The following is a 144,179-nucleotide window of genomic DNA, read 5'->3' on the forward strand; positions in this document are numbered from 1 at the left end:
TACACAGATTAATGGAAATGGTTTAATATTTTAGGAAAGAGCTAGCCAGTAATAAGCCTAAGCCACTGACCAAACAATTAAATAGATTTCTTATGTCTCTGAGTGGTTATCTTAAAAGTGGCTGCAGAGAAACTGGTCCAGAGGGACTAGACAAGATGAAGAGTCTCCTTCTACACTCCATGATTTCATTTTAATTGTATTTGCACAAAGAAATCTCCCTGTGAAGGAAAACAGAGTAAATAAACCATGGGTTACACTTTTCAAAGTGGCTATGTATGTTACAAATCAGGGAGTAGTGACGGGAACAGTTTCAACAATCTGAAAAGAAAGCTAAGCTAAATATAAAAAATGAATAGTTAATTCTAGCTATAATTTTCCACCATACATATGCTTTTTCATTCCCATGCACTAACCAAGAAACATGTGCGACTAATTCTCTATTTATTTGCTGCAATACAGAGTCCTCCCACCTACCATATTCATGGGCTGGCTTCTTTCTGTTACCCAGCTGAAACCAAAACCTGCCAATATGGGGACCAAGCTGGACTCAATTTGTAGCCAAGAACAGAAGGGGAATCATTGTGAGATTTTTCTGAGCTCAGTGATTCTCATCAGACTAAATGTATGCTTTTTATTCGGCATTACTACCAAATGCTTTCCAAAGCATTTTCCATTATCCTGCAAGTCATAGTTCCTATTATAATAAAGTGTCAGAACTGTGTGCAGAAAACCTGGGTCTGAATCAGAACATCTGGATTTCAAGCCTGGTGTGACCTTCCCTCTGTTTAGAGACGTTGGGGAGACATTGGGCACACATGGGACTGTAATGCATACTTTCAGAGGTATGTTAGCTGGCTAGGATTGCCATATAAAATAGTGCAGAGTAGATGGTGTACAGAGGAGAACTATGCTCCCATATCTCTAGATGCTATGGGGTTAGTATCTTCTGGCCTCCCTTGGTTGACTGCCTTCACTGGAGACTTGATGTAGGTCCTCAGGCTCATGCAGGCAGCACTTTTCCCTGTTAAGCCACATTACTGGCCCCAAACTATAAACATCTAAGCCGATTGCTTAACTCCTAAGTTTAGATATATAAATGTATGTGTTCCTACTCATATAGTATATGAGTAGGAACATATTACATAATATAATGTGTACATTAAAACATATTAGTGAATGAATTCCTTATTAATAACAATAAGGCTAAAGAAACCTTCCGATGCTTTGGGGAACTAACTTAGGCTAGAAATAGAATAAGGAGGCGACCTCCTTAATGCCATTCAGTCATTAAATTACTCTCTTTAAATTAGCACAGTCAGTGGAGAGTTTACCCAGCATGCATGAAGGCCTGGGTTTGACCTGCAGCACTGCATGCACCAAGCAGGTGTGAACATGCCTGTAATCCCAGCACCCCAGGGGTGTAGGCAGGAGGCCCCCAAGTTCAAGGTCATCATCCGCTGCTATAGCAAGTTCAAGGCCTATACAAGACTCTATCTAAACACAAAACGAAACAGTCAGCCTGTTTTTATATTGACAATCAGTAGCTAAGAAGTTTCTAATAAAGAACAGGCATTTCCAAAGGTGGAAATGCAGGTTTCAACTGACCCTATAAATTTGATCTACTATTTTGTGTAAAGACAAAAAGTGAGTCATGAAGAGAGCCTTCAATCAAAAGCAAGCAAATCACTTTTTGTTTCTTAGTTGGAGTGTGCTGCTTTAAGTTAAAGAATCTACATACACAGTTGCTCATTACAGCCAGCTTGGTATAAAGGTCTATAAACACTCAAGAGTCTAGAAAAGGGTGGGAGGATTATGGTAAATAGGGAAATAGAAAAGTTGTAGTGTCTTGGGGGGTAAGGGTTTTTGTTGTTGTTGTTATTGTTTTAAACATTAATTTTATAAACTTTATAACATAAAAAAACTTTCAAATATAACATCTCACATCAAAATTAACCAGAACCGCCGGGCGTTGGTGGCGCACGCCTTTAATCCCAGCACTCAGAAGGCAGAGGCAGGCGGATCTCTGTGAGTTCGAGACCAGCCTGGACTACCAAGCGAGTTCCAGGACAGCCTCCTAAGCCACAGAGAAACCCTATCTCGAAAAACCAAAAAAAAAAAAAATATTAACCAGAACCAAAGTCTACACAATTCAATGAACTTCTATACCATTTTCCTTACCCCTAGAATAAGGAAAGAAAGTAATAAAATATTCAAATTTCTAGGGTAAGTAGGAGCTTGTTGAACTACTTATCTTTAAGTACTATGAAACAGATATTAAAAATAACTTCCACATAAAGTATTTAGGACTCATTCTAAACTAAGCATGTTGGCTCATTACACCATAATCCTACAATCCCAGCACTCAGGAGGCCTGGGCTGCTTAAGGAGTTCAGGCCAGCCTGAGCAACAAAGTGAGACCCTATTTTAAAAAAATCTCTGTCTTTTTCAGATATTCATCACTTATGTTGATAAGAGTGTGTGGAGAGAAAACTTAAAACTTCTCCTTATCCAGTCCCTGACGTGAGATGGCTTAGGCAGGAAGAATGTTTACCACTATGTCTGATGACCTGAGTTAAATCCCTAAAACATACATTGTGGAAGGAAAGAATCAACTCCCACAAGTTGTCCTCCGACTTCAATATGTGCATTGTGCCACAGCGTGTGTGGTAGTTTGAGTGAAAATGGCCCCATAGACTCACAGGGAGTGATGCTATCAGAGGTGTGGCCTTGTTGGAGGAAGTGTGTCACTAGCTTCTAGGTTTCAGATGTTCAAACCAGTCCCAGTATCTATCTCTCTACCTGCTGCCTGAAGGTCCAGATGTAGAACTCTCAGCTCCTTCTCCAGCACCATGTCTGTCTGCATGTCTCTTTGCTTCCCATCATGATGATAATGGGCTAAACCTCTGAAACTGTGACCAGCCCCAGTTAAATGTGTTCTTTATTCAGATTTCTGTGGTCATGGTGTCTCTTCACCCTAAGACAGCATGATCACATACACAAATGTTCATAAAGATATGCAATAAAAACATAAGATGACATATAATATACACAACATGAAATCAGAATGACGACTATTGAGCAGAGAAAGGAAGCCACGGGAGATGTGATTACAGGTCAACAATGGGGAGGTAAATATGACCAAACCACATAACATACATGTGTAAAAATATACCAAGTCGGGGACCAGGTAAAATCAGGCCCTGCATCTGGGCCTGTGTTCCAGTGCCTGGGGATTGCCTGGGAAGTGCACAGAGCTTCCAATCCTGGTGGGAGCCAAGCACCCCAGATTCCAGGTCTTCTCTTCCACTAACGAGACCAGAAAACTAAAAGATCCAGGGAGACCAGGGGACCAGCTGTTCCGGACGGACCAGGTAAAACAGGCCCTGCATCTGGGCCTGCATTCCAGCGCCTGGGAATTGTCTTGGAACTACACAGAGCTTACAATCCCGGCGGGAGACAGGCGCCACAGATTCCAGGTCTTCTCTCCCACCAGCGAAACCGGGAAACCAGCAGATCCAGCAAAGGGACCAGGGAACCAGGTGGGAGGCTAAGCACCCCAGATTCCTGGTCTTCTTCTCCACCCATGGGACCAGAACGAGGACGAGGAATAGAAGAACTACCATTTATTGGACTTGCTAGCACCCACCGAAAGGGAACTGTGGTCCCCTAACCACCAGACCAGTAAGGGGCTCTTTCTGCGCCCACTAGAAGAAGAGATGGGAAAAAGACAATACAAAAACACACTCAGCAACAGAAAAACAAATATGACACCGCCAGATTCTAGAGACTCCATACCAGCAAGATTCAAACATTCCAATGCAAATGAAGCAGAAGAGAATGACCTTAAAAGCACCTTCATGAAAATGATAGAGGCCCTAAAAGAGGATATAGGAAAATCCCTCAAAAAATGGATGAAAAAAACAAACCAAAAAAATGCAAGAAATGGAAGAAAAAACAAACCAAAAAAGGCAGGAAATGGAAGAAGAAACAAGCAAAAAGTGCAAGAAATGGAAGAAAAAACAAACCAAAAAAGGCAGGAAATGGAAGAAAAAACAAACCAAAAATTACAAGAACTGGAAAAAAAGGAAACCAAAAAAATGCAAGAAATGGAAGAAAAAGCAAACCAAAAAATTCATAAAATGTAACAAATGGATGAAAAGATAAACCGAAAATTGCAAGAAACAATGCAAACAGTGCAAGGGTTGAAAACTGAAATAGAGACAATAAAAAAAAACACAATCTGAAGAAAGGCTGGAAATAGAAAAGCTGGGCAAACGGTCAGGTACTACCGATACAAGCATTACCAACAGAATACAAGAGATGGAAGAGAGAATCTCAGGTGTTGAAGATACACTAGGAGAAATGGATTTATCAACCAAAGAAAATCTTAAGTCCAACAAATCCTTAACACAAAACATCCAGGAAATATGGGACACCATGAAAAGACCAAACCTAAGAATAATAGGTATATAAGAAGGAGAAGAAAACCACCTCAAAGGGGCAGAAAACATATTCAATAAAATCATAGAAGAAAACTTTCCCAACCATAAAAAAGACATGCCAATGAAAGTACAAGAAGCTTACAGAACACCAAATAGAGTGGATCACAAAAAAAGTTCCCTCACCACATAATAATCAAGACCCCAAATATACAGAATAAAGAAAGAGCAGCTAAGGAAAAAGGCCAAGTAATATATAAAGGCAAACCTATCAGAATTACACCTGACTTCTCCATGGAAACTCTAAAAGCCAGAAGGTCCTGGATAGATATTCTACCAACACTAAGAGACCATGGATGCCAGCCCAGACTACTATATCCGGCAAAGCTCTCAGTCACTATAGATGGAGAAAACAAGATATTCCATGACAAAACTAGATTCAAGCAATATGTATCCACTAACCCAGCCCTACAGGAAGTATTGGAAGGAAAACTCCAACTCAAGGAAGTTAACTACAACCAGAAAAACATAGGCATTAGAGAATCCTTCTACCAACAGCCAAAAGAACAAAGGGGTAAATTCCACACATAATTCCACCAACAACAACCATTCCAAATCAAAGAAGAATGAGCAATCAATGGTCATTAATATCCCTCAACATTAATGGCCTTAACTCACCAATAAAAAGACACATGCTAGCAGAATGGATTCGAAGACAGAACCTATCCTTCTGCTGCATACAAGAAACACACCTCACCCTCAAAGACAGACATTACCTGAGAGTTAAAGGTTGGGAAAAAAATTTCCAATCAAATGGACCAAAGAAACAAGCAGGGGTACCAATCCTAATATAACAAATTAGACTTTAAAATAAAAACAATCAAAAGAGATGAAGGAGGTCATTACATACTCATCACAGGCAAAATCCACCAAGATGAAGTGTCTATCCTGAACATCTATGCCCCAAATGCAAAGGCATCCACATTCATAAAAGAAACATTACTAAAATTTAAATCACATATAAAGCCCCACACACTTATAGTGGGAGATTTCAACACACCACTCTCACTACTAGACAGGAATACCAGACAGAAACTCAACAAAGAAGCAAAGGGTCTAATAGAAGTAATGACCCAACTGGGATTAACAGACATCTATCGACATTTCATCCACATAAAAAAGAATATACCTTCTTCTCACCACCACATGGAACCTTCTCAAAAATCAACCACATACTTGGCAACATATCAAACCTCAGAAGCTTCAAAAAATTGGAATAACTCCATGCATCTTATCAGACCACCATGAATTAAAATTAGAATTCAATAACAACACAAATTGCAGAAACCCTACAAACTCATGGAAATTGAATAATGTACAACTGCACCATTCCTGGGTCAAAGAAGAAATAAAAAAAGAAATTAAAGACTTCCTAGAATTCAATGAGAATGAAGAGACAACATACCCAAACCTATGGGACACTTTGAAAGCAGTGCTACGGGGGAAGTTCATAGCACTAAGTGCCCATATGAAGAAACTGGAGAATAGTTATACTAGAGAATTAACAGCACAGCTGAAAGCTCTAGAACACAAAGAAGCAAACTTCCCCAGGAGGAGTAGATGCCAGGAAATAATCAAACTGGGGACTGAAATCAATAAAGTAGAAACTAGGAAAACAATACAAAGAATCAATGCAATGAAGAGTTGGTTCTTTGAGAAAATCAACAAGATAGACAAACCTTTGTCCAAACTTACCAAACAGCAGAGAATGAACATGCAAATTAACAAAATCAGAAATGAAAAGGGGGGACATAACAATGGACTCTGAGGAAATCCAGAGAATCATTAGGTCATAATTTGAAAACCTGTACTCCACAAAATTCAAAAATTTAAAGGAAATGGATGACTTCCTGGACAGCTATCAATTGCCAAAACTAAATCAAGAACAGATAAGCAATTTAAATAGACCTACAAGCCCTATGGAAATAGAAGCAGTCATCAAAAGTCTCCCAACCAAAAAAAGCCCAGGTCCAGATGGCCTCAGTGCAGAATTCTACCAGAAATTCAAAGAACAGCTTATACCAATTCTTCTCAAAGTATTCCACACAATAGAAGCAGAAGGGTCTTTGCCAAACTCTTTCTATGAGGCTTCAATAACCTTGATCCCCAAGCCACACAAAGACACAACTATGAAAGAGAACTTCAGACCAATATCCCTCATGAACATTGATGAAAAAATATTCAATAAAATACTGGCAAATCGGATCCAAGAACACATCAAAACAATCATTCACCACGATCAAGTAGGTTTCATCCCAGGCATGCAGGGATGGTTCATCATACGAAAACCCATCAATGTAATCCACCATATAAACATGCTGAAAAACGAAAATCACATGATCATCTCAATAGATGATGAAAAAGCCTTTGACAAAATCCAACACCCCTTCATGATAAAGGTCTTGGAGAGATAGGGAATAACAGGAACATACCTAAACATAATAAAAGCTATATACAGCAAACCAACAGCCAACATCAAACTAAATGGACAGAAACTCAATGCAATTCCTCTAAAATCAGGAACAAGACAAGGCTGTCTACTCTCTCCATACCTTTTCAACATTGTACTTGAAGTTCTAGCCAGAGCTATACGACAACAAAAGGGGAGCAAGGGGATACAAATTGGGAAGGAAGAGGTCAAACTTTCACTATTTGCAGATGATATGATAGTTTACATCAATGACCCAAAGAACTCTACCAGGGAACTCTTACAGCTGATTAACACCTTCAGCAAAGTGACAGGCTACAAGATCAACTCAAGAAAATCAGTAGCCCTACTATATACAGACGATAAAAGGGCTAAGAAAGAAATCAGAGAAACATCACCGTTTACAATTGCCACAAACAACATAAAATACCTTGGGGTAACACTAACCAAACAAGTGAAAGACCTGTATCGAAAGAACTTTGAATCTTTAAAGAAAGAAATTAAAGAAGCCCTCAGAAAATGGAAAGATCTCCCATGCTGTTGGATAGGTAGGATCAATATAGTAAAAATGGCAATCCTGCCAAAAGCAATCAACAGATTCAATGCAATCCCCATTAAAATACCAGTACAATTCTTCACAGACCTTGAAAGAACAATAATCAATTTTGTATGGAAAAACAAAAGACCCAGGATAGCCAAAACAACACTTTTCAACAAGGCAACATCCGGAGGCATCACCATCCCTGACTTCAAGCTCTATTATAGAGCTATAGTCCTGAAAACAGCTTGGTATTGGCACAAAAATAGACAGGTAGACCAATGGAATCAAATTGAAAACCCGAATATTAACCCACACACGTATGAACATCTGATCTTTGACAAAGAAGCTAAAAATATACAATGGAAAAAAGAAAGCATCTTCAACAAATGGTGCTGGCATAACTGAAGGATGGCATGTAGAAGAATGCGGATCGATCCATGTTTATCGCCACGCACAAAACTTAAATTCAAATAGATCAAAGACTTCGATATAAATCCAGCCACACTGAACCTCTTAGAAAAGAAAGTGGGTAGTACCCTTGAACGAATTGGTACAGGAGACAGCTTCCTGAACATAACACCAGTAGCACAGACAGTGAGATCAACAATTAATAAATGGGACCTCCTGAAACTGAGAAGCTTCTGTAAGGCAAAGGTCACAGTCAGCAAGACAAAAAGGCAGCCCACAGAATGGGAAAAAATATTCACTAACCCCACATCTGACAGAGGGTTGATCTCCAAAATTTACAAAGAACTCAAGAAGCAAGTCTCCAAAACACCAAAGGAGGGCTGCAGAACTAAATAGAGAATTTTCAATAGAGGAGTCTAAAATGGCTGAGAGGCACTTGAGAAAGTGCTCAACATCCTTAGCCATCCGGGAAATGCAAATCAAAACAACTCTGAGATACCATCTCACTCCTGTCAGAATGGCTAAAATCAAAAACACCAATGACAATTTATGCTGGAGAGGATGTGGTAAAAGGGGAACACTCCTCCATTGTTGGTGGGAGTGCCAACTTGTTCAGCCACTTTGGAAATCAGTATGGAGATTCCTCAGAAAAATGGGACTAAACCTACCACAAGACCCAGAAACTCCACTCTTAGGCATATATCCAAAAGATGCCCATTCATACAACAAGGATGTCTGTTCCACTATTTTCATAGCAGCATTATTTGTAATAGCCAGAACTTGGAAGCAACCTAGATGCCCCTCAACCTAAGAGTTGATAGAGAAAATGTGGAGTACTATTCATCAGAAAAAAAAAACCAATGGAATCCTGAGATTTGCAGGCAAATGGATGACACTAGAAGAAACCATCCTGAGTGAGGTAACGCAGTCACAAAAAGAGAAACAAGGCATGTACTCTCTCATATATGGAATTTAGACTTAGATCTGGGGAGTGCCAGCCTACAATCCCATGGCCAGAGAGTCTGGGAAACAGAACCTTCATTCAGTGGCTGATGGAAGAAGAGGCAGACTCCCATGGCTAAGCACTGAGCTGAACTCAAGAAAGCCAGTAACAGAGAGGGAGGACTAATGACCAAAGGGATTAAGACTGGGCTGGTTTAACCCCCAGAAACAGCTGACCTGACAAGGGTTAGCTCTTGAATCCCAGGCTGATGCCTGGGAATCCAGCATGGGACTGATCAAGACCCCCTGAATGTGGGTGTCAGTGAGGAGGCCTAGGTAATCTATTGAGCCTTGGGCAGTAGATCAGTATTTATCCCAAGTATACAAATGGACTTTGGATTCCCATCCAACAATGTGAGATGCACTCTCACCCTGAACTCTCTGGGCAGGGTCTAGGCCCTGCCCTGGATGAAATGACAGACTATGGACACCCCCAAGGAGGGCCTTGCCCTCCCTGGGGAAATGAGGGCATATTGGGGGGGGTTGAGCGGAGGGCACGGGAGGAGGGGAAGGAAACAGAGAGGGACCTGGATCTGACTTGTGAAGCAACCTTGTTTCTAATTTAAATTCAAAAATAAATAATAAAAAAGAAATAAAAAGAAAAATCCAAACTGTAAAAAAAAGTATATATATACCAAGTCAGGTGAGGTAGCACATGCCTATAATCCCAGCACCTGAGATATAGTTTCAGGTGGGTCAGGAGTTCAAGGTCATCCTCAACTACTTAGTGAGTAAAGGCCAGACTGAGGTATGAGACCCTCCCTTTTCAAACTCCTCTAAAGTCCTCTAAGTCACATACCAATGAATAAATGCCCATAAAAAGAATCCTAATGATGAATATAAAATTGACAAGGTGGGATCATCTATCTTTTAAAGGACTTATATAGAGCTGAGCATACAACCCCAGACCAAGCTAAAGGGAAACAAACGCAAAGATGCAAATAGGCTTGCATACCTCAGGTACAGGACAAACCATGGCCTTGGCTTAGGGAGACAGGAAACCTCAAGAGAGGGCATGATTATATCATTTATCTAAGGCTAGATGTCTAAATTAGGGTTTCTATTGCTAAGTCACCATGACCACTACAACTCCTATAGAGGAAAGCATTTAATTGGGGCTGGCTTACAGTTTCGGAAGTTTCTTGCCATTATTGTCACAGCAGGAAACATGGCAGCATGCAGGCAGACACAGTGTTGGAAGGGTAGCTGAGAGTCCTGCAACTAGATTGGCAGCAGCAGGAAGAGAGAATGACACTGGGGCTGGCTTAGGAGTGTGCCCACTCCCAGTGACACACTTCCTCCAACAAAACCCAGCAAGGCCACACCTCCTAATAGTGCCACTCCCTATTGAGAGTCTATAGGTGCCATCCTTATTCAAATCACCACATTAGGCAAATGAGGTTTTAAACACCCCGACAATTTTTGCTCCTCTTCACCTAGCGTGGTGAAGTGGCCGCCTACAGCTGTGTGTTGTGTCTGTTGTGGGCATTAAATAGGTACTTACTCAAAAAGAAGCAAGGGCCAAAGGGTGATAAACATTTCACAGGTAATAGGAAATATCAGGGATCAGAAGCTCTACCAATTGAGGGTGGAAACACCTATTCAGAGAAGAAAGTGAGTGGGGAGGATTCTGAAATTGTGGGTGAATACTCAAAATAAAAGGAAAACTGCATTTCCACACCTGAGCTTATGCCCTGGCATCTGTACGCACATGAAAATCGTTTAGAAATAAAGATTCATATCACAAAAACTGTTCCTTAGGCACAGCCTCTAGGATGCTGCTGTGCTGTGGATCAAGGTATACTTCAAAAAAAAATACTGTGATGTAACAGTCACTTGCATACTCTCATTGGGACCAGAAATCATGAGCGTTTTCAGCTAAGTAGGGCTGTAGGGTGTGTAACTTGAAAGTTTATTAAGATCCCAGCACTTGGTAGGCATAGCCAGGTGGATCTCTATGAGTTCAAAACTAGCTTCATCTAAAAAAGGAGCTCCAGACCAGCCAAGGCTACTTAGTGAGACCTTGTCTCAAAATAAATAAATAAAATTTTGAAAGTGTATTAAGTCTCCAAAACTACACAGAGAAACCCTGTCTTGAAAAACAAACAAACAAAAAAGGTATATTAAGCCAACCTATACAAGCATAATGAAGGAAATATTTCTCCTTTTCCATTTTTTCTTAAGATGAGCTCTTGCTATGTTGCTTAAAGTTACCTTGAACTCATGATTCTACCACCTCAACCCTGAGAGTTGGAAATACAGGCATGCAGCACCATGTGTAGTTTGACATGCAGCCTTAAACTCAGTTTCCCCTAATCCAGGAAGCTGTATGCACTAATACCAGTCACCACGGGCTAGCTCCAGTAACAAAATACAGTTTTGAAACAATAAATGCATTTTCTCACAGTTCTAAAGACTGGAAGTCCCAGGGCTCAGTGCCAACAATCCATGACTAATTAGTGCCCCCTCAGAGCTACCTTCTCGTTGTCCTCACATGGCTGTCCCTTGCTGTTTGTTCTATTTCTCTCTCACAATATGGCAACCTCTCCTGTGTCTTTTCTTATAAGGACACTAACCCAGTCAGATCGGGGTCCCTTCCTATGACTTCAGTTCAGCCTATTTACCTCCTTAGGCCTTATGTATTAGTTACAGTCATGTGGGCACTCCTATCCTTCGAGTGCTAACTCTGAGGTCTGTGTAGCCCAAGTTGGCTTTGAACTCCCAATCTTGCTGGTCAAAGCCTCCTGAGTGCTGGAATTGATTACTGTTGTATTCCCATCTCTGGGTTTGGTCTTCAACATGAATTTTAAGATGAACACAATTCCATTCACAGAATTTACATTTTAAAGGCCTTCAAGGAGTACCAATATTATAAGACCAAACACACTGCACTTTCCCTAACTCATTTAGCTTGCTTTACATTTTAATCCAAGAGGCAAAAATGACTTCACCCAAGACAAGATTCACAGTACCATAAGTGGAATGCTAAGGATACACTTACCTACCAAAAAGAAAAAAAAAAAAGAACAATTCTATTTAGTGTGGAAAGAAAAATGTATTTTTACATCTATCTCTGAAATTTATTTAAAATTGTAAATGACTGCTACATTTCTTGTTAAATAGAATACTATCAGTCTACAAAACAATTTGTGAAGTGCCTTATTGATTGCTGGCAGTGCACCACTTTCTTTGTTAACTAAAATACCAGTGTTCTGGACTTCGGCTAAAGTCATAGGATTAGATTTGATCCAGAATCAAAAATGAGTATTTTCTTCTTTAATGGTAAATGTCAATGATGATAGCAGTGGTGAGGATGAAGAAAACATAATGGTCCAGTGTAGATTATTGATTTAGACATAATTATCTCTTATGTACTTTTCATTTGGGCAAATAATATCCTATGTCACTGACACTGACTTGACATGATTGTAACTTTAATGTGCAAGAATTCTAGTCTCAACATCAACTGTTGAGTTTACTTTTTGGTTATTTCCACATTCCTAAATTTGTTATAGCCGTATGAGCTTACAAAAAGATTAAACATCAAATAATGGAATTTTGCTGGAAATATTATTATATTAATAATCCTACAATTCAGTCTATACTGCTCACAAAATAGATATTATTAAAAATATGATTGTGTGTTTTTAATATTATGTCTATTCAGTAAAAGGGCAGTTCTGTCTCACAAAAAATTATTTTTTAGGCATTTTAAATTTATGCTTATTAAGTAAATTTTATTTTGTGACTAGCAATCTTTTAAAGAAAGCATGTTGTAATAATCCAATTAAAAAATGGGGTACAGATCTAAACAGGAGATTCTCAACAGAACAGTCTCAAATGGCAAAGAGAGACACTTAAGGAAATGCTCAACATCCACAGTCATCAAGGAAATGCAAATCAAAATCACTCTGAGACTCCATCTTACACCAATCAGAATGGCTAAGATCAAAACCACCAATGACAGCTTATGCTGAAGAGGATGCGGAAAAAGGGGAACACTCCTCCATTGCTGGTGGGAGTGCAAACTTATATAGTCGCTGTGGAAATCAGTATGGTGATTTCTCAAAAAATTAGGGATCAACCTACCTCAAGACCCTGCAACACCACTTTTGGGCATATATCCAAAGAAAGCACATTCACACCACAAGGACAGTTGCAGATGGCTGTGAACCACTATGTGGATATTGGAAATCAAAATTACAAGTGCTTAACTGCTAAGCGCCTTCCTCATTTACCTTTCTTAAATGTGAAGTGGTAACACCAAGATACAACAAATCAAACAATCATAAAACTCGGGCATTTGTACAGATGTTCAGCAGAACAAAACTTAACTTCACTGGCCATCGGAGTTTAGATTAAACATACATCTCACTACCACACTCCTATTTCTATCCTTAAACAACTGAACTTGCAAGTGTTGATGAAGATGTAGTACAATTGGAATGCCATGCATTGCTAGTGGCAACATAAAGTGCTACAAATACTATGAAATAGTATGAGTGTGTGTCTTCAAAATGGAAACTATACTTAACACATGACTGAGAAAGTCTACTCCTAGATCTTTGCCCAAGAAAAGTGAAAATGTATCTCCACATAAAAACTTTGCATAAACGTTCCTACAGAAGCCTCATAGCAACTGTGTAGTCCAGTGATGGTTGTCTTCACCTGGTATCTGCCCTGTCCGCAAAGCTGGACGCTGGGGGCCTCAAATATTCCGGAGAGCCTTAAGTCCTCAGTACGTGTCAGAAGAAGCAGGAGGCTGGCAGCAGCAAAGGATGTTAGCAGCAGGCTTCACTCAGGAAGGGAACAGACAGACAGACGGATCTTCTGACCCCCTCTTCCTCAGTGAACCCTAAGCCTTGGGTACAGGAGCTGTGTTGTAGATGTTATACATTGAGACTGAACTCCACAACCCTAAGCCTTGGGTACAGGAGCTGTGTTGTAGATGTGTACACTGGGACTGGACTCCACAACTCTGCATTTTGCTTGTTTTCTATAATGCAACCTGTCTGTTGCAAAGAGAAGTTTCCTTACTGTGTGTGTGGGGAGGGGGCGGGGTGTTAAGGATTCCACTCACCTATAGGTATAAGGACAAATATTTAGAGTGTAGTTAGGGATTATGCTGGTTTACTAAAGTGGCGATTGTAGTTTCTCTTCCAGGGTCTATGAATTTGCCAGCCCTGGGTAGTTGGCTAAGTTTCCAGTACTAGAATTACACTCCACAAGTCAAGGGAAATCGGGGACTGCCAGAAGCAAGAAGAGGCAATGAGAAACTACCTTCAGAGAGCATGAGCCTGCTGACCATGCTATGTCAGTGTTCCACTGCTGTGATGAACATCATGACCAAAAGTAACTTGTGGAGGAAAGGCTTTATTTCAGTTTGTAGTCCATCATGAAGAGAAATCAGAGAAGGAGCTCAAGACAGTGACCTGGAGGCAGGAACTGAAGCAGAGGCCATGGAGAAATGCTGCTTTTTGTTGCTCCTGATCACTTAGTTGCCTTTCTTTTGCAACCCAGGACCACCTGTCAAGGGGTGCAATGCCCATAGTGGACTAGGCCCTCCTATGTCAATCATTAATCAAGAAAATGCCCCACAGACCTGCTCACAGGTCAATGTGATGGAGGCCTTTGTAGCTTGTGTCAAGTTAAAATCACTAGCCAGCACACACTCACTCCAATTTGACTTCTATTTTCTACAGTTGTGAAGCAATTAAGGTCTATCACTATCAGCCAGTCTGTGAAGCTTTGCCATGACTACCCTTGGAAATTAATATATGAAATTAATCTCTACATGATCAAATCTTGATAGAAATTATTTAAAGGTCAAGTAAAACCATTCCCTTGCATATTTTTCTATTGCACTTGCATACAATAAAGCATCATTAAATCTGGTTTTAAACTCCTCCTGTGTCGACACCTGCACAGTAACCCAGCCTACTGATTGGCTTCACTTAAAACAGAGAAATTGCTGTCGGGAGTTGGCAATCATACTATATTTCTACATTATTCTTCCATAAAAACATTTCTTGTCTTTCTCAAAATTTCAGTACCTACTCCCTAATCCCTGTAACAACTGATCTCAAGAAGGACGTACTTCTGCAAGCTCCCAAAACACATCAGCCCAACTACAATCATTAGTTCTCCTGGTCCATCTTCTGCTTGTGCTCCTAGCTAAAACCAACCCTCCCAATTGTGCACTATATACTGTGTGACCTTCTCATGCCAACTTAAAGAAATTGCTCCCAAATTCCCCTTTGCTCCTCTCCTGTTGAGTCGTTTCCATTATCCAATATTTGACATTTAAAAAACCAATCTATAAGAAAATAGTAAGAATTTTTTAACCTACTTCCCTTCCAGTCACACATACCCCTTTCTTCCATGGGGTGACATTTACTCCAGTTTATACTTAATTAACTCATGGCTTAATTATTAATGATGCCCTTTTCAAATGTTTCAGTTGGGGTTGCAACCATGTGGTCCTTTTTAATGTAAAACATCTTGAAAGAGTCCACTGCTCACTCTCTCCCAATCTCTCTACTTTTATCCTCCAAGGACCCACTGCAAACAGGGATTCCCCCACTGCTGCTCCACTGTGACTGCTCTTTTCATGGCATCAACTCTGCTGGCACTGTGAAATGGAACTGGTGTTCCTGGCCTTTGGGTAACATTCAACACGGTCAATCATTCTCTCCCCCTCAAACCCAGCCACTGGCTCTCGTGGCTGTCCCACTTTCTCTGCTGTCACTTGGGGAAGAACATGTGTGCCAGCTGGTAGAATGGAAGAAGGAATAGGGAAGTACAGGCTCCACCCTTTAGGGGAGGTTCCCACAAGAAACACTTCTCTCACAAGTAACTCTATTCCTTCCTAAACATGGCCACCACCACTACACAAGAGGCCTGGAATTATAGTATTCAAATACACATACCCACACATACTTGTATGCATATACATGCAATACATTTTCATATATATACATACTCCTGAAAACCACCTAAACATTGGGGATTCTCTGTTATTATGGAAGAAGGGGAGAATGAATATTAGAGACCAACTAGCATAATAATTTTCAAGCTTATTATAGGAATTTGATTTTAGTAATATGAAAAGACAACCATACTTTAAAAAATGATCATGAAAGGAGGTGAGAAAGTTAATAACAAAATTTTTTCTGTTTCACATAGATCAATGAGATAGATTTGAAGACACAGATATAAGTTCATGTAACTATAGTTATCTTCCTTTTTTACAAAGATGCCTAAAATATACACTGGAGAAAAGACAGTATCTTCAACAAATGGTGCTGGGGAAATGGAATTTCAATGTACAGAAAAATGAAAGTAGATCCTTATCTATCACTGTGCACAAAACTCAACTCCAAATGGAACAAAGACCTTAACATTAAGATCCAGAACTTTGGAGGAAAAAGTAATAAGTGTGCGTTAGCTTTCAGGCACAAGTAGGAACTTTCCAAATGAGGTTTTTCATGGCAGTGAGATACGTCTGCTCCTGACAGTACCAATCTACTTCAAAGAAGGATGATAGGCTTTGAAGATGCTCCCTATGGAGTTCACTTTCTTTGTGACAGAAGTTAGCCATTTGGGCAAGAAACTGTCCTTGCCAAGACTGCCAACAGTACACTGTACAAACAGAACACAAAGGAAGACAACTGAACTTTGTCAAGACAAGGTGAGACAGTCCTTCAAAACTCCTACTTCACAGAAAAATCCTGTAGGCCAAAGATGGATGCCCCAGTGTAATAGAAGAACCTTGGGTGACTGTCCAAGCAGTCAGATTTCTATGTCATTTCTTATACTTTGGAAGTTGCTTACTCTGTACTTCCTCTTTATTCAGGTAATATTATATCCTTCTTGGATCTTTTATGGAGCTGAAGACTAGGTAGTTATAGTTTTCATTGGTCATGATAGAAAGAAAATTTGGTACAAAACTTTGGACTCATCAAGAGAAGATAGATGATGTTTTCTCTGAATTTGCCAAATACAAATGAACTAGATATTGTGAATGTAATTCTTACCTGAAAATTTTTCTTATTGTATATGGTTTTACCATTAGAGTTAAAACCTTTTTTTTTACTTAGACAAAAAGATGGAAATGTGGAATATTCCTTTCCAATGTGAAGATGTGTCTCTGTGATTGGTCTAATAAGAAACTAGATGGTCAATAGCTAGGCAGGAGATATAGCAGGGACTTCTGGACAGAAAAAGCACTGGGAAGAAGAAAGGCAGAGACACTAGGAGATGCAGAACAAGTAGGATTGGCACTACAGAGATGAGGTCATAAAGCCATAAGGCAGAAAGTAAATTAACAGAGATGGATTAATTTAAGTTATAAGAGCTAGTTAGAAACAAGCCTAGACTAAGGCCCAAATAAAAATTCATCTACAGGAACATGTGGGAAAGCAAGGATGGAAGGAAGGGCTAACTCAAAGGAAGGATATATAAAAAGACGTAGGTAACCAACTACCTCAAAACCAAATTAAAAAATAACTGGACAGGCCATAGGATACATGTGAGAAGAAAGGGAGGGGTGAGTACTGGGACTCAAAAGATTAAACGATAATTGTGGCAGAAGTATGTGGGAAACAAAGGGGAATTTGGTGTGTTATGGACATATGAAAAAGCTTTACATCAACCCACTAACTTGGGTAAACAATTTTTTTAAAATATAGAATTTGTATTACTCTGCATGAGTAGATAATATACTTTCAGAAGATATAGGTTTAGAAGATATGGATTGTTAATAAAAATCACAATGCAAAGCATGGGATACTCCCTATGAGTTAGTGGTGGGGGATCCCAGAGTTCTCCAAAGCAGGACACACCCACTATTGCCACTGTCTTTAGTTACCCTCCGTAAGAAGTACATGGTGCTGAATAAACCACACACTTTGGGGGCAGGTCATAGAAAACCATTATGAAACCATTCAGGGACTTCCTCCCTGCTTGCTAGCATTCATAGTGCTGGAAGGTGTTACTCAAGCTGCTTGTAGAGAAAACATAGGACACCTATTCCAACACCTTCTGCCCACTCCAGCTCAGGGAACACTGCAGGAGCAAGGATCATAGAAACTGGAGGATGGTGAGGAGTGCTGAAAAACAATGCTCTCTAGGAGTGGTCTGGGTACAGCACTGAAGAGCAATGGCAACAGCGTGGTTACCTGCATGAGATCAAGCCAGTCACAATCCTTTCATAGGTGGGATAGGTGATCTCCAAGTCCCACCCTTGACTGAGGAGCAACTAGTAGTTGCTGATTACTTGGGGGAGGGAAAATCACTCTGTGTCACTGGTAAGTTTCCCATGTTCCCATGGATGGTCTCACGGCCATGCACATATGGGAAGCACTAACTAGACTTAGTGGGTTATTAAAAAATACCTCAGTCTCTTATTATTAGTGTTTTGCAAGACAGGGTTTGTATAGCCTTGGCTATCCTGGATCTTGCTTTGTAGACCAGACTGGCCTCAAACTCAGATCTGCCTCCCTCTGCTTCCCAAGTTCTGAGATCAAGGGTGTGCAGCATGACTGCCCATCTCTTTAGTCTCATTATTTCACAGATTCCTTTGGCCTTTCCTTCAATGAAATTTTAAAGTATCAAATATGCATGGACTAAAATGTGCTGGATAGTATGTCTAGGCAAAGTGATGGCACGTATACTCCGAGTTCATACAGCTGAGAGGCGAAATACATAGGTCCCCCAACAAGTCATTCACAAAACAGGCCTCATTCTTATTCTCAGTAGCAATGATGGGAAATAAATGTAAAGAGCAACTTGAAGAGTTACCTGGTATTTTACAAACTGTTTTTAATGTCACTTTCAGCCATCCTTCTCATTTCTGAAAACAACCTTTGTAAACCTTCTGGAAAGTCCTCTCTTAGGATAATAACATTACTTGATGCAGTGATTACGCATTTGAGAATCAATCCTAAAAAATGAATGCAACATACACTCTTCTAGTACAAATACACTCATCAGAATTGTGCACAACAGTGTGCACAGATGTACTGGGAACACCCACACAATTAATAGTAGTGATGATACATTTTATTCTACCCCAGGAAGTATTATAATTATAAAGAAATCAATCATATAGGAAAATGTCCATAAGAAAAATATTTCATGATTGAATAAATGCAAATACGAAGTAATTAGTGTACTTAGGGAATAATAAAATCAGAACATTAAAAAAATCCTTAATATGCTCAAAATATATTAAAGTGTTATTATTCTAATACAAGTGAAGAAACCATCACTCGGGACAGTCACCAGGGAAGGAGCAGATGAGGCCAGAAGAGTCACAGGTGACAAAATGTGTCTTGCTACTGCCTCAAAGATGGAGGGCCTGAGAGCTAAGGCATGCCTGTGGTCTACAGAAGCTGGGCACGCCTTCCACAGCCAGAAAGGAAACAGCCTCCGCGTCCTGAAGCTAAGAAGGACTGATTGTAGCCAACAGCATGAATGAGCTTGAAAGCAAGTTCCCCGTGGGACCCCGGAAATGTTGCAGCCTGATGTCACCTTGATTTCAGCCTGTGTAACTAGGAGATGGATGCAGCTGAGCCACACTGCACCAGAAAATTGCACCATGAAATAAATTTCTGGTAATTTATTATGGCAACAAAAGGAATTAATAAAGAGTGAAGTAAAGTCTATTTAATGGATGTCTGCAATGGGTATAAGGAATACCTTTCAACTTTAAGCATGGAGATATACATAGCCTGGAAGAAAACTTAGTATTGGGCTTACACACAGGAAGGACTGGAAAGGACATGTCAAGAGCATGGAATCATTGCTTTGTTATATAAGGAAAGTTCCCCCACAAAAGCTTCACCTGTGTTAAAATGTTTTACAAAATTGATTAACTGATCAGAACGCAAGTGACTGTGGACAGTTAGAACGCTGCAGGCCCAGAGTCGAATCACTGCTGTTTTAAAACTCAACCGTGTGCTTGGGCATGCATGTATGCCTGAAGTTGCCCGTGAAGGCCAGAAAAGGGTGTCAGATCCCATGGAGCTGAAGTTACAGGCAACTGTGAGCCTCCACACGGGTGCTGGGAACCAAACTGGCATTTCTACAAGAGCAGCAAGCACGCTTCATCTCAGAGCCATTTCTCCAACCTTGAGTTATTCCGGGCTCTATAACAGGCATGCATTGCCCATCTCTGTTTGACCTGACATAATCGTGACTATTATGTAAGTCCTTTCCATAAGTACCAAGAAACCAGCAGTTTCCATCAACCCACAGGCCAGCTAGTAATGCCATCAGATAGTGTCTGCTACTCTGCTGACATCCAGCCACCGTCCTGTAACTTGTTCACCTCATGTCCCCACCAATATATTTGGAGAGTGCCCTGATTTAAGACTTTTTGTTCTGTTACTATAAAAACCTCAGCTCCCGTGTTGGAACACAGGATTTGGGGCAACCCAAATTAGTGTTCCCAAGCCATGGCTGCTCATACTTGGCTCCAGAACAAACTCTTATTTCCTTTGAGGTGAGAGCCTTGTCTTCCTATTTACAATTATAACATCATCAAGGTGAATCTGGGTAGGTTTAAAAGATGACACAAAAGAATAGGTCTGGAGACATACTCTGACCAGCTACATCAGTGGTTCTCAACCTACAGGTTGCAACCCCTTTGGAGTGGCATATCAGATATTTATGATTCATATTAGTAGCAAAATTAGTTACGAAGTAGCAATGAAATAATTTTATGGCTGGGTTCACCACAACATGAGGAACTGTATTAAAGGGTCACAGCATTAGAAAGGTTGAGAACCATGGTTTTAGATCATAATAACTCTCTACTATACTTGACAATGCCAAGTATTCGGTTCTTCCTAAGGCCTATTTTCTTCTGTCTTTCTGTTGAGGATCATGTTCAAGCTTAGGGAGATAAACAGATCACAAGAGACATTAGGCTGCTTTTTAAATGAGCAAATGTGAACCATTGATACAGTTGAGAACCACTGGGCTAGGTCAATACAGCTAACAAATCATCTATTTACAGATCACTGCATTACCACTTTCTCTGGCCACTGGCTCCAAATATATGGTGAGAAAAATGACTTTCCTAGTTCTGGGTGTAAGTCACCCTGGGACTGGAAAAACACAGTGGTCTGTATTTGTTTCCAGAAGTAGGTGATACCTTCTGCCTTTCTGTAGTTTGTTTCATGGAACACAGTGTAACCATTCATTTACTTGTTGCTTATAGCTGCCCAAACAATGTGCTGACTTCTGTCCTAATTGTTGCAATTACTAAGCACCCCTCCCCAAATGAACTATAGTTATATTAAACTTAAAGTAACAAAAGAAAAAAACCCAATCACAATTACAAATGTACACACACACACATATGCATGTTTAGGAAACCTGACTCAGTAGAAATGAGCTTGAATGATTATAAATCATACAGATTATACACAGAGGCCAAACAGTAAAACCCAAGAAAACATACTCTTTGAAGACACTAAAAGAAGTATCTGGTCCAGCAGCTCCTGGATCCAGCCACATATCCACTGTCTCCACCATGCGCCGCCTCACACCTTCTAGCCTACAGGTGGCGCTTTTCAGATTTCAGCTCGTGTCCTTTTCTGAGATGTCTTTAATCCCCCAAAACTGTGTTACATGAATTTACCTTATTAAAGCATATTGAAATTGTCCATTTAGTCCCTCCTCTAGAGGACTCCACATGCCTGTCACATAGATGTTAGAAACAAGTCCGTGGGATCATGTGTGAATGTCACATCCCACTATATCCCTCATCAGTAAGACTGGTTTTAACACTGTGGGTGGTTAGCAGGCTGCATTTCCTTTATGTCTTTGTTTATCTGTTTTGTTTTACATTTATTTGGAGGGAGTATGGGGAAGAGCAGCCATGATGCAGTAGGCTTCTAGAGGGCAAAACTGTGGCAACTCCAGGCACTTGTTCCTGTCTGTTGTGTAGCGGCTTCCTTTGACATTGAACAGTCCATCCTGCAGGGAAGCTCTTTAAGACAGAAGATAAACAGGTCAAAATAGCTTCAGGAAGTCCCTGAAACAGACAAGACTCAGAAGGCTTAGTCACTCCTGGACAAAGCAAGCTGCAAAGACACTGAGACCAGACCAGCTTCCTGGAAGAAGCAGAAACCAGTCATGTTGCCTGGAACATGGGAGACCAACTGAATTACTTAGAAAGGTCACTCTCAACTGAGGCGGGGGGGGGGGGGGCGGTGCAGACTAGACAGACTCCCCTTGAAGCCCTGACAGAGGCGCCAGGCCTGAGTTTCAACTAGGACAGGTGTGCAGGCAGTTCTCAGGAAACCACACTTGGAAGCAACCACTCAGCAGGCACCCCTCCCCCAGCCTTCTGCTAGCTAAAGATAGGCTTTCCTACCCTACCACTGGAAAGCCCCTTAACTGAGCCTCCCACCAATCAACTCCCAAACAAATCTTTCCTCCACCAATCAGCCCAGATTAACTCCTCCTCCCTAGAATTCCCCTAACTGCTTAAAAGAGCTGGTGACTTTCTTTTATTTGGGGGGTGGGGGCACCATCTTCCACCCCACCATGTTGGATTAAAAATGCTCTTGTTTATTACATGCGTGGTTGTTGGTCTTTTCTTGGGGGCTTCTCTCAGACCCTAACATCTACATGTTGAGTTGCTTGTAGGCTGTGCAGTGTACTCTAGGTTCCCAACTTTTGTGAGCTGTCACCCTTGCTGGGGTGGGCCTTAGTGATGCAGCTGTCTTTGAGTCATTTCTGCTCCTGTAAGTAACCCCTCACCCACATTCCTGTAAGTAACCCTAATAAAAGTCATGATTCACCAAGTTGGACTTTGATGGTTGACAAAGCCAAGGAGCCGAACCAACACCATGATAGGCTCCTAATAGCCCTCCAAGGGACCAGGCCTCATTTTTGGTTTACTGAAACTGAACAAGTAGTTCTTAGAAAGACCACAACTCAGGGGCAACCGATCAGTAAGTGCTAGGCAGCCTTATGCAAGCTGCAAATAGCTAAAGGTAGCTTCTCCCACCCTGCTGCTGGAAAGCCACTAACCACTAAGCCACCAACCAATCCTATAGCAGCCCACACACTTTGTGTTTAACCCGCCAATCAGCCCCCAGACTAACCTCCCTGCCCTGGAATTCCCCTAATCTTGCTTAAAAGATCCTGCGAGCTTCTCTTGGGGTCACCATTTTGCCATCCCTGCATGAGGCTATTTTTGTTCTCAAATTAAATGTTCTTGCTGATTGCACACATGATGGGCAGTCTTTTTATGAACATCTCATGGACCTTAACAATGGTATCTGTACTTTGGTCTGTTGTGGGTTCCCTATCTGGGGTGAATAGATTTGCGTATTGTCTCTCCAGGAAAAGCCTTGTCGCACACCTTCTTCCCCACATGGGTTCTTAGGGTCTGACTCAGGTCATCAAGTTTGACAGTGACATCTTTACCTATGGAGACATCTCAGTGGTTCCAGTCTTAGTCTCTCTTGGCACTGTATGTAGCCATGTCACCAAAGGACAACCAGTACTCTAGACCTGGGCAATACATTTGAACCAATGATGGCTTGGGCAGATGTGTGACCCATTTACATTCAGTAAGGTGTAATTAATCTCACGACAAATCCTTGGGAAAGAGTTTACTTTAAAATGTACATGTTCATGGCCGGGCCTTAGTGGTGCACACCTTTAATCCCAGCACTCGGGAGGCAGAGGCAGGGGGATCTCTGTGAGTTCGAGGCCAGCCTGGTCTACAGAGTGAGTTCCAGGACAACCTCCAAAGCAATACAGAGAAACCTGTCTCCCCTCCCCCAAAAAAGAACATGCTTTCTTGACATCAACAACATTCATACACACACACACGAGAGAGAGAGAGAGAGAGAGAGAGAGAGAGAGAGAGAGAGAGAGAGAGAAACTATTTTTTTAAATAAAAGATTTCAGAATTGAAAAGAAAGATTAGCCCTAGTGATTTTTTTCCTAGGACTAAAAATGTATTTCACACATTTCATGAGGTATAAAAGACACTAGTTTGTTTTCTTATTTCTCAGGAATCTTAAAATGGTTAAAAAAAATCTCAAATGTGCTAGCCACATATATGCAATTCCAACATTCCAGCATTCACATGGATTGTCCGACATGCCATGGTAATAAAATTCATTAGATTACATCTAATGGCTCATAAAAACTATCATGTTTATGTTTACATCATGTTAACGTTGAACTTCTCAAGAACCAAACAAAAATGTACCAAATATAATTAAATAAACTGATTGTATAAAAACATGACAGCATTTAAAAAGAAAGGTTAAAATGTTAAAATTGAAACTAGAAAGCTGGCTCAGCAGTTAAGAGCATGTACTGGTCTTCTAGAAGGCCCCAGCTTGATTTCCAGCACTCATGTTTGGTGGCTCACAAGTACCCTTAACCTTGACTTCTGCAGGTATATACACTAACATGCAACATGGCTCACTTGATAATGCGCTCACCGTGGAGGCATAAGAAACTGAGCTGAGATCCCTGGGATCCATGTCAAAAAAGTCAGGCATGATGACGCATGTGTGCAATCCTAGCACTAGGAAGTCAGGTGGATCTCTGAAGCTCACTGGTCAGCCGGTCCAGCCAAATCACTGAGTTCCAGATTTGGTGAGAGACTTTTCTCAAAAATAAGATGGCAAGTAATCTGAGAAGGCAGCCAGTATCAGTCTACAGCCTCCACACACAGGAGCACATGCTAAACACACACACACTTCATAGTGCCTCTAAGTGTGAACTACAATAGGATTATTTGTGTGCTTTAAGGAACTAGGCACAACTGAAATTTGGAGGACTCATCGCCTTCCCAAGGAGAGAAGAGAATTTCAGACACTGCTCACTTGGCCTATTTCCACTCTGCTTAGCAAATGGGTTTGGCAGATCTCAACAGCCATAGCACCATAAGTCACAACAAAAGCCAGGTGATGCTGTGATGTGCTTATTTTCCACCTTGTAACAAATCAACTAGAGATTCAGAGAACAGTAGGGCCCAGATTCCCACATTGCTACTTTACATTTTCCCACTGTGGACACGGAGAGCCCACCTCTCTCTGTCCATGTTCCATCCCCTTAAATCCAACTAAGGAAAAATCTAATATCTGAAAAACCTCTTAAATGTCTTATTTTATTCTTTCAATAAATTTACTAAGCACCTATGTTCAGTACTGTATAAGGCCCAAGAAATACAAAGTTTAATAATGACAATGAAAAACCTCCTGTCCTCGTGGAGTTCACAATCTAGTAGATCAGACACTAATCAGACAGACAGACACATCTAAAATTACAAAGGCACAAAGCAGTAGAGATTTGTGGTAAAGTGAGAAGGTACAACAGCTGGTCTTAATAAATGAAAATAGAGAATGTTTCCCTTAAGAAATAGGGATAGGTAAAGATCCAAGAGACAAATAGAATTAGCTTGGCAATGAGAAAAGACATGTTTTTTAAATCTCCAAAACACGTGTGCACAAAGCATGTAGTTTTCATTCCAAATGCTTAGATCAGGGCAACAAGAACAGAGTACAAAGTAAAACATGGTTTTAAAAAATTCAGGCAAAGTGGTAATGAGAATACCAGCTAACCTCTACTTCAGGTGTGTGTTAAGTGTACAGTTTAACCTTTTGAATGCTCAGAACTAACTCACTGGACAGCAATATTTATGTATGTGGTCAAAGATTTTTATCATTTTAACCGTGGTGATAAGCTACTAATGGGTTTTTATTCTAGGGACTACAACAACCTTGACTTAAATTGCTTAAAAGTCAGCACATAGTATCTAGCTGGGTATTATCCCCCACTATAAAGTAACTCCACTTAAACTCTTCTTTACATGAGAGGATGTGTATATTTCAGGACGCTCCTATACTAGTAGGTTTCCATATGGCTTTTTAAAAGGCTGTTACTGTTAGTTATCCCTCCCAACGATACCCATATCACCTCACAGTGACTGTGAGAGCATGCACTAGCCAGACAGAATTGGAGCCTGGGAGAGGGAAGTATCAATGAAGACCTGCCTCAAGCTGACAAGCTACTGCCAGTGACTGCTTATGGGAAAGTCAGTTTGGTTTAATGATGTGACCATACTATACTGACCACACTTCAGGACAGGTCCCACACCTAGGAGTAGTTGGTCAATACAAACTGCATTTGATGGGTGTAGGACATAAAGTTGTGTGGGTAGGGAGGTGGGAAGAGATCTGAGAGGGGTTAGGAAGGGCATGACTATTATCAAAGTACACTGTATCAAATTATCAAAGATTTAATAAAATGTTATCAAATGGCAGAGAGGCTTCTGTTTAGAATAACGATCCAAGGAAAATCACAAGAGCAGTGAGTGAGGAAACAGCTGCAGCACTGCAGAATAAAGTTGGTGATGGTAGCTCAGGTGAGACAAATCAGGCAAAGCAAAGAGATTTGGTGATGAAACGTGGGAAGGTGTCTTGGTTCAAGATCTGGGTGATGATGTCTAGGACCAGGGTGAGCATACACTGAAACACATCCCTTGGGTGCTGTGGCAGTTTGAATGACAATGTCCACTGGTTCACATGTTTGGATATTTGGTCTCCAGCTGGTGGTGCTGTTTGGCTAGATTTTGAAAATGTGGCCTTGCAGGAGGAAGTACGTCACTAGGGGCAAGCTTTGCAGTTTCAGAGCCAAGCACCGTTTGTAGTTTGCTCTCTCAGCTCCCTGTCTTACAGTTCAGACCATTTCAGCCATCATGCCTGCTGCCTCTACTCTGCCATCATAGGTTTGAACCTTCTGGAACCCTGAGCCCAAATAAAGCCTTTTCTCTATAAGGTGCTTTGCCCGTGGTAGATGTAATAGAAAAGCAACTAATACAGGGGTAGATGTGGGGGAATTCAGTAACGGAGTGGGGAGTGAATATAATTAAAATCCATTGTATGCACTCATGAAATTCTCAAAGAATAAAAATTTTATGTTAAAAAAGAAACAAATACCTTGATTAGATAGACTAAGTTAACAGAGTATTGTTAGACAAAGTATAACTTTCATGCTAAAAATACTATTCTCCTATAACTAATATCAAATGATGGTATTTTGACTTTCTAAGATATGAGAAAAGAATAAATATAATATACGACAAAATGTTTTTGACATAGTAAATTAAAAAGCAAAGCATGTGTGCACATACAGACACAAACAAAGATAGTGAGGTACTGGTAAAAAAAAGACACAAATTCAAATATGACTGAAACACATGGGAAGAGCAGAAATAGGCCTCTGAATTTATAACCAACTAATCTTTGATCAAAATACCAGGAATACAATAGAAAAAGACAGCCACTTTAATACATTATTCTGGGAAAGTGGATGTAGAGGAGTGAAATCAGACTACCATCTTATACTAGATTCAAACATCAACTCAAAGTAGATATAACACTTAAAACAAAAAATCAAAAGCTATTAAAAGTACTTGAAAAAAATGCAGAGAAAAAGCTCTATAACATTAGCCCACCAAAAAAAGAAAAGTTTAAAAAATAAAATCCCTGAGCCAGGGGTGGTAGCACACACCTTTGATTCCAGCACTCAGGAGGCAGAGGCTGGCAGATCTTTAAGTCTGAGGCCAGCCTGGTCTACAGATCAAGTTCCAGGAGAGCCAGGGCTACACAAAGAAACTCTGCATAGTGAAGAAAAACAGTGATTCATCCCTTCATCCCTGCTTGGCAAAGTCTGCAAATGAAAGACTATGTAAAATAAAAATACATAATAGCTCGCTTAAATCAGAACCACAGTATCAATTATGCTTTAGTCAACTTATTCTTAAGCATCACTTTAGTCAACTTATTCTTTCACATTTCCAACAACTCAGTCCCACCAACCCTCCACATCTGCAGTAGAAACTACGAGAATCATTGTGGAGACTTTCCTGAATCTTAACCCACTATGAAAACAGTACTTTTTATAAATTAAAAGAACAAAAATCAGACAAAGCATTTGGAATGCTCCAGAATATTATCACCTCTGTTGTTTATATGATTTCTTGGGAAAGCCAAATACATTTTAAGGGAATAAGGAAACATTCAGTGTCTAGTAACATTAAGCAATATAACATTATACCATAGAAAAGTTTTATATTTATGCAGAATAGGTCAATCCTGAGAAACAGTGTCAGCTCAGTTCATGTCCCATCCATCTCCTGTATGATCTGCTTGTGCTGAGTACATGCCTAGACATCAAAAGTTAGCAGGCTCTATATTCTAAAGCTCTAAGTAGACCTTTGCACTTACTCTAAGGCTACATACAGGTTAGAGTAACAGAGTATAGCGTGATGGTGTGAATACTCTGAGGTAAGATAGTGACAATTTTATTTGTTCTTGGCTGTATGTTGGCTGTCAAACAGTGTCCATACTTTTAAATGATGCCAACTGAAAGGGAAGATATGGGGAAAGGGAGGGTAAATACTGTTCACAATAAAATTTGTATCAGTCCAACACACAATGTAATAAAGTATGTAGTTTCTGTCTAGTTCTCAGGTACAGGGATGGCTATAAGTCCTGCCAACAACAAAGCACCATAAATGTCACAGCGAGGGCCAGGGTTCCCAAGTACCTTTAAGAAAGAACAGTCCAGCTGTCTCGTGGCTTATCTTAGATATATTTATATTTAGGAATGTGAGGTTTAAAATAGACACCACTTAACTTTAATTCTATCAGAAATATATTGTCTTCAAAAACCTGTTTCTTAAAATACTCATGTACTTTTATTTCATAATGCATAATTAAGATTCTCTCATGTTGTTTTCAACCTTAACCCCTAGAAAATAGAATTCAAAATTTACCAATCACTCTTATAGAAGATTGTGTGTATGTGTGTGCACACATGTAAACACACATAGACACACATCACAGAAATTTAATCAAAACTAGCTTTATATTTTTATACGAGAAAACATGTGTAATATGATACTACAGGAATGGTATGAAATTGTTTTATGTGAGTGAAAAACAAATTATGTGAAAACATTCTCCTTAAAGAAGAAAGATAAAGAAATATTAAAATAGTTTTGATTAAAATTTAATAGTTACAAATACTGCCAAATATAGCAAGATAAATTGTTTTTTTTTACTTCTACTGAACATTTAATGGAATGTACAAGTAATGCTTTTAAGTCAATCGCCCACATACTCTAAGAGTTGTGCTTTTTATTTTACATTTGTACCTTATTGAAACGTTATCCATCATTTAAGGTGCCCTTCTTTTCACATTTTCAAGTTACTTTATAAGCTCAGCAGGGTCAAGAGTTTTCAGTTTGTAAACTCAGTAATTATATAATTTATTAATCTGATTGGACTTTTTACAGCAATTAAATAATTATAGATTTAAGTACATAATTTTAAAGCATTTAAAATGTAAGCCTTCTTTTACATTAGCCCTAAAAGCATCTGATTTTCTTTTGTAAATAATAGTAAATTATTAACAAAAAGAAATAAATTCAGCAATCTGCATGAGCACAACAGGTCTTCATTTTTTTTGACATGTTTATAATGAGACACTGAAATTAGGAACCAACAGTTTCCACTGTTTTACAGTGTGTGCGTCCTTCTCTGGACCACACCAGCAGACTGCACCGCTCGCACCCAACGTTTTCTAAACTGAGTCTGGAATAGTCATCACTTCACCACACTCCGTTTTGTTTTATTTTCATGTAAAGGAAACTCTCCCACTAACTGGTTACAGCCATGTTTGTGACACCACCTTCCTCCTCCAGAGCTGCAGTCCGGTTCTTGCGGCCACTCCAGCTACTGAGGGGCCATCCTCTTCATTTGATGGAGAAGAGCATCTCTGGCCAAGTGAGCCTCCGCGAGAGCCATTTTAGCTTGAGCCAGCTCCCGCTTAAGAGACTCGTTTTCCTCCATGAGCTGAAACACATTTGGAAAACGAGAGACTGTAATCACTTCCAGAAAATACAACTAATTCATGTGTGTCACTTGGGACAGTAAAACACCAAGTGCTGGTGACGGTCCCCTTGTGCTGAAATTGTTTGCAGGTGCTGTTTGAAAGCACTTACTATGCAATTAAAAGTGTTCCTAAATTTTGACCCAGTAATTCAAATATGAATTACCTTTTCAGTTCCAAATGTAACAGTGACACTGTTTCGCTGTAATATCCTTGGGCCGCTGTGTCTTCAGTCACAGCTGACCTCCTTCCTCCTCTATGAGCCTCTGTCCTCTGGCTTTTACGTCAGTCCCCTCAACCTTACAGCTTCCACCGTGTTCCTCTTTCATCTCTTACAGGAATCCCGAGTTTTCACAGTGCCTTAGACTGCACAGCTGGTCACTTTCACTTTTATGTAAGTCACTTTTAGATGGCCTTTTCTATCTACATGATTCGACTGGATCATAGAAAAGAGCTAGCCGGGCCCAGAGCAACTCTCTCCTCATCTCCAGATTTACATGCTCAGTATTCCAATAGGCATTTTCTTCCAGGGATCAGAACTTTCTAAGACTTATTCAAGATTTTGCCCTCTCAGAGAACAACATATGAAGATACAATAAAAACTAAGGGCGGTTTGTATGTACCCACATCAATTACAGTGTTCAGTGTCTACGCGGTCAGAGTTGTCATCCAGTGAGTCCTTGGACTCTGTAGAACATTTTGTTTATTTATATTTGCAAACAATCAGAAGCAACTTGCATATTAAGAAATGTCAACCAGAAGGTTCAGAAGTGATAATATATCTACATCCAGACACTGAAATAGGCTGGAAGCAAATGTAATAACATGAGAAACATGTTCTGCAATGCTAAGTGAAATACAGTATTCACACTTGAAAACTAATTTTTTAAGAATGAGTGAGATTCTGAAAGGACAAAAATATTGACAGTACTTCAAGAAGGTAGAAGGAATTCGGATGTTTCTTACCTTGCTCAACATCTCAGGCTTACGTATAGCAGGTCATCAATATGCGTTATGTAAATACTTCAAAGGGGTTTTACTGCTAGTATTTTAGTAATTACCAAGTGCTAGAATTTCCTATTACCTGTTCCCTTGTAAAATCAAAGGAGCGTTCAGGACAGCTGATGGACTGAGAAGGCCAAGGGACCTCTGGGCTTGTCTGAGTGGCCTGGGTGACACTGTGTTGTTTCCTTACATCACACTTCCCGCTGCTCAGCACCACTGAGTCACGGTTGGCATCGGCGTCGCCTTGGAAATCAGTTCCATTGTTAAACATGTGAGAATCTGACCAAACAAACAAAAGCTTAGATAACAATTCAAGTCATTTGACAAATCATTAAGTTTTATTATGAAAAACTAATTTTAAAATGAGAATATATCTGTTAGTATGAGGACAATAATATGTGATAGAAAAATAGGGAAAGAAAAAACACAGCAAAATAAAAATCTCACTCTTTCAAAAGATCACAAAACAATAACAACATGCCAAGAACCTAAAAAATGTGATCAAGATGCTTGTGATAGAAACATAAACAACCTTTAAAAACATTAGTAAAGTGACTACACCACATATAAAACATGAGTAGACACTGGGCATGTAGTAAGGAATGCAAAACTGCCTTACAGTTTTTTTAAATTTCAAATCATTCTATATATGTCCAGAGTGATAGAGCTATGCGACTACTTCAGAGCCTATAGAAAAGGCTCCTGAGGGTTGGCATGGTGGCACATGTCCTGAATCCTGCACTTGGAGGCAAAAGCAAGCAGATGTTTGTAAATTCTAGGGAAGCCTGCTCCAGATGTGAGTTCAAGGATAGCCAGGGCTATGTAGAGAAGAAAACCAAAACAGGAAAATGGCACTTATAAAAATCCCACACCTTAAAAAAAAAAAAAAAACTCTATTTAAAAAAAAACTCGGTAAAAAAAATCCTACACCTTACCACAATAAAAGTATAGGTAACTTACTCAATGTGATGGAGGGTATTGAGAGGCACCTCACATCTGTATTCTCAATATGATGGTTATTGATAGGCACCCCACAGCTGTATTCTCATTGTGATTGAAGGGTATTGAGAGGCACCCCACAGCTGTATTCTCATTGTGATTGAAGGGTATTGAGAGGCACCCCACAGCTGTATTCTCATTGTGATTGAAGAGTATTGATAGGCACCCCACAGCTGTATACTCAGTGGTACTTTTCCTCTTTGTCCAAATTAGGAACAGAACAAGAATGTGTGTTCTTACAACCTCAATACTACCCAGGAGGTTCTTAGCCATTGCAATTGGCAGGGAAGGAAATTGAGACATCCAGACTTAAAGAGAGGAGCAAGACACTTATAGGTGATATGATCTTGTACATATACACACAAAATTAAGCAATTGACTACAAAAAAAAATGGAGGGCTAGAGAGATGGCTCAGTGGTTAAGAGCACTGGCTGTTCTTCCAGGGGTCCTGAGTTCAATTCCCAGCATCTACATGGAGGCTCACAACTGTCTTCTTTGGGCCTGATGTTCTTTTCTGGTGTGCAGATGTTCATACAAAGAAAACATTGCTATACATAAAATAAATAAGTCTAAATAAATAGCTAACAATTGAAACTAATAATTCTGTTCAGCAAGGCTGTAGGATTTTTTTTAATCAGCAGCACAAAAATGAACTATATGTACTGCTATATAGAATAATATTAAAATGAAATTAAGAAAATAATTCCAAACTGGGCATGATGGCACACGCCTTTAACCCCAGCACTGGGAGGCAGAGGCAAACATATCTCTGTGAGCTCCAGGCCAGTCTGGTCTACAAACTGAGTTCCAGGACAACCAGGGCTATTATTACACAGAGAAACCCTGTCTCAAAAAAGGAAAACATAATTCCATTTAAAATGTCTTCCAAAGTGGCATGAGCCCTGTGTTCAACCCCCAGAACCATCCAAAAACATATTTTTAGAGAAAAGACACGTAAATTCAGAAAACAATGTAACATATCCTCTGAGCCAGGTGCAGCTGTGCATGTCTGTAACCCAACTCCAGATGGCCAGATGGGAGACTCCAAGCTCCAGACTAACTTGGGCTACAAAGGAAGATCCTCTCTCAACACAAAACCCCCTATACTCTGGAAATTAAGATCATCATTGCAAAAAATTAAAGATGACCAAAACAGATGACCAAACATTCCCAGATCCACTTACTAGAAAACTTAATATTGTTAGGATATATGGCAATATTGCCCAACAGTCTATGAGAATCTGAGCTAGTATCTGTGTAGAAATTATCACATTTCTAAAATTCATATGGAACTGCAAGGAATTCAAATAGTCAAAGGATATTGAAAAAATACAACAATAAGCTGGGTGGTAGTGGCGCATGCCTTTAATCCCAGCACTCGGGAGGCAGAGGCATGCAGATCTCTGTGAGTTCGAGACCAGCCTAGTCTACACGAGTGAGGTCCAGGACAGCCTCCAAAGCCACAGAGAAACCCTGTCTCAGAAAAAAAAAAAAAAAAAAAAAAAAAAAGAAAGAAAAGAAAAAAGAAAAAGAAAAAATACAACAATAATGAATGACTTCCATTTCCCAATGTCAACATTTACATTTACTCTAAGACCACCTAGCAACCAAGACACAGTAAAGCCTCCCTACATATACATGAGAATTGAATATGGCTGAGAAATAAATCATGTCTGTGATCCCTAACACACCAGAAACCACCAACTCTACCTTATCATGTTGAGTTAAGAGATATATTTAAGAACTAAGTTCATAAAACTCTTAAAGGAAGGCATAAGCATATGTCTTCAGGCTTGGTGATAGACTCCAAGGAAATCAATCCAACGCAAAACAGTAACAAAAGAAAACAGGCATTTAAATTAAATGTGGCTATGTTCCAAATCCATGTAAATTTTCAAGATTTGTTTTATTTTGATTTTATATATTTGAGAGCATCTGTGCATGTGTGTGAAGTGCCTGTGGAAGAACTGGAGTAGGTTTTCCCCTAGGGTCCATGCTGTCTCATCTCAGGTTCTTGGCCTCATTAACAACACCAGGTATTGGCTCTACCTCATGGACCTGGCATTAAATCAGTGAAAAATTGGTTGGTTACTGCCATAATATTCATGCAACCACTGCAACAACAGGCATATATCACAAGAAAGTCATTATTGTAGCTCACAGGGTTTGGAGCTGGGTGGTATGGATGGCTACTTTTCTCCTCTGGTAGTGTGTCCAGCACTGTCCAGCACTATGGATGCTAGCTAGTAGAGGTGAAGCTTCCAGTTGAGAGCCAGTTCCAATTCTCCATATTCTATGCCACCAAAATGCAGTGTCTTTAGCAACAGGATCTATCCTTCAAAATGTGGAGAGTAACCAAATTGGTCACACTATATTGGCAATATGCTATAATGTTTAGGGGATTGTGGGACTCCATTCTTAGGGTTTTATTTCACAGCACATTATGTCTAGTTGGGGTATTGTCTTCCATATTATATGGTGACTATATTTAAATTCTTTTTATATATGCACATATTTTAGAAAGCTTCTACAGTAGGTCATATGGCTTTCAAAAGACCTGTAGTCTCAGTTATCACTACCCCATATTCCCTCCTCTATCCTGTCCTCCCATCCTACTAATCCTCCCATTCCAGCTTTCCTTTTATCCCTTTATATCCTTGAAGAACTCCTTCCTCTGATCCCTTACTAGCTATGTACCTTTTGTGGGTATTCTACATGAAACACTGTATCTAAAGCACAAAGCTAGCATCCATATATAACAAAATATGCAATGCTTGTCTGCCTGGGTCCTGATTACCTCACACAGGATGTATGTTTCTAGCTCCATTTATTTACCTGCATATTTCATTTTTCTTAACAAACAACAGCATAATCCAAGTGTTCCTATGCGGAAGTAGGAGGCAGAGAAAGAAGTTCCTCGCTTGCAGGCAGCTAGCCAGGAGTAAAGAGTGGTAAGGGACAAAGAAACTATCTCAGACAAGATGGAAGGTGAGGGTGAACCAATGCCCGAGGCTGCCCTCAGACTTTCACATGCTGACTGTGGCATCAATGTGCACACAGGCACACAGACACACAGACACCCAGACATCCAGACACACAGGCACACAGACACACAGACACACTGGCACACAGACACACAGGCACACAGGCACACAGGCACACAGGCACCCAGACACCCAGACACACAGACACACTGGCACACAGACACACAGGCACACAGGCACACAAGGCACACAGGCACCCAGACACCCAGACACACAGGCACACAAGGCACACAGGCACCCAGACACCCAGACACCCAGACACCCAGACACACAGGCACCCAGACACACAGGCACACAGACACCCAGACACACAGGCACCCAGGCACACAGGCACACAGGCACACAGGCACCCAGACACACAGACACAGAGACACACAGACACACAGACACACAGGCACCCAGACACACAGGCACACAGACACACAGGCACACAGACACACAGGCACACAGACACAAAGACACACAGACACCCAGACACACAGACACACAGACACACAGGCACCCAGACACACAGGCACACAGACACAGAGGCACACAGGCACACAGACACACAGACACACAGAAACACAGACACACAGACACGGGGTGGGGTCACACAAAACTACAAAGCCTTTCTTGTTTTCATTCAAGACTCATCTGCAGAACAGGTATCAAGCTAACTACTGATGAGTTATTTCCAGGGTTTATACATCGATATTGTAGACTAATGTGACTCCTGCCAATCTGTGCAAAGCCAACAGTGGGTGACAAAACAATCAGCACGCAGATAGATGATTCAGTGTCAGTGTGTCAGGTGCTCCTGGCGTCACTGTAGTGTACCTCTGATGTGGAAAGAGCCATCATCATTCCTCTCCACCACAAGATGATCAATATGGACAGTCACAGGACTTGGCTGCAGGGACACTGTGCTACTCCGGGGACTGTCATCCTGGAGGGAAGGGATGGAATATTGGCATGTTCTTATTAAAGTATTCAAATGGTTGGCACACGCCTTTAACCTCAGCACTCAGGAGGCAAAGGCAGGCCAATGTCTCTGAGTTTGAGGCCAGCCTGGTCTATAGAAAGAATTCCAGGACAGCCAGGGCTACACAGTAAAACCCTGTCTCAAAGAGAAAAAAATTAAAATAGTCGACTGGAATAAAACATGACTTTAGTTAATTCTACTTTTAGTGAGTTATATATAAATTTATCTATATAATTTTAGTATGTCACAACATTGCCTGCACAATTTTTCCCCTTCTAAAAAAGATCTCTAACATTCACTGTAAAGATTACTCCTTCACTTTCATAAATTCTAGCAGAGGACATAATTTAGAGAAGGCATGATTTTAGACATGAAACGAAGTCCAGAAAAGGTAATGTAAACATTTATGAAAATCAAAATTTAGTTCTTCAGAGATTTACAGCTAAGCACTGAGTCAAACTCCTAGAATCCAGTTGCAGAGAGGAGGAATGATGAGCAAAGGGGTCAAGACCATGCTGGAGAAACCCAAACAGCTGACCTGAGCAAGTGGGAGCTCACGGACCCCAGACTGATGGCTGGGAAACCAGCATTGGACTGAACCAGGCTCCCTGAACATGAGTGTCAGTAAGGAGGTCTGAGAGGAGGCCTGAGAAGTCTATGGGGCCTCTGGGACTGGAGCCAGTATTTATCCCTAGTGTAAGAATGGCTTTGGGAATCCATTCCCTATGGAGGGTTACTCTCTCAGTTTCAATACATGGGGGAGGGCCTAGGTTCTGCACCAAATGACGTGACACACTTTGACGGTCCCCCATTGGAGGCCTCACTCTCCTTGGGGAGTGAATAGGGGGTGGGATGGAGGGGTTGGTGGGGGGTATGGGAGGATTGGAGGGAGAGGGAAGTGGGACTGGTATGTAAAATAAGATTGTTTCAATTTAAATAAAAATTAATTAAAAAAAACAGTTCTTAACATACTTTTAAATTTATCTTTGTATTGGAAACTTGTATCTTCATTGGCATTACAGTTGCAACAGTTTCATCTTCCAAAAAATGTTGAATATTCAAAAGAGAAGATGTTAGAAACTCGGTACTAAAGTTCTCTATGTGGCATTGGAGAAATCCATTTTTTTCTGCAAGCAAAGAGTGTATTACAGCACCAGGCCCACTTTCAAACCTCAGAGAAATCTCAGGAGAGGATTTGGGATGAATTACAGCTTTCTGGTCAGAACCTAAGAAACAAACATAAAAACGGTAAATTTGTAACACAACTAAAAAAGAACGTTATATACCATTAAGATTATAGTAAAAATAACAAAGAAACTGCATATTAAAGGAATACATGAAACAACTGTAACATTGACTAGTTTAAAGGGATCTATAGTGTAACTAAGATAAGCACCATAATTTCACTTTTTCTGGGTAATTTTCAAATACTATACTAGCATTTCTACATTTCCTACTTTTTAATAGCAAACTTCATGATAAACTCTGAAAAGCTACGCTCTCCAGTTTCAACCCAGCAGCCACAGCACTTAAAATGACTCTTAGACTTTGCACCTTCCTCATTAAATCAGAGCCTCAAACAATGTAAAAGTATACAAGATGTTGTTGAAACAGTCCTGAAAAACACTTGAGATTGAAAGTATAGAATATATGTAATCCATGTGTAACTACATTTATTTATGGATTTTATGGATTGACATTGTTTCAAGAAAGAATTTGAGTTGGTTTACCAAGATAAACACCAATGTTTAGAAACAAATTTTAAAACTTCAATAGAAGCTCTATATAACATACAGTTTAAAGGGCTACTAGTAGCCGGGCGTTGGTGGCGCACGCCTTTAATCCCAGCACTCGGGAGGCAGAGGCAGGCGGATCTCTGTGAGCTCGAGGGCAGCCTGGTCTACAGAACGAGTGCCAGGACAGTTTCCAAAACAATAAAGAGAAACCTTGTCTCAAAAAATCAAAAATAAAAAAAAAGGCTACTAGTAATGGAAAGATTGAGGTCAATTAGCTGTGAACAGAAAAAGTGGGATATTTTGTTTATTTTATGACAACTAATGTCAGAATAGTAACACCTACACGGCACACAAGGACAGGATGAGAAGAAGAGAAAAGCTGGAGACAAACCCCAGCTGTTGTCAGTTCTAATCAGTCAAAGATTACAAAAGGCCAGGAGCCTTTTTTTCCCTAAGAAATGGTAAATTTACCTCCACCTCCCAGAATAGGAAATGACAGCATACTTTCTGATATTATGCAAGATTGTATTTATTCCTATACATTTTGTATCATATAGAATTCCATACACATAGCAAAGGAAAATCTCACTCTGGTATTGTATTGAATATGGTCCTCCTTGAGCTGAGTCATTATAAAGCAGGACTATTAGTGAGTCATGAATAGAACACCAAAAATTTAAAACATATTTAAGTACTTTGTGTGAAAAGTGGTTTAATGAAAACCCTTACCGATTGGACGGTTTCCAAGGTAGTTCCGAAGACTAATGTTGCCTAACTGACTCGGTGTCACCTGGTTCACCTGAAGACAGATTTCTGTGTCTTCTCCCCGGATGTCAATTTCCCCATTAATGCCAGTGATTTTAAACACCACGACTGACATCTATCAATGATTGTATAAGCATTGTTAGTACACCATGTAATTCTAAACAAAATTAAACAAATAATAAAAGAAATAAATCTTAACCTCTACAAATACCATTCTGACTTGTCACTCAAGCTGCCCTCATGGCCCACACAGCCTAGCCATTGTATTTTATAGCTTAAGCATCTCTAGTTCTAAATCAGAAATCGACTACTTTTCAAGTAACAATGCAATGCCATGAGTGAAAAATTCCATACCATTGAGCTGCTTCCCAAGACTACCGAAAAACTGTACAAAATTATCTACAGGTTATGTATATAAGGAATCCGTGAAAAATAACCAATTTTGGGTTTAGAATTGGGTTCGATACACAAGATATCTCATACTTATATGTCAAAATTCCAAAATTTCTCGAGTACTTCTGTATTTAAGTACCTCTGTGCCCAAGAATTTTGGACAAAGGATATTCAATCTTTGGTTACAAAGACTAATAATATGATGCCGGGCGGTGGTGGCGCACGCCTTTAATCCCAGCACTCAGGAGGCAGAGACAGGCGGATCTATGTGAGTTCGAGGCCAGGCTGGACCGATAGCCTCCAAAACAATACAGAGAAACCCTGTCTCGTAAAACCAAAAAAAAGACTAATAATATGACATAACCACATATGAATGGGTGTTCAATAAAGCTAGTGCATGTCTAAACTCCTTCACTGTGTCAAACGAGGGTTAAAAGAAACTAACAACCTATTTCCTATTTGTAGAAGGGCATTCATTGTAAGGACTGGCTACTATCTATGCCATCGCACTTGTAAAAAGTATACTCAAAGGGAACTAAGATATTGGTCAAAATATAAATGGGACAGAAGATGGAAAAAATGAAGAACAGACCTATTCCCTTCCCTTCTTCAGAAAACAAAAAACAAACAAACAAAACAGTAAAGCTCAGGAACAGCCAGTTGATTAGCAAAAAGAATTTTCAAGAGTAGAAGCAGCGAAGTAAATTATCCAGCATTCAAGCTATCATCTTATAAATGAAGGTCTTAAGATGTGCATGCATCAAGCATGAAGCACAGTTGGTATTTCTTCCCACGGAACCCTGAGATGCTTACCAGGTCATCACGGCTCTCCAGAGCGCCCTCTGAGTTAGTACTGATGGCATCGGGAGAGGCTTCCCCACAATTCTGCATATTTGCATTAGTGTTCACACTCTCTGCAGGACTCTGGCAATTTGTACTTGAGTTCCTTTTAATTGCTGAAATAATATAAAAGTAAATTAATAAATTAAAATCTGTTGATATATGTTCCAGCAATGTTTATATTTATCAAAAAAGGACTATTCCCTTTAACTCTTTCAAGCAAAGCCTTATTCAATTAGTAGTAAGAAAATACAGACAAATTATGGTCTGTTAGCACAACAATAAAATGTCAGAGATACTGTGCTGGCTAGATTTATGTCAATTTGATACAACTACAGCCATCTGAGAGAAAGAAACCTCGATTGAGAAAATGCCTCCATATAAGACTGTGTTCTAGTCTGTAGAGCATTTTCTTAATTAGTGATTTATTGGGGAGTCTAACCCATTGTGGATGGTGCCACTCCAGGACTGATGGTCCTGGTTTCGGTAAGAAAGCAGGCTGACCAAGTCATGAGGAGCAAACCAGTAAGCAGTGCCCCACTAAAATTTCTGCATCAGCTCCTGCCTCCAGATTCCTGCCCTGTTTGAGTTCCTGTCCTGGCTTCCTTCAGTGATGAACTACAACACGGAAGTATATGCTAAGTAAACCCTTTCCTCCTCAACTTGTTTTGTAGTCATGGTGTTTCATTGCAGACACGGAAACCCTAAGACAAGGTGCTAAAGTCTGGTAAAATAGCAATGACAATGATGATAAGCATCAGATAAACAAATACACTTCCTACTGCTGCAATGGGAAGTCCTGTCAGCCTCACGTCTCCCATCTACCCACACTGCATCGCTTCAGTCTAAATACTAGACTCTCTTCTCTCCGTCAAGACAGCAACTCTCAAATCACCTCTCACATGAACTGAATACCACATGACTGTTCTCCATTACAGTCTAGCTGCCTAGACATTTCAGCGTGTTGTGCTTCAATACACCTCAAGCTATCCATAGTAAAAAAAGACAATTTTTGTATCTACCACAGACTAATACTGTAATATACTATAAAAGAACTATTACAAACCAGGTCGTGGTGGCACACGCTTTTAATCCCAGCACTTGGGAGACAGAGGTAGGTGAATCTCTGTGAATTCGAGGCCAGCCTGGTCTACAGAGCAAGTTCCAGGACAGCCAAGGTTGTTACATAGAGAAACCCTATCTTGAAAAACAAAACAACAAAAAAACCTAAACCAAAACAAAAAAAGAACCATTACAAAAATGTGATGACACAAATCAAAGACAAAAAAAAACATCAGCCCCAACTCAGCACTGTTAACTCCTATGTAACTATTTGGTTTCTACCTTGATGCTGGTCAATGTGGAATGCTCAGTAACTTGTGCACCAGAGGTGGCACCAGAGGTGTTTGTGACTGTAACTGTGGCATATGAAGTTAACAGAGCATTTTAGAGTCTTCCTCACAGTCCAGGGATTAAGGATTCTATGATGAAAATGTTTGCTAAACTGTACAAAAAGTAAAACAGCTTTCCAGGCACAGCTATGAGAATCTGAGGTGGAAAAATATTTGTCACAGTAAAGAAAATGAGACGTGGGACCTGCAAGATGGATCAGTGGGTAAAGATGCTTGCCACCAAGCCTGAAAACATGTGTTTCATCCCTAGAATCCACATGGTGGAAGAGTGAACAACTCCTGCAAGTTGTCCTCTGTCTCTACAATCATGCCATGAAGCATACGTGTTACCCTGTCCAACACACTCCAATAGATAGACAAATTTCAAAAAGGATTAAGGATTCTAAATTCACAGTCTTAAAGCATGAGACATTTCTAAGATCAAACTGGAAAATAACATGATCAGATTTATATTTGGGGGAATAATCTGTTTATAGAGTGAAAAAATAAATAAAAACAAAAAACCAACCAACCTGCAAATGAACAAAGGCAGAAGAGAGGAGATTCATTAGAACAGCCACTAGGAAGCTCTACTCTAGGAATACAGGGCTGGACATAGAGAAATGAAGTCATTCTGCCTGACACAATGGGAACACAGAACCGTAAGGACTCAAGCAGCACTCCTTGTAAGAGTACTCATCTCTAGTGAGGACTCTCACACCACAATGCTTTACCTTTTCCCAACAACACATGGCTATCACTTCCATCGCTCTCCAACGGCTCTTCCAACACCATGCTGTCCAGTGAGATGGTATCCAGGGAGACCTGAGAGGTGCTCCTTTTCATGTTCTTGTAAGAAACACAGAGTGGAGCTGGGGTGGGTGGGCAACGTTCCTTAGGTTTTACACTGTTGGCAAACAAAATTAATAGAAACTTACTGCAGGTATAGGGAAGAAGTTCACCCTAAAATACTCTCAATAGCTGTGGGGAGAGTGCGTGCACCCTGTCATCCCAGCAAAGGCTAAAGGAGTACTGGACTCCTAACCTGCCCTGCAGAGATGCTGGCCATCACGGAAAACAACTGTAGTAAAGCTAGCATATCACAGAGCATCCAAAAGTATACCAAAAGGTAGGAAGAGCTCAGCGGCCTCCTCAGCTTCAGAAAATAGACTCTTAGTCATAACAAAGCCACAACTAGAGGTTTTCTGCTCCCAAGCAAAAGAAACAAGCCAAAGAAACAACAATAACAAAAGTAAAACCATTCACATCTCAACAGCACCATTCATTACCTTACGGATGGCTGGGATTTGAGTGATCTGGCTGTGGGGACCTCTTCTTTGCTGTCCTCCAGGTTCTCAGGGACTGAAGGTCCTTCAGGAAAGAAATCTTCAGCTCTGAAGATAGACTCTATAGTTCCACTTCCTTTACCAGCTAGCGCATTTGAGGGTGCACTCTGATTACCACCGTTATTCAGTAAAAGCCTATTTGAGTCATCTCTGTAGTTCAAGACATTATCCGAGTCTGTGCAAGACACATCCTTTCTGTGACTTACTTCTGCCATCACCTCTCCTGAGTCACTCTTGTAAACAAGCCCACTGCTTTCATCCTCACTTATTTTCCCTAAATGTTTATCTGATAAATAGTCCAGAAAGGAACTGCCTTTTTGCAGATTTGTGTCACTGGCTGACTTGAAAAGCAAAGGATCCTTCAAAGGGACATGGCTAAGGTCAACACTCATCGATCTGTTGTCTGACATGTGATTAAGAGCAGCATTTCTAATTCGATGTATACCACTCCCACCTTGTTTTCTCTTTGAAGACAAAAGGCCCCCATTTTCTGAGGGTAGGTAGTCAGGAAGCAGCGGGCTCACACTTTCAGAAGCAGGAGAGCGCAAAGTGCTCTCGTGGTCCACAGGGTGCAGCAGCAGGGCGAGCTCTGCACTCCTAAGCAAAACCCCAATGCAAACGGAAGTGTGAGAAGCAGGATTGCCGGTCACAGCTTCCACATCCTTCCGCAGGGAATCCGAAAGCACCATGAGCGACTCGTGTATGAAGAGCAGCAGCAGATACTGGTAGTGATTGATCTGCATGCTGACATGCTTATGAACACGGACCAGGACGTGAACATCCGCATCTGAAGACGGAGAGGAAAACCGTAGGAAGGCTTCTGATGCAGGTCTCTGACCACCATTTGTCAACGGCTCAGACTCTGTACTATAATACTCCTTCAAGAGTTTCTTCCGCTTCATTCGGCCAGCCAGATCACTGGACTCACTTTGGGAGGTATTCAGAGACACTTGACCACAAGTCTGGAGCTCTTTCTGTAACTCTGCATATCTCGTTGGTTGGCAAATCCAGATGGACAGAGGGAAGGAGTCTACAAAGCTTATTGGCCGTCCCTTTCCACTTTTCATCCCTTCGTAGTCTATCCAAAACTGGGAGAAGTACACCGCCCACACATCGCTGGCAGCAGACGTCTTAAGAGTGTTTTTATTCAATTTGGGAATAATATTCCCTTTATAAACTTCATGCATTTTGGTGTCTTGCTCATGAGCATGTCTCTGGAAGATTGGATGGAGAAGATTAAAACTGTCACAGGATTTGGGAAATCTAGTATAAGTTTTGCTAAAGAAATCACAGTCTTTGAAGTCTTGAAACAAAGCCTCCAGGTCTGAGTGCCGGCAGTTTGGGCAGTGCCTTGTGTTGGTGGCGGTCATTTCGGAACTCTGGATAGATACTGTGTGAGGCTGATCTTGATGGCAGCCTGCTTTCATTTCAGAAGGAATGACAAACTGGAAAAGAAAACAATCTAGTTCAATTTACAAATCTGGATAAAATACAAGGCCTTGTAATTAGTTTTATTGATACTTTCCCTCAAAATACTTCTTTCCTTTCCTGATATAAATCACCTTTTCGCCCTCTGTTGAGTCTCCTAAAAATTCAGTTAACAAATTAACCACTGAGGATACATGTCTTGTGAGACATCACATGTATTAACAATGCTCATGATTATGTATTTTAAATGCAATAATCAGAAAAATACAGGTGCGATGGATGTAGCTCACTGGTAAAAACACATGGTATTATTTGCAAGGCCTTAGCACTACAGCACATAAATGAATAAATACATAAGTAAATAGATGCATTTTTCAAAACTTTAAGTGTTTATGAGTTCACAAAAAAAAGTAAGTCTGAAGAACAATACTGGTATTTTGTTAAGATTTTTAAATGCAAGTGTTTTAGGAGATAAATGACAGTGTCTAGACAGACAGATGTCATCATACTCAGTCGTCTGGGCTGGATGCGAGAGCACACATCTGTCATCCCAGCACTCGAGAGAAACTGGCAGGGGATCTGTTAAGAAAACACAACTAGGATGATGGGTCAAACTTTACTGGAATAATTTTCAAGGGTGAACTGAATGTAGTCTTTGAGTGTTCATAGCAAGGAGTTTAGTTTCTAGGCACTGTTCATACCTATCTCAAACAGTCATAGAATATGCCCCTTTATGCCAAATTGAGAAGATTTTTATTTATGCCAGGAAATGTGGAGTATTATTTGTATAATGTTTTATTTTGTTTGTTTGTTTCTTGAGACAGGGTTTCCCAGTGTAATAGCTCTGGCTGTCCTGGAACTTGCTTCATATACCAGGCTGATATTGAACTCACCGAGATCCACCTGCCTCTGCCTCCTGAGTGCTGGGATTAAAGGAATGCACCACCACCACCCAGCTTTGTATAATTTCTTTAAAAAGGTTACCTTACATAATCCATCAACAACAGACCTTGCAGTAAATTTTCAGTTATGCCCAGGGCTTACTCTATTTACTAAACTGTTTTGTCTTTTAATCTTTTCCCTTTAAAACCAAAGAATATACACAGCTCAGATTAGCAGTTACCCATAGTAAAAATCCACTTTTTGGTTAACTTTGGATATGAAGTATAGAATAATATGAACAAATACAACTCATACAATTTTAAAACTTTGTTGTATATTTAACCTTTTTGAGAAGAAAAAAATGTATAAACCCTGTAGCAAGAGGGAAAGGACTAAAGATTTTTAAAGACCTTTTTTGTAATATTTATCCATTTATGTATTTGTTTATTTTGATGTAGTGTCATAGGGAGTGTGTGGAAGTCAGAGGACAACTAGCAGAGTCAGTTTTTCACCCATAATGTGGGACCCGGAGATTGAACTCAGGTAATACAAGCCTTTACCTGCTGAGCCATCCCACTAAACATTTACATTTTACTGCTAGAGCTTATTTCCAAATGAATAGAAATTAGAGAAAAATTAAAATCATAAATACACAAATGAAGAAAAAGCAGTCTCTTACATTTTCTATAACTGCAAATCAAAATTCAATCTTAAATTTCAACATAAAAATTAAGATTATAATTTAATTTATTCACATCTAAACACAGCATTATATCCTGGAATTCACCATCAGTTTTATTTCTATAAATACGGTTTTGCTCTCAGCTGGATGTATTGGCACATGCGTTTAATCCCAGCACTTGGGAGGCAAAGGCAGGTGGACTGATCTATGTGAGCTGCATGGTGAGATCCTGTCTGTCTGTCTGTCTGTCTGTCTCTCTCTCTCTCTCTCTGTCTCTTTCTCTCCCTCTTACACACACACACACACACATACACACACACACACACACAGAATAAAACAGCTGTATTCTAGCAGTCACTTGTGTGTACAATACCTTTAACATTAAGCCATCAACTCGAATATCAACGTGCTCATCAGATTTTGAATTGTCATTCAACTTGTACACAGTCATGAACTGATTAAGACTCTGCTTTAAATCTAGCAGGAACTGGTTTAGCCACAGAATGCTTCTTTCATCTACAGTAAATTGTAGAGCATTCAGCTGGCTATACAGGTTAGGGGATGGAACTGTGGAGAAAAAAAAATTAAACATTAATGAACAGACAGCTAATGCTTCCCCAGAAAAGATATTCTTTCTTAATAAATAGCACATATGAAGTTAGATATGTGACTAACAGCAAATATAGACACAAGACATTTTCCACTGCTTCAATAACTGAAAAATATAGTTTAATGTAAAATTAAATGTATAGACAGAAAGTACTATCAGAGTCACACAAAAGCAAACTTCTAAAACCATTACCTTTGAAAACTACCGTGTCAATGTCATGACCCATGTGACCTGTCTGTAAAGCCTTTCCTAGCTGCAGCGCACTCTGCATCCTCTAATAAGCAGTTTCCTAGGAAAGTGATGTGCTGGGCAGAAAGCCCAAGAGGAAGAAGTATGAGCAGCTCACTTCCTCTTTAATAAAGGCTCAGAGCAGTGCTTCGGGCAAAGCACTAACTGAAGTGTCTCTAGTAATCTGCTAATGCACACTCAGTTTCCTCCCACTAGGCTAATGCTGATAATTAGAGGGTATATCACTTCTGAAACCACAGCTCTATTAATCACAAAAGCTACACGTTTGAGAACAGCTTGATAAGGTCTTTATAAAACTAAGAATCCTGAGAGAGGACCCCAATTTTCCCAGTAACAAGTGACATACCAAGTGAGGCTCTCCACAGTTTCTGATAACTATGGCTCACATTTATGGTAACTATAACTAATAGTTCAACAACAGACTGAACTCTTCTTTCAATTTATTGATACTACCTCCTACAGAACCAACTCCCGCTCTTAGCTGAATACATACAGATTTTTGTTGTTCCAAAGAAAAAGACCATTTATTCTAGAGATGAAGTCTTTCCACAGTGATATATCTTACTCCCTTAGATCTAAGATCAATGGCATGAGCTAAGGATGGACTGAAACCTCTGGTTCTGCCCTTAACCCATTCTTGTCAGGGGTTAAAGTCCCTGTAATTGGAGAACTTAAGACAGAAGGAGTACATAGTGAGATGGTTCACAGGGGCCTTGAAGATGATGAAGACATGACATTGATTATTGGTCGAAGGATAACTATAGGAACAGAATATATAGCCTGAAAGTAAAATGAGGACCTAGATATCCAGATACTCCTTCATCAGTCCAATCTGTAACAAAATATAGTATGAACGGAATAAGCAAATTTACCAGGTTGGTGGATACCCAGAGCACATTACTGTCAGCAAAACTTGCATAACATTAAAATTATATTCTGGGGTACTAGAGAGATGGCTCAGAGGTTAAGAGGATTGGCTTCTCTTCCAGAGGTCCTGAGTTCAATTCCCAGGAACCACATGGTGGCTCACAGCTATCATAATGAGATCTAATGCCCTCTTATAGCGTGCAGGCATATATTCCAGCAGAACATTGCATGGATAATTTTAAAAAAAACATTTAAAAAAGTTATGTTCTGGGCTAAGACATCTTAATGATGTCCAAAGAAAATCCAAAGTTTCCACAGGCACACAATTCATTTTAATGATCTAAACTTGTCTTTAATGATCTAAACTTGTCTAAAATCAACAACCTCCTATGCATATAAATGTTTTGATTAAGTAAAGGAATCCTAGTAAGTAAAAATGACCTGACTTTTACAAAGATATAATTACTATGCATACACCCATTACATTCTCAGGTGGTAGGAGGGAAAACACATATTATAATGCTTCCTTCTGTTGTTAAGGCATTCTGATTTAAACACTAACCCTGACGTACGTGAAAATGAATTCAGGTCCACAAAGCGAAAACATGACAAAGAACACTAAGTGGCAAGAAACTATGTTTCTGAAACGTAAAATCTTAAGGAGGAGAAGCAGGAATGGTGTGTTCTCTCCATCCTGGAGAGACAGGAATGGTGTGCTCTCTCCATCCTGCAAAAGCAGGAATGGTGTGCTCTCTCCTTCCTGGAGAGACAGGAATGGCGTGTTCTTTCCTTCCTGGAGAGGCAGGAAAAGTGTGCTCTCTCCATCCTGGAGAGGCAGGAAAAGTGTGCTCTCTCCATCCTGGAGAGACAGGAATGGTGTGCTCTCTCCTTCCTGGAGAGACAGAGATGGTGTGTTCTCTCCATCCTGGAGAGACAGGAATGGTGTGTTCTCTCCATCCTGGAGAGACAGGAATGGTGTGCTCTCTCCATCCTGCAAAAGCAGGAATGGTGTGTTCTCTCCATCCTGCAAAAGCAGGAATGGTGTGCTCTCTCCATCCTGGAGAGACAGGAATGGTGTGCTCTCTCCATCCTGGAGAAACAGGAATGGTGTGCTCTCTCCATCCTGGAGAGACAGGAATGGTGTGCTCTCTCCATCCTGGAGAGACAGGAATGGTGTGCTCTCTCCTTCCTGGAGAGACAGAGATGGTGTGTTCTCTCCATCCTGGAGAAACAGGAATGGTGTGTTCTCTCCATCCTGGAGAGACAGGAATGGTGTGCTCTCTCCATCCTGCAAAAGCAGGAATAGTATGTTCTCTCCATCCTGGAGAGACAGGAATGGTGTGCTCTCTCCATCCTGGAGAGACAGGAATGGCGTGTTCTTTCCTTCCTGGAGAGGCAGGAATGGTGTGTTCTCTCCATCCTGGAGAGACAGGAATGGCGTGTTCTTTCCTTCCTGGAGAGGCAGGAAAAGTGTGCTCTCTCCATCCTGGAGAGACAGGAATGGTGTGTTCTCTCCATCCTGGTGAGACAGGAATGGTGTGTTCTCTCCATCCTGGAGAGACAGGAATGGTGTGCTCTCTCCATCCTGGAAAAGCAGGAATAGTATGTTCTCTCCATCCTGGAGAGACAGGAATGGTGTGCTCTCTCCTTCCTGGAGAGACAGGAATGGTGTGCTCTCTCCATCCTGCAAAAGCAGGAATGGTGTGTTCTCTCCTTCCTGGAGAGACAGGAATGGTGTGCTCTCTCCTTCCTGGAGAGGCAGGAATGGTGTGTTCTCTCCATCCTGGAGAGACAGGAATGGTGTGCTCTCTCCTTCCTGGAGAGGCAGGAATGGTGTGCTCTCTCCTTCCTGGAGAGGCAGGAATGGAGTGCCTTTTCCATCCTGAAGAGCTACAGTGAACTGTTCACATTGCAGCAGGTACAGTGACTGTTACCATAGGCTATGCTAGGTTTTCAAGTGTTGTGGATGCTGATAACTAGAAACATTAAAAATGTTGAAGATTGTTTTGACGTCTACATTAACCATATAGAGATATTCATAGATCAATAAATTTTTGTTAAAAGTGTTCATGATTGTTATACATAATAGACATGATAAATACTTTTTTTGGAGTCTTTGTTTAATAAAACATGAATTTAAGTTTTAAGTGACGTGACCAGTGCAGTAGCACATGCTTTAATCCTAATACTAAAGGTAGAGGCAGGAGTTCAAGGCGAGCCTGGCCTATTACAGCAGGCTCCAGGACAGCCAGGAATATACAGAGAGACCCTACCTTTTTTAAAAAAAATTTAATAAGCAAATGAAGCAGACAAATAGGTATATGGATATGTGATTTTGATATTAAAGTAAGTCTTAAAAGTGTTTTATAGAATTTCAGATCAAATTAAGAAAAAGAAATCCCAACATGTAGAAAGCCAAAAGAAAGAATATTCTACCAATGATCTGCATTTGATTTGGGGGCTTGCATTCATCTCTTCACTCACAAAAGATTCACTGAAGGTCTATATTTTATGCATTGTGCTAAGGACATACCACACACATGCAAGATCACAATACAAGGAAGAAACAAAAGCACATATTTTTAATATTCAAATAAACAAATGTATAATCATTTTAATTTCAGGAAGCCAAAAAAGTTTAGAAAGCTATTTAACTTTAGGAAGCTAAAAAGAAACTTCAATTTTTCATTTTTAATAAAATAGAGTTTTATAATTCTGACTTGCCAATGAAATTTTCCTAAATGGAAAAAAAAGACAATTTTCTCCAATAACATTCATTCATACTTCATTAAACAAATAGCTAGTAAGCACAAAAGAGCAGGATAAAAGCACATAAAATCAGTGACAAATGCCTGAAGATTCCTGCCATCAAAGATGCCACAATACAGAGAAAAAAGAACATATGAACAATTATTAACAATGTGGACAATTTTCATATAAAAAGCATATCTTAAGCACAGTGATAAAAGTAAATTTTCCTCCATAAATTAATAAAACCCAAACTATTCATCCAAAAATTCAGTAATGAACAAACAATAACAAGGTAAGCTCTCTTACTTGGAAAATCTTTGCCGTCTGGATAGTAATATTCTGTGAACTCTATATAGATAGCTGACATTTCTTGTGGAAGATACAGGGATTTTTTGTTGCAGGAAACCATACTTTTGGGGGAAGAGCGACATTGTTCTGCCGTAGATACCTGGGAAAGAAAGGTTGCTTTGACTACAGAGAATAAAGCCCCTTCCAAAGACTTTAACAACATACACACACATCCCTTTCAATCTTAGGAGCACTTCCGGGCTCTTCGGGTAAAGGCACTTGCTGCAAAGCCTGACGCCCTAAGTTGCATCCCTGGAAGCCGCATGGTGAGGAAAACAGTCCTACAAGTTGTCCTCTCTCCTCTACGTATGTGCTGTGTTGTGTGCAGGGGTAAGGGTGTGGGTAACATGCTAAATATACAAATAAAAGTACAAAAATAACATTCAAAATGAAATATTCACCAATCTTTCAGAAAACTAGCCAATTCAGATCTTTATCAATTAAAAACTTAACTTTATTACACAGCAAAACCCTGTTCCAGAAAAAAAAAAGGCTTCACTTTGTATACTATCTTCAGTAAACTTACTATTTTGGGCCTTAAAAATGACAGGAAAATAGCAATAACTGTATATGATTAGTTAATATAGATAAATAAGTGGCAGATTCAAGACACAGAGAAAAATCAAGGGCAGAATAGTTGCCCAGTATGTTCTTTATAATTCATCATAGATTCTCTATTATGAAAGCATTCTAGAGTTTGCAATACAGAAAAGAAAAAAAGAAAACTGCAGGTGGATGGTGATGCAGTCACCCAATGTGAATGTATTTACTATCAGTGAATTACAATTTAAAAATAATTATAATAAGAGCTGGAGAAATGGCTCAGACTTAAGAGCATTGGCTGCTCTTCCAGAGGTCCTGAGTTCAATTCCCAGCAACCATCTATGATGAGATCTGATGCCCTCTTCTGGTGTTCAGGCAAACATGCAGACAGAGTATTGTATACATAACAAACAAATAAATCTGTCAGTCTGTTTACAAAGTTAGTTCCAAGACAGCCAGGGCTGTTAAACAGAGAAGCCTTGTCTCAATAAACAAAATAATAATAATAATAATAATAATATAGAAGTGTGTCAATTTTACAGAAACAACTGATGTAAAACACAATATAAGTATAAATAGTTGAGTCAAATAATTTGTTTTCTTAATTATTTCCAAGAGAACTATTGTTTTTTAAGGCCCTGGATATACTGTTTTCACTCTCTCTACTAATGGATCATTTGTAATTACATCAAGGAAATGTACTCATTGGGCTGGGGGTGTGTACATTCCCTGAGTTCAATCTCCAGCACTGTACAATCCAGGCCAACCTTAGTGACAAGGAGAGCCACTATAATAAAGAGTGCACTCAGGCGGATCTCTGTGAGTTCGAGGCTGGGCTGGACCGATAGCCTCCAAAACAACACAGAGAAGCCCTGTCTCGTAAAACCAAAAAAAAAAGAGTGCACTCATTCTCAACCAGTGACATTTTATCCATTTATTTATTGAGGCTAAGTAGGCAGGCTTGGAAACTGTTCTGTTTCATTTATTCAACAAATGTGAATGTTTCTTTTTCATGTATTACTACTGTTGTTACATTATTGTTGGTGGTGGTGGTTGGTGTGTGTGTGTGTGTGTGTGTATGAGTGTGTAAGTGCACACATGCCACAGTCCACATGCAGCAGGAAGTCAGTTCTCTCATTCTATCACGTGGGTCCCAGGGGTCAAAGCCAGGTCTGTCAGGCTTGGAAGTAAACACCTTCACCTGCTGAGATCCACATGTGTCTATGTCTTATATGAAGTATTAAGAGAATACATTTTGACAGTGTTTCTTCTTGAAATAATCAAACTTTCTGGTTATTTGTAACACAGATTTGAGACAGTTTACACTGTATAATTTAAAAACTCCCCTGCATATACAACTTATGTCAACTTAAAAACAAAAGCATATTTTAATTATAAAAGTTACAAAAATTGAGATGAAATATCCCTATTTTCTGGCACTTTTACTTTTGTGGTTCTTATGTTTCTGGATACAGAGTCTCCTCACTACGTTAACTATGAACAATTTGAGATTATGAGTAATTACTCTCCCTCATTTATCTATGGTTTTACTTAAATGTTAAGATTTAAAGTTTACTTTAAAGTTGGGTGTGGTGATGCATGACTGTAACCCCAGCATTCAGGAGGTAGAGGCAGGAATAAAAACAGCTCAAGGCCAGCCTCAGCTACATAGGGAACTCAAGCTAGCCTATGCTACACGAGAGCCTGTTGCAAAGGAAAAAAAGAAATCAATAACAAGTAAATAAGCTGCACTATAAATAGTTTGTAAAGAAAGGTACTGCAAAATGAGAAAATAATCAGGCCTTTCAGAATACTTAAATGTAAACTTTTCAAATAAAGCAATAGACTTACCACAATAAATGAGAACAACTTATAATTATACGAACCTAAATGTCTTTATTTTTAACAATAAGTCAAATAAACCAGGTGGTGGTGGTGCATGCCTTTAATCCCAGCACTCGGGAGGCAGAGGAAGGCAGATCTCTGTGAGTTCAAGACCAGCCTGGTCTACAAGAGCTAGTTCTAGGACAGCCTCCAAAGCCACAGAGAAACCCTGCCACAAGAAACCAAAAAAAAAGGGGGGGCAAAATATAATTTTGTTACTCTTGAAGATTATGATTACAGCTTAAGTAAAACAGTGCATATGGGGTAGAGTTCTTCACATAAAAGTAAATTCACAAAAAAAAAATAAATAAACTCTCAGCACAGTTTATAAAGTTGAGTTCAGCAAAAAGGCATTTCAGTTTCTTCCACACAGACCACTGTGCTGTAAGAAATTTGATCTCCATGAAGAGCTCTGGGCTTTGTTCATGCTCCCCAGAGATAACCACAAACTGCAATTTCCTACTCACAATGTCAACTGATGGGTGTATACAAACCAGAAGACTGTAGGTTAGGCTGGTCACACTCGATAGTCCTATTAGTGGTTAGAGGTCAGGGAAGACGTTGGTCATCTGCCTTCAGTCTACTTCAAGATTAAGTCAACCACAAAAGCAATACTTCATGTCTGCAGTACACATCTGCACTGTGGGGCTAGGGAGAGACCCAGGGTCCTCTGAATGCTAAGGAGGCTCTCCACCACTAAGCTACATCAACAACCTGAATTTTACATCCAAAAGACTTCGAGATTATGCCCTGGGCAGTATTTCTATGGCAGGTTCTACTTTGTATCCTTTTTCTTTACAATCAAAGTGAATGTAACAGATTCCAGTGAGTTCTGTGAGTAGTGTGAGTGCAGCATTGAACCCGGGTGTACCTTAGGGAGCCCCGGAACTTGAAACAACCTGTGGTACCACTCCCTTGACTTCAGTTTGTCTGATTCAAGACAGTTACATAAATAAATGGTGGGATTATATACCTGTGTTGCTTGAAATGAGAAGACTTAATACATACCTGGTATATATTGAAATCTGCAAGTCTAACAACAACAGAGCTGGACATCAGCTTTGCTTTGGACGGCTGAGTTAACACTGAAGATGCTTTAGGGGTCCCTTTCTCTGTGAGATACAGAAAACTTTCAATTCACTATGAGATCACTTTTCATAGCATCTTCTGTTGTAGAGAAAGCTACAACAGGTGAATGCTAAATTTCTCAAACAAGATATTACATACGAATATAAGTATGCTTTGTAATGCTCATTTTTTAAAACAAGAATCATATTTTAATTATATTTTAAGTCACTCTCTCACTATGTTAAAAGTGAAAAATTAACAAGGCACTTGAGAATCTAATTATTCTAAGTGGATATTACTATTATTGGTTACACTAATGTGCAAAGTGTTGAGGACCAGGGAGCTGACTCAGCAGTTAAAAGCTCATAGTCTCTTGCAAAGGAAACAAGTTTGGTTCCCAAGACCCATGTTATGCAGCTCACAACTACCTATAAATTCAACTCCAGGGAATCCCATTTCCTCTTCTGACTCCACAGGCACTGCACACATGTGCATAAACCCATACACAAACATATACACATATACATTATTAAAAATAAAACCATTTTGAAGTGTTTTCATCTATACAACTATTAGTCTACATCTTTTGAATTTAAAATAATACTTAGAAATAATGTCTACAAAAATACATTCTCATTCTCTGCTTTCCCCCTCCCCATTTGAATATTAGGGCAATACCATCTGGTGACATACCTGTTTGTGTGTGCTGGGGAGAGGCATGTGTTGGGGATTTAGGAGGTGAACCCACATTATGATCCTTCATAGCCTGCTTAAGCATTTCAACGTTGCATTCAAATTCATGTAACAACTCATTAGCCCATCCATTCTTTGTTTTGGTTGCATCACTAAAATACATCCAATGATTACAACTATCTCCTGTAAAAATGAATAAAAGTAACTTCGTTGCATGTATGCATTTTTTTATTCTGTTAAAGCAAGACTTTTTATAAAAGTTAGTCATTTTCTCAAGAGAGTCGATTTTGCTCTGTTTTGAAAGAGGGTCTTGATTGCAGGAGGGGTCACCATACCAAGCTTAAATCACATAAAAGAAAATCAATTTACTTTTATAACAAAATAAGAGTGAGACAGAGGAAAAAGTCTCAAAAACAAATAACCTAGAAGACTTTCTATCTAGAACCTATCTTTGGTGAAACAATGTTCAATTCAAAGCTAAAGATTTGGGCAATTTTTAGTAGATGTTTAATTACCTGGCAAACAGTTACTATAAAGAATCTCAGAAAAACACCAAGAGAAAAATTCTTCCATCAAGACTTGTTGTAAATGACCAACCATAATCTACTAAAGCTGTCAAGATGATGGTTATCAAACATTTAAGGAAACAACAAAACTGCACAACACAGGTTTCATTCATAAACAGATACACGTTTTGAGAGGACAAAACAAAATCTAGATTAGGTTATTTGTAATGACTTAAGAGAAGTTGCAGGTACATACAAAAGACAATAAAACCTGCTCTATGACTGTTTTCTCTTCTGAAATAAGAATAACCTCCACAGTTAGAAAGCTTTACTCTTCCTTAGAAACAGAGGTTGTATCGCTGGGCATCCTCCTATATCCCCCTGGTGCTGGGTGTCCTCCTGCATCCCCCTGGTGCTGGGCATCCTCCTGCATCCCCCTGGTGCTGGGCATCCTCCTGCATCCCCCTGGTGCTGGGCATCCTCCTGCATCCCCCTGGTGCTGGGCATCCTCCTGTATCCCCCTGGTGCTGAGCATCCTCCTGCATCCCCCTGGTGCTGGGCGTCCTCCTGCATCCCCCTGGTGCTGGGCGTCCTCCTGCATCCCCCTGGTGCTGGGCATCCTCCTGTATCCCCCTGGTGCTGGGTGTCCTCCTGCATCCCCCTGGTGCTGAGCATCCTCCTGCATCCCCCTGGTGCTGGGCATCCTCCTACATCCCCCTGGTGCTGGGCATCCTCCTGCATCCCTCTTGTGCTAGGTAGGCATCCTCCTACATCCCCCTAGTGCTGGGCTCACAGACCTGTGACAGCACAGCAGCCAGCTGAAATGTTCTGTAAACCTTCCCAACTAGGACAGGCCCTGAGACACAGCTCCCCAAAAGACACAGGGACAAACAACAGTTTCTAAATCTGCCTGTGCCAACAGAGAAGTAATAGGCACAGACAAAGGAGCCTGAATGTAACAGTCTTACTACTTTTTATAACTCCTGGTTATTATATTTTGATTTTGATTTTCTCTTATTACTGTAAATTACAAGAGAAAAACAAATACTACCAAAATTCAGAGATAGATGTGATGATCAAATTCTTAGTTAACAATAAATCAATCTACTTTGTTTTTGCTCTTTAAGAGAAAAGAACATATCAATACTTGATGATAAAGAGCCTATTAAATCTTATTTACTGATGAATTTCAAAATACAGAAAAGTGGAAAAAATTCCAGTATCATCTAAAAATTCAAACTATTGACTAATGATTTGTCATAAATAAGAAAATAATACATGCTGCTATATTCTAAATTATTTACTAGTTTTAAAGCATGTATTTAGTATTTTAGATAATTTTAATTCTTTCCTCTACTCTATCCACCTCCCTCTTTCTCCCTACTCCATCTGTGATGCTGTGGATGGAGCCTACAGCTGCAAACATGCAATTCAAGTACTCAACCATTTAGTGATACCTTGGCCCAAACTGGATTCCTTTTCCAATCTACATGAATCTCAATATATTTCTAAGACAATTCTACATTCTTGGTAAAATGCTGCCAGAGGAAAAATAATAATAGTAACTTTGTCTCTACTTAATAAGTTAAAACAAATGGACAATTAAATTAAAAAAATTACTGGCTATGTCATTTTAAAAGCAAGATTTGCATATTTTAAATACATTATTATACACACCTGCTTTATGATAAGGATAATAATCTATGGTCAGCTGTGTGAAAGAGAGCTGCATAGCACCTCCACTAATACGTCTATTTGACTCTGGGAAGAGAAAAAGAATTAAGGGCGGGAAGGAGAGGGAGAGAAACACTAAGCAAATATTTGAAACACTGAATTTACCATTAAAAGCTTTACAAAACTCATATTCCAAGTAGCAATAGCAATCACACCTAACATAATTGGTTAACTCCGGTTTATATCAACTAATGTAACTTTTAGCATAGCTCTGCAGTTCTCATCTGAAGCTTTGATGTCAGCCCATGAGACAGCTCAGCAGGTTAAAACATGTATCAGCAAGCCCCACCCATAACCTGAATTCAGTTCCCAGCTCTCAAAGTGAAAAGACTCCCAAATGCTGTTCTCTGACCTCCAAGTGTTTGGAGCTATTTGTTTCAGTACTCAGAATTTTTGCTTTTTTTGTTTTTGTTATTTGAAAGTGATATGGTATGAACAAAGCACATTATGAGTAGTTTCTGAGGTAGTACTCCGTAACAAAAGTAGTATTCTGCAACAAAACCTACCAAATGTGTGACATTTAAACATGGTAATAAAAAAAGTGTCTTGGTTAGTTTTCACCATCTGAGGTTTTTGCAAACTGATGAGTATTTTGGAGCCTTTAGGATTTCACAACAGAGATGTCATTGCAGAACTATCCAGTGTGGGAGACATCATCCAGTGTGTTTATGAGGGAGCAGTCACTGCAGAACTAGAGCGTGGGAGACATCATCCAGTGTATTTATGAGGGAGCAGTCACTACAGAACTAGAGCGTGGGAGACATCGTCCAGTGTGTTTATGAGGGAGCAGTCACTACAGAACTAGAGCGTGAGAGGCATCGTCCAGTGTATTTCTGAGGGAGCAGTCACTACAGAACTAGAGCGTGGGAGACATCGTCCAGTGTGTTTATGAGGGAGCAGTCACTACAGAACTAGAGCGTGGGAGACATCGTCCAGTGTGTTTCTGAGGGAGCAGTCACTACAGAACTAGAGCGTGAGAGGCATCGTCCAGTGTGTTTATGAGTGAGCAGTCACTACAGAACTAGAGCGTGGGAGACATCGTCCAGTGTGTTTATGAGGGAGCAGTCACTACAGAACTAGAGCGTGGGAGACATCGTCCAGTGTGCTTCTAAGGGAGTAATAGCAGGAATGCCAGAGCTTAGAAAATTCTAAGCAAGAATGCTTCGTTTTACCATCTCATTTTGTTACTATGCTTTAACATTTTTTTTAGTTTGTCCTTTTCAATCACTAAAGCATAAGTGACAACTATAAACCAAAAGACATAAAGCAGGCAAAGAAAATGACAACAAATTGCTTTACGAACCCCGAATCTTCTGCTCTGCTGTCCAACCCTGCCCACTTTTTGGCAGTACTGGGGACTGACTGAACCTAGGGCCTCTCACATGCCATCAAGTGTGCTTGCTATCAGAGATATGTATTCCCCCAGACTTAAAGAAAGTTGAGAGAGGGTCTACACGGCTCTGAATTCACTTGTGACCCACACAGGCCTTGAATTTGTGATCCTCTTGCCTGAAGATCCCAGTGGCTGGGATTGTAAGTCTACTACCCTTTCACCTGTTGGTCGATTCCTCCTGATTTCTTTGATGACTAGAGAATAATTTCTTCTCCTAAGCACCTAAAATACTTTCTCAGATTTAAAAACAACAAAATCCAAAGGATATTCTAAAGCAGGCCTGAAAATCCTAGGTCAAATATCTCAGTTTCTAAGGGATCTTCGCTTCATTCTAACACTCACCAAAATGATATAACACTGTCCCTGAAGTAAGCCTGCCTGCTGAACTCTCCCATCACTGTGGGCCATTCAAACTGTGACAGAGAAGACGAAAGTGTGGAACCTGGATTTTCAAAATGACCAAGAGCAGTTTCCTGCCTGCCCTATTACCCTAATCTACTCAGTAAGGCTGAACGCAGGGATAAGGGTTAAAACAGGAGTCAGGTTCCGTATGAAAAGCCGGGGAGACAGAGCAGGAGATACAACATTAGAGAGCACACAGTTGTCTTTATGGGTACAGAGAATATGGATTCAGGGCTGGAGAAATGGCTTAGAGGTTCAGAGCACTGACTGCTCTTCCAAAGGTACTGAGTTCAATTTCCAGCACCCCCACAGCAGCTCACAACCATGTGTAACTCTAGTTCCAAGGGATCCACATTCTCTTCTGGCCTTCAGAGGGACTGGGCACACACCAGTACACAGACACACTTGCAGGCGAAATACCAATACCACACAGGTTCATAGATAGGTGAGTTAACTACAATACTCACTACAGGTAAATACTTTTTTTTTAAGACTCGCTTATTTATTATGTATATAGCACTCTGCCTATGTGCCTGCAGGCCTGAAGAGGGCACCAGATCCCACGGCAGATGGTTGTGAGCCACCGTGTGGTTGCTGAGAATTGAACTCAGGACCTCTAGAAGAGCAGCCAGTGCTCTGAACCTCTGAGCCATCTCTCCAGCCCCATATTACAGGTAAATACTTAATGAATAGACTATAGGATAAAATTCATAGGTAATTTCAAACGACAATTCTAAGTTATTTTATTCAAGAATGTTATTTATACGGTCTTTGTTATTGTTGCTATTTTCAGACAGGGTCTCATTATGTATATTAGGAGGCTGGCCTCAAATTCACAGAGATCTGTGAATACTGTGATTAAAGGTACGTACTACCACATTTGGCCAATTTGTAAACCTGATTTTACTGTTAGCATTGATACCCAACAGTTAATTAAACAAGTATTAAGTACCAACGCCAAATAAAATAAATGTTTTATTTACATACCAATCTGAGTGATGATATTTAATTGATAATATATAATACAAAATAGTTTTGTAGTCAATTTATACAAAAGCCAAGATAGTTTGATGTAAGATTACCTTTTTCTTTTGTGTGAATATCATCACAGATGTGTAGATCTAGATGAGAAATCACTAGGTGATGGGAGGTTTCCTTAACATCATAATCATTGAAGCATTTTACAATTGCATCATTTAGATCGGGAGTGTTGACAGCCTGTGGGCTCTTCACATGCTGGACAGATGAGGCTGCAGTAGCACTCTAAAGATTCCAAACCACATTATCACTACCTGGTCACATCCTCAGAATATTTCCAGCAATAAACTCATGAAAAATGAGCATAATCCAGTATGTTTTGTATCAGTAGCTCAGCTGCCTTAAAATACCTTCTGAATTATATAAAGATAAAATCTAGATTAAACAACTGGAGAACTATACACAACCTAACTGTAAGCCAAATAAATTTCAGTAAATATTTGTATACATTTACACTGTTAGCTTTCCTCACCCTCACCTCTTCAATTAAAGCTTCTTCCTCCTCTCTATTTCTTCTTATTGCTAATAGAACTACGAGTTATCATTAAGTCCTCAGCATCCTTAGCCCTAACTTCTGGAAGATGTAGGTAGGTACTGCTTTGCAATCCGGATTGATATGTCTTTCAAGTCATTTTCAAAAACTCACATTCACGTCCTCTAGACTGGCCCCATTCTCTGTCCTCTCTTTAGCTCATCTTCTGGAATGCTGTCATAAATCTGACTGAACTTCCCCATAGAAAATCCCTACTAGTGCCAAGACGCCAATATGTATGAAGCTCCCTTGTCTACCCACTCCGCTGTGCGGGAAAACTGCCCTGCTTCAGCCCAGCAGGCTGTTCCTACATTTAATTAGGTGACACACCTACTGGCACTCAGCAGGAAGAGGCAGGCGGAGCTACCTAAGTTCAAGGGCAGCCTAAAAAGTATGTTTCAAGTCAGCCATGGCTACATAGTAAGATCCTTGTCTCAAAAATAAAATAAAAAAAAAGTAAACATAAATTAATTAGACTCCCCTCCCCAAAGAACTTAGAAAATGCCACATGGATAAGCATTACAAAAGCGGCAGAATGGGACAAGACTCGTTCGTCATCAGTTCTGTAGATACTTACTTGTTTTCCTGGCTACATGCTCTGTAAAACATTGTTCACACCAACAGGTAGTGTGGATGAGAATTTGTTTTAAAACTGGAATTTAGTGCTTCACATTCCAAATTACATGCTATGATTTACAATGTGCTTCACCATATGCTATTACTTCCAATAATCCAATCCTATTACAGCTCATCCTAAGGTACATTAGCACCTCTCCAGACGTATTCAAAACAAAATAATGGAAGTCATTTGTCACATAGTCATGCGAATCACTGGTTTCTGGCAGCACATATTTCAAATTTCCTGTCTTGTTCCCAGAAGTATCTGTTCCTCCTGGACAAACCCATCACAGCCTGGGGAACTGTAAGAGGTGCCTTCCACTTCTTAAGTAAGGTAAGTGCAGCTCTGGCACGTGCAACATCCAAAGGAAGCATATTCTCAGGCCATCGGAAGAAATAAAGGCACATTAAGGTAGAAGGTATGGAATTCAATTTCCTTAAAATAGAAGCTCAGGAACAGAGTGCAGGGTGCGTGCATGCTGTGTGAACACAGGTCTCAGCGCGCCAGTGTGTGTGCAGGTCCGAGAACAATCTCACCTTCCACCTAACTTGAGCAAGATCCCTCTCATGGCTAAGACAGGCAGCCGACAAGCTTCGGGATTCTCCTGTTTCCACCTCCATCTGCCAATGGCACACTCCTGCCTGCACTCCCAGCTTGCCACAGGAGCACTGGGGCTAGAGATGCTTACATTACGTGTGGCATTTTGTGGGTGCTGGGATCCAAACTTGGATCCTAATGATGGCTCAGCAAGCACTTTTCCCACTGAGCCATCTCCCTAGCTTGGTGCTTCTTCTTCTTTTTTCCTTTTCCTTTTTTTTTAATTTAACTTGGTTCTTCATTAAGACACAATCCCATTATGGTCCTTATAAAACCTCTCTAAATTCTGCAGAAACTCAGTTTGAAGCGTCTGTGCTCCTGCCCCCCACCCCACTCTTTCAGTCCCTCCCTGTGACGCTTATGCAGAACGGAAGTGTTTATAGTCTACTCTTTGTAACATCCTGAGGCTCGAAGGAAGGTGGGGGCACATATTTTCCCCCATTAAAACAAGTACCTACGTACTCATGTAAGCAGGCAGGCAGTAAACAGTGCCAACATGAACAGCACTGAAAGTCTACAATGAATGTCATGTCCAAGTACCATGCTCCATCACCAATAAGCTGAGATTGCTGAGACATAACACTGCATCAAAAAACTTCATAGAAGTATGATTTTGTAACATCTCATAAATTTTACGACAGGAAGTTATACAATTTATTTCTAATTTTAATAAAATAATCAAATATGCTACCCACTGGAAGTTTTCATGTCCTTTCTATTAAGATGTTTATGTATTATCAATCAGAACTGAATACTGGTAAAGACTGAAAAAAACAATGCTTTTTTATTCAGATAAACTGATGCTTCTGATTCCCTATCGCCAATCCACCACTAGCCATCAGAAAATTCTAACAGAAGTTTTGTTTTCAGCTTTAATGTAGCTATCTATGCTGCCAGCCTTCAATGCCTTCTCTTATAAAACCCAGGTTTTACTTCTATTTACCTTCACTTTAAAAAATTAAAAATGGATTTTTTTCCCTCCTGAACAGGATTATTGGACTAGGAGATGACTCCGTGCATGAAGGCACTTACTGGTACAAGTGCAAAGACCTGAGTTCAAGTCTCCAGCACTCACGTTAAAAAGTGGGGCACGGCCAACTACAAGCACTGTGAGAGGAAGGGGAAGATTACTGGGGCTGACTGCCTTCTAGCAGCAAGCTCAGTGAGAGACTATCACAAGGAAATAAGATGCAGGGAGATCAAGTGGGAGACTCACTATGCTCCGTATTCCACGCTTGCATGGGTGTGCAAACACATGCATTATACCATCAAATGCTTCTACACTGTCAATCATTCTATGCCCTGTACAAAAAGCCCCAAACAAAACAAGCACTAGACACACAGTAATGTCATATTTAACATTATATTTAATGTCATATTTAACATTATACTGTAACCAATTTAGATTTAGATACAGGAAATACATGGTTCATGCAAAGGAAATACCAACTCACCTATCTGTTTAAACTAAGTTATACATTGTCTTTTTTTCTGTGAATTTGTAGCATACCTGTGTAGGTTCAGGAGCCATACTCTTCCTTTGTTCTGTTGACTTTTCTATTGCTTCACTAAGAGACTTTGCATATTGCACCATAGCCTTCAATTGGGAATCCGTTAAAACCCATAACAAATCGTCCAGTATTAGAACCAACTTTGTTGCAATGACATTGCAGTCTTTTAACTGCAATAAAAAATGATTTAGAAAATTAATCCAAGAATAAAACATAACACACTTACATTTATTAAAAGCGTAAATTTTTTAGCCGGGCGGTGGTGGTGCACGCCTTTAATCCCAGCACTCGGGAGGCAGAGGCAGGCGGATCTCTGTGAGTTCGAGGCTGGGCTGGACTGATAGCCTCCAAAACAATACAGAGAAACCCTGTCTCGTAAAAAACCAAAAAAAAAAAAAAAAAAAAAAACCAAAACTAAAAGAGTAAATTTTTAATAGGATTAAATGTGGCTATAATTCCTTCATTCAATTAAGTATTTAGGCCTTCAAGACGGCTCAGGAGGCAAAGTCACTTGCAACCAAGCCTAATGACCTGAGCTCAAACCTCAAGACCCATATACTGGAAGGAGAGAACCAACAGCCCTAAATGATCCTCTGACCTCTAAACATAGCATAGAATGTATCACAATTCTCATGAGATAAATAACAATGAAAATGTAACAAATATTTATTGAGTTCCAATAAGATAAGAAGAATATTTCCCAAAGTTAGAGATGATAGTGCTAAAAAAGACTGACAAGTTTTTGAAGTTACATAACATGTGTATAATTTCTATGTGCAGTTGACAGATCATAACCACTTCTATTAACTGAACTCATCCTACTTGAGAAAGTGGAATTACAATCATCAAATACCAAAAGGCCATTTCACCCGCATTTCACATTTCAGGGAGTCTCTGTTACACTCGGAGCAGACTCCCTTCAGCGGACTTGCCTCCGTTACTGATGCTGGTAAGCACTGATACAAAAAGCACACGGCACTCTGTGGAGTCTTTAATTAGCCGTTTTTAAAAGTATCCCCTCCTCATTCAGTTTCATCACCATACCCAGTGGACTCTCGGGCTCCAATAGTCTTAATGCTAGTTTCTTCATTTATCTAAGTTACCAGCAACACCTTTTATGTCTATTTGAGACAGGGTCTCTGTGGAACTGGAACGGCAACTCTGCCTTCCAAGTGCTGGGCTAAAGGTGCATGCCACCATGCCTGCCTCTCCAGCAAAATCTGAAGATTAAAGGCTTCACTACCAGTATAAAAACCATCGGTGAGCAAAACGCAGTAAGAGAAATTTCTCCTTCCTCCTCCTCAACTTCCTCATCCCTCCCACCCCTAGTTGCATTTGAGGACTGAACTCGTTATTCGTGCTAAGTAAGCATTCTACCACAAGTTACACTCCCAACCTGTGAAACGCAACTGTAAGACGGTAAATAGTCAACAAATATCTAATCTTAAAAAGAAAAAAAGTCAGGCTATGGAGAGATGGCTCAGCAGTTAAGAGAAATGACTGATCTTCCAGAGGACCCACATTCAATTGGAAGCTCACAGCTGTCTGTAGCTCCAAGATCTGATATCTTTACATACACATATATGCAAGCAAAACACCAAATGCACATAAAATAAAAATAAATTATTAAAAAAACTAACTAAAAACCAGACCATTGAGCACTTAAATACTCATGTATCAGATGAGGAGTGCTATAACAACTATGCTACCTTCCCATAAACTTGACTGAGGGCACCAGTCCCCCTCCATCTGCCAACACTGTCTGGATACATAACTCCTGGTGTCAGTGTTCCACCTGACTATTTAACACTAACACAAAAAGGCAATCAGACTTACTCTTCTTTTAAGGGTGACTCTAATTTTTGACTGGTTAGTTATTAATCGAACAGGAGCACACATAATTTCAAGATGTGAACTTTGGGTGGCATCTGCTTCAATTCGAATCATCTGCCAATTTATTTCCTTAAATGTCAGAACCTAAGAAGAAAACAGAGATTAGGAATGCATGCTCATGCAAAATGAGAAAGTGTACATTTATAAAAGCAAAATGGACCTTCCCAACTAATTTTTGCGACATTATAAAAATATTCATTATACAACTTTTATACTTTATCAGATTCAACAACATACATTCAGAATTATACTCACCTATAAGACAATTGGTACTTTCATTTAGGAAACAACATAAACAACAAGCAGCACTAGAGTCATGACTAAAACAGTGTCTGAATAAAATTCAAAAGGAGCTAATGGCGCTTACTATGAAATGCTGGACTGAACTTGATTCCTGGAACCCACATAAATAGAGGAGATGTGACTCCACAAAGTCATTCTCTGACCCCCACATACATGCCATGATACAAACATGCATTCACACACACACATATGCACATGTATACACCCGCACACACATGCTTGCAAACACATACACACCTGTACAGGCATAGACACATACATGCAGACACAAATAGTCACACGTACACACATGCACACACATGTGTACACACACACATGTATTCATGTTTGTAAAGACATACATACAGAGGCATAAACACACACACGGACACACATGCACGCACACACACAAAAAAAATTTTAATTAAAAAGTAGGACTCATTACTTCCATAAGGTGAAAGATGTTTATAGGAAAACATTGAAATACCAACATTTTATGATTAAACTATTTAGATTAAAAGTCCAGAAGAGAAAATCTACTACAATGTGATTCTGGACAACCATAAATGTAAGTATTTTATTTTATTTGTGTGTGTGTGTGCATGCATACACACATAAGTATAAGCATGTGTACCATATGTGCATGTACCTATAAAGCCAGAAAAAAAGAGTCAGATCCCCCTGGAAATAGTTACAGGTGGCTGTGAGTCTCCCAGTGCAGGCCCTGGGAACCAAACTCAGGTCTTCTGAAATAGCATCAAGAATTAGCTGCTAAGCCATCCAGTTGTATTTTAAATTGATTTTGTGTGCATGTGTGTTTATGTATACATGTGTGTTTATGTGTGCATGTGTGTTTACGTGTACATATGTGTGGGCACCCACGTGCCTCAGCAGGAAACAGTTCTCTCCTTCTACCCTGTGGTTCCAGGGATGTAATTTATATCATAAGGCTTGGCAACAAATACCCTTACCCACTGAGCCATCTTGCTGACCATTGATGTGATTATTTTAAATGTCTCTATTTATCTAATAAGAAGAAAGCCTGTTACCTCTCCTCTCTGTGGATCTTGAACACGAGTAAACCTCAAGTCTGCATGTTCCCAGTGTGCGTTGACACTATAGATTCGGAGCTGAGATAGTTCAAAGGAAGCATTGAAAGCTTTTGCTCCAATTCTGATGACAATGGAATTGACAGAAACAGTAATTCCCTCAACAACTTTTTCAGCAAAGCCATATTCACTGGAAAAACAAAGCAAAACAAAACCAAAATAAAGTCATTAAAAAACGATGCTAATAGTCTCATAGAGGTTCACATATACAAATCCCTAATATCTAACTCACATTTCTAAAACAAAAAATGCAAAAGAAATCATTCTTACTATACATTTTCCTACTTTTCTTTATCTCTTTCAGTAACTGTGAAAGTATTTCTAATCTTTCTCCAATTGTTTCGGGCTCTAACCAATCTAAAAAGCAACTACAAAACATAAAATTTAATCCATACTATAAAATCTCAAAAGTTTCTAGACAGACAAGAAATTATAAAGCTACCATGACAGCCTGTCGCTGTCACTTGTGACCCAAATCTAAGCTCTACATCCACTGAGCACAGCTCTCCATCATCTCAGCACAGGATGGATGACATCATACAGACAGACAGGAAGCAACACATCAGCTTGAGCTGCGCTCTCTTCCAGTGCAATCCCTGGAGCCCTCATCTGCTGAGCCAGCACACCAGCTCCTAAACTAGTCACATTTCGATTTTATGCATATGAGTATTTTGCCTACACGTATGCGAGTACACAGCAGCCAGAAGAGGACATTGGAGCAGGAATCTCAGAAGGTTATACACAGTCATTTCAGTTCTGGCAATCACAGCTGAATCCTCTGTAAGAGCAGCAAGTAATCCTGACTCCTGAACCATCTCTCCAGTCCCATAAACAAGTTATCCTTAAAAATCTATTTCAACTTTTCAATAGAGCGTTATGAAATAGTCCACATGCTTCTATCTTTTTTCTTCCTTCCTTCCTTCCTTTTGTCTTTCTTTTCTAGTTTTTTGAGACAGGGTTTCTCTGTGTAGCCTTTGCTATTCTGGAACTCACTCTACACCAGGCTGACCTAGAACTCACAGAGATCCACCTGCCTCTGCCTCCTGAGTGCTGGGATGAAAGAGTGTACCACCATGCCTGGATATGAATTTTATAGTATACCCAAAGATCTATAATTTATAGAGATATCTTTTGTTTTGTTTTATTTTGGTTTGGTTTTACGAGACAGGGTTTCTCTGTGTAGTCCTGGCTGGAACTCACTCTGTAGACCAGGCTGGACTCAAACTCATAGAGATCCACCTGTCTCTGCCTACCACATCATTTAACTTTTAGGAATAACAAAATCTCATTGATGCATAGGAAATGAGGTGCAGAGAAAATTAATATTCTAAGACCCCTAATGGTTGCCTGAATAATCAAAGAGCAAGTATAACAATACATGGCAATAAGTTAAAGAGGCCAGGCAGTGGTGGCACAAACCTTTAATCCCAGCATTTGAGAGACAGGCAGATCTCTGAGTCCCAGCCTGGTATACAGTGCTAGTTCCATGACAGCTAGAGTTATTACACAGAGAAACCCTGTCTAGAAAAGCCCAGAAAAAAAGTTATGATAATATGGACATTCTTGGGATAATTTTGTTTTGAGTTTATTTTTTTGTGTTATTGTCTTTTTTTAATTTTATACAAGCTTGTTTCACATGTCAGTCCCAGCTCCCTCCCACTCCCCTCCTCGCCTGCTCCCACCAGAGGCCCCAGTCCCCACCGCATCCTCACTCCGTTCCCCAGAGAGGGTAAGGCCCTCCATGGGGCATCTCCAGAGTCTGTCATTTCGTTCAGGGCAGAGCCTAGGCCCTCCCCCAAGTGTCCAGGCTGAGAGAGCACCCCTCATTGTGGGATAGGCACGCAAAGTCCAGTTGTATATACTGATCTACTACCCCAAGTCCCATAGATTGTCTAGGCCTCCTCACTGACACCCACATTCAGGGGGTCTAGATCCCATGCTGGCCTCTCAGCCATCAGTCTGGGGTCCAAGATCTCCCCATTGTTGAGCTCAGCTGTTTCTCTGCTTTCACCAGCCCAGTCTTGACCCCTTTGCTCATCACTCTTCCCTCTCTGTCACTGGGTTCCAGGAGTTCAGTTTTTAGCTGTGTATGTCTGCCTCTGCTTCTGTCTGTCACTAGATGGAGGTTCTAGGATGGCATTTATGATAGTCGTCAAACTCATTATCAGGGAGGGGCATTTAAGGTTTTCTCTTCACTATTGCTTAGTTTGCCAGTTGGCGTCATCCTTATAGATCTCTGAAAATCTCACTACAGTCAGATCTCCCCTCAAACCAAAAATGACTCCGTCTATTATGGTATCACTCATCCTGCTCTCCTATTTGAAACAGGATCTCAAACACGTAGCCAAGAATGACCTTCAACTCCTGATTCTTCTGCCTGTCCTTCCTGATGACTGGGAGTCTAGTCATTTGTAACCACATTTGTTAATGTATTGCTGAATAAATCCAGGGTTTGAAACATGATAAGTAAATATTCCATCTACTCAAAATATCCTTTGCTACACACACCCATCTTGTGATAAAGTAAAAAAAATATGTAAGCCTATGCAATAATATTAGATAGAGCAAACAGCTTACATACTGTGATTTTTTTTTAGCATTACTAAGTAAAAGTTACTTGAAAATAAAGCCCTGATACCTGACAGATGATCAGATAACACAGGCAGCTGCTGAAGGACTAACCCTGTACAGTGTGAACACACACACTGAAGGACTAACCCTGTACACAGTGTGAACACACACACACTGAAGGACTAACCCTGTATACAGTGTGAACACACACACACTGAAGGACTAACCCTGTATACAGTGTGAACACACACACACTGAAGGACTAACCCTGTAACAGTGTGAACACACACACTGAAGGACTAACCCTGTATACAGTGTGAACACACACACTGAAGGACTAACCCTGTACAGTGTGAACACACACAGTGCTGAAGGACTAACCCTGTATACAGTGTGAACACACACAGTGCTGAAGGACTAACCCTGTACAGTGTGAACACACTGGACAAAAGAATGACCCATATCTGCAGCTAAAATTCATTCTTTTACATCTTTTATAAAGGCATAGATTTTCAACATTTTTCATCTCGTATTTTTAGACTGTCACTAGTCACATCTAACTGAATACATGGCAAGTGAAACCACAGTTAGCTACAGGAATGAAAAATTAAAAGCACATCTGATTTATAGACTAAGCTCTTCTGCACTGCCCATGGATATTCATTACTATTTAACAATATGATAATCAAGAGAAATGATGAATCTTAAAAATAATCTGCTACTAACTAAATGTAGAAATGTAATAAAGAAGTGGCTTAAGCAGAGGGTATCTGAGGTGAAAGGAATTTAAATTCTTCCTGTCCTGCTGCTGCAGATAAGAGAGCCACAGCCATAGAAAGGAACACCCGGTAGCAGCCATGCAAAGCAGAGGGCATGGTTTACCTCTGTCCTGATGCAGTCGCAATTGGTGATGGACCATTAGGGGCTCGTGGTTCTTCACACGTTCTCATTTCCATTACAACCTTATCTAGAGACTAACAAAAAATTAAATAGACATTTATGTGCTCTGTGAGAGTATGAAGTATATTTTATCTTTCATTTATTTAGAACCAAAGCAAACAATTGTAAAAATGCAAAAGGGAGAAAAGCATTCAGTCATTCCCTGAGGCACTGATCTTCTGGTGGAAAAAGTTACATACACATTCTATGAGTCTGGGGGAGAAAATACAGAAGCAGCCATTAACTGATGAGGTCACTCGATTTAATGGAAGCATAATATCCAAACCCATTTTTATCATCTCATTACCGATAAGTTATATATTAATCAATGGAACTGAACTGTATCTAAAAGTCTTATCTTGAGACCTGAGATATAAGACATAAACTAAACAAAATATAAAATGAGCAATGAAAACTAAACAAAATATAAAATGAGCAATGAAAACACTCCCACAAGAGGAAAGTTATCTTTTCCAGATAGTTATTTTCTTGAGATGTATCTAATGCTTTTAATAGTGAGTGTATCTACAAATCCAGATCTTCATTCTATATTTTAAATACAGCATGTATCACTATCTGAAATGATCTCATTTTATTGTCTATTTGTTCAGTCAACCTCTGTTAAAATATACATTTCTTCAGCTCAAAAAACATGTGATTTCAGTCAGGCAGTGGTGGTGCACACCTTTAATCCCAGCACTTGTGAGGCAAAGGCAAGTGGATCTTTGTGAGTTCAAGACCAGCCTCGTATACACTTCCAGGACAGCCAGGACTACATAGAGAAACACTGTCTCAAAAGAAACAAACAATTGAGCCTTGGGTAGTAAATCCGTATTTATCCCGGATATACAAATGGACTTTGGGCACCCATCCAACAATGAGAGATGCACTCTCACCCTGGACTCTTGGGGGAGGGTCTAGGCCCTGCCCTGGATGAAATGACAGACAATGGACACCCCCATGGAGGGCCTCACCCTCCCTGGGGAAATGAGGGGATATTGGAGGAGTTGTTGGGTGGGCGTGGGAGGAGAGAAGGGAAACGGAGAGGGACCTGGAATTGACATGTGAAGCAACCTTGTTTCTAATTTAAATTTAAAAATAAAATAAAACAAAAAAACAAACAAAACAGAGAAGAGCGAAAGAAAAAGAGAGAAAACAGGTGATTTTATAAAAAATACTTATGAAGTGAGGCTAGCTAGGAAGAATAGGAATTAACATGTTCAAGTACACCAATTCAGTCTAGAACACTACCCCAAAATTATGGAATGAATGACTGAATCAGTAAGGAATCCAGGGCTGGTAAGAAGGCTCAGTTAGAAACAGGCGCTGCAAAAGGTGGACAGCCTAGTTTTCCTAGCTGAAACACATGGTAGAGGGTGAGAACCAACTCCTACACGCTGCCCTTAACTTTCACACGCCCGCCATGGCATGCATGCATGCACACGTGCGCAAGCACACACACAACACTAAAATAAAACTTAAATGATTCACTGCAATGAAACTTCGCTGGGAAAGCTGCTTGGACAAAAGGGTCTACCGTGTGACAAACGGATGCCAGGGGGGAGAATGTGCTGGAGAGCTGAGAAAGATGGAGCAGCGAAGGTTTGTTTTGTGTTTGTTTGTTTGCTTGCTATGTTTTTTTTTTTTACTTTCTTTTGGGGGGACCTGCAGGGCTGAGGGGATGAGGACTGGGAGGTGAGCAGAATTAGGGAGAATGATGTGAAATTCCCCAAGAATCTATAAATAAATTATGTTTAAAAAGGATTAAATGATCTATTTTACTCAATTTTCTTTAAAAAATGAAGTATGTTACAGAACATATGACTAAACTTACTAGACCAAGGAGAGCAAGAACACAGAAAGTCTCAGTCAAAACTTATTGGAGAATGCTATAATATATCAGTGAAAAATTAAAAAATACAATATGCCAACTGGATACAATGCTCTAGAAATAAAAACTTTAAAATTCCTCTTAATTTAAAGTTGAAAACAAACTAAGCCCAATAAAAATAAATAAAAAAACTAATAGATGGAGAGTCCAAGAAACAAAATATTAATATTTATAGAACAGTTAATTTATACATGTAAATGCTTATTTTTGAAACAGCTTCAGTACTCACCAAACAGATGGGATGTGTTTTCAGTTTTGTCCATGGAATCTACAAATAAAATATTTTCTTTAAAATGAATTATTAAAATTAATATGAAATACTAATCAACACACATCTCTGTATATAGAAGACAGGCAGCAAGATCTCTCTTAGACTACAAATTATTCATACTATTGAAATCAGAGTATCTATGTTATATAAGAAAATCATTGAAACATTTTTAAGTCCTTAAAATATATTTTAATTATATAATTTAAGAATTCTTAGCAAAGTATAATCACTGTTCTGTTTATTAATTTTTTAACTTTAGAATTCCAATGAGTAATTTTGCAGTTATTTAAAATAAATCCAAATTATTGATGGAAAAGCCAGCTACAACAAAGAGACAATGTTCAAATATACCCAATTACATCTTTGTTAATATTTGGGTCATAGACTCAAAAATTAACAAAGAATACCAAAGGATACAGAACCCTTTTCCAAAGGAAACACAAACCTTATTTTTATTAAAAAAAAACAAACCAAAAAAAAAAAAAAACCAACCCTTCACAAGCAATGTCTCTCTTGAACAACCTCTCAATCTAAGCCTGGTATCTAACAGCAAGAAGTTATAGGAACTGACATAAGATTAGAAACAAGAGTCAGTAGAATAACAAGAACAATGTTAACAATAATAAAGTAAATAGAAATCCTTAAATTTCTCAAAATTGCAAAGAAACACATGAAAGGGAATAAAACTCTAAAACAGCATGGTAGCATATCTACAATAGTAAATGACAATTCTTACCTTTAAAATCAAGTATTATAAATGTAAATCATTGCAACTGACAATGAAACCTAAGGGGGAAGGGCTATCATTGGATATATGCCAAACTGAAGGAGTTCATTTGTAACAAATTAATTGTATTAAACTAGCAATAAAATTGTTTTAAACAAAACCTAAATACAAGTTATTAATATATTACCTCGCACTCATAAGGGATGAATGATCATTTATGCAGCTATTTTCTGTATAAGTTATAGGAATAAAATGCTTCTTTATGGAATGATCTGAAGTTGAATGTTAATTTTAAAGGACAGAGAAGAAACAAAACCAGACAACATGAGAAGTGTCCTCAGACAGCCAAGCCTTACCCTGATGGATGCTTTATTACAGAACACTTTGTTGATAGCAAGCCACGTGGGCAAATCCAGCATGTTCTGGAGCACCTCCTCATCCAGCTCCAGGTTCTTCAGTTCCCCTTCTCCTTTCAGGGTGCTTAGATTGATTTTGTCAGGAGACAAGTTTTTGGTAAATCTGAAGGAGAACGTAAGTTACATTTATTTTAGTGTCAGTTAATGTACCCCACATCCTAGCAAACACAGAATATTAAAAATGGAATAGAAACACTAAACACCAGACGACCACAGGATTTATTCTATCCATGTCCACTGTTTTTCATTGTTGTTTTGATCTCTCATAGCCATAGATCCCTGGTACTAAGTCTACAATTTAGGGGCATATTCCTATAAACAGCTGGTTCTCACGACCTGACAAACTTGATGAAAATGTAGTAAGTATACACTGCCATTTCTCAGGCACTGGGTAAGACCCTACCACGTTTTGCTCACTACAGACCCAACACAGAGGAGAGGCAATACTGCAAGGTAAGGAAATTGAGGGAATCCTCCAACGGCAGCTGCTGTGGCAACAAGTGTCAGTCATCATCCTAAGAGCGATGGTCAAAGGTCCCAATACTCCTCTTGGGTTGCTGGCTACTCCCAGCATTAGAAACCAAACCAAACTACTCCAGAAATAAATTCTGGCACATATACAGTGTTTGTAAGTTCTCAGGAGGAAATTACACAGTTCCACTTAGAAGTTCATTTTGGTGTCCTCTGGGGAGCTTTCTAAAATTTGAATATTTTAAACTCTGAGTTAACTATTGAAGCAGCCACTACTTGTCCTCTCTAGGTTTAGCTACAGGAATCTGAATAACTGAAATGCAAAGTACTTAATGAATGTGCTAGAAGTCATAAAGGACAATAAACCTTGGCCTGTAATTAAGACTCCCTACAACCTCTTTTTCTAAGAAGGGTTCTTTAAAAGTCTGAAGTATTAAGGGCTGGGGATGTAGCTTAATGGTCAAGTGATTGCCCACCATGTGTTTGATTTGTCCACATGGCTTTGCAAATAACAGTGTTTGCAATGAAGCATCTACTAAAGGATATCTGTGAAAGACCTTTCCTATTTTTCTTTTTAATTTCATCTCTCCTTTTAAACATATTATTTAAGATGACTCAATAATTCATTTTATTGGTATTTTAACTAGAAACAAGTTAATATAACAATGAATGTGTTATAAGAGTTCACACAGGAGGGGAGAGAAAGGAGTGATGGCTCAGTGACTAAGGACACTTGTTGCTCTATCAGGAGTGAGGTTCAGATCCTAGCACCTACAACAGGCAACTCACAAACAGCTGTGACTCAGGCTCCAAGAAATCCACCACCCTCTGCTGGCCTCCACAAGCATACACACCCATGTGTTCATGCAATCACACAGACACATTTCACATATATACATGTGTACTCACAAATTAAATAAAGTCTTTTTTAAAGTGTGTGTGTGTGTGTGTGTGTGTGTGTGTGTGTGTATGTCTAAGGAGCTATGAAAAGGGTATTAGAGCCCTTCTAACTGGAGTTACAGACAGTTGTGAGTTGCCTGATGTGGGCACTAGAAACTGAACTAGTATCTTTAGGAAGAACAGCAAATACTCTTTACAGCTAAGCCATCTCTCTAGACAAGTGCTTCTCAAACTTTCTAATGTTGTGACCCTTTAATACAGTTCCTCATGCTGTGGTGAGCCCCAACCATAAAACTGTTTTCATTACTACTACCACCATTATGAATCATATTGTAAATACCTCATATACAGGACATATGATAGGCAACTTCCAAAGGGGTCATAACCCACAGGTTGAGAACCACTGCTCTAGTCCTTTCATGTGGTGAAATTTTGTTTTTGATCTAACAAAGCTTGCCTGAAGATCAAAGTGCAAAGCTAGTCACACTAGTCCACCCGAGAGGCCAGGCAGTGGTGACACATAGCTTTAATCTCAACACTTGGGAAACAGAAGCAGATGAATCTCTGTTAGTTCAAGGCCACCCTGAGCTACACGAAAATTATCCAGTCTACAAGAGAAACAGCTCACACAAAGGTGATCCCAGCACTCAGAATCTTTACTCCCAGCAGAGGAGAGGAGGAGACAGGAACTCAGTGCAGTCTGAGATTTGGTGGATCTCCCCTTCAGTCTAAGCATTGGTAGAGGTGAGAACACTCTGCCTTTTAAAAAGATTTTCCCCTGTGTGCCAGACAGAATAAGAAAGTTGAACTTACATGCTTGCTATCACAAACGATAATAATAGCAAACTACAAATGTATTTTCCAATACTTCCAGGTACATTACTGAAACTTGGAAACGGTCCCCTCTCCCAAATGATAATTTCTAATTTTACCCGGCTACTCTTTAAAAGTGAGTTAGTAGGCCTGCAGGATGGCTCAGTAGCTAAGGGCACTTACAGAGAAGCTGGTGACTTGAGTTCAGTCACTAGAGCCCACACAGGAGGAGGGACAGGGCTCCACGACACTGTCCTCTGACTTTCATATATGCACAGTGGCACCAGTGTGCCTCTCACCCATGCACACACATCATACACAATAATAATGAGTGAGCTTCTTTAAAGCCCTGTGACTGTGGACAACTGGAATGTTACAAGTGGGAGGAAAAATTATCTTGGGCTCGCTAAGCCTTCTAAATATCCAGTCGTTGTCCATGCCTGTGTTTCACTTAATGCCCTGTAACTACTGGGTAAATCCATAGGAATGTACAGAGACCACTCATTCCACCAACCCAGACTAACACGTCATCACACATCATGTGGGTCCTACAGCAGAGATCTCCTCCACCTTGCTGTACTCTACCTACCTCGTGTCTCCATGAACGTATTTATGTGTCATAAGATTTTTTTCTGATTCTTTACCACAAACGCTTCATGAAACTGCACCATGCTGGAACATGGTATTTGGGGTACCCTAAGTCTGTGACCTGGGCCGTGGTCCTGACAGCTGTGATTTGTTTGTCAGCACTAGGAAGATCAATGTTCATGGAGACCAAAACCACTAATCATTGTCATAAAAGTATTGCACTCCACATTCAGAATTTAGTACTTAATCTCAAGAACAAACAAAAACTAGTGAATTATATGAGGAAGGAAAGTTGCTTGTTATACACACTTAAACACATCTCATCCTTTGGAGTAGCTTTGGCAGACTAACCAACAGCAGATTCTGAGAATACCACTCTTCTTCCTTTGCTTTTCCTTTCTTTCCTATCATCTATCTCTACCTATCTATCTATCATCTATCTCTATCTATCATCTATCTATCATCTATCATCTATCTCTATGAATGTATGTATTATGTATGTATGTATGTATGTATGTATGTATGTATCTATCTATCTATCTATCTATCTATCTATCTATCTATCTATCTATCTATCTGAGACAGGGTTTCTCTGTGTAGCCCTGGCTGTCCTGAAATTCACTCTGTAGGCCAGGCTGGCTGCAAACTCACAGAGATCTGCCTGCCTCCTCTCCCGAGTGCTGGAATTAAAGGTGGTTAAAGACCTGCACCAGTGTTGCCTGACTACCAGTCTTCTTTCCATATCTGCCATCTCAAGTCCCAGAATGCCTAGCTTTTCCTCCACCTAGCAAACTCCTACTTCTCTTTTATGGTGTGGTGCTGCAGTCTGAATCGTAGATGTTCCCCCAAAGAACCCTGTGCATAAAGGCTCGGTGTGATGCTGAGACATTAAAGAGGTGGGACCTGCACTAGGCAGTGGTGGCACATGCCTTTAATTACCTTTAATCCCAGCATTCTGGAGGCAGAGGCAGGCGGGTCTCTCTGAGTTTCAGGCCAGCCTGGTCTCCAGAGCGAGTTCCAGGACAGCCAGGGCTACACAGAGAGACCTGCCTCAAAAACAAAAAAACAAGAACAACAAAAGAGGTGGGGCCTAATAGGATCGTCACACTGACTTAGAGCTGCTTTATTACACACACACACACACACACACACACACACACACACATAGAGAGACAGAGAGAGACACAGAGAGACAGAGAGAGACAGAGAGAGACAGAGAGAGACAGAGAGAGACACAGAGAGCTGCAAATGTCACAATGAATAGCTAAAAACAGGATAAACCTGACAACTGGGCCCTCATTTTGCCCGTCTCTTTATCTTCCAATTTCAGATGAGATTCCTGCTGAAATCTGCACACAGCAAGTTAATCATTTAAGGAGTAGCTGCATAAAACTGGTAATACAAGCTTGATTAGCCCTAAATATACTTATCCTATCTCAGCCTCTTCCAGATTAAGGACACCAAGGTAAAAGTAAAGTATTTTCAAGATTTGCAAGGACATCCAAAGGTTAATTTTCTATCTCAGGCTCTACCTGTCCTGGAGCAGCATCTAGAAGCTTCTGGTCTTTGCTCATCACTTGAAGTCACCTTAGAACTCAAGGACAGATTTTTAGGCAGCTTACTTCATGGTGATTCTATTTTTCTCCCCCTACCCTCATATCCCACCACGCCCCCCAACAAATGGGGAGAAACTACTCTCTATTGACTTCTCTAAAACCTGGAAAATCCAGAACCTAGATGAGGACCAGAACCAGATGTCAGACCACTGTGTGACAGACTCCGAAACTCATGATTCCCTCGCACCCCTGAGCTTAATGCTTGGCTTCTTGTCTTGAGCTTATGGTCACACTGATTCCATTCCTGCCCCATCTTTCCACCACTGCTTTTTTCCTTTAATTCCTGGAGTGACAGCTGAGTCAGGTCTCTGACCTATGCCCTGTGACTAGTTCTTAGGTCCTTCGGGATGTTAGGACTCTGGTCTCTCTGTCTTGTTCTCACTCCCACTCTCTTTTACTCCTGGTTCAAGATATAATCACTTGTTTGTTCCCAATATAGTGTCCTACCATTGCAGCCAGGGATTAATCCTGAGCCACTTGGACCCTGAGTCTTCAAAACGGGGAGCTAAGTGCTTCCCACATAGGCTGTGTGATGTTTTCCGATACCGCGACAGACTGCTAGCTAAATGGAACTCAGAAACACTCCCTGACTTCTTCAAGTGGACAGCCATTCTTTTCTGCATATTTCCGGATTGTTTGCACTGTAACAATGGCAAGCTGTTATCAGAAGTTGACACTTCCGTCAAGGACTGTTTTGAAGAGTTTTATAGACTTCATCTCAGCTAATAACTCTCTGAAGTGTGTATAATTACAGCCTGCATCCTAAAAGTGGAGAAGCTGGGCTGGCAAGATGGTTCAGCGGGTGAAGCACTTGGCACCACGCCTTGGCTGGTGCCTGGGTTCAATTTCTGGGACCCACCTGGTGGGAGAAGGGAATTCTGCACGTTGTCCTCTCCCCTCCACATTCACTCTATAGCACATACACATGCATGCACGCAATAAGTACACCAGTAAATAATGCAGTCTTCAAAATTCAAGTGGAGAAGCTGAGTCATTAAGATGTTAAATCATGGGCTGGAGAGATGGCATGGTGATACTCTTCCAGAGAGCCCTGGTTCAATTTCCAGCATCTACCTGGTAATTCACAATCACCTGCACCTCCAGTTCCAGGAGATCCAATGACCTCTTCTGGCCTTACTGGGTACCAGGCATGCACATGGCGTGTACACAGGCACACATGAAGGCAAAACCCCATACATATAAAACAATGAAGACATACAAGGGGCTAAGGCCAGGAACTGAATACAGGCACTCTGGTTTCTGAGCTTTAACGATGATGAAATCCACACTGGACAAAAAGACAGCATCTTCAAAAAGGGTGCTGGTCAAACTGGATGTCTACACGTAGAAGAACATAAACAGAGCCATACTTACTGCCCTGCGCAAGACTCAACTCTAAATGGATCAAAGACCTCCACATAAGATCAGATACCCTGAGTCTGTTATTAGTTCTCCTGCTTGTGTTTGCATAGTTGAGGGAGGAAATGCCAGCTCTTTAAAGGGACCAGAAAGTCAATAGAGAGCTCTGCATCCTAGAGACAGTAGGAAATGGCACTTCTGCCTCCACACTTGAAGAGGGTTATTTTTACACTTTGAAACACACAAAAATATGTTTCCCCTTATATATTAAAAGCAAATACTTCTGAGAAGTAGTTTCCTATCACTTGTTTTAAAGAGCACTGTTCTAGACTATAGTAGATTCTCAATCTATAAAACTTCCAAACTTAATTTCTTTGAGATTACAGGCAAACATCAATATGTTCAGTTCATGTGGCATGGACCCAGGGTTTCACACATGCTAAGCAAGCACTAGACCAACAGACCAACTGAGCTATACACTCAGACCCATGTTGTTACACGTTTCATATGCTTAGCTTTCAGAGTTTATCATCAACTGGTCTATGGCATACTTGATATAAGAGAAATAGGCATATGGGGTTACCAGGCACATCTAGGTATTTATTCTCTATTCATGCTTTTAAAAAAAATCAGACAAATCTGTTTATCTCTGGAAATCATTTTAAGTGTAGTTTGCTGGGGTTTTGGGGTTTTTTTAATTTTTTTGTATTTTACATGGGTATTTTATCTGCATGTATGGGCACCATGTATTTGCCTGGTGTTCAAGGAGACCTGAAGAGGTTATCTGGAGTTACAGATGGTTGTGAGCCACCATGTGGATGTTGGGAATCAAACCCAGGTCCTCTGGAAGAGCAGCCAGTGATCTTAACTACTAAGCCATCTTGCTAATCCAGAAAAATCATTTTGTGTATGTGCATATGTGTGCATGCATGAGTCGATATGACCCTTGTATATGCAGGTGCCTGGAAGAGTTATAGGTGGGTGAGAGCCTCCAGATGTGGGTGCTGAGAACTGGACCTGGGTCCTCTATCAGACTAGTGAGCCTCACCCCCCCTTTTTGTTGAGACACCATACAGCTCGGACTGGCCTGGAACTCACTATGTGAACCAGAACTCACAACTCATGAACACACATCAAAATGAAAACCTAGAGTTGGGAGGGAATGCATTAGGCTTAGTTCTTCATTTTCATACTTCTCAGTATGTTTAAGTGTTCTGGAAGGAGTATTTACAACTTTCATAAAGACAAAACCTCAACAGAGCCCAAAAAGGAGAGCCTGGCAAAAGACGAAGGAAGGAAAGGATCAAATATATGTCATTCACAGCAAACCCTGTTTTCACTTTGGTTCATAATAAAGGTAACATTCTTCCAGGAGCCTGGGCCTGAAAACCAGACACAAACAGGTCTGAATCCCAGTTCAGCCAAAACTGTGTCGCCTCTCTGATGTTCCATTTGCTCATCTGTAGAATGGAAAATAAACGAAATTTATCTTCAGTACAGCTTAAAGGTGGGTACTATATAAGTCACCCAGTACTAGGCAGATACCCAGTTGGGAACTCCTTGTCTTCCCATCAGTCTTTCTGCTGAGTTAGGACTGCTACCACTGCAGCTGAACGCAAGAATGTCAGAAGCTCCCACTTTCCCAAAACGACTTTTAAATTGCTAAGCTTGAAGACATTAATATTGCTCATTCTTTAAACTATTGTCAATAGATGGAGACTTACAGGCAGCTGTCACATTCAGTTATACAGCAGCTGGTTTCTTATACTAGGTAACCATTGTATAGTGTAAGCTATATATTTTCTATTTGGCTTATTTTACATACACCTTATTTACACACAAATGCTTACCAGTAAGCTAGTATCATGCTTCAGCCATATGTAACTGTGACTGTGTAGGGAGTCACTCCTGCATTCTCCATTACAAGATGGCACCTGCATCTGGCAGGTGCCGTTGGTGAACAAACAGAATACACATGCGCTGGGTAATTTTCCATCCCTGGGTCCCTGCCTCTCCCGTGGCGTCACATGGGCCGTTGAGCAACAGCCAGTCAGGGGGTGACACGTCCCAGGCGAAGGTTGCTGGCCTATATAAGGAAGGGGTTTTATGTGTTTGGGGTCTCCGCTCTGTAAGCTTATGCTCTCCCTCTCAGACGCATTAAAGCTTTACTGTAGAAGGATCCTGAGTGTGCCGCGTCGTTCTTGCTGGCAAGACGGTAGCGCGGGACATGACTGAAAGAAGAAATGCGGACTTTCATCAAGTGTGTACTGTGAGTATCCCCGTGTGCACAAGAGGGAAACCACACTACAATAAAGTGTTACTGCATGGCAGTGACGTGTCAACCTATGCTTTCCCAGGTGTTGTTGCAGAGTCTCTTTCTGATTCCGTTGGAGGTTCCCAGACAGTGCAGTAATTCTCATGAGCATTATCAATGAAAGGGACATAGTACCGGACTTGATTCAACATAGAATACATTAAGGTCAAGTAAATTACTTTAGCTTACTGAATAATCACTAAATATTTGAAAAGGTACATAAATATTTTAAAGATGAAGTACAGGGGGGAGGGCAAGAAACCTAGCCCAATGCCATAAACTTGTGAATATTTATTTGGAAGATGGAAAGAGAGAGAAAAGTAGAACTGTGAAACCTAAGTAGGTATGTTAACAGGAACTCAAATGATATTAAAGAGGAAAACTGCCTGGCCCAAATATGTCAAAGCTAGAATGGCCACACAGAAGGGAGTCACCATAAAACAAAGATAAAATTGGCAAAACTCTTACTCATTTCATTTTCTTTCTTTTTTTTTCAGGGTTGGGGATATAACCCAACGCCTCACCTAAGCTAGATGAGTGGTCTAACCACTATCGCTAGCCCCAATAACTATTTAGAAAAACTCACAATACAGACTAAAATTTCAATAGTATGTCAACATTATAGCAACAGTGGCTTGTTTGAAAACTATCTGGCCAGGCTGGAGAGATGGCCTGGTTAAGACAACCCAGGTTTAATTCCCACATGACAGTTCAAACTGTCTCTAACTCCCGCTCTGGGGGATCCAACTCCCTCTTCTGGCTTCCACAGGTGCCAGGGACATTTGTGGGCATGTGATGCACAGACATACACACAGGCCAAGCAGCCATAAGTGTGTAAAATAAAAATGAGAAAAAAACAAAAAACAAAAAAGAAGTGTATGGTCAGTAGGACAGCTCAGCAAGTGACAGTGCTGAGTTTAGCACCTGAAACCCACTTGTGGAAGGAGAGAACCATCTCCACCACGTTGTCCTCTAACCTACACACACACACACACACACACACACTCCACACACACAAATCAGTAACTGTTAAAATAAGTGTACACGAGTCATGCATTCTGCCACTATCACAGACGAATATTAACACAAGTGTCTATCATGTCTTTAAGATTGTTTCTATGTGCTTGAGTGCTCTGCCAGCATGAATGTCTGTGTACCACATGGATGCCTGGTGTTTGGTAAGACAGAAGAGGGTGTTGGGTCCCTGAACTCTGTAGTTGCAGATGGCTATGAGCCACCACGTGAGTACCGGGAACTGAACCTGAGTCCCCTACAAGAACAGGGAGTACTTTTAACCTCTGAGCCATGTCTCCAACCTGTCTATCACATTAAAAATATTTAAAAACAAAAACACCTTCTATTTTAACAAGTATTTCCTCTAATCACACAGAATACGTGAAAACAAATTTACTAACTGCTTAGTATAAGAAAATATGTAATCTTCAGCAATAAAATGTACAAGCAAGTGAATTTTATTTCAATTACATTCTATAATCAGCACATAATTATTATAGTCTAAATTATGTCTAAAATGCTGCATTAAATAATGATTTAGGGAAAACAAAGGAAAGTTTCGTATACTTGAAAATTAGCCATTGCTTAAGGGAGCACATCATAAACACACGGCAGGCAAGACGCCACTCACTACCTTGCAAATATCTCAGTTTCCTTATACGTAAACAGCATTTCCTCCAAAGAGTAATTCGGAAGACTTCCCAAGTTAGGAAATGTAAGATGCCGAATAACTCAGTGAGTTTCAGAACTAGTAACACTATGATATGGCTTGAATAAAAATTTGAGCACTATACAAATTACATTTCTTTACAAATGATTTAGGATTCGTGAAACTTCACACAAAACACTGTAACTTAAAAGATGCACATTTTATATCTGATATTACATACCATAAATTTTAACTATGCTTATACCCATTTCCATCAAATTGGCTTTAGAGTTTCATCACAAAAACAAAGTTCTCCAGGGTGGTACATGCCTGTAAGTGCAGCACTTGAAAGACTAAGGGGCAGCATGAAGAATTCAAACATGGCCTAGACAGGAAGACCTCTTCTCAAAACAGGAAACGAGCTGGTGAGAGGGCTCCTGCCCCTACGCTTCACAACTTGAGTTCGATCCCTGGGACCCACATGGTAAAAGAAGAGAACTGACTCCCACAAGTTGTCTCTGGCCTCCAGGAGCACACGTGGTGGCTCAACATAAAAACGAATAAAACTGAATAATGATGATAAAGATGCAATAAAAATTAAAAATAGGGGCTGGAGAGATGGCTCAGAGGTTAAGAGCACTGACTGCTCTTCCAGAGGTCCCGAGTTCAATTCCCAGCAGCCACATGGTGGCTCACAACCATCTGTAATGTGACCTGGTACCCTCTTCTCAGACATACATGCAGGCAGAATACTGTATGCATAATAAATAAATAAATCTTTTTAAAAAATTAAAAATAAGCCTGTCGATGGTGGCGCACGCCTTTAATCCCAACACTCGGGAGGCAGAGGCAGGCAGATCTCTGTGAGTTTGAGACCAGCCTGGTCTACAGAGAGAGTTCCAGGACAGCCTCCAAAGTCCCAGAGAAACCCTGTCTCAAAAAAACAAACAAACAAACAAAATTAAAAATAAGAACAAACACAAAACAAAACTCCAATATCATATAGTTATTTATTTGCCAACGTAACATGATAGTGTCATTTGTAAAACAAACCGTATTTAGTTAAACATATGTGTAAATTTTTAAAGCTAAAAAGAATATTAGAAGGTGGAAGTGGCGCTCGCCTTTAGTCTCAGCACTGGAGAGGCAGAGGCAGGCGTCTCTGTGAGTTTAAGTCCAGCCTGGTCTACAGATGAGCTCCAGGAAACCAAGGCTACACAGAGAAACCCTGTCTCAGAAGAAAAAAAAAATAGAGTTGAATCTAGTAGCTTATGCCTATAGTTCTTAGGAGAGGCAAGCAGACATGTAAGGCTAGCCTGGGCTACATAGTAAGTTTAAGGCCAGCATCTCAAAAAAAAAAAAAAAAAAAAAAAGGCAAGGCAAAGAATCCTAGAACGTACGCCTATGCTCCCTCCCTCTCTGACAGATCACCTCCTCCTTTTGTGCCTTCTCTCAGTTCTACAACTCACTCTCAAGACACGGTTCTAAGATGACACCAGTAATATGCATTTCTTGACCAATCTAAAAGCTCATACAGCATACTTCTGACTGTTGTGTGTGTTCTAGAGTCACACACCTGCACTATTCTTCTAGAGAGCTTGTTCTGCATCTTCAAAATGGTATCAAATAACAGCTGGAACTACAAACATTTGTGTGAGAGCATTTCATAGTATAGCATGAAAGTCTAGGTTTTACAGAGAATTTAACAACACATATTCAATTGCTTAATCAAATTTTTTCCAAATGGCAGTTCTTAGATGGGGTCTATAATTTTGCAAACTGTTAAGGGTTTTCCATGGAAAATACAAATAAGTGCTGCATTGAAAAGTGATTTAGCCATACAGAAAATCAAACTGGACAGGTGCAGTGGCACACACCTTTAATCCCAGCACTTGGTAGGCAGACCAGACAGGCAGCAAATACTAAGCATAATGGGTTTCATGAAGACATTTCCATACATGCAGTGTAACATACTTTAACCCTATTCACCCCACATCTCCCATTTGCTTCCCTCCCACTTCCACTACTCCCTGCCTTTTCCCAACCAGTCTCTCTTCTACTTTCATGTCTTCTTTTGGTTTTGGTGACTCAGGGAGTTTAATAAAGGTTGCTTACAGGGACCCCGGGTGGGATGCTATCACAGGACACGGGTGGGTTGATATCACAGGGACACGGGTGGGATGCTATCACAGGAGCACGGGTGGGATGCTATCACAGGAGCACGGGTGGGATGCTATCACAGGACACGGGTGGGATGCTATCACAGGGTCACGGGTGGGATGCTATCACAGGAGCACGGGTGGGATGCTATCACAGGACACGGGTGGGATGCTATCACAGGAGCACGGGTGGGATGCTATCACAGGACACAGGTGGGATGCTATCACAGGACACGGGTGGGATGCTATCACAGGACACGGGTGGGATGCTATCACAGGAGCACGGGTGGGAGGTTATCACAGGACACGGGTGGGAGGTTATCACAGGACACGGGTGGGATGCTATCACAGGACACGGGTGGGATGCTATCACAGGACACGGGTGGGATGCTATCACAGGAGCACGGGTGGGATGCTATCACAGGACACGGGTGGGATGCTATCACAGGAGCACGGGTGGGATGCTATCACAGGACACGGGTGGGATGCTATCACAGGAGCACGGGTGGGATGCTATCACAGGACACGGGTGGGATGCTATCACAGGACACGGGTGGGATGCTATCACAGGACACGGGTGGGATGCTATCACAGGAGCACGGGTGGGAGGTTATCACAGGACACGGGTGGGATGCTATCACAGGACACGGGTGGGATGCTATCACAGGAGCACGGGTGGGATGCTATCACAGGACACGGGTGGGATGCTATCACAGGACACGGGTGGGATGCTATCACAGGACACGGGTGGGATGCTATCACAGGACACGGGTGGGATGCTATCACAGGACACGGGTGGGATGCTATCACAGGAGCACGGGTGGGAGGTTATCACAGGACACGGGTGGGATGCTATCACAGGACACGGGTGGGATGCTATCACAGGACACGGGTGGGATGCTATCACAGGACACGGGTGGGATGCTATCACAGGACACGGGTGGGATGCTATCACAGGACACGGGTGGGAGGTTATCACAGGACACGGGTGGGATGCTATCACAGGACACGGGTGGGATGCTATCACAGGACACGGGTGGGATGCTATCACAGGACACGGGTGGGATGCTATCACAGGAGCACGGGTGGGATGCTATCACAGGACACGGGTGGGATGCTATCACAGGACACGGGTGGGATGCTATCACAGGACACGGGTGGGATGCTATCACAGGACACGGGTGGGATGCTATCACAGGACACGGGTGGGATGCTATCACAGGACACGGGTGGGATGCTATCACAGGACACGGGTGGGATGCTATCACAGGACACGGGTGGGATGCTATCACAGGACACGGGTGGGATGCTATCACAGGACACGGGTGGGATGCTATCACAGGACACGGGTGGGATGCTATCACAGGACACGGGTGGGATGCTATCACAGGAGCACGGGTGGGATGCTATCACAGGACACGGGTGGGATGCTATCACAGGACACGGGTGGGATGCTATCACAGGACACGGGTGGGATGCTATCACAGGACACGGGTGGGATGCTATCACAGGACACGGGTGGGATGCTATCACAGGACACGGGTGGGATGCTATCACAGGACACGGGTGGGATGCTATCACAGGAGCACGGGTGGGATGCTATCACAGGACACGGGTGGGAGGTTATCACAGGACACGGGTGGGATGCTATCACAGGACACGGGTGGGATGCTATCACAGGACACGGGTGGGATGCTATCACAGGACACGGGTGGGAGGTTATCACAGGACACGGGTGGGATGCTATCACAGGACACGGGTGGGATGCTATCACAGGACACGGGTGGGATGCTATCACAGGAGCACGGGTGGGAGGTTATCACAGGACACGGGTGGGAGGTTATCACAGGACACGGGTGGGATGCTATCACAGGACACGGGTGGGATGCTATCACAGGACACGGGTGGGATGCTATCACAGGACACGGGTGGGATGCTATCACAGGAGCACGGGTGGGATGCTATCACAGGAGCACGGGTGGGAGGTTATCACAGGACACGGGTGGGAGGTTATCACAGGACACGGGTGGGATGCTATCACAGGACACGGGTGGGATGCTATCACAGGACACGGGTGGGATGCTATCACAGGACACGGGTGGGATGCTATCACAGGACACGGGTGGGATGCTATCACAGGAGCACGGGTGGGATGCTATCACAGGACACGGGTGGGATGCTATCACAGGACACGGGTGGGATGCTATCACAGGACACGGGTGGGATGCTATCACAGGACACGGGTGGGATGCTATCACAGGAGCACGGGTGGGATGCTATCACAGGAGCACGGGTGGGAGGTTATCACAGGACACGGGTGGGAGGCTATCACAGGACACGGGTGGGATGCTATCACAGGACACGGGTGGGATGCTATCACAGGACACGGGTGGGATGCTATCACAGGACACGGGTGGGATGCTATCACAGGACACGGGTGGGATGCTATCACAGGAGCACGGGTGGGATGCTATCACAGGACACGGGTGGGAGGCTATCACAGGACACGGGTGGGATGCTATCACAGGACACGGTGGGATGCTATCACAGGACACGGGTGGGATGCTATCACAGGACACGGGTGGGATGCTATCACAGGACACGGGTGGGATGCTATCACAGGACACGGGTGGGATGCTATCACAGGACACGGGTGGGATGCTATCACAGGACACGGGTGGGATGCTATCACAGGACACGGGTGGGATGCTATCACAGGACACGGGTGGGATGCTATCACAGGAGCACGGGTGGGATGCTATCACAGGACACGGGTGGGATGCTATCACAGGACACGGGTGGGATGCTATCACAGGACACGGGTGGGATGCTATCACAGGACACGGGTGGGATGCTATCACAGGACACGGGTGGGATGCTATCACAGGGACACGGGTGGGAGGTTATCACAGGACACGGGTGGGATGCTATCACAGGAGCACGGGTGGGAGGTTATCACAGGACACGGGTGGGAGGTTATCACAGGACACGGGTGGGATGCTATCACAGGACACGGGTGGGATGCTATCACAGGACACGGGTGGGATGCTATCACAGGACACGGGTGGGATGCTATCACAGGACACGGGTGGTATGCTATCACAGGACACGGGTGGGATGCTATCACAGGACACGGGTGGGATGCTATCACAGGACACGGGTGGGATGCTATCACAGGAGCACGGGTGGGATGCTATCACAGGACACGGGTGGGATGCTATCACAGGACACGGGTGGGATGCTATCACAGGACACGGGTGGGATGCTATCACAGGACACGGGTGGGATGCTATCACAGGACACGGGTGGGATGCTATCACAGGACACGGGTGGGATGCTATCACAGGAGCACGGGTGGGAGGTTATCACAGGACACGGGTGGGAGGTTATCACAGGACACGGGTGGGATGCTATCACAGGACACGGTGGGATGCTATCACAGGACACGGGTGGGATGCTATCACAGGACACGGGTGGGATGCTATCACAGGACACGGGTGGGATGCTATCACAGGACACGGGTGGGATGCTATCACAGGACACGGGTGGGATGCTATCACAGGACACGGGTGGGATGCTATCACAGGACACGGGTGGGATGCTATCACAGGAGCACGGGTGGGATGCTATCACAGGACACGGGTGGGATGCTATCACAGGACACGGGTGGGATGCTATCACAGGACACGGGTGGGATGCTATCACAGGACACGGGTGGGATGCTATCACAGGACACGGGTGGGATGCTATCACAGGACACGGGTGGGATGCTATCACAGGACACGGGTGGGATGCTATCACAGGACACGGGTGGGATGCTATCACAGGACACGGGTGGGATGCTATCACAGGACACGGGTGGGATGCTATCACAGGACACGGGTGGGATGCTATCACAGGACACGGGTGGGATGCTATCACAGGACACGGGTGGGATGCTATCACAGGACACGGGTGGGATGCTATCACAGGAGCACGGGTGGGAGGTTATCACAGGACACGGGTGGGAGGTTATCACAGGACACGGGTGGGATGCTATCACAGGACACGGGTGGGATGCTATCACAGGACACGGGTGGGATGCTATCACAGGACACGGGTGGGATGCTATCACAGGACACGGGTGGGATGCTATCACAGGACACGGGTGGGATGCTATCACAGGAGCACGGGTGGGAGGTTATCACAGGACACGGGTGGGATGCTATCACAGGACACGGGTGGGATGCTATCACAGGACACGGGTGGGATGCTATCACAGGACACGGGTGGGATGCTATCACAGGACACGGGTGGGATGCTATCACAGGACACGGGTGGGATGCTATCACAGGAGCACGGGTGGGATGCTATCACAGGACACGGGTGGGAGGTTATCACAGGACACGGGTGGGATGCTATCACAGGACACGGGTGGGATGCTATCACAGGACACGGGTGGGATGCTATCACAGGACACGGGTGGGATGCTATCACAGGACACGGGTGGGATGCTATCACAGGACACGGGTGGGATGCTATCACAGGAGCACGGGTGGGATGCTATCACAGGAGCACGGGTGGGAGGTTATCACAGGACACGGGTGGGAGGTTATCACAGGACACGGGTGGGATGCTATCACAGGACACGGTGGGATGCTATCACAGGACACGGGTGGGATGCTATCACAGGACACGGGTGGGATGCTATCACAGGACACGGGTGGGATGCTATCACAGGACACGGGTGGGATGCTATCACAGGACACGGGTGGGATGCTATCACAGGAGCACGGGTGGGATGCTATCACAGGACACGGGTGGGATGCTATCACAGGACACGGGTGGGATGCTATCACAGGACACGGGTGGGATGCTATCACAGGACACGGGTGGGATGCTATCACAGGACACGGGTGGGATGCTATCACAGGACACGGGTGGGATGCTATCACAGGACACGGGTGGGATGCTATCACAGGACACGGGTGGGATGCTATCACAGGACACGGGTGGGATGCTATCACAGGACACGGGTGGGATGCTATCACAGGACACGGGTGGGATGCTATCACAGGACACGGGTGGGATGCTATCACAGGACACGGGTGGGATGCTATCACAGGAGCACGGGTGGGATGCTATCACAGGAGCACGGGTGGGAGGTTATCACAGGACACGGGTGGGATGCTATCACAGGACACGGGTGGGATGCTATCACAGGACACGGGTGGGATGCTATCACAGGACACGGGTGGGATGCTATCACAGGACACGGGTGGGATGCTATCACAGGAGCACGGGTGGGATGCTATCACAGGAGCACGGGTGGGATGCTATCACAGGACACGGGTGGGATGCTATCACAGGACACGGGTGGGATGCTATCACAGGACACGGGTGGGATGCTATCACAGGACACGGGTGGGATGCTATCACAGGAGCACGGGTGGGATGCTATCACAGGACACGGGTGGGATGCTATCACAGGACACGGGTGGGATGCTATCACAGGACACGGGTGGGATGCTATCACAGGACACGGGTGGGATGCTATCACAGGACACGGGTGGGATGCTATCACAGGACACGGGTGGGATGCTATCACAGGACACGGGTGGGATGCTATCACAGGACACGGGTGGGATGCTATCACAGGACACGGGTGGGATGCTATCACAGGACACGGGTGGGATGCTATCACAGGACACGGGTGGGATGCTATCACAGGACACGGGTGGGATGCTATCACAGGACACGGGTGGGATGCTATCACAGGACACGGGTGGGATGCTATCACAGGACACGGGTGGGATGCTATCACAGGACACGGGTGGGATGCTATCACAGGACACGGGTGGGATGCTATCACAGGACACGGGTGGGATGCTATCACAGGACACGGGTGGGATGCTATCACAGGAGCACGGGTGGGATGCTATCACAGGAGCACGGGTGGGAGGTTATCACAGGACACGGGTGGGAGGTTATCACAGGACACGGGTGGGATGCTATCACAGGACACGGTGGGATGCTATCACAGGACACGGGTGGGATGCTATCACAGGACACGGGTGGGATGCTATCACAGGACACGGGTGGGATGCTATCACAGGACACGGGTGGGATGCTATCACAGGGACACGGGTGGGATGCTATCACAGGACACGGGTGGGAGGTTATCACAGGACACGGGTGGGATGCTATCACAGGAGCACGGGTGGGAGGTTATCACAGGACACGGGTGGGATGCTATCACAGGACACGGGTGGGATGCTATCACAGGACACGGGTGGGATGCTATCACAGGAGCACGGGTGGGAGGTTATCACAGGACACGGGTGGGAGGTTATCACAGGACACGGGTGGGATGCTATCACAGGACACGGGTGGGATGCTATCACAGGACACGGGTGGGATGCTATCACAGGACACGGGTGGGATGCTATCACAGGACACGGGTGGGATGCTATCACAGGACACGGGTGGGATGCTATCACAGGACACGGGTGGGAGGCTATCACAGACACGGTGGAGCTATCACAGGCAGTGGGATGCTATCACAGGACACGGGTGGGATGCTATCACCGGACACGGGTGGGATGCTATCACAGGACACGGGTGGGATGCTATCACAGGACACGGGTGGGATGCTATCACAGGAGCACGGGTGGGATGCTATCACAGGGACACGGGTGGGAGGTTATCACAGGACACGGGTGGGATGCTATCACAGGACACGGGTGGGATGCTATCACAGGACACGGGTGGGATGCTATCACAGGACACGGGTGGGATGCTATCACAGGACACGGGTGGGATGCTATCACAGGACACGGGTGGGATGCTATCACAGGACACGGGTGGGATGCTATCACAGGACACGGGTGGGATGCTATCACAGGACACGGGTGGGATGCTATCACAGGACACGGGTGGGATGCTATCACAGGACACGGGTGGGATGCTATCACAGGACACGGGTGGGATGCTATCACAGGACACGGGTGGGATGCTATCACAGGACACGGGTGGGATGCTATCACAGGACACGGGTGGGATGCTATCACAGGACACGGGTGGGATGCTATCACAGGACACGGGTGGGATGCTATCACAGGACACGGGTGGGATGCTATCACAGGACACGGGTGGGATGCTATCACAGGACCCGGGTGGGATGCTATCACAGGACACGGGTGGGATGCTATCACAGGAGCACGGTGGGATGCTATCACAGGACACGGGTGGGATGCTATCACAGGACACGGGTGGGATGCTATCACAGGAGCACGGGTGGGATGCTATCACAGGACACGGGTGGGAGGTTATCACAGGACACGGGTGGGATGCTATCACAGGACACGGGTGGGATGCTATCACAGGACACGGGTGGGATGCTATCACAGGAGCACGGGTGGGATGCTATCACAGGACACGGGTGGGATGCTATCACAGGAGCACGGGTGGGATGCTATCACAGGACACGGGTGGGATGCTATCACAGGACACGGGTGGGATGCTATCACAGGAGCACGGGTGGGATGCTATCACAGGACACGGTGGGATGCTATCACAGGACACGGTGGGATGCTATCACAGGACACGGGTGGGATGCTATCACAGGAGCACGGGTGGGATGCTATCACAGGAGCACGGGTGGGAGGTTATCACAGGACACGGGTGGGATGCTATCACAGGACACGGGTGGGATGCTATCACAGGACACGGTGGGATGCTATCACAGGACACGGGTGGGATGCTATCACAGGACACGGGTGGGATGCTATCACAGGAGCACGGGTGGGATGCTATCACAGGACACGGTGGAGGTTATCACAGGACACGGGTGGGATGCTATCACAGGACACGGGTGGGATGCTATCACAGGACACGGGTGGGATGCTATCACAGGACACGGGTGGGATGCTATCACAGGACACGGGTGGGATGCTATCACAGGACACGGGTGGGATGCTATCACAGGACACGGGTGGGATGCTATCACAGGACACGGGTGGGATGCTATCACAGGAGCACGGGTGGGATGCTATCACAGGACACGGGTGGGATGCTATCACAGGACACGGGTGGGATGTGCTATCACAGGACACGGGTGGGATGCTATCACAGGACACGGGTGGGATGCTATCACAGGACACGGGTGGGATGCTATCACAGGACACGGGTGGGATGCTATCACAGGACACGGGTGGGATGCTATCACAGGACACGGGTGGGATGCTATCACAGGACACGGGTGGGATGCTATCACAAGACACGGGTGGGATGCTATCACAGGACACGGGTGGGATGCTATCACAGGACACGGGTGGGATGCTATCACAGGAGCACGGGTGGGAGGTTATCACAGGACACGGGTGGGATGCTATCACAGGACACGGGTGGGATGCTATCACAGGACACGGGTGGGATGCTATCACAGGACACGGGTGGGATGCTATCACAGGACACGGGTGGGAGGCTATCACAGGACACGGGTGGGATGCTATCACAGGACACGGGTGGGATGCTATCACAGGACACGGGTGGGATGCTATCACAGGACACGGGTGGGATGCTATCACAGGACACGGGTGGGATGCTATCACAGGACACGGGTGGGATGCTATCACAGGACACGGGTGGGATGCTATCACAGGACACGGGTGGGATGCTATCACAGGACACGGGTGGGATGCTATCACAGGACACGGGTGGGATGCTATCACAGGACACGGGTGGGATGCTATCACAGGACACGGGTGGGATGCTATCACAGGACACGGGTGGGATGCTATCACAGGACACGGGTGGGATGCTATCACAGGACACGGGTGGGATGCTATCACAGGACACGGGTGGGATGCTATCACAGGAGCACGGGTGGGAGGTTATCACAGGACACGGGTGGGAGGTTATCACAGGACACGGGTGGGATGCTATCACAGGACACGGGTGGGATGCTATCACAGGACACGGGTGGGATGCTATCACAGGACACGGGTGGGATGCTATCACAGGACACGGGTGGGATGCTATCACAGGACACGGTGGGATGCTATCACAGGACACGGGTGGGATGCTATCACAGGACACGGGTGGGATGCTATCACAGGAGCACGGGTGGGAGGTTATCACAGGACACGGGTGGGAGGTTATCACAGGACACGGGTGGGATGCTATCACAGGACACGGGTGGGATGCTATCACAGGACACGGGTGGGATGCTATCACAGGACACGGGTGGGATGCTATCACAGGACACGGGTGGGATGCTATCACAGGACACGGGTGGGATGCTATCACAGGGACACGGGTGGGATGCTATCACAGGACACGGGTGGGATGTTATCACAGGACACGGGTGGGATGCTATCACAGGACACGGTGGAGTTATCACAGGACACGGGTGGGATGCTATCACAGGACACGGGTGGGATGCTATCACAGGACACGGGTGGGATGCTATCACAGGACACGGGTGGGATGCTATCACAGGAGCACGGGTGGGATGTTATCACAGGACACGGGTGGGATGCTATCACAGGACACGGGTGGGATGCTATCACAGGACACGGGTGGGATGCTATCACAGGAGCACGGGTGGGATGCTATCACAGGACACGGTGGGATGCTATCACAGGACTGGGATGCTATCACAGGACACGGGTGGGATGCTATCACAGGACACGGGTGGGATGCTATCACAGGACACGGGTGGGATGCTATCACAGGACACGGGTGGGATGCTATCACAGGAGCACGGGTGGGATGCTATCACAGGACACGGGTGGGATGCTATCACAGGACACGGGTGGGATGCTATCACAGGACACGGGTGGGATGCTATCACAGGACACGGGTGGGATGCTATCACAGGGACACGGGTGGGATGCTATCACAGGAGCACGGGTGGGAGGTTATCACAGGACACGGGTGGGATGCTATCACAGGACACGGGTGGGATGCTATCACAGGACACGGGTGGGATGCTATCACAGGACACGGGTGGGATGCTATCACAGGACACGGGTGGGATGCTATCACAGGACACGGGTGGGATGCTATCACAGGGACACGGGTGGGATGCTATCACAGGACACGGGTGGGATGCTATCACAGGACACGGGTGGGATGCTATCACAGGACACGGGTGGGATGCTATCACAGGACACGGGTGGGATGCTATCACAGGACACGGGTGGGATGCTATCACAGGAGCACGGGTGGGATGCTATCACAGGACACGGTGGGTTGCTATCACAGGAGCTCGGGTGGGATGCCATCACAGGACACGGGTGGGTTGCTATCACAGGGACACGGGTGGGATGCTATCACAGGAGCACGGGTCGGATGTTATCACAGGGACACGGGTGGGATGCTATCACAGGGGACCGGGTGGGATGCTATCACAGGACACGGGTGGGATGCTATCACAGGAGCATGGCACCTTACCAATGGCTATACCACGGAAGAAAATGTCTCTCAACTTGGTTTTTCAAAATCAATTCACGGTATCTGCTCAGCATGGCTATTTTTGGAAATGCTAGGGAAACGAAACAATTTTTGAACAGCCAGGTTCTCAGCGTACACACTTAAAGCACTGAAGATGTTGCAGCCATAAACCATGAGCTGAGTTCTGTGCACATAAACCATGAGCTGAGTTCTGTACACACAAACCATGAGCTGAGTTCTGTACACATAAACCATGAGCTGAGTTCTGTACACACAAACCATGAGCTGAGTTCTGTGCACATAAACCATGAGCTGAGTTCCGTGCACATAAGCCATGAGCTGAGTTCCGTGTACATAAACCATGAGCTGAGTTCTGTGTACACAAACCATGAGCTGAGTTCTGTGCACATAAACCATGAGCTGAGTTCTGTACACATAAGCCATGAGCTGAGTTCTGTGCACATAAACCATGAGCTGAGTTCCGTGCACATAAACCATGAGCTGAGTTCTGTGCACAGATACATCCTGTTCTGCTTGCATGATTTAAAAATAATTCTAACATTAAAAATAGGCAGACCATTTATTAAAATCTGGTTTTCTAGACTACTGAAATGCCAGGCATGGAAAACCCCAGCACTCAGGAGGCAGAGGAAGATGGATCTCTATGAGTTTGAGGCCAGCTTGCTCTGCAAAATGAGTTCCAGGACTCACTCAGGACTGTGTAGAGAGGCCTTCTTTCAAAAAAAAAATTCTTTGGGGGGAAAAATCTGTTATAAAAATTTTTTTTCTTTAAAACTTAAACATGAACCATCAAAAGATTTGGCAAGAAATTAAGTATTTTAGATTAGCATTTGAAACAGCTCTGGTAATAGTGTTAAGTACAGAATAAAGAACTGTAAGACCACAAGGAAATGAAAACATTTGGGGAAAAGGAAAACTGATACAAGAACTAATAATAAATCTAGGTAGTGAGAGAGCAGATATTCAAATGTGTCCCAATCAGTCTGCTGTGTCCTAGCCTGAGAACCAGAAGACAAGTTCCAGAGTGAGGCTGGAGAGATGCTCAGTGGCTAAGAGCACTTGCTGCTCCTGCAGAGGACCCGGGAGCCATTCTCTATCTACCTAAACGACAGCTCAAACTGTCTCAACTTTGTTCCAGGGGTTACTGTCTCTGTTGGGACCAGTCACTAGGCATATAGTGTACATCCATACACACTGGAAAAACACATAAATACAGTAAGTAAATACTTATAAACATAAGGGTCATTTAATAAAAAGGAATCATGACTGACTCAAAGGGGGAGCTAACCTGGGTCTGGTGGCCTAAGCCTGTAATCCAGCTGTGCAAGAGACTAAGCAAGTCCAAGACCTGCTTAGGACGCAAAGTCAGTTCAAGGCCTGCCTGTCTGCAAAACTTAGTGAGACCCTGTCTCAAAACAAAAACAAACTTTCAAGGACTGAGGAGACGCTTACTGGTAAAGCTTAGCAAGTACTTGGTCCTGGGATCCACCCCCAGGATGGGAAGAAGAAAAAAAAAAACACAGGAAGGTAAATAAATAAGAATTAAAGCTGGAAATAACTTGAGTAATGACACAGGAAAATGATTTAAACTTAGAATATAGCTGTGGAGAGAGGCGCAGCAGTCAAGAGCACTCTTACAGAAGTTGCAGGTTCATTTCCAGCACCCACATGGCTGCTCAGAACCATCTCTAAGTCCAGTTCCAGGAGATCTGACGTTCTCTTCTGGCTTCCATGGGCACCAGACACACACATGGTTCACAGACAAACAGGCAAGCAAAACACCCATACACATAAAATAAATGCATCTTACTAAAGAACAACAGAATGCAGTCATAATGCCTCATCTCCAATAAGATAAGCACTGAACAGAGCAAATATATGTTACAGGGGTGCAATGGAGAAAATGCAATGGATTGTGACTGTGACTGTATTTCATGAGTCCCTGTCATTTACTAGATACATATACAAAAATCAGAGTCATCCTTGAATGCCAACAAAAACCTTAATTACCAAGACACTCAAGTGAATTTCAAAAGTGTCTACAAGTCTGGCAATTATGCAGTGAGAGCCAGATTCCTAAATGCCTACAAGGAGTCAAGATGGACAAGAATGGCCAATGGGCCAGGCCATCGTGCCAAAATAACTGCTGGATAGCAGCAAATGGAAACAAGCTTACTAACTGTTCCATAGCCCCTATGGCAACTATGTAATGAGCTGTACAGTTTCACTAAAGTTACTTTTGTCTTTTGTTTAGACCTGATGTGTCTGTGTACACTCCCATGCCTAGCCTTCAACTCCTAGCTCTGCAATCCTTTATCTGAGTAACCCAATCAGCTGGGACGAGGTGCATGTGGACACTGACAATGAATATTCAAGAGACACGGAAGGTAAGAACAGAAATGGTGAAAAGGCAGCAACTGCAAACTGGTTCCATTTGTACTACTACGATTCTTTATTTAAATGACAAAGATTTCAATTAATATTAAATGCAAAATAAACTCTTAGGGCCTTCAATGAAGAATGAGAAGTTATCAAAACATTTTTATGATAGAAAAATCTTCAAACCCCAGTAATCACATTAGACTATGAAGCCATACCCATTAAAAACATCAAATGCTAATTACTATTGCTAAATAACTGGCTGTAAATTATAACACTCCCTTTTGCAACATCAGAAAAGGATTGTTACAACTTTCTGAGTTGCCAAACCTTGTTTAAAAAAAGAAAAAAAAAGCATTCTAAAAGAGGATATACATGAACTTGTAGCTACCTAATTTCAAAAACTGAAATTATTTTTATGTGGGGCACAATCAGTACTAGTAGAAAGGAAAATGGAACTGGGGAACAGAAGTATTACCTGGGCAGGATATTCAGACAAGGGGTCCCTATTCCTGGTGAGAGCAAGCAGCCAGCTGCCAGGGTTTCTTAGCCTCTTCTGGTGCTCACTTAGGTGATTGTACAATTCACAGCGCACCAATCTCCACCACAGCCAACAGGGGACGCTGTAGGGAATGGGGACACAGGGGACACAGAAGGGGCAAGTTTAAGGGAAGGAAGAGGAGAGGAGTGAAATATTCAGCTGTGGTGTGCTTACAAAAACACAGTTATATCTCACACCAGATCACTTCCAGGCAGACACCACTGACATCTGAAACAAGTTAACCACCTGGGAATTTCTAGGCCTCTCGACCATCCTGGTTTTTCCATCCTGGTTTTTGTTTTGTTTTGGGATTTTTGTTTGTTTGTTTGAATTTTTCTTTTTTCTTTTTTTCTTTTTTTTTTTTTTTTTTTTTTTTTTTGAGATGGGTTTCTCTTTTTAACAGCCCTGGCTGTCCTGGAACTCATTTGTAGACCAAGCTGGCCTTGAACTCACAGAGAGCTGCCTGCCTCTGCCTCCCAAGTGCTAGAATTAAAAGTGTGTGACACCACAACAGGCTACATCCACTTTTATTTATTGATTGATTGGTTAGTTGGTTTTGTCTTTTTGAGACAGGGTTTCTCGGTTTAGCTTTGGAGCCTGTCCTGGAACTCACACTGTAGACCAGGCTGACCTCTATTATATATAAAAACACTAATAAAATGAGATGGCTATGTCATATAAAGGTTATATAAAAGCTACACAACTTAACATTAAATAAATAAATTTAGACACTCTACAAAACAAGCAGCCTACAAATACAAATTACCACATCACTTTAACTGCCTAAATCAATGAAAACTGTAGTTTTCAGAGAATACTGAAGTATAATGTTACCTGTGAAAAATAATCCAGCCTAGTGTGGTGGCTCACATCCATACTGCCAGTACTCCGGAGGCAGAGACAGGTGAATTGCTGTTTGTGCTCCAGACCAGTATGGGCTACAAACTGAGTCCCAGGCCAGCCTAAGGTATGGTACTGGATGGACCCTGCCTCTAATGTGAAAAAGAAAGAAGAAAGGGAGAGAGGAGGAAAAGGGGGGAAAAGAAGAAATACCTCATAAACCAGAGAGTGTTCCAGTAATAGACTATATCTGTATATACATGTGCATTACAGAAGCTGGAGAAATTCATCAGCAGTTAAAGACTAGCTGCTCTTCCAGAGGACCCAGGTTCGATTCCCACCACCTACATAGTGGTTTCCAAGTATCAGTAACTCCAGGTCCAGGGAATCTGACACCCTCTTCTGACCTCCAGGAGCACTTCAGGTATGTGGTCCACAGACATACACAGAGGCAAAACACTCATAAACATAAAAAGAAATAAAATTTCAGGGCTGCAGGAATGGCTCAGAGATCAAAAGCACTGGCTGCTCTCCCAGAGATCATGAGTTCAATTCCCAGGAACAACACGGTGACTCACAAACCATCTATAATAAGATCTGCAGGCTTGCAAGAAGAATACTGTATATATAGTAAATCTTTTTTTAAAAACTTAAAAATAAATAGAATTTCAAAAAGTTAAAAAAATAAGTGTGTTAGAGAACCAATGTATCATCCAAAAAAATTTAATCTAAATTCTCTGAATGTCAGTCAATTTTTTAAAACTACCAAAAAGATATTGAGAACAAGCAATTTGTATCCTATGGAGGTCTAACTTTTAAATTTAACTAGTTTAACTTTCTGTGTGTGTGTGTGTGTGTGTGTGTGTGTGTGTGTGTGTTGCCTGCATATATGGGCACCACATAATTATCTGGTATCTACAAAGGCCAGACGAGGGCGCCAAATCCCCTCAAACGGGCTTTAAAGCTGGTAGAGACTCACTATAGGTCCTGGGAACCGGAGTGCCCTCCATAAACAGCAGGTGCTCTTAATTACTGAGCCAACTCCTTCCCCTTAGATAAATTCATTTTTCCGGGCTATTAAATGTGTTTCTGGAAACTTTTACATTCCATCTCTACTTCAGAAGCTAAAGAGTCTGTGAGGAACAACACAATCACAGTCACTGGCTTTGAACATCAGGGTGCTCTGCCCACAAAGAGAATGCAAACTACAGACCTAACAACAACAAAAGAAGCTATGTACACACCTATGTAGACACACACACACACACACACACACACACACACACACACACACACACACACGACCAAACAAGTCTGGAAATGAACATCAGTAAAGACTAGCTAGCTTCATTCAAACTGTCCACAGAAAATGTCCTTGTAAAATGAAGCTTTTGCAAAGATGATCCTTCCTAAAGGGATGTGGGCAACCTAGTTTCAGGGAGTAGGAACAAAGTGAAGCGTTTGTGGGGGGGAGGAAAGTGAAGTATTTGGTGGGGGGAGTGAAGTATTTGGTGGGGGGAGTGAAGTATTTCGTGGGGGGGTCACAAGCCAATTGGATGGCCTCAATGAACTTCAACTCACAATTCGTCCTGTAATAATCATCTAAGCACACACTAAAAGAAGATAACCACACAAAAACTGGTTCAGCCACTTTGGAAATCAGTATGGAGATTCCTCAGAAAAATGGGAATAAACCTACCACAAGACCCAGCAACTCCACTCTTAGGCATATATCCAAAAGATGCCCATTCATACAACAAAGATGTCTGTTCCACTATGTTCATAGCAGCATTATTTGTAATAGCCAGAACTTGGAAGCAACCTAGATGTCCCTCACCCGAAGAGTGGATAGAGAAAATGTGGTACATCTACACAATGGAGTACTATTCAGCAGAAAAAAATAATGGAATCATGAGATTCGCAGGCAAATGGATGACATTAGAAGAAACCATCCTGAGTGAGGTAACCCAGTCACAAAAAGAGAAACATGGCATGTACTCCCTCATATATGGATTTTAGACATAGATCTGGGGAGTGCCAGCCTACAATCCTATGGCCAGAGAGTCTGGGAAACAGAAACTTCATTTAGTGGCTGATCGAAGAAGAGGCAGACTCTCTTGGTTAAGTACTGAGCTGAACTCAAGAAAGCCAGTAACAGAGAGGGAGGACTGATGATCAAAGGGATTAAGACTGGGCTGGTTTAACCCCCAGAAACAGCTGACCAGACAAAGGTTAACTCTTGAATCCCAGGCATCAGCCTGGGAATCCAGCATGGGACTGAGCAAGACCCCCTGAATCTGGGTGTCAGTGAGGAGGCCTAGGGAATCTATTAAGCCTTGGGCAGCAGATCAGTACCCATCCCAAGTATACACACGGACTTTGGACTCCCATAGAACAATGTGAGGTGCACTCTCACCCTGAACTCTTGGGGAAGGGTCTAGGCCCTGCCCTATATGAAATGACAGACTATGGACACCCCCATGGAGGGTCTCACCCTCCCTGGGGGAATGAGGGGATAACGGGGGGGGGGGCAGGGCACGGGAGGAGGGGAGGGAATGGGAGAGGGACCTGGAACTGACTTGTGAAGCAACCTTGTTTCTTGTCTAAATTTAAACTGGAAAATAAAAAAAAAAGGAAAAAAAAAAACTCTTCCACTGTTACTATCACACTAAACAGTTGCAGTCTTAAAAAAAAAAAAAGAAAAGAAAAGAAAAAAAGAGGCATGGGGCATCCCCATTTCATAGTGAACATTGATCCAAATTAACATATTCAAAACCAGTCTCTGATCCTGCTACCCTAGCAGTCATCTCCAATGAAGTTAATAGCAAGTCCATCTCGTCACTAGTATCCTTAACTGTTCTCCTCTCTTAATCTGTATCCATATCTTATCAACAGGGCTCTACCTTCAAAGTACATCCAGAAACTGACTCTCAGCAACCTCAAAGCATCTGTCTATCTCGCTAATATTTTCTTAACCTGGATAGTTAACACTTTTCATTGGCTTTTTGTTTCTTCTCTAGCCCTGTTTCTCACATGACAGCCAAGGTGACCCTGGACTGCAAACCTGCCACTGTTTCCAACCTCACTTGACTATAAAAGCCAGTCCTTACCAGTTCCCACTCTGATACTGGATATAAGGAAACTTTGCCCCAATCATCATAGAAATAAAACCTGAAACTAGCTGAAGATGGCTCAGTGGTGAAGAGCACTGGCTGCTCTTCCAGAGGACTTGGCTTCAGTTCCTAGGACCCACAAGAAACAGAAGAAAAATCCTGGTGGGTAACCAACTTTAGAGATGAAGGGTAGAGCCCACATCTTCTAGCTGGCCAATGCTGGCCTCTAACCCACAATGTGGCAAATGATCTGGGACTTCTAGTTTCCTTCTCCACATCACACATCGAGGATTACAGGCATCATGCCTTCCCATTTCAAACATGGAGCTTAGATAGAACGCTGGGCTCTGTGCACACTAGCCATGCTCTCTACATCCGAAGCTGGGGTCCTACATCTTTTGTATTTGTACTTCAACATGATCTGGACTTGTCAGGGCTGTTTGCATTTGCTCCCCCACCTCTTCCAAGTGTCTGGTCAAGTGCAATCCAGCTGAGCATGGCTGCCACCACCGCCCAGCATAATCTCAAATCTTATAAAAGTAAATTTATTTGTCCAAAAAGTAACTCTGTTGTCTCTCAGTTGACTGATCTAAGTAAACCAACTCCCACTAATTTCATACAGCAGCATAGTTTAGAAATAAGCTAAAAGCCTGTTTATTCTTCTTAAACTAGAATATAATCAATTAAAACATCCTTGATCTGTTGTACTGTTCAGCATGTGGTGTATGTAAGTACAGGGACCTGGGATACATATAGGCCCACAAATTATCAAGCTTTATCACAAAAGTGAAACATGCAGGGCAGCGGTCAAGGCTCACGCCTGAAATCACAGCACTTGAAAACTGGAGGCAAGGGCTGATCAGATGGCCCACCCAGTGAGTAGGGATGCAAGCCACCAAACCCAGTGACCTGAGTTCCCATCCCAGAACCCACAGGAAGAGATCTGACTCCCACAAGTGTCCTCTAACTTTCCACATGTGCACCACAGCATGCATGCACCCACACCCACTCCCACCACACACACACCACCACACACTCACACACACATACACACACCACACTCACACACACACCACACACACTCACACACACACACACACCACACACTCACACACACACACATACACACACCATACTCACCCGCACACCACACACACACACACACACACACACACACACACACACACACACACACTCTAAACAGATACAAATGTCCTCTAACTTTCCACATGTACACCACGGCATGCATGCACCCACACACACTGTAAACAATTACTTAAAAATGGTTAACAGTTCTAAGCAGTGGGAAAGACCCTGTCTCAAAATAAAACAAAGTAAGTAGGAAAAAAAAAACATGTTAAAACTTAGTCTTTGAATAGTGATATAATTCCTTGGCAAAATAACTGTATACGTATTTGTATATGAATACACATGTGTAAACACAGATGTGGAGGCCAGAGGTTAGCACATGGTGTCTTCCTCAATCACTCTCCAGCCCCTTCCTTTTTTTTTTTAATCTTTTGAGATAGACTGACTCACTGAACCTGGAGCTCATCAATTCAGCTAGATTTGCTGGCCAGTAAGGTCTAGGGAGCCTCTTGTCTTGACTCTCCCAGCCCTGGGATTAAAGACATGTTGCTCCATCAGGTGTTTATGGGGGCGTTAGGGATCTGAACTCAGGTCCTCATGGTTGTGTAGCAAGCACTTTACCCACAAGTCATATCCCCAGCCTGCAATCATCCCATTAAACTGTCCATCCCCTTAGCTTACAAAACAACTCATACTGAGACATAGAAGGCTCTCCTCCTCCTCCTATCCCAGCAGCTGGCCTGCACCCAGAATCTTTCCAAACCTGGTTCTCCAAACACAGAGCAACAGACAGATTCTAGGTTATGAGGGATATTAGCATCCTTTCAATACATTAGTATACAACATAAGTTACTCCAAGCCCATTTATGTTTGCTGTATTTCCACTTTAGATATTCTTCCTGGACCTAGACTCCACAAACAAGACTTCTTTCCTAACTACATCCTTCTGTTAGCTGAAATACTTATAAGCTAGCAGTCATCCAGCCCCAGGTACTAAGTTCAATTTCCTTAACACAGCAAATGAGGCCCTTGAAAATCTAATTTAGTAAAACTTATTAATGACATCAAAATGAGCAGCAAACTTGATTCAAAATAATTCTCTCCACAAACAGATCTTTGCTTTTAGTGATGGTTTGAATGAGAAAGCCCCCTCTGGGCTCCTATATTTCAATGCTTGGTCCTCAGTTGGTGGAACTGCTTGGGGAGGATTAGGAGGTGTGGCCTTATTGGAGGAGGTGAGTCACTGGGGGTAGGCTTTGGTGTTTCAAAAGTCCTTGTTATTCCCACTAGCTTGCTCTCTGCCTCCTCCTTGACAGTAAGGATATAAGATCTCATCTAACCTCCAGTGCTATGTCTGAGTGCCTAGTGCCATGTTCCTCACCATGATGGTCACGGCACCCCATCTGGAAATAGGAGCCTCCAATTCAATGATTTCTTTTAGAAGTTGCCTTGGTCATGGTGTCTCCGTCACAGTAAGAGAAAGGTAACTAAAACACTGTTCAAATCTTTGTCACCACAAATTGATCTATGAATAGCTAGAACTGGGTCATAAAGATTTCCTCTCCCAAGAATTTAAAATTTGGCAGGAAAGACCAGAGAGTAAGAGTCCTAAGAAACAGGTCCATACTCCAAAGCTGCAATTTTCAATCAGGAGCAGTTTTATCCCTCAGGAACTTCTGGAAATTCCTAGAAGTATTAAATGCCCTACACCCTCACTTTGTGGAATAGTCCTCCACAGCCAAGAAGTATCTGGTCTGAGATTGGAAGCTGACAGACCTTGCTCTAGGATAAAGGCCCAGGGCATGTGTCTTCTATATTCAAGGAGCCAAACTGGCTTCTGCGTGTCGTTTGTGGTCAGATCTTCCGATGAATCTGTGACCCACCCACCAGCTTCAACTACATTTCCCTTTTTACATAAATAGCCACGTTTCTGTTGTTTGCAGACAGAATAGCCTTAGCTAGCCAAGTATGCAGCCCGATCATCTGATATATGTCTGCATATTTTAAAGCAGTTTCTCAGCTTTTCTGCTGCTGGCATTTGAGTGTTTGTTTTACAGGTCTGTGCTGTGCATGACAGTGCCGAGCTTCTCCACCTGCCAGGTGCCAACAACACCTTCCAAGTCGTAATAACCAAGCACACTGCCAAAGGCCCCCTGAGGAACAAAGTGTCAGTGATTGGCAATTACTGCTTCAAACAAGAGAAAGATAAAGGCCCCACCCAGGTGAGGTGCAGTCTACCAGGCAAACTCGTCTCCAGAAAAACCTGTGCAAAACAGACTATGTCCCAAGGCTATGGGACAGAAAGGAAGCATTTGTACTTGGATCTTTCTTATAGCTTTCAGGTCCCAGTGTATCTTTTGTCCCTGTACATATACCTACAGACCTGTACACAGAGACACACAGTAACAAATAAAAAGGTCTAAACGAGTTCCTGCCTGACCTTCCTTTCTTATATTTGTTTGAACATTTTAAAGAACTTCATATTCCCTTATGGGGGAGGGAGAAAAGATTCCCCTGTAATGACCTTTAACACATACCCTGTTCTAGTCTGTAATTTCTCCTTGAAAGGCATTTCCTGTTTCCTTTCTCTCATCACACTCCCCATATTTGGGGTTCAGATCATCTTTCAGATCAGTCAAGGACACAAACTTCATGAACACAAGAGGCACTCAGAAAACAAACATTAGGCAAGAAACAGAAATATGGACTTATAATACATCATTCAGTATTAAAGTATGTGTCAGTCTCTTATAGAACAATTCCTCATCCACACTTTGCAATATGCCAACTTCAAAAGTATTGCCCAGCCTCCAATACTGCTAGCTTCGAACTTAAAACCTTAAGGTTCATTCAGAGTGATCATTCTCTTTTTCTAAACCAATGCTTTTCAACCTGTGGGTCACAACCCCTTTGGTGTCAAATGATTCTTTCATAGGGATGGCATATCAGATATCCTGCATACCATGTTTACATTACAATTCATAACAGTAGCAAAATTACAGTTATGAAGCAGCAACGGAAATAATTTTATGGCTGGGGGTCACCACAGCATGAGAAACTGCACTAACGGGTCACAGCGTTAGGAAGGCTGAGAACCAGTAGTACAGACAGACTTCTTCCTTCCTGGAAGAGTCCCTTCAGAAGAGCCTCTAAGGACTTGGACATTTTCCTAATTCCTTTATTCTATGACAGGACAGGAACCAACCTCCCTCCCCCAATGTATTTCAGTATTCAAGGCTAGCCTCAAACTCAGTATGTTGCTAAGGATGGCCTTGAACTTCTGAGAATGACCCTGAATTGATCACCCCAGCTCCTGAGCAATGAGATTACAGAAATTTATCATCACACACAGTTCATAAAATGTTGGGGACTGAACCCAGAGCTTCTTGCACAGCACTCGAGCACTCTACCAGCCTGGTAAACTGAGTCCCACCTCCAGAACACACATGGCGGCAGAAGAGAACCAACTTCTGCAAGCTGTCCTCAGACGCCCATACACTGGCTAGATCAGACACATATGCGCACACTAGGAAACACAAAGCAAGGAAATGTAAAACCAAAACAATCTCAAAAATACACTGCAAATGATTTCTCCATTAAAAAGAAAGGAAACGCTAGTGTTCTGGAAACTGTCTGATTTGAAATGTTCATCACTATTTACCACACAGGCGTAAGAAACCGTGAAGATCATATGTAATCCTAAGTACTTAATTCTAAGTATGTGGATATTAGCTATGTGATAAAGGAAGCCATTACACTCCAGCCCTTAATCTTAAGAGTTCTTCCCAAATGGACTTGTACAAGAGAATTAAAGGATAATGCCCTAAGGCATTTATCGATTGAATTAAATATTCTTCTAGGCACACAGTGGTAAAGTACCATTATCCTTGGGAAAGAAATAGGAAATCAAACCATTGTCTATGGATCTGAATTTTCTTACAGAACTAGAGCCAAGAAAGGGTAAAGTGTATCTCATATAAATCAAACTTACCTAAGTAATAAGCATTATTTTAAAGAAATAAAACTTTCTTCCAAAATAAGGTGGCTCAGTATTGCAATATCTATACAGTTCTAAAGGAAAATTTCCAACTAGGCAAGGGGTCACAGACCTCAGGAAGTACTCAGGAAGTTAAGGCATGATGACACTGAGCTTGTGGTAGCCTAGGATGTGTCATGAGTTACAGGACAGCCTGAGCTACATAACCTGTTTCAAATACACACACACACATACACACACACACACACACACACACACACACACACACTTTCTAATTAGTGATATTACGAGCCAAACACATGGTCACAAACTTTCTTATAGTTCAATACTTTGTACATATATACTATGTATTAAATTTTATTCAATCGAATGTCAGGGAAATATCTGCTGAATCATAGTATTGTTTTTGTTCAGTATGTTCTCAATGTATCACCTGTAATATAAATAAATCGGGAGAATGAAGACATATTTACTATACAAGTCTATCATTATACCCGAGTACCTTCCTTTAATTAGTTAAAAGTATTCATTAACTTACAAATAACAGAGGAGAGAAAGACATCCTAACCAAGAGCCCTGAATTCCCTGTCACCAACTTGGAACAGGATCCTACATTTAGCCTGTGTCTTGAGACAAATATGGAGAAGCCCAGAGCAGTAACAAACTGCCAGTTTACTGAGTCATGTTCCTGACTAAAACTGTGTTATGAAATGGAAAGAATGAATCGTCTTAGGTTCAAACACCAGAGACGTTCACTCCCTGAATTAAAGGGTCTCGGAAGCAAAATCAGAAAACTCTTCAGCAAGAACGATACGGGAACTAAAACGACTCCATAAAGAACTTGCCCAGGCGGAGAACTCTGCTTATTTACCTAAAACAAATCCCAACTGTGCAAACAAGCACACCCTCCCATGCATCCGAGCGGGAACGTCAGGTAGGGGACACCGAGAACAATATTGCAAGGTTAACGTTTCACTGGGAAGCAGCCTCAGCCCCAAGAGTCCACAACCCCCCCCCACACACACACACACGCAGTCCACGGTTAACGGAACCGCTCGGCGCCGAGCCCGGGGACCTTCTGAGCCCGACCCGCTTCTGGGTGACGCCGGGGACATCATTGCGGCGGAGACCCCCGGCCCGCTGAGCCCCGCCACCCTCCGCGCGACTCGAGGGGCCGGTCGGGGGCGCCACCAGCGACGGGGGCGCCGGGACCTGTGCCCCCGACCCGGGGCCAGCGGACGGAGGGAACCGGCTCGCACGCTCGCTGACCTGGAGAGGTGCTTCAGGATCTGTTTCTTGATGATCCCGGCCATGGTGCCTGCCCGGCTCGAGCGCCGCTCTCTCGCTGTGCCTCACAGCTTCCTCTCTTCACGGCGGTCTCCTCTCGGTCCCGCCTCACAGGGCCGGAGGAGAGGCGCCGGAGCGCTCGCTCTCGGGAGAGACTCGAGGCCCTGGCCGAGGCCACAGCCGCCGCAGCCGCCGCCGAGAACCCGGAGCATGACGCTCAGGCCGCCGCGGCCGCCGCCAGCGCCATCTTGGCTGCAGCATCACCTAAGAGACCGGGGGCGGGGAGAGGAGCCGGGGGCGGAGCGAACTCGGGGTTCGGCGGAACCTGTGGGAGTTCCGGGGGTCTAGCCGCGCCCCCTTCGGACTCCTACGGCTGCTGCCCTGCTTCTGCAGGATCGCTTGACTCCTACTCCCGGGAGCTTCTTACTGGGGCTTTCATCATTTCTTCACCTCTCCCTAATAGTGTCTTTGCCTCCATCACTGACTTTTCTCTTTCACGTCTTACTTCCTTTCCTCCGAACTCAACTTTCTGCTCCACAAATAGCCCTGTTGGTGTTGCTCTTTGGACCATCTCAGCTTATTACTCAGTTTCTTTTCTTTTGCTATGATCTTTCCCTTAGCCAACAGCTGTAATTTAATGTTTCCCTTAGTTATTCTAACCTTAAAGCATGTTCTATTTAGCAAAATGTATCTAAAGACCTAGAAATGACAAGGTCTGGGGTCCGGGAGATGGCTTAGCCAGTAAAAGCGCTTGCAGTGCAAACCTGATGACTTGAGTGAGCTTGGTGCCCAAACCACCATGAAGGAGAGAACTGATTCCCGAAAACTGTCCTCTGGCCTCGGCTTGTGCGTCCCTGAAACACACACACACACACACACACACACACACACACACACACACACACACACACACTAGAAGTTTTTAAATGGAATACCCAAATTGAAGTCCTGGTTCTAATATTTTTCTAGCTGTGTTAACGTGGAAAAATTGTTTTCACTTTTATTTTGTATATGTGTGTGAATATTGTGTAACTTTGGGCACACAAGTGGATGCCAGGGAGCAGCCCTGGGCAGCAGTCCTTACCTTCTATCTCTTTGTTAACAGCTGCTTGCAGACTCCAGGTGAACAGGCTCTCCTGGGATGCTCTTGTTGGCTCTTGTTGCCTCTCTCATCTTGCCTAAAGAGTGCTGGGAATGCAGACACCTGGCTTTCTGTGGCTTCTGCAGATTGCAATTCTAGTCCTCATGCTTGGGTGGCAAATGCATTGTCTGCTAAGCCAGCTCCCCCAGCCAGTTAGCCTCGCTATTTTTTTTTTTTTTTTTTGGTTTTTCAAGGCAGGGTTTCTCTGTGGCTTTGGAGGCTGTCCTGGAACTCACTCTGTAGACCAGGCTGGCCTCGAACTCACAGAGATCCGCCTGCCTCTGCCTCCCGAGTGTTAGGATTAAAGGCGTGCGCCACCAACACCCAGCTAGCCTCAGTTTTAATCATCTCTTGTACGTGCCTGAGCAGGGGCCTAAGCAGGCACTTGTTGGTGTGTCTGGGCCATTTTGTTGGTCACCTGTTACAGAAATAGGTTTTGGGAAAAGATATAAATCACTAAAATGCTTCCTATATACTTGGCAGATAGACAATGCAGCCATCTGAGGTGGAGAAAAAAATGGTATTATAGTTAGCAATGCAGAAAGCATGCCAGGTTGGCAAACAAGAATTTGCCACAAATATCGTGTTTGGATGAAAGCAATCTGAGATATTTGAAAGTAATCAAGCTGGGTATGGTGACAAAGGCCATCTCAGCACTTTGGGGATGGAGTAGAAGGATTGTTGTAATTTTGAGGCCATCGTGATCTACATAGCAACATTCAAAAACAAAAAAGAAATTAACTGCAAATTGAATATTGAACTACTTGGACATATGATCCTTAACAACAACTCATTATAAAAATATCTGTTATGGGACCAACTCCCACTCATGGCCTGGCCTTACTGCAGAGCCTTTCTAGAGAAAAGAAGGCCTCCTAGTGCTGACCAAATCTTGTCCCCAGCCAGGTGACTCATCCACAGTCTCCACCCAGAACACTGCTTTTCTCAGACCCTGTGCTTCAGGAAGATAAAGTTCCTTATCCCCAGGCCCAACCCCTTTCTTCAGCTGACAGTGTCGGGCTTATCTTCAAAGGAATTGTAGGTAGAAATCAGCTGTATTTACAGAATAAATGTTAAGAGCAGCTTCTGATTGGATTTTACAGGTTACAAAAGCTTTTTTTTTTCTTGAGTAGCCGAACCTCTTGCTTTGTCCTGATTTTGAATTATTAGAACAAATATAGAAAAACAAAACAAAATACAAGGAAGTTAAAATATTCTTAAGGCCCAGGTCAGACTCGGAGCACAGAACCAACTGGATGGTCTAGTGTAATTCAAACTACCATCACCCACAGGTCCCTTTCTGTAAGAAGTTCCTGGGCTTCTTACAGCGTCATAACAGCCTACATTAGAAGTTTTAGTTTATTTGCACTCTGTGCACACGTGTATATGTAAAAGTTAGGAAACAGATGGGTGAGATTAATCTTTCACCACTTTAATATTTGGGGAGGGGGACTTTTTAAAGGCAAACCTAAAGGAAATGTATACCATTTATCTTCTGGTTACTTGAGAGGTACAGCTGTTTGATGTGGACATAAAACTCAAGTGTTAATTAGTTGGCTATAGTATGAAAAGTTAATTTTAAAAGTTGAAAATGCATGATGGTACATGCCTGTAACTGTAGCTAGTAAAAAAGCAAGACCAAGGCCAGAACTGAGCAACTTAATGAGATCTTGGCTCAACAAAACAAAACCTGGGTGTGTAGTTCAGTGATAGAAAGCTACCCTCCATACATTGTTAATAAGTATTCATATTTTTAGTCAGCATTTTTAAAAGTTATAGGCAGATATAGGTAATATAGATAATCACTGCACCTTCTGCTAACTCAGATATGGATACATATCAGAAAGGATTATTTTCAAAATAAGCTAGGGAAAAATGAAAATAAACTAGGGAGTTATAAAAATACATCTGAGATACAAAAGCAGTAAAAGGATATAGAGTAATCATATGAATTTGTCTGCTTGGCTAAGTTTTTGTATCTAAATAAATGAATATGTAAAAGTCATGTGAAATTTTCTCTTTAAAAAAGGAAATTGTTGAAATAGGAAAAGCTGTTACATTCTATGCCTCCATGTCACCCAGCCACAACTCAAGTGTTTTTCAGAGACAAAGGTGACCACAGAGTTATGTCTAAAAAAGGAAAAGAAATTGCACTACCTCCTGAGGGTGTATCAGGAAGGTATTTGGGTTTGGGGAGATAGTTTATGCATAATCTAACAACCTGACCCGTCCTAAGAACTCACGAGCATGCGCAGTTAGAAAGGTACCACATGCCTGTAGTAACAGCTAATCGGGGTGGACCAGGAGGACCACGTGAGACCTAGAGTTTTAGGAAAATGAGGGTGTGTGTGTGTGTGTGAAGAATAAGAGCAAGAACGAGAGGGGGGGCGGCACCCTTGAGAATGGAAACGGTAGCATGTAGGTTGACTTTGACTTTAACATTTAATCATATACTATAAAACAAGGCCTTTAAAAATATCTTGGGCTTTCTGGTGGTGACAACCTCCCTATAATAATACACCTCTTCAAAGGAATACCTCCATCCCTCTCCAGAAAGCAGAGAGGAAATAAGAGCAGTTCTTCCTGCAGAGTCCCAACTCCCAGGCCATGGCTCTAAGAGTCCCAGGCTGCTGGAGAGTCACCACAGCCCTTAACGGGAAGTAGGGACAGTATCTATTTTGGCTCCTCTGTTCTCCTCTGCCTGCCTCTAAGGGGAGGAGCAAGGCAGGCAGAAGGATGTTCCTTCTGGAGGAATCAGGATAAAAAAGCACCCTGAGATAAGTGAAAAACCATCCCAATAAACACGTTTTGGATATTAAAAACAAAAACAAAACTTGAGTTGCCTAAATGAAGTGGTAAAAGCTGTTCTTGTTGTGGGAAGAGTAAATATTCTGGTGTAAATGTAGAGCCCTGTGTGACTGTAGCTCAAATGTTGCCTCAGGCGCTTTTTGTTGCGTAAACTTGGGCAAGGTTTGTTTTGAAAAGCTTTTCCAGGCTGTTATTTCACTTAAGAGATAATAGCATCAAATTTAGGTCATTTGTGAGAGCTAAATGAGATTATGCACACAGTTTAACACACGCTGGTTTTGTGATTTGTAATTGTTATTAGGAGACAGCAAAGCATTGCAAGACCAGATTCAGGAGGGTTTACAGTAGAAACCCAGGAGCAGTCTCTCTCAGTACCAGTGATCCTCCCCGAGCTCTTCACCCTCTCCCCCCCCCAAACCTCTCCAGTTTAGGAGCTGGGCTTTGCTTCCCTTCCCCCAGTTTCTGCTCTTTATATAACCTCAACCATTTTGGCTACATAGTCTGCTTGTGCCCCCTCTCCTTCTCTAGTCCGTGTCCACTGGCCCACGTGGGGGGTGGGGGAGCTTCCTCCTTCCCCTCCCCTGCCCATCCCGGTCCCTGTCTCCTCTCATGGCCGGGTTCAGTCTGCTGGCCTGGTTCAGTCTGAAACCTCTTGCTGTTTTCTTCCTCCTCAACCACACCTAGAACAGTCATGTCCTCATTTGTTTTCATCCAGATATATTATTTCAAAAGATGAACGAGCCACTTTAATTTGCTTGAAAAAAAAAACTGACTTTGAAATCCAAGACTTGGGTTTGAAAGACAGCTTGTTAAAGCGATTCAGAAAAGTGCCCTATACAACACAACAGAAAGGCAGCTACTGGTGACTCACTAGGCGGAAGAGAGTGATTTAAGCAGATGGGACATAAGTGTGACAAAACACTGAAGTGTGAAAGTCACAGCTACAAATGGTTGGAGAGCTAATGTGGTTAGAACAACGTAAAAGTTCCTTTTCAAAAGAGTAAGTGTTAAAGAACCCATGTCATTAATTACAGTCACAGTTTCATTGTGGAAAATGAGTGATAACAGTTTCACACTTGCTCTCCCTTGATGGAGAGAATTCACACTACCTCAAACTAGTACAAATAGAATGATGGTGTTGGACAATTTTTTTCAAGACAGGGTTTCTCTGTATTGTTTTGGAGGCTGTCTTGGAACTTGCTCTGTAGACCAGGCTGGCCTCGAACTCCCAGAGATCTGCCTGCTTCTGCCTCTCAAGTGCTGGGATTAAAGGTGTGTGCTTTAAAATTTATTAACATGCTTAGTAATTGGCATCCAATTTTCAAACTGTAATTTTAAAAGTCAGTGGCAGAGCATTTTGCCTAGAATGCATAAGGCTCTGGGTTTGATCCATAGGACCAGAGAAGAAAACTAGTATATTTTTAAAAGGTTGGAAACATGATTGCCCTAACAAATTCACAGGGAACATTATCCTCATTTGCCTGTCTGTTATGATAAAACACTGACCACAACCAACTTGTCGGAAGGAAGGGTTTATTTGGGTTAGAGGTTGCAATCCATCTCTGATAAAGCCAGGCGGTGGTGGCATATGCCTTTAATCCTAGTACTCTGGAGACAGAGGCAGGCAGATCTTTGTGAGTTTAAGGTCTTCAAAGAGAGTTCTAGGACAGTCTCAAAACCTACAGAGCAGCCTAGCTCTACAAAGAAACCTGAAGACAAGATCTGAAGCAGAGACCTCAGAAGAGGAACACTGCTTACAGGCTTGCTTCCTCTGGCTTGCTCAACTACTTTTCTTGTACAACCTGGGCCCACCTGCCCAGGAATGGCACAACCCACAGTGGGCTGGCCACCCAACATAATCAGCAACCAAGCAAAAGCCCCACAGAGAGGCTCATCAACTCCTCTGACTCAGATTCCCTCTTCTCAGATGACTAGATTGTGCAGTGGACAAAAACTCAACTGGCACATTGATCAACGGTTTGCTAAATAATATCAATACAAGAACTTAAGTCTTATGTGCATTCATTATAGACTTATATGATGCTTAGACTTAAACATACTTAAAAAGTTGATTTACATGCCTTTAACCAGAGACAGGAGGATCTCTATGAGTTCAAGGCCAGCCTCATCTACAAAGCAAGTTTCAGGACAGCCAGGACATAGAGAAACCCTGTCTTGAAAAATCAGGGAAAAAAAAGAAAGAAAAAGAAAAAAGATTATATTTTTAAAAGGGCTGGACAGATGATCCAGTGATTACGACCACTGACTGCTCTTCCACAGGACCTGGGTTTAATCCCCACACAGCAGTTCACAACTGTAACTCCAGTTCCAGAGGATCTGGCACCACCACACAGACATACATGCAAGGAAAACATTAATGCACATAAAATATTTTAAGAATGTAAAATAAAAAGCTGGGTTTATAGACTTTATGTGTGCAAAAGGGTGGGAAGGGGTGTGCAAAGTGTGAAGGTGAAGAGAGACAGAGCTTTTATTAAACAATTTATGCTGAAGCTGGTTCAGCTTGCTCATAAGAATCAATTGTTGAACTGGAGAGATGGCTCAGAGGTTAAGAACACTGGCTGCTCTCCCAGAGAACCCAGATTGCAATTTCCAGAACCCATATGCTCAAGCAACTGTAACTCCAGTTCCAGGAGTTCTGGTGCCTTCCTCTGGCACTGTACTACTTACCTTTATCATTGCTGTATATTGCTGTATGCAATAACTGACAAAATTCAAAATTCAGGGCTAGGCAGTGGTGGCAATACGCCTTTGTACCAGCACTTAGGAGGCAGAGGCAGGCCAATCTCTGTGAGTTCTGGTCTACAGAGCGAGTTCCAGGACAGGCTCCAAAGCTACACAGAGAAACCCTGTCTTGGAAAAAAACTTTTCAAAATTCAGTTAAGGGAGAGAGTGTTCATATTTGGCCCACAGTTGGAGGGAACAGCCACGGTAGGAAAGTCATGGTGGCAGGTGATGGAGGCAAGTATGGTACCCAGCCACATGACATCCACAGTCAGGAACCAGAAAGAAATTAATCACTTCAGTCTGGAAGTTAGGGTGGTCTTTTATGAGCAGAACTAGAATAATCCCTCACATATATGCCCAGAAATTTGTCTCCAAGGTAACTGTCAAGTTGGCAGTCAATGTAAACCACCACAGGGGGTTGATCAGATCTCTGATTTATAAAAACACTTTCATTTCAAAAGAGAAAAAGAGTGGAGGCTGGAAACGCATTGAGAAGGTGGTGGCATAATTATTTCATGTGAGAGATAAAGAAGTGTCAGTAGAAGATAAAGCAAGATCAATTATAGATTTCAGACATTTAGTCAAAGATGAGTTGACAGTAATTGAGGTTTTTAGCTTGGAGCACTGGGTGGAGTTTGAAGGCACACCAATAACTGAGACAGTAAAGTGGGTGGAACAGGTGATTATGGGATGATAACATTCAGGGTTAAATTTTCTGTCTTTAAGGCTGTCTCAGGACTTTGGGGTGGAAACATTTAAGATAGAGAATCCTGGCTTAGGAAGCATCTGTTTTCAATAACTAAAGCCAAGAACAAGAACCTTGATCAAGATGCATGTAAACGGTAAGGAAAGCCAGGACCAAGTTTAAAGGAGAAAGGGCTGAAGCTCAGTAGAAACGGGAGTAGAGGAGCATATCTGGAGGATAAGAAACAGAAATGAAGTCTACTGTGGGATATAACACTTAAAGATATGTGTTACTTGATTGGAGTAAATGAGCACACCCCTTTTTTGTTTGGTGGGAGTTTTTATTTTGTTGGTTTTGAGACCAGAACTCTACACATAGTGCCTTTCTTGAACTTGCTATGTAGCTCAGGGTGGACTGGAAGAGGTGATCCTCCTGCCTCAGCCTGAGATCTTATCACTTCAGTGTTGAGTTGGATAAAGCAGAATGATGATGTTGGACAATTTTTTTTGTTTTTGTTTTTCGAGACAGGGTTTCTCTGTATTGTTTTGAAGGCTGTCTTGGAACTCGCTCTGTAGACCAGGCTGGCCTCGAACTCTCAGAGATCTGCCTGCTTCTGCCTCTCAAGTGCTGGGATTAAAGGTGTGTGCCACTATCTGACCCTAATTAACTTTTTAGTATAAATCAATATAGATGTCAATAGGTGGATTGCTTGATTTGAAGTGGTTTGACATTTAGGCAGATTGACAGAGGGTGATGATATATAAAAGAAAATGATGGTTGCTCAATTGAGAGAAGGCACAAAAGATGACATCTCAGTTGATAGGATGTTTGCCCAGCAGGCATGGAGCCCTGGAGTTTTCCTAAGGAAGTACATAATCCAGCTAAGGTGGCACAGGCCTGTAATTCCAGAACTCCTGCAGGTGGGCACAGGAAAATCCCAAGTTCAAGAGCACCCTTCTATACAGTAAAATTGAAGCCAGCCAGGACTACATTAAACCCTATCTCAAAATAAGTATTAAATGGAAAAGATGATAACAGTATCTATTGACAGGCACTTGACTTCTAACACTAACATCAAACGATCATGTAATATAGTGGTACTCACATTGCTTTATTTTATACTTGAGATCACCCAAGGCTGATTAAGCTGCTTAAACATGTAATGTCATAGTCACAGTTTGAATTTAGAGGCTACACTCTAAGTTATCTCCTGAAGTTGTACAGACTAGTTAATATATATAAATAAACTGGAACAAGTTACTCTTATGAAGTGGTTGTACTTTGCTTTTTATCAGTCATTACCCAAAATTATTTAGCCATTTTGTAGCAGAGTCTGGATTCCAATTCAACTTTTTCTCTTCCTTCCTCCCTCCCTCCCTCCCTCCCTCCCTCCCTCCCTCCCTTTCTCCTTCCCTTCTTTCCTTCCTGTCTGTCTTTCTTTCTGGATTCCAACTTTTTCCCCCTGTCTTTCTTTTCTTCCTGTTTTTTTTTTCTGAGACACCGTCTCTCCGTTATTCATCTCTGGGTGTCCTGGAACTCAACATGTAGACCTGGCTGGTTTTGAGAGATCCATCTGCCTCTGCTTCCAGAGTGTTGGGATTAAAGGCGGGCACCACCATGCCCGGTTCCAAAATTCTCTTAACATTATGAAACACAAGCCCTCCGTTTTACAGAAACACGCAGGAAAGACATCTAATTCCAGGAATCAGAACAGAGAGGTAGCATGTCAGAAAGTCCTTTGCAGATAGGATACATAAAGGGAAGGGTGAATGCGAGGAGAAAAAAGAAGAAAAAAAAAGCAGGTAACTAAACAGCAAAAACATAATTTATCGTGACGAAATCCTACAACCTGATGACAAATGCCAAGAAATAAAGGCGAGGCTGGAGAGACCTCATATCCGATTCCATGCTGCGTATGGTTTTGTAGTCTTCTAGAAGTGTCTCAGCAATCCTAACTGAACACACACAGGCACGCACACGCAGTCCACCACAACGGTTACAAAAAGCTTTCATTCGCCAGTGTGCGCAACAAAGAAAAACAATTAATGGGCGAAAAGATATTTAGCAGTTTCTAGTACCGAAAGTCGTCGCTCCCTACAAAGGATGGGTTTGAGAACTGGATGCTGGGGGACAAAACGCCGCTTCGCTGCCTGACTTCCGGCGTACTCCGTTGCCAGAGTAACCGGAAGTTATGCTCGGCTCCGCCCCTACAAACCATAGAGTACCGGAAGAAGCCTGAGCAGAGGAGACCCTAGGGGGGTAGGAGCCGCTAGCCTGCGGCGTTGGTGGGCCCCGAAATGACGACCTTAGTTCTGGACAACGGAGCCTACAACGCCAAGATCGGTTACAGCCATGACAGTGTCTCGTAAGTGCCCGCGGTCCCCAAGGGACAGGACGTGCATGCCTTGCGTCTTCACAGGCTGCTCTTTCCTACTCGAGCGATCCGCAGACGCCCTCGCGCGGCTCCGGCCTGAGCCGAGGGATGCTCCGTTTGGAGCTGGGTTGGTGGGTTTGAGTCTCAGCTGAAAATGATGTTGATTTTCGTTTGGGACTCCGGAAGTGAAATGTACGTTTTGTTAACAGGAAATAGGTTTCTCGAGGTTGACTGAGGGAACCAAAGACAAAATTCTTGACGTTTCAGAAATAGTGGGCAGCGTTTTGGGCATACTCGCCTTTTGGGTAAACGTTGTTGCAGGGTTTCCATCGGATCCCCAAAAGGTTCAGTGCCGCCCAACCGCCAAAATTGTAAAGCCAACAACATTAGAATCCAGGGAGTTTGAAGGCGTTGGGGCAGTCAACTTGAATGAAATGAGGCTTCTATGTACATTGGGTTTTTGTTTGTTTGTTTGTTTTGGGGGTTGTTTGTTTTCAGTGAGAACCAGATACATGGAGCTGAAGAGATGGCTCAGTGGTTAAGAGCCTTTTCTGCTCTTCTAGAGGACCTAGGTTCAATTCCCAGCACCTACATGGACTCTAACAATTATCTGTAACTCTAGTCCTAGGGGATCCCACATCCAGGAAAAATAGCCATGCACATAAACAAATAGCATGTAAATAGTACACATACAGAAACAGATTCTTTTGTTTTGCTGTGTTTTTAATGTGCTGGAGAATGAATCAAGGGCCTAGCAGATTTGAGACAAGTGCTGTACTGCTGAACTACAGCCTCCTCCCCCTTGTATTTCTTTATTGAGACAGAGTCTCACACCGTAGCCTAGGCTGGCCTCAAACTCATGACAATCCTCCTGTCTCAGCCTCCTGAGTGTAGGATTTATAGGTATGACCTATCACTCCTGTTACCTGCTACCTTATTAAGGTAGAAATCAAGACCCACAGCCAGACATTACAAGAGAGTGAGAGACCTTGGAGTACTCAACCCTCAATGGGATGTTTCCATCATATCCCTCCCCTTGGAGCCCTGAGGAAGAGCAGGTGGAGAGAGTGGAAGAGCCAGAGGGGATGGAGAGCACCAAGAAAACAGGGCCCCTAGATCAGATGCGAAAACTCATGCACTCACAGAGACCAAGGCAACATGGCCACTGTCTGCTTAGGTCTGCACCAGGCTCTCTGTGTTCATATTATGACTTCCAGTTTAGTGTTTTTATGGGACTTCTGAGTGTGTGAATGAGTCTCTGATTCTTGTGCCTTGCCTTAGGCTCTTTTCCTTCTGTTGGTTTGCCGTCCTTTGTTCTTCTCTCTGTATTGTTTTGGAGGTTGTCCTGTTGTAGACCAGGCTGGAGATCCACCTGCCTCTGCCTCCCGAGTGCTGGGATTAAAGGTGTGCACCATGCCCGGCTTCATATGTCTTCTTGTCCAATTCAATGTGATAGTTTTTGTTTTATCTTACTGTATAATAAAAACATTGAGAAGAATATGGCTATAAATTGTATCATTGTGCATATACTTTGACATTAATTTTCTTAGCACTTAAAGAATTATTTAGAGATGCTAAAGAAGGGGAATTGGCTACGTATATTAGAATGCAACCATGAGGTCGGCAGCATAGCGGCCTCTTTTAGTTGTGGGTTAGGGTCAAACCTAGGTCTTCAAACATGTGCTTTACAACTGAGTCACAGCAGTCTCTTCTCAGAGACAGTATCTCACTGAGCTGTACAGGCCAGTTTACAGCTTTTGGCTCCAGTGATGGTCTTGCCTCAGGTGCCTCTGGGATTGCAGGCAATACAACACTGAACCCAACCCATGCTGATCTTAAAAGTATGCCTTCCAAGAACAAACATTCAAACAGGCAGAAAAATGTTGATAGTCAATAGTAAGGGAAAATAGGCACAACCTTTTACTGGTATTATCTCCATAGCGTGTGTGTTTCAGTGTGTGCATACCTATACAATACTGGCTCCGATTTGTCTTCCTATCTAGAGTATGGGTTCATGGAGGTCGTGTCTGTCTGGCAGAGTGGTACATGCCTTTAATCCCAGCACTGGGGTGGCAACTTGAGGCTGGGTTGGTCTACTTATCAAGTTCCAGGCAGCATGGAGCTCCAGTCGTGAGACTGTGAGGCCCTGCCTTACCAAAGAAAACAAAAGCAAACCAAACAAACAATCTTAAGCAGTTTGTTGTTGTTGTTGTTGTTGTTGTTGTTGTTGTTGTTGTTGTTTTTGTGGTTTTCCAGACAGGGTTTCTCTGTGTAGCTCTGGCTGTCCTGGAACTCATGCTGTAGACCAGCTGGTCTCAAATTCACAGAGATCCACCTGCCTCTGCCTCCCGAGTGCTGGGATTGAAGGCACTCACCACCACGCCCAGCCTTAATTTTGTGCAATGTGGAATATTGGTGGTGATTGAGAATCTAGCTTCTTGGAAACAAAATTTTGAGCTTTATCTTACTAAAATGTCTACTTTAAAGTTGGGGGAAAAATCTCTGGACTGTCAGAGACCAAAATCTTCAGTCTTTCTATGGGAACATTTCTTTTTGAATCTTCACTGTGTTTTGTACACGGAAGCCTCTATGCTAACTGGTTGTAGTTACAAAATAGTAAAATAGTTGATATTTATACTTACTTTCTGTGCTGTACTTCTGTGTTATTCTACAGCCCACTCTTTTAAAAAACAAATCTGGTCTGTTGATTTTTTTTTCTTTTTCTGAGTTCCCTCCCTGTTGCAGGGAGCTGATTATTTAATTCTCCAAATGAGTTAAAGTAAAAAGGGAAAAAGAAAGCAAACCTCCTCTCTGGCCCTAATCAACAGTAGGCCCCACCCCAAAGACTTCTTTAAGATCCTTTGAGAAATACAAGGGTTCTAGGGCAGAACCATTGAACCCCAGCACATTAAGCACAGCAACCCAAAGGAGACCATGAGAACACTAGTTATGAATAAAGTTGTCTTTTGTTGTTGTTATTGTTGTTTTTCAAGACAGGGTTTTTCTGTGTAGCTTTGGCTGTCCTGGAACTCACTTTGTAGACCAGGCAGGCATTGAACTCACAGAGATCTGCCTGCCTCTGCCTACTGAGCACTGGGATCAAAGGCGTGAGCTGCACCACCTGGCTGAATCTGGTAGTCTTTTAACACACGGGTGATGACTAAGTACTAGTGCTTTTTAGTAACTAAATATTTGGAAGATAATTCTTTATTTCTTTTCGTCTAGGGTTATTCCCAATTGTCAGTTCAGATCAAAAACAGCACGTCTTAAAACGTTTACTGCTAACCAGATTGATGAAATAAAAGACCCTTCAGGACTCTTTTACATTCTTCCTTTTCAAAAGGTAATGCAATTGTGTTTGATTTCTGATGTTATAAACCTGTAACTGTGTATGGGGGGGTAGGGTCAGAGTGCAGCTTTCGGAAGTTCTCACTTTCTACTGTGTTGAAGCAGGTCTCATTGCTGCCATTGTGATGTGTACTCTAGGCTAGCTGACTCTGAAGCTTCCGAGGGACTTTCCTGTTTCCCCTCCCATCTCTGCAATAGGGATGCTAGGATTAAACGTGTGTGAGCCACTGCAGGTTCTGGGGATCAGACTTGCTATTTTTAATCTTGTGTATGTTTGTGCAAGTGAGGCAGTTGCTGGCTGCCATCAGAGGTGTCAATGCCCCTGGGGCTGGAACTACAGGGTCTAAAACAGTTTGTTTCAATCTTCATTAAGATCTAATTAAAATGGCAGATTGAAATTAAATTGTTTTAGTAAAAATAACCATAACTTCGTTATTCATTAGAATACTTTTTATTTGTATTATATTTTACTTGTATTAAAACAGGTGGTATACAGACCTATATATTTGCTGTTTGAACCATTGACATCTTAGTTATTGTTTTGAATGTTTACAAGGAGAGCACTACCTCTGTAACTGATTGACAGTCACTTGGTATTAGATGGGAAAAAGACGACCACTCAGAGCTAGAGCTTGGGGATTTAGAACATGTTTGTCTGGTTTCTTTTAAGTTTGTGTGGGGGAGCATGTGCTGTGACCAGGGTGTCGTGCCATCCCAGAGCCTTCGTTTAGCAGTCAGAGGACAGACAGCCTTCTAGAGTTGGCTCTCCTCCTCTTTGTATCTATGTCAGTTCTGGGGATGGAACTTGGGTCACCAGGCTTGTGAGGCAAGCTCGTTTACTCCCTGAGCACTTGCCTTTAACCTTGTATTTAAAAAAAATAATTAAAATACTCTTGATAATTTAATGGTTTTGTTGTTGGGTTTATTTTTAATTTTAGGGCTACTTGGTGAATTGGGATGTCCAACGACAAGTTTGGGATTATCTTTTTGGAAAAGAGATGTATCAGGTAACAAGTTAGAGTATGTATTAAAAAATCTATTTCTGTATATTAATTTAAATGAAAAATCAGGATTTACATTTATAAACTTCTGTGTTAACATTTATAAACTTATAATTATATGCATTTAAAGAACTTGGATATAGATTTTCCTAGATTTTGTTTATTTAATTTTGGAGGCAGGGTCTTCCTATGTAGTCCTGGCTGGACTGGAACTTGCTATGGAGAACTGACCAGCCTCAAACTCTTCATCTGAGTGCTGTTTTTTTTGTTTTTTGTGGGGTTTTTTTGTTTTGTTTTGTTTTGTTGTTTTTTTTGAGAGAGTGTTTCTCTGTAGTTTTGGAACCTGTCTTGGAACTCGCTCAGTAGACTGGCCTTGAACTCAATGAGATCTGCCTGCCTCTGCCTCCCAAGTGTTGGGATCAAAGATGTGCTCCACCACTGCTGAACTTGAGTGCTGGTTTTTTTTCAAGGCATGCACCACCACACCTAGTATGATGTTCTGAATATTTAGAAAACACAAATAGCTAAAACCTCCAGGTTGAAGACTAAGTGAACTGCAGATAGCCTTTGAGAAACTCAATAGCAAGTTTTTACTTCCTGTCTCTACTCTCCTTTCCCTAAGCTAGGGAATCAAACCTGTGACGTTTTTATGCTAAGTGATTGATTCCACCATCACTCAGCTACATCCTCACCTGATATCTCAACTACATCACAAGAAAATGTTTGCTTACACATCTGAATATATGGCAGTCACAAGAATTTTATGTTTTTATCTATTTGTTTGTGTGTCTGTGTATCTGTGTGAGCATATGCCACATGTGTGCGTGTGTCCACAGAAGCCATAGAAGGTATTGGATGCTTTGGAGCTGGAGTTACAGATGGTTGTGAGCCATGATGCTGAGAGTTGAACTCCAGTTCCTTGGAAGAGCAATAAGAGCTCTTAACCACTGCTCCATGTCTCCAGTCCCTGAGAATGTCATGATTCTTTTCTTTAGATGTCTTTATCTAACTTCGTGTTTATGGGTGTTTCACCTGCATATATGTCTATGCACCACAGGCACATACTACCCATAGAGGATAAAGAGGACATCAGATTCCCTGGCTGGGATTTGAACCTGAGTTCTCTGGAAGAGCAGCCATTGCTTTTAACTCCTGAGCCATCTCTCTAGCCCTGATTTTATGTTGTGGTTTTTTGTTTGTTTTTTGGGGGTGATGGTGTTCAAGACAGGGTTTCTCTGTGGCTTTGGAGGTTGTCCTGGAACTAGCCCTTGCAGACCAGACTGGCCTCGAACTCACAGGGATCCTACTGCCTCTGCCTCCTGAGTGCTGAGATTAAAGGTGTGCACCACTACTGCCCAGCTCAAGTTTTAATATACCTTAAGAATATGATGTTGAAAGGACAAAAGCCCAAGGGAAAAACCAAATTGAGATGCCTAGTTGCCAGGAAGCTGCACTAGTCTCCTTTACTCAGACTAGCACTGAAGTCAAAGGAGCCCTGGCTAAGCTTGTAGACACTGTCATAAGAACAGCATCACTGGGCAGGCCATGTCCTGGCTCTAGAACCTGAGCTTTGAATTGCCAGTATGGAAAAGGCAAAGGATAAGAGACCAAACACGGCTCCATGAATCCTGTTGTTTTCTGCAGAAGGTCTCTGGAAACTTCTTGCTTCTTGCTAACAAAGTAGCAGTGGCTCCACTGCTTGAATTACATCAGCCTTTACTTTTGTCTTTAAGAGTTTGACACTTTAGCAGTTCTGTGATAGTTTTTATTTTTTAATTTGATGATGATCAATATAGGTTATAAAACTTTTGGGATTTTTTTTCTCCCATAGGTTGATTTTTTAGATACTAATATTATTATAACAGAGCCATATTTTAACTTCACTTCAATTCAAGAATCAATGAATGAAATTCTATTTGAAGAATACCAGTTCCAAGCAGTGTTAAGAGTAAATGGTAAGTTACAATATTCCATTGGTTATGAGTGGGGTAAAGAACTGAAGACCCTGAGTAGCAGATGACAGGGTTAGGTCTGAAGGAAGTAAGCATAGAATTCTTATTCTATGTTTTATTATAGTGGCACAGGCCTATAATTCTGCAGTTTGGGAGGGTGGGGCAGGAGGACTGAGAATTCTCAGTTTGCCTGAACTATAGACTGAGTTCAAGGCCAACCTAAGATTGAGTGATAGTCTACCATAAACTAAAAGAGGCCAAGTAGTGGGTTACAGGTCTACCTAAACTATAGTTAGACGATATTTTGTTTCCCTCCTTCAAAACAAAGCCAGCAGTGACAAAATAAAAGGTGGTATTTTTTTCTTTTTCTATTTCCTATATAAGTGTGACTTTTAAAAGTTTAACCAGTGATATCTTGGGACTAGAGAGAGGGCTCAGTGGTTAAGAGTGCCCACTGCTCTTACAGAGGGCCCAGTTTGCTTCTCAGGACCTATGTTAGGCAGCTCCCACCACTCCTAACTCCGGTGCTTTGGCCTCTGCAGACACCTGCACTCACACACACTCACACACAGTCGCACACAAGTAATTGAAAATAAACTCCAAGCCGGCTGGTGGTGGTGCACAACTTTAATCCCAGCGCTGGGGAGGCAGAGGCAGGCGGATCTATACAAGTGAGTTCCAGGACAGTCAGGGCTACCCAGAGAAACTGTGTCTCAAAAAATCTAAATAAATAAATAAACAAATCCTAAAAAAGAGAGTTGTAAGTACTATTATGAGTTAACACTTTTCTTAAAAACTAAAGACTTTGGTTTGTATGGTCTTGTTGTGTTTTGTTTTGAGACAAGGTCTCTCTATGTGGTCCTTGCTGCCCTGGAACTCTTGTCTCCTGTTTGCTGGGACTAGAGACTCTTCACCACACCTGCCTTAAAGGCAGCTTTTTGTTGCCGTTAGCTTGCTGCTTTTCTTTATCGTTTTAAAGTAATAGTATGTTTTAATGTGCTCACTTTTTTCTCCTTGCCCTCCCTTTTAATAGCTGGTGCTCTCAGTGCGCACAGATATTTCCGAGATAATCCTTCTGAGTTATGCTGCATCATTGTAGATAGTGGATATTCCTTCACACACATAGTTCCTTACTGTAGGAGTAAAAAGAAAAAGGAAGCGATTATTCGGTGAGCTATGTGTAGTTTTTATTTTATTTCTCATCTTATGTCAATTTCATGTTATTTCTTAGGATGAAACGTGTGATAACTGAGTCAAAGTTTAATTCTCTCCTTTTAGGATAAATGTGGGTGGAAAACTCTTAACAAACCATCTAAAAGAGATCATATCCTACAGGTAATCATTAGCTTTGAATTTGGGGAAGAAGTGTACCACATGCCCAGCTAGCGGTTGGCTCCCTCCCTTCCTCCCTCTCTCTCTCTCTTTCTCTCTCTTTTCAAGACAGGGCTTCTCTATGTAGCCCTGGCTGTCCTGAAACTCACTCTGTAGAGCAGGCTGATCTTGACCTCACAGAGATCTGAGATCTGCCTGCCTCTGCCTCCGGAATGCTGGGATTAAAGGTGTGCACCACTGCCCAGCTGCTATAATTTTTCTTTATTATTGAGTTTATACTATGTTACTTTGCTATGGTTAAATCTGTCTCCCCATGCTTAAATGTAAGTCTAAAAGCTCAAAACTCATGAACAGCTTTCACAGTATTAAGATTATGTAAATGTTATATACTATTGAACCAAGTCAGCTGGGCTTGATTTCAGAATGTTGTGATATTTAATTCCACCTCCCAATCAGGGAAAGAGAAGAAAATTGGAAAGGGGGGAAAGGTTAAGGCAAAGGATTTAAGATGACAGGGGTGGGCACTGTGGCATATACCTATAATCCCAACACTTGGCCAGCAGGAGAATCAATAGTTTATTATTAGCCTGGACAACATAGTGAGTTCATTGGCTCTCCTTGGGCTACATCATGAGACCCTATCTCAACTCCTTTCTCCACAAAAGACTTAACTTTAAAAATACACACACAGGCCTGGTGGTGGTGGCTTACACCTTTAGTTCCAGCACTTGGGAGGCAGAGGCAGGCAGATCACTGTGAGTTCAAGACCAGCCTGGTCTACAAGAGCTAGTTCCAGGAAACCCTGTCTCAAAAAACCAAAACCAAAAATAAAATAAAATGCACAAACAGGAAAATATTCAAAGCAAAAGTAAAAAAGTGTGTATTTTCCTATGAGCCACTTAAAATAATTGAATAAAAGCATACAGTAAGGTATGCAAATCATGAGTATGGTGCAATAAAATGTAAAAGTGACCAGACAGTAGTTGAAGCAGAACAGGGTAAGGTTCTTTTGAAGTATATTTTAGGCTGGCAAGATAAGATGGCTTGCATGCTAAAGGTGCTTGCCTACAAGCCTGAGAACCTGAGTTTGATCCCCAAGAACAAAAGATGCAAGGAGAAAACTGACTTCACTGAGTTAGCTTCCGACACCCATGTCCTGGTATATCTGGGTGTGTCTGCTCGTATACACACATAACAAAAAAATAAAAATAAATTTTAAATCTATATGTTACTAAGTTTCTAAATACATATACAGTAGTTACCCATAATCAGTATATCACACAGTGAGTGTGAGAGAGAGGGGTCAAGGGACAGCTTTTCAGAGTTACTTCTTTCCTATTGTTATGTGTGATCTCAAATTGATCTCAGGTTGTAGGGTTTGCACAGCAAGCATCTTTATCCACTCACTAAGCCATCTCAATAGTCCTCAGGATGGTTTGATGACTTTTAAGTATAGAAAAGGTTTAATCCTCTCATATAGTCAAAAGCTTTAGAAATCCAAGGACTGAGCTAGCCAAAATCTTAGAAACAAATTGAAACAAATACATTACATTGTGTTGGTCAGCTTTGAGTTGGTGTAACAAAATATGTAAGATAATCAACATAATCAGGGGAGATTCATTTTGTCTTCAGTCTCCAGAGGTTGGTTCCCATGGCAGCTTGGCCAGTGGCAATAGAGTAATGTAGCTGGGCGTGATGGCACATGTACTGAGGAGGAAGGGGCAGGTAGCTTTCCCTGAGTGCAAGCCAGCCTGGTCTGCACAGTGAGTTCTAGGACAGCCAGGACTATGTAATGAGACCCCGTCTGAAAACAAACCAAAAAGAATAATAATAGCATAGGAAAATGTTTGTGGGATGTTTAATTGAAAATATAAAATACACATGTCTCATATAATAAAATCTGTGCAAAGACAAATATTCAAAGGAAATTACCTCATTAAAAAAATTCCTGAGCCAGGCAGTGGTGGTGCACACCTTTAGTCCCAGCACTCAGGAGGCAGAGGCAGGCATCTTTGTGAGTTCAAGTCCAGTCTGGTCTACAGAGTGAGTTCCAGGACAGCCAGAGCTACATAGAGAAACCCTTTCTCAAAAACAAACAAAATCCTGTTTTTTGTGTTTTCTTTGATTTACTCATCAGATCATCTATATTATGTACTGTACTGATTCGTAATACTGTATAATCAGAAAAGATGATGTTAGGAGTGAGGACTTTCTGGTGAGAGGGACAGTTCACTGTGGTCAGACTACCTAACACCCATTCTGAATTTCCTTCTCTGTGTTGAACTAACACTTGCCCTTTAAAGAATGATGTGCAGATGAAATGTGATAATCAAATTGAGACGTTTTTGTAAGGTTAAGATTGGTTTTACACATTCAAGAATTTAATATTCAAATAGGACGTGGTAAGCACATCTGTAATGCTAACACTAAAAAGCCTGAGGCAGGATGATTTCCATGCATTCAGGGCCAGCCTGGGCTGCACAGTCAGTTCTGTACTGTTCTGGATGGTTTTTGTGTGTCAACTTAATAAGAGTTAGAGTCATCAGAGAGGAAGGATCCTCAGCTGAGGAAATGCCTCTATGAGACCCAGCTGTAAGACATTTTCTCATTTAGTGATCAGTGAGGTAGGACCTAGCCCATGGTGGGTGGTGCCATCCCTAGGCTGCTGGTCCTGGATTCTATAAAAAAGGTGGGTTGAGCAAACCAGGGGAAGCAAGCCAATAAGCAGCTCCCCTCCATGGCCTCTGTATCAGCTCCTGCCTCCAGGTTCCTGCCATGCTTGAGTGAGTTCCTGTCCTGACTTCATTCAGTGTTGAACAGCAATGCTGAAGTGCAAGCCAAATAAACCCTTTGTTTCCCAACTTGCCTTCTGGTCATGGTGTTTTCATCACAGCAACAGAACCCACACCAAAACTCTGTGGACACCTACACACACACACCAAAAAATGTAGTACTTTCATGTTTCTTTTTTTTTTTTTTTTTTTTTTTTTTTTTGGTTTTTCGAGACAGGGTTTCTCTGTGGCTTTGGAGCCTGTCCTGGAACTCGCTTGGTAGTCCAGGCTGGTCTCGAACTTACAGAGATCTGCCTGCCTCTGCCTCCCGAGTGCTGGGATTAAAGGCGTGCGCCACTAACGCCCGGCTTACTTTCATGTTTCTTAAAAACCATTTTTATATTAATTATAGATTGGGGGATGTGTGTGTGTGTGTGTGTGTGTGTGTGTGTGTGTGTTTATTGGCCTTAGAAAGATAAGGTAGATGCTGAAGAAATGGCTCAGTGGTTAAGAGCATTGACTGCTCTTCCAAAGGACCCTGGTTAGTCCCAGCACCCACATGTGGGCTAACAACTGTTCATAACTCCAGTTCCAGCACCTTCTCTGGCCTCTGGGCACTGCACATGAGTTTATAAACATACATACAAGCATAATGCGTAGAATAAAAATAAAGCTCTAAAAGAAACTTAAATGGTACTTTAAAGTAGTGTTCAGCTGCTTCTTATTTTAGATTTTATCTATTATAAATTACATTTATTGTTGGGGGATGGGTGGTGGAGATGCATGTGCATGTCTACATGAAGATCAGATGACAGCTTGTGGGAGTCCATTCTCTCCTTCCAACTTGTAGGTCTAGGGATGGAACTCGTCAAGCTTGAAGGCTGATGGGGAAAGTTCTTCTGTGTATATGTTGATGAATAAAACACTGTTGGCCAGTAGTGAAGCAAGATAGGTGGGACTCCAAGTCGAGGAGGATTCTGGGAAACAGAGGCACAGTCAGTCACATTGTAGGACTGGGGAGAAGTAAGAGGTCCAGACCCTTTTCTCTGGTAAGAGAAGACCACGTAGAAAGACTCCGACTAGCAGGTATGGGTTAATAATTAAGTCAGAGCTGGCTGATAAGAAACCAAGCAAACGGCCAACAGCTTCATAATTATATAGTGTTTCGTGTGTTATTTGGGGGCTGAGACAGCTACGGGACTCAGGCGGCTAGCGGGAAGACTACACATTACAGAAGGCAAGTTTCTTAACGTGTCAACACCGCTTGCCAGCCCTCACGTTATGCACATTTCTGTCTCTGTTAGGCAGCTGCATGTCATGGATGAAACCCATGTGATTAATCAAGTGAAAGAAGATGTGTGCTATGTGTCTCAGGACTTTTACAGGGACATGGACATCGCAAAGTATGTGCAGTGCTGATTGGTATGTAGCAAGTTGGTCTTCAGGTGATGTTAATAATTGCAAGTTTTTGTAAATGTCCTTTTTTTTTTAGATTAAAAGGAGAAGATAATACAGTGATGATTGACTACGTTTTGCCTGACTTCAGTACAATTAAAAAGGGCTTTTGTAAGGTAATTTTTAAATTTCTTTCTTGTTTATATTCTTATTTGATGCATATGGATATTTTGCTTGTGTGTGTGTGTCTGCCTAGCATGCATGTGCAGTGCCCACAGAGGCCAGAAGAGGCTGTTAGATTGTCTGGAACTGGAGTCACAGACAGATTGTGAGCCACTATGGAGATGGGTCCTGGGAATTGAACCTGGGGCCTCTAGAAGAGCAGCCAGTTCTCTTAACCGCTGAGCTCTCTCTCCAGACCCTGAAAGGTAATTGAAAACAAAATCCTCCATAACATTTTCTCAAGTGACAACCTTAGCCATATTTGGAAGGCATTTCATATGTAGCTGGATTGACAGGGTCTTACAGTGACTGCCTTCTTTTAGGCAGTCCTTTTGTAACCATTTCTTTAGGTACATGTGGGTGAATTTAATTAATGAGTCTCTTACGAATTAATTTAGGAAAAGAAATTAGACAATGATAGCATATGTGGTGATATTTTGTTTATGATCTAACAAATAAAGTTTGTCTGAAGATCAGAGGGCAAAACTATCCACACTAGTCAGCCATAGAGGCCAGGCAGTGGTGGCACACACCTTTAATCCCAGCACTTGGGAGACAGAGGCTGATGAATCTCTGTTAGTTCAAGGCTACCATGTGCTACACAAAATTGACCCAGTCTAAAAGAGAAACAGCTCACACAAAGGTGACCCCAGCATTTGGAATCCCATGTCTTTAATCCCAGCACTGGGGAGGTGGAGACAGGAGTGATATGACTGGGCAGAGAGAGGACTATATAAGTAGGAGACAGGAGCTCAGTGCAGTCCGTGGAAGAGTGGAGTTGGAAGCTATCTGAGGTTCCATGAAGACAGATGCAGTCTAAGGACAAGATCACCTTTCAGTCTGAGCATTGGTGGAGGTGAGAACTCTCTAGTGACTGGCCGCTTTGCTTCTCTGATCTTCAACTCTAACCCCAGTATCTGTCTCTGGGTTTTTATTATTAATACCAGTTAGAATTTGTGCTACATCCATATGTGACAAATCTTAGAGATAAACAGGTCATTGTCTGTATTATATTAAGTAATATTGTTTAAGAATTACTTTGAGCCTGGTGGTGGTGCACACCTTTAATCCCAGCACTGATAAGGTAGAGGCAGGTTGATCTCTGAGTTTGAGGCCGGCCTGAGCTACACAGCTAGTTCAGGGCCACACAGAGAAACCCTGTATTGAAAAAAAACAACAACAAAATACTTTAAATCCAGTTAGAAATTGGTTATTTTCCTGTTGTGAAAAGACTTAATGTGGATGACACAAAACTGAATTTACTCATGTTTATTCCAGTATCATCAGATTGTTGTTAAGGGAAAATCCATCATATATTTCAAGTGTTAAGAAGCAGTTTATCTTTATGTCAAGATAATTTTCCCTTGTCTTTGATCAGCTCAGGAAAAGATAGTTCTGTGTTTGATGACTGAAGTCTGACCTAGTTAATGGCTTGATAAAGACTCTTGGGAAGTTAAAAATTTCTACTAAGAAATGTACAGAGACATGATAGTATTCATTTAGAGTAGTGGGAAATTGGCAACAGCCCAAGTATCTACTATAAGGAAGATAATTTTTAATATACTTTCATAATAAATAATAATGAAAACAAAGTAGAACTACATGGATTCACCCAAAATGTAATGTTTAATAAGAAGCAGTCTGCAGAAAGGTATGCATACCTTCAGTCTATGTAGAATACAACACTAACCTAGTTTTACATTGTTTCAAAAGACTGAGTGTTGAACATCAAATTGAAAAAGGAATGATAATTTATTTGTAAAGCTGCATCAAGCTACTTAATGGGCATTTGTATTTTATGTTAGTACTTGTACTTAGCATGCCTGAAATTTTTCTTTCTGTAATGCAGAGGTGAAATACAGATTAAAATTCATGAAGGGAAATTATCACAAACATGTAGCCTGTGGGAGCTGTCTCATTAGGCACACTTGGTCATCTACGTGTTTTTATATCTAATTATAATCACAATTCAATGATTAAAGAGATGCTGAGGAGAACATAAAACACAGTGGCAAAGTTGTCTATTTCTGCAGAGATGGGGCCTGCATAAAGTCACAGTGATTTCTAGTTTCTCCCAGCCTGACAGATCACTGGACTGTGAGGGCATTAAAAATCTCTATAGTCAAGGCTGGCCAAGATGACTCAGTGGTTGAGAGCATGTACTGCCTCCTCTTCTAGGGGACCCGAGTTCAATTCCCACCATCTATGTCAGATGGCTCACAACTACCTGTAACTCCAGCTCCAGGGGATCTGAGGCCTCTGGCCTCCTTAAATACCTATACCCGTGTGCATAGTCCCCCAACACACATACACATAATTAAAAAGTAAATAAATATTAAGGTCTGTATGGTTCTTTCCTTCATCCTAGGAGTTTTTAGTTCTTAAGTCAGAAAACTTAATTTTTTTCTGGATAATGGACAACTAGGAAGGAATCTTTCTCTTTTTAAGATGGCTTGGTGGTTCAGAATGCTAGCTGGTCTTCCAGAGTTCCTGAAGTTAAATTCCCAGCAACCACATGATGGCTCACAACCATCTGTAATGACATCTGGTGCCCTCTGCTAGCCTGCAGGGATACATGCAGACAGAATACTGTATACATAATAAATAAGTCTTAATTAAAAAACAAACAAACAAACTTTTCTCCTGCTCTGTGAGTGGCATGCCAGTAGATTGTCAGACATTATCTAAGCTCTGCCAGTTTCTTCCTTAACCAGTACCTGCTTGGTGGGCCTGCATTGTTGAGGTTGCTCTCACAGTTATACCATATTTTACTCGTTTTCTTTGCTGGGTGCTGGCGAGGGGGTGTGAGTGTGATTGTTTGCAGGTTTTTGTTGACCTGTATAGACTTTTTTGCTGAGACCTGTATGGCTTGACGCCTTGACCTGAGTGGGGGTGGCACAGGAGTGAAGAATGTGCAGAAATCTAGCCAGGGCCAGTTGGGCTGTGTCCATTCTGATGGAGTGGCACCAGCTGCCCCAGCAATCTGGAACCGCAGTGTGCCGATTATGGCACAGCTGGGAGGAGATGGAGTCTCCGTGGGAGGTGTCTGTTACAGTGGTCTCTGGCTTAAACATTCGTGGGGAGGAAGTTGTGGTTGCTAGTTTTTGCACATTGGTCAGTCGATAGGAAACACTACTGCTGGGACCAGAGGAAGACTTTGCCATTCCAACCCTGACCCTTATGGGGAAGGCTCTGCCAGTTCCCATGTGTTGAGGCGTTGATACTTGACGGGACTGTATCGTGTTCACAGTACACACTCAAGCCTTCATCTACTCCCATACTAATTATTAGTGATTTTCATATGTAATGTACACTTTATCTGGTGAGAACATAGTAAGTTGAGTTGGGCTCTTGCTATTTGAGCTATTACAATAGTATATATATTTTTAAAAGAATAGTTTACTCTTTATTGATTAAAGTTTATACTGTATATACAATCATGTTTGGTCATTTATATGAAAGTTATTGTATATATAGTAAGTTTAATTGTAAATTTGAGTTTCTTTAGTACTTTATTTTGTAGTTTCCTGCTAGGAAAACAAAATTTTGACTTTAGAGAAACACTGTTGCATGAAATGAGAAAAATGTTTTTGAGCCTTCATACTTAAGTGCCTTTTTTTTTTCTACACAGGGTTTCTCTGTGGCTTTGGAGGCTGTCCTGGAACTAGTTCTTGTAGATCAGGCTGGTCTTGAATTCACAGAGATCCGCCTGCCTCTGCCTCTCCAGTGCTGGGATTAAAGGCATGCGCCACCACGGCCCGGCTCTTAGTGTCTTAATTAGGGTTTCTATTGCTGTGAAAAGACACCATGACCAAACATTTAATTGGGACTGGCTTATAGATCAGAGGTTTAGTCCATTATGGCAATAGGCATTGTGTCATCCAAGCAGACACGGTTCTGGAGAAGGAGCTGAGAGTTCTACATCTATATCTGTAGGCAGCTAAGAGAGCTAGAGACAGAGACTGGGCCTGACTTGAGCATTTGAAACGTCAGTCCACCCCCAATGACCAACTTCCTTCAACAAGGCTACACCTCCCAATAGTACCACTCTCTGGTGACAAAGCATTCAAATCTGTGAGCCCATGGGGGCTGTTCCTATTTAAATCATCACAGTTAGGATATTGTTAATTTGAATTGGGATGTATTAGTCAAGAATGCTTGGGAAACCTGAAGCTTTGATTTTCTTCTGCTTGACAGAAGGAATAATAACATATAGACCTATAAGGTCAATAACACCGATGATAAACAACAGGAATTCTAATTTCATTTCTTCTCAGAAAGATGATGCCTGCTAAAGTATAAGCTGTCAGATCTACATTGAGAGCATCCCTTTAGCATTAGTGATCACCACTTTCTGCTTTAATGGTACTAGAAATAAATGTGTGAGGACCACCTAGTAAATCATGGGTTTTGCTGACCAGCTCCCCACAGCCCTCTTTTGTCTGTGTCTGAAAAAAGTTTTGAATTGAATTCTTAAACAGAAATTACTTGTATTTCCAGATTACACATGAATGTGCCGACATTCAGCAAGGACACTGAGTACTGGCTCTTTTCCAGGTTAGCTGTTTGGTCAGTCAGCCTGATCCTCTTCTCAAGTCAGGGCTTTAAACAAACTGGACACCTTTCATGTCCTGCAGTCTGTGTTGGTCTCAGGTAGTTTCCAGTGTTGACAAATGAATTATCCTTAAACTGAATCTAGTGTGTGTGTGTGTGTGTGTTCCCTGCTTCAACCTGCCAAGTGCTGGGATTGCAAGTGTATGTAAGTTAATTTGTAAATTTATAAAGAATATTTCCCATTCTACCTAAGACAAAATGATCATTCTTCTCTGGAGAGCGATACTATTTTTCTTACTACAGCAATTATTTAATTGGGTTAGAAGTGGTTTATATTTATAGTTTCCTAGGAATGTTGTGTAATTATCTGGAAAGTTTTGTTTAAAATTTATGTTTTGAGCAGAGTGTTCCCAAATGTTAGCAAGGTGACTCATTCATATCCAGGTTATTATGTAAATAAAATGGCAGTTTGAAACTTGTAGAATAATGCACATAAAATGTCTAATACAGTTAATGGCATGTGTTATTTTGCTTGCCATTGTCCAGGAATTTATTGAATAGGTATCCTATACTAGGTGGTGTATGCTGTACTAGGTAGTGGCTGTGTGATGAGCACTATAGGTTGGGAAATACCACATATGTAGTAAGGAAACACACATGCATATATGTCTATATGCACACATTTTTGTTAAAATGTTTTTTTAAGATTTATTTATTTATTACATATACACCAGATTGAATTGTAGATGGTTGTCAGCCACCATGTTCTTGCTGGGAATTGAACTCAAGACCTCTGGAAGAGCAGTCAGTGCTCTTAACCTCTGAGCCATCTCTCCAGCCCCATTAAAATATGTTATATGTTACTAATAATATATAATTTTTCTCGTTAAGTATGTTTGTACTATGTAATGTACTTTTGTGGTGGGAAATTGGATCTGTCATCTGGATGAAGTGAGCTAAGTCTATAGAAGAATGGATGACTCAAGTTGAACAGGGCTGCCATTTTAATGACATGGTTGTTGCAGAAGGAGACTCTTTCTTCTAGCCCCTGCAGGATCACAGCTCACATAGGGGTAGACTAGAACATGAAGAAGAGCATGGACCTAGTTCATGTAAAGCTTGCATTTACTGTACAGACAAGTTGGCATTAGAGGGGATATTTCAGTGATGAAAGGAGCGTCTTTGCCTAGTTTTGGAAATCTATTGATTTGTTACTAGTTGAGAATTTCATATATGCATATAATGCGTTTTCCAATCTCACCCCTTTCCTTCCTCTCCTATTCCTCACTATCCTCACTGCCACTTTTCCTTCCCAACAAAGTATGTTCTTTTTTGTAGCCCATGAGTCTACTTTGTGCTGCCCATATGTGCACAGGCGTATGACCATCTATGGGAGCACGGGTAGCCACATGTCAACAAACATGTAAAGAAAGGATGAACTACATAGGGACAGGAGCGCAGCAGAGTGGATGCTGGGAATCGCATACTGTTATAGGTCGACGATAGTGTCCTCTCCTATGTTCTCCTTTCCTTTCTTTTAAAAACTTATGGAGGAAAGTTGGTAGATTGTCTGCAGTGTTGGATGGCCACAGTAACATTGATTTTTTTTTTTTTGAGGCAGCCCTCCACCCCCACCCTTGCCTCAACTATCCTTTAACTCAGTATGTAGCCCAGACTAGCCTCAAATTCACAGAGTTCCTCCTGTCTCTGCCTCTTGACCTAATTTTTATTTGTATACTGTGGCAACAGGACAGAAAACATTTTTCTAACTTTTGAGATTCTTGGGACTTCTCATAAGAGCATGATTACTCTATTAGAATTACATATTTCTAATTATCATTTTTCATGTGAACAGGATACTGTAGCTCATACTCTTCATCTTCCTTTACTTTAAGCCAAGAGAAGAGATGGTGCTGAGTGGGAAGTATAAGTCTGGGGAACAGATTCTTCGCCTCGCCAATGAGAGGTTTGCCGTTCCAGAAATACTCTTTAACCCTTCTGACATTGGGATTCAGGAGATGGGGATCCCGGAATCTATCGTCTATTCAATTCAAAACCTACCTGAAGGTATGTTAATGATTAGAGTTAAATGCTGAAGAGAAATAGTTTTGAAAAATCATGATCATAGTACTGTGTCTTAAGCAATTTCAAACAATGACACCTGTACTATTGGCAGAAATTTCCAGATCTTATAATGCACTTAAATAATTCTTGATTGATTGTATTTTGCAAAAGTCATTATGGTCTATTTAAGCATGAATATAGCTTTCCTTAAGTATTAAATTGCTCTATTCATTTTAGAAAAGTCTGTTGTTTTTTACTACAGACACAGTCTTCCTATGTAGCTCAGACTGGCCTAGAACTCATGACCTTCCTGGTTCAGGATTCTGAATGTTAAATTTATAGTCATGAACTTCAAGGCTCAAATTTACACAGAATTGAAATGTAAAGTGATGTGGGATGTCCTTTTGTATGCTGCAAATATGTGTTGCTTTTATTGACTGATGAATAAAGCTGATTTGGCCAATGGCCAGGCTGAATAGAGCCAGGCGGAAAAATCCAAGCAGAGATAGAGTGAAAAAAGATGGAGTCAGAGATAAACCATGTAGCTGGGGAAGCAAGATGTGAGGTAACAATCTACGAACCTCATGATACAATATAGAATAATAGAAATGGATTAATTTAATTGTGAGAGCTAGTTAGTAATATGTCTGAGTCATTGGTCAAATCAGATTCATTCATCAATCAATAAAAGTAACACATAGTCACAGCATACAGAATTACATCCTACATCAGTAAAAGTTTTTTTTGTTTTTTGTTTTTTTTTTTGGTTTCTTGAGTTAGGGTTTCTCTGTGTAACAGCCCTAGCTGTCCTGGAACTGGCCCTGTAAACTCACAGAGATCTACCTGCCTCTGCCTCCCGAGTGCTGGGAATAAAGTCAGCTAAAATTTAAAGATTCTTTTTTAAAAAGATTTATTTATTATGTATACAGTGTTCTGCCTCTAGGCCAGAAGACGGCACCAGATCTCATTACAGATGGTTGTGAGCCATCATGTGGTTGCTGGAAATTGAACTCAAGGCCCTATGGAAGAGCAGCCAGTTCTCTTAACCTCTCCAGCCCCAAATTTAAAGATTTTAGTGGATTGCTTTTTTAGCAATTGATAAGACTGACTTTTTCATTCTGCAGTATCATGGACTAACATACAGGATTACTTTGTCTCAGCAACAGCAACAAGAAAACCTTAATAATGAAAACAAAGGACAAATTAAAATCTTACCAATGCACCCCAAGGCGTCTCAGCCATAGCCACGGTTGCTGCCTGCCTGTGCGCCAACTGAGTCTTCGGAGACAAGTAGTTTCCTAACACTGGTTTTCTTCTTTTTCTCCTTTAAAGAAATGCAGCCACATTTTTTTAAGAACATCGTTTTGACGGGAGGAAATTCCCTCTTCCCAGGATTCAGAGATCGGGTTTACTCAGAAGTCCGATGTCTGACACCAACAGATTATGATGTTTCTGTCGTGTTGCCTGAAAAGTAAGTGTCGGTTTATAAAGAAGCAGAGCCGTTTTTCGGGAAGGTGGCTTGTGGCGGATGTGAGTGTCAAGCTTGGCTCTGTATAGATACTGACTCATTTATTCCCCAGTGGGAGCCTCACTTTCTTTCTTCCGAAAATGAAAGTTTAAATCTTAAGTGAGTTGGAAGAGATGACATGTAACGTGCCAACCACATGTGACACTCAGTAACCCCTGCTCTTTCCGTGTGTGTCAGTCCTGGCTCCAAGGATTTTTATAGGCAAAGAAGCCAAATTATTATTGAATTTATCTTAGCCATACCATCATCTGATGAGTTCTATAAAGAGTAGAAGTTCAAGGATTGAATTGTTAAGATCATCTGTATCAATTCATATCTTTTTTTGGTTTTTGGAGACAAGGTTTCTCTGTGGCTTTGGAGACTGTCCTGAAACTAGCTCTTGTAGACCAGGATGGTCTCAAACTCACAGAGATTGGCCTGTCTCTGCCTCCCGAGTGCTGGGACTAAAGGTGTGCGCCACCACTGCCCAGCTTTTTCTTTGGAATTTTTAAGTTGTAAATGTTTTCGGACAACTTTAGAGTTGACTGGACTGTATTTGTATTAAAAATTGTTATGAAGTCAGTTATGGTGGTGCTTGCCCATAATCCCAGCTTTGGGAATTTAGAGACAGAAAAATCAGGAGTTTAATGCCAAGCTCAACTACATAGCAGTTCTGAAGCTAGCCTGATTATGTGAGACTGTTTAAAAAAAAAAAAACTGAGAGAAATCTGTTTTAATGTCTACTACTGTTTTTATGAAAAAGGGCAGATAATATCATTTCACCATAAGCAGTTAAGGTAGAACTCTGGAACTGTGGGGGTGGGTTTAACTCATTCTCCCCAGAGCTTTGCATTGGCCTTTGGAGAGAGAAGGCCTTGTGAGCCCGAGTCCTTATGTTCGTAGGAGTGGCCAGAGCAAAGCCCGTTATACCGCCTGAATCAGAAGGGCCTTTATTTTATTGTTCTTATGTGTGTGTGGGGGGGCACTGGGAAGGAGGTGTGCTACAGGTGTGTGTGTGGAGGTCAGAGGACAGCTCTGTAGACTTGGTTTTCTCCTTCTACCTTTATGTGGGTCCCAGGGATTCAACTGTTTCAGGCTGAGGTAGAAAGAACTTGTCTATTGAGCCAGCTACATCACCTGCCTGAAACAATAGTTGTTTGTTTTTTTGTTTAAGATCACCTCACGGGCTGGTCTGGGACTCACTGAGTAGACCAGAATGGCCTAAAATGCATAGAGATCAATTACTCTGATTCTGTCTCTGCCTCCTGCATCACCATACAATGTCTAACTCAAAACTTAATAGTGTTAGTGGCTGAGTTACAAATAAGATCCTGTTCTAATTAAATTTAAAGGTTTTTTTTTACACTAAAATAGTATCTTTCAAAACTTGTAGTAGTGAATAGAAGACCCTCATCTACATCACTTTTTATTTTCCTTTGTTTTGTTTTTCGAGACTGGATGTTGCTTGTTATGTAGTTCTAATACACCCTAAACTGGCAATCATTATGCCCATGCTTCCAAGTGCTGGGATTACAGATATGCACTACCTATAAAACTTCCATTTGTAGCTATTGGCTAAAAGGATTAAAGAATTGGTAACTGTTGGAATAATTTTTGGTCAGCAGTAATATCCATATACTTCTTAACACTGGGCTTTTGTCTTACATATACACGTCTGAGCCCAAGGGATTGACACAAATAGGTTTTGTTCTATAATTCGATGACTTGTGATTGTGCACTTTTCCTTCCAGAAGAAAAGCACAGGCCCAAATGTAAGGACATAAGTAGCCCTGTTAATAAAAAGCTGCACACACACACACACAGTAGGTAAGGCAGTTCTCTCCACGTCCTCTGATCTCAGCGGGGAAGAGGGGGATAGAGCTGAGTCAGCACAGAGCCCTTGGGGACTGCAGTTAGCAGAGCCAAAGATGCCTGACCTCCTGTCTGCCTGCCATGTGACAATCAGCAGTGTCTTTTAGCAGCGACAGTACAGACTGAGTGGTGCTGAGACAGTTTCTAGGTCCACACTGTAGCACACCTGCAGGGTAACCTTGGAGCCTCCTGTTCCCGGCTCAAGGTGGGACTGACCCATAGCTATCTATGGCTTGCTATGAGAATCATCAAGTTAACACATCTTCGCTTCGGTTTAGGTCCAAAGTTAGAACATTTTTCTCCCCTTACTTATCTCTAGCTTTTATTTATGTTCTGGGGTTTTCACAGAAGTAGAGGGACCATAAAATAGGGACCATGGGGAAAACAACCCACTGCTTTGGACTGATGAGGAAGAGCTCATCTCTACACCGTGAATGGGATTCCACTAAATTGAGCAGAAATAGTCCACAATCCACATCTGTTCTATAAATGGTCAGTTGGCGGCTGTGCTCATTTGTGTAATCTCTATTTCAGCCCTATTACTTACTCCTGGGAAGGTGGAAAATTGATATCTGAAAATGATGACTTTGAAGATATGGTGGTTACAAGAGAAGATTATGAAGAAAATGGACATAGTGTCTGTGAAGAGAAATTTGATATTTAAGAAACATTTCTGAATGAAAGTCCTGGGAAGTTTGATTTCAAAGTTCCTTTGAAGGGAATAAGGACTGTGTTACTTTTCATTGTAAGAGAAAATCTTCAGCTAATATAAATATTCTGAGTCATAGCTGATGTTCACAGGCTTCTAACGTGGGTTATTACTGTCAAGTGTAATTCAGCCCACATTTCATTTAGTAGTTAGACTACTATACCAATACTTAACACTGTTTCTGAGAATACATTGCTAGTCATGAGAAAGTGAAGAGTAAATGTTTGATTCTTCATACTTGAAAACACAGGTTTTAAATATCTCACCAGTCAGTTTTGCCTAAAAGACCTTTCTGTAGCTTTGACTGTGATAGGCTGAAGTGTTTGCAGACTGACAAGATTCTGATCTCTTAGAACTAAGTTATTTAAAGTTTGTTATCTTATTTGCACGTAATAAAGTTGGAAAGATCAGTATTAAATGTGTATGTGTAATTTTTCTTTTTTATTTAGTGTAAGTTTTAGAGAGTGAAGAATTTCATAGTGTTTATGATCACCACTGTTCTGCAGAAATGTAGTGCTTTGTTTAGAAGTTTACTGACCCACAGTAAACATATTAGGATACAAAGCTTAGTGACAGTACACTTACCTACCATGCTTAAGGCTTTGGGTGTGAGCTCTGTACTGCCAAAACAATTGCTTTCCAATGTGAGGAATGAACTGTCAGTTTCCTTGAGTTAAAACATGCCATCCTGGAGGCAAGTTCCTTAAAACTCAAGAAGAACTAAAGAGACTCATTAAGACTCAAAAAGAAAACAACTAAAAAGTTTCAAAAAGTTCCTAAAACTTAGCAGATTCAGAAGACTTCTTCCATCCCAGGATGTATAAACAGTAATGCCTGCTGAGAAGATACTTTCTGACCTGCAAATCATGTAGAGTACTCTAAAGTATCAGCTTTTCCTGAGCTATTAGTTATGCTGGGGTGGGCTTTCAGTGACACACTAGCTAACTTTGAGATATCTATGTTGCTGTGTGTATCCCTTTCCCATATTCCTGTAATTAATTAACCCCAATAAATTCATTGGTTCACTAAGTTGGACTTTGGCAATATTGTTACTTTGGTATGTTGTCCCCTATCTGGGTGACTAGACATTTGTTTATGCCTTTCCCAAATACTATCATACAACACGGGGACATTAGCAAATGGGTCAGTTAGGTTGCTTGGACTACATGTGTGACAGACAAGAACACATGGGGTCTTGTATCTGTAGAGGTCAGAACTGTCAAAAACAAAAAAAGCAGGCACCCTAACACCAGGATGGATAGCTACATGAAGAACGAAACTAGATGCTTGTTTATTACCCTGGACAATACTCAACTACAAATGGATCAAGGACCTTAGCATAAGACCGGATCCTGGAATCTGGTACAGGAGGAAGTAGGGAATATAGAGGCACAAGAAAGAACTTTCAACCAACCACTGACAAATGGGACTTTGTGTGATTAAAAAGCTTCTGTATCGTATAGGCCACCATCATCTCATGAAGAGGTAGCCTACAGGATCGGGGGAAAAGAAGCCTTTTTTCAGCTGTATGTCTGACAGTGGGTTAGTGTCTAACATATACAAAGAACTTAAGAAAGGAAAAAAAAGCCAGGTGGTGTTGGTGCACTCCCTTAATCCAGCACTTGGGAGGCAGACAACAGGGGGATCTCTGAGTTTGAGCCCAGCCTGGACTACAGAGTGAGTTCCAGGACAGCCAGAATTACACAAAGAAACCCCAATGTTGCAGGATATTTGATCACACTGTGAACCCTGAAAATGCACTATTTATTGGAAAAACCTGCCTCTAACTGTGGTGTGGTCCAGCCCTCAGTTCCTGAGCTTTTTGTTAACTGTAAACAGGATGAAATAAAATCAACCATAGGTCAAGCGGTGGAGCAAGCAACTAGTTGACAGGAAGAAGCCATAGAGAGTAAGGCAGAGTCAGAAAGATGGGTGGACGCACAGGAAGCAGCAAGGAGGGACTTTGACTTTGGCAGTCCTCTTTGATTTGACACAGCCGAAGGATGCACTCTTTCTAGGACATCAACAAAGGAGAAAAGTCAGCTGGCTGCTTTCTCTGCCTCTCTGAGCTAGCAGATTTTCACCCCAGCATTTGGCTCCTAAATCTTTTTTTTTTTTTTTTTTTTTTTTTTTTTGGTTTTTCGAGACAGGGTTTCTCTGTATTGTTTTGGAGGCTGTCCTGGAACTCACTCTGTAGACCAGGCTGGCCTCGAACTCACAGAGATCTGCCTGCCTCTGCCTCCCGAGTGCTGGGATTAAAGGTGTGCGCCACCAACGCCCGGCTGGCTCCTAAATCTTTATTGGTAAAATAAAAGGATAGAGGCTTAGTTAGAACAACATTTATCGCCTTATATGGAGGCGACTGGGCAGCCAGTTACTAGCTGAGGCCATGATAAGGTCAGGTGTAGTGCTGTGCCTCAGATGTAAAAACAACATCCTAAACACCCAAGAAAACAACCCAATTAAAACTTGGAGTTTGAAACTAAAAAGAATTCTCAAAAGAAAAAAAAAATACAAATGGCTGACCTGGCTTTTTTTGTTTTGTATTAATGTTCAACATCCTTAGCCATCAGGGAAATACAAATTAAAGCTCTTTTGAGATTTCATTTTCTCACCGAATAGCTAAGATAAAAAAATAAAATGAAATAAAAGACTGGATGTGGAGAAAGAGGAACAATTACTGTTGGTGGCAGCACAAACTAGTTTAGCCAATATAGAAGTATGGAGGTCCCTCAAATAGCTAGAGATAGATCCACCACATAATCCAGCTGAAACACTCAGCATCATTTACAAACATTATCATATTATAGAACTCCTTGCTCATTCCTGTTCACAGCTGTTTAATTCACAATTGCTAAGAAATGGAAATAACCTAGATGTCCACCAGCACCACAGGAATATGATCCCTGTCCCCCAGCAATCAACTGCCTATAGCTCCTTGGGGATGGCTAAGGCCTTATGAGCCCCTCCCACATCCATGATGGCATGTAGAAGGCCAGTCATGCGTAGGTAGTCATTGCTGTGGTGAGTTCATGGGTATATCAGCTAGGTCATGTTCAGAAGATCACATTTCACAGTACTTCTCATACTCTGGCTCTTGCATTCTTTTTGTTCCTTCTGTAATGTTCCTTGAATGTTGGAGGGGATGGTGTAGGTGTTGAATTTAGGGCTGAGCATGCATTACCTGTTGCTGTGTGTAGACAGAAGTCTCTGACAAGGACTGAGAGCAGCACTGATCTATGGTATAAATACATAGATGGTGGTTTGACACCATATTGACACACTTAGCAACGCAATGATGTAGTGGCAACTTCCCTTCCTGCCCCAAGGTCTATAACTTCCCTAGCCATGAACTTTTGGCCAGGTTT

The 144,179-nt window shown here is 42.0% G+C and overlaps 2 protein-coding genes across 7 annotated transcripts; one reads left to right on the forward strand and one right to left on the reverse strand.

Annotated features, from left to right (window-relative positions):
* Nucleotides 1-27,875: 27,875 nt before the first annotated feature.
* Uhrf1bp1l (UHRF1 binding protein 1 like) lies at nt 27,876-108,591 on the reverse strand. 3 transcript variants are annotated; one of them, XM_040755088.1, is made up of 22 exons: nt 108,311-108,591; nt 97,940-98,084; nt 72,682-72,844; nt 71,557-71,595; nt 69,380-69,471; nt 65,867-66,056; nt 64,479-64,619; nt 62,642-62,812; nt 59,428-59,608; nt 56,494-56,577; nt 54,311-54,493; nt 53,558-53,661; nt 50,081-50,222; nt 45,671-45,864; nt 42,249-43,750; nt 41,694-41,866; nt 39,542-39,684; nt 38,300-38,450; nt 36,807-37,060; nt 35,690-35,798; nt 30,906-31,105; nt 27,876-29,784 (listed from the first exon to the last, which is right to left on the reverse strand). In XM_040755088.1, exons 3-22 carry the CDS (start codon nt 72,742-72,744, stop codon nt 29,665-29,667), a joined length of 4,236 nt encoding a protein of 1,411 aa, XP_040611022.1. In that variant the 5' UTR covers nt 72,745-72,844; nt 97,940-98,084; nt 108,311-108,591; the 3' UTR covers nt 27,876-29,664. The 3 variants fall into 3 exon arrangements, with proteins under 3 accessions (XP_040611022.1, XP_040611020.1, XP_040611021.1); XM_040755086.1 differs by lacking the exon at nt 97,940-98,084; XM_040755087.1 differs by lacking the exons at nt 56,494-56,577; nt 97,940-98,084.
* A 9,328-nt stretch (nt 108,592-117,919) lies between these two features.
* Nucleotides 117,920-141,224, forward strand: Actr6 (actin related protein 6). Of its 4 annotated transcripts, XM_040755089.1 has the most exons (11): nt 117,920-118,075; nt 121,310-121,427; nt 122,371-122,439; nt 124,265-124,388; nt 125,419-125,554; nt 125,664-125,720; nt 129,793-129,891; nt 129,981-130,059; nt 136,555-136,726; nt 138,056-138,194; nt 140,637-141,224. In XM_040755089.1, the coding sequence occupies exons 1-11, from the start codon at nt 118,008-118,010 to the stop codon at nt 140,764-140,766; spliced, it is 1,191 nt and encodes a 396-aa protein (XP_040611023.1). In that variant the 5' UTR covers nt 117,920-118,007; the 3' UTR covers nt 140,767-141,224. The 4 variants fall into 4 exon arrangements, with proteins under 4 accessions (XP_040611023.1, XP_040611025.1, XP_040611024.1 ...); XM_040755091.1 differs by lacking the exon at nt 129,793-129,891; XM_040755090.1 differs by lacking the exon at nt 125,664-125,720.
* Nucleotides 141,225-144,179: the final 2,955 nt, after the last annotated feature.

The sequence above is a fragment of the Mesocricetus auratus genome, unplaced genomic scaffold (genome assembly GCF_017639785.1).
Source record: "Mesocricetus auratus isolate SY011 unplaced genomic scaffold, BCM_Maur_2.0 Super-Scaffold_100011, whole genome shotgun sequence".
NCBI lineage: Eukaryota > Metazoa > Chordata > Mammalia > Rodentia > Cricetidae > Mesocricetus > Mesocricetus auratus.

Excerpts from the sequence above, each read along its gene's own strand:
- Actr6 (XM_040755089.1), top strand. The coding sequence starts at position 118,008 with ATGACGACCTTAGTTCTGGACAACGGAGCCTACAACGCCAAGATCGGT. Across the intron at positions 124,389-125,418 it reads AGCAGTGTTAAGAGTAAATG|CTGGTGCTCTCAGTGCGCAC; the intron begins GTAAGTTACAAT and ends CCCTTTTAATAG. Across the intron at positions 130,060-136,554 it reads TTAAAAAGGGCTTTTGTAAG|CCAAGAGAAGAGATGGTGCT; the intron begins GTAATTTTTAAA and ends CTTTACTTTAAG.
- Uhrf1bp1l (XM_040755086.1), bottom strand. The coding sequence starts at position 108,354 with ATGGCCGGGATCATCAAGAAACAGATCCTGAAGCACCTCTCCAG. Across the intron at positions 54,494-56,493 it reads TTATCCTTATCATAAAGCAG|GAGATAGTTGTAATCATTGG; the intron begins GTGTGTATAATA and ends TCATTTTTACAG. Across the intron at positions 38,451-39,541 it reads TGGAGAGCCGTGATGACCTG|ATGTCAGTCGTGGTGTTTAA; the intron begins GTAAGCATCTCA and ends AATCATTGATAG.